Source organism: Chelonoidis abingdonii, chromosome 4 (genome assembly GCF_003597395.2).
Source record: "Chelonoidis abingdonii isolate Lonesome George chromosome 4, CheloAbing_2.0, whole genome shotgun sequence".
In the NCBI taxonomy this organism is placed as follows: Eukaryota; Metazoa; Chordata; order Testudines; family Testudinidae; genus Chelonoidis; species Chelonoidis abingdonii.
Window position 1 is genome coordinate 135,695,627 of NC_133772.1, and position 144,179 is coordinate 135,839,805.

The window sequence follows — 144,179 nt, forward strand, 5'->3', positions numbered from 1 at the left end:
CCCAGATTATTAGAGTCAGGGTTGGGAGTCACACCCAGGGTCACAGCTGGGGTCAGAGGTACAACCCATGCCAAGGGTCAAAATGGAGTAATAGTTAGAAGCCATGGCAAGGGTTAAGCCACAATCGGTGCCAGAAGTCATACCATGAATCAAAGCTGGAGTCAATAACTGGGGTCAGGATGAAGGAGTAGGAACAAGGTGAGGCAACAGGAACAAGGAGTGGTAAGGAGGCAGTAACTTGGTCTTAGGGGTGTAGTCAGCAGCACACCTAGCAACTAGCTGCTCACAGGAGGGTGTGGCAGGAACAAGAGGCTTTATGCTAGGAGATGACCAGTCAACAGTTGGCTGCTAGTCACCTGATTCTGCTGAGTCAGTGAGTGTAACCCCTGTTTGCAGGGTATCAGCTATCCTGGCCCCATAGTGTGGTGGTGCAAAGAGTAAGCCTCCTACTCGACAATCCCCCAGGCCTAGTCTTGAGACCTGTAGTGCCTGATGCTCATGTACCACCCCACCTTTCTACCAGATGGGCTCCAGATTGCTCTTTGAGAATTTTGTATTGGTGTAATTAACACAGCATGCAAAAGCATTTACTGGGAAGTTTGAAATAAAAGGCATGAAAATCAAACATAAATCAGGGACAGGTGCTTTCTTCGCATAGCCATTTTCATTTAGGCACGATTTATTTGTGTGTGGGTTTACAGACATACATATAGTGACAGCCACCATATTATATGTACAGTATCACTAGTCGCGTTGTGCTGATTGCCTGCTGTTTCATATTTATTAATTGAGAAAACTATGGGCTAATTGCCACCAGAGCTGCAACATACTGACAAAGTCAGCCGCTGCCACTGTACCAATGGCATGCAAAGAAACTGAAATATAGTTTACTTCTTGCCTGCCGAAGGTTGCATAAATGGTTTGTTTCCTAATTAAACTTCTAAACATTTGTTTACAGAGTAAAACAAAATGGAGGGATCTTTAGTTGCAGTTGCCCGATGTGCAATAAAAGGGTTGATGAGAGAATTCCTGGGTCACAGAGAAATTTTAAATGCCAAGCCCCCCAAACAGCCAATCACAACTCACATAAAGAATAAACAAAGTGAACATATCCTTAGCCTTGTCGTGTTTTTATGGATACAGAGGTCAAATGCAAAGCACCATATCAAACAAGCAATAAACTCAACTTCTATCTGAGCCTCTGGAAAGGACCATGACGTATCCATGAACATCAGCATGAGCCATCCTAGCACGAGCGCTGCGGGTGGCATCAGGCTATCTATGCCACAGGAAATTATGAAATGTCAGAAATTCCGAGCTTCGACTAGCTCTAATCCCGGAAGTTAGGAAAGAAAGGAATTCTGAACCTATGACTTTGGGAAATGAACGTTCCTATTGAAATAGTTACAATTTCTCTTTCAAAAGTGGACACAATAAATTCACCAACTAAAAAAAAAACAAAAACCACCCCTAACCTTTCACTATTTTGTTTGTTTGTAATTCTCCTATTCTTGTCTCTCCTCTCATTCCTTCTGGACTGTATCTCTCCCTGCTACACGCTCATGCAAACAGATTCAATGTCCCTCTAGTCCACTGTCATGTCTCTGACACTGGGCAGTACCAGATGCTTTAGAGAGAACTGTAAGAACACTGCAATAGGAGAGTCTGGAATAATTTTCCTCCACACTGTAGGTTGCATCCTGAGTAATAGTTCAAGATTGGTTAAAGCAAAAAGGACTATAGACACTATCCTTTCAAATTTGTCTCTTCCAAGCCCACATATATTTTGAACTTGAGGGTTCCCTGATAGAACTGGGTCCGAGGAATTATTTATATTACCAGCTTCTTGAAGCAGAGACTGTGTCTTCATTGGTATCTGTACAGGGCCAAGCCCATTGATAGATCCCAACAAATAATAGCATTGTACATTCCATCTGAACACTCCTTTTTCCTAACAGCACAGTAACATCACTGAACACCCTGATAATTCAGCACAGGATGGTGCTTCAGGCTATAGGGTTTTTTTAATATTATTTTAATTTAATATCTATTCATTCTTATGTCTATGGTGCTAGAGGGATGCGTGGGAGCTTTACAGGCACGTAAAAGACCGGACCTTTCCCCTACCATCAGAACATACAAGAGATCTAGTTCCTGAATATCTGATCCCTTTCAATGTTCATTCATAATAGAAATCGAGTCATTATCACCTCTATAAAAGGGGGAGGGGAAGAGAGAGAGAGAAAACTTGTGCCTGAAGAAAAAGGATTTGTGCTGATATAAAATAAGAAAAACAAGAAAAAACTATAAGCATTTTGGGCCAGAATCTCATCTCGTGTACCCTAGCATAAATCAGGAATAAGTCCAGTGCAGTTGATAGAATTACACCAGTGTGAGATCAGAATCAGATCCCTCACATATACATTTGAGTGCAGGACTAGAGTCATCAGTAGGTTCTAGCAGCTTTTATGCTGCATTGGTGCAACACAGCCATAGGCCCAGTGTAACTAGCTAGTGAAGCGGGCTTTACAGCTGCTTTGCACCAGTAAAGTTGAGTAAAGCATCTGGAACGTACTGGTGAATCCATAATGTGTCAAACAGAGGGCATGACTGTGTTCTCACTTCCACCAGTATAATTTGGGAGTCATACCTCTCAACAACCTGCAAAGGCCCTAATATGGCATTGTGTGACAAAGACTCAGAAAGGGGAGCACCAGAAAAATCATTCATACAGGAAAATTAAAATTCTGGGGAATCTGTTCCTTTTGTATATCTTTCTATAAGCTGTAGCCTGATTATATATTAATTATACTGATTACTGAAGAATACCCAGTTATCACTTTGAGGGTTGACAGCTTCTTGTCCCAAGATCAGGCCCAGTATTATTAAAATTACTATGTAGTTGGGAACCTCGATGTGCACGGTTGCAACACTCACACTAAAGGAGCTCTTCTATATTTACATACAGTTTATCAATACATTTAAGAAAATCACAAATACCCTAACTCAATAAGGTGAATAGAGAGACTACAGAATGTAAATCTGGACATCCCTTGCAGAACAACCTGAAAAGTTAGCCATTATCTTCCTCAGCGCCATCACTTTTCTCCTCATCACCAGTGGCCATCATTCTGGCACCTTCCAAGGGCTACATCTCTCTCTCCTACTGCCCACAGGCTGGGATGCAACTATTATAATCTGCTGATGCCACTATATCTAATGTGTATTTAGTAGGGGTTTTCCCCCTTTCCTTATTTGTATTTCCTCATCCTACCAAAGTTGAGGTGTCCTTCTTCTGTAGGTTAGTGTATTAATATGCACAACTACCATTTCAGCTCATTATCATACCCATCACCCCTTGCTTAAGTGGATCCATGGTTATTACTTCCATGTTCCTTACTGTAGCACATTCTAACTCCTACCATTGAACAAACTCTTCTTACTTCCCAAAATCTAAAGGTAGCCGTTAATCAGTGCCAAGGGGTATGGCCTACTTAATGGCAGTTATGCTAATTTGTGTTTCAGGTAATATCTTACAGAATAAAGGCCTGTTGGTTCCTTGTGTTATGGCTAAATATAATGAAAGCAGCTAAATAGCAAGCCAGTGAATATAATAGGCAAGCTTGCCCTATGGACGACAAAGGTCAACTTCATGCTTCTTGATTTCTGATGTTCATAATTTAAAAAAATCAGGCAGCACCAAATGTGTGTGGACCATCGGTAATTTGGGGATGAAAATGAATGCTGCCCCTCCAAAGTAGGGACATATAAGAGGTATGTTGGTATTAATTCCATTAAACACATTGCAGTTGCATTGGTATAAAACCAGCACTAGGTTTTAAAACAAGGCCTTTTCTCCAGTCTTGATGAATGCAATCTTGTCCCACTCATATCCATTCACAATGCTTCTCCAAAGACCATTTTCCTAGCCCGTCATTCTGACCATATCACTCCTCTCTTTGCATTCCTCCACTGGCTCCCCCTTCTCTATCATATCAAACATCAGATACTTATCTTCACTTTGAAGGCCCTTCATGACCTACTCCCCACCCTACCTATCATCTCTCATTCAGTATCAAAGAGGTCGGCTCCCATTTCTGAACAGCCAATGCTAGCTTCCATTGCCCAGTCATTGCATTTTCAAACAAGTACTTTCTCCCATGCTGCCCCTATGCTTGGTAGGAGCTCCCCATAACCTTCTTCAAAGATATCACATTGTCCCCCTTCAGATCTCTTCTTTGCTGTGAGACCTGCAAAAAATCTTGACAACTGTTAAGTTGCCACTGTGCTGAGACCACTGCCTACTATACTGACCAATATTGTTTCCTTGTACCCCCCATCAGTCTGTCTGACTCCATCTGTTGAACGGTCTTATATTTAGACTGCAAGCTCTTTGAGGCAGGGACTATCCCTTTGTTCTGTATTTGTACAGTACCCTGCACAATGGGGTCCTGGTCCATGACTGGAGCATCTAGGCATTATGATAACAATAACAGCAATAAATAACAATACCACACTGACATTACTGTAGGACAATCTTATCTTTTGTGTGCTTTTACCCTATACTATACAAATTTTATGGGGGAGTCCAGTGTTTCTCAAATTGGGGGTCCTGGTCTAAATTGCAGGGGGGTCGCCCTACTTCTGCACTGCCTTCAGACCTGGGCGACTGGAGAGTGGTGGCTGCTGGCTGGAACCCCAGCTCTGTAGGCCGGACTGCTGCCTGCAGAGCTAGACTCTCAGTCAGCAGTCACCACTCTCCGGCTGCTCAGCTCTGAAGGCAGCAACGCAGAAGTAAAGGTGGCACGATATAATATTGTCACCCATACTTCTGCGCTGCTACTGGTGGGGCACTGCCTTCAGAGCTGGGTGCCCAGCCCACAGCAGCCACGCTGTCATAAACAGATATCTAAGGGTTAATGTCTCTTTCACCTGTAAAGGGTTAACAAACAGTGACCTGCAACACCTGACCAGAGGACCAATCAGGAAACAAGATATTTTCAAATCTCGGTGGAGGGAAGCCTTTGTTTGTGGTTTTTGGCTTTTGCTTTGTTCTCTCTGAGTCCTGGAAGGGACTAGACGTGCAACCAGGTTTCTTGCCAATCTCCCTGCTACAGTCTCTTATATATTCAGAATAGTGAGTATTAAGTAGAAAGGCGGTTATAGTCTTTTAAAGTGTTTTTCTTTATTTGCAGATGTGTAGTTTGCTGGAAGTGTGTTAAATTGTATTTTGCTGGGGGGAGGCTTTTCTCTCTGGTGTCTATAAGCTGAAAGACCCTGTAATATTACATCTTGTATTTACAGAGATTTCTTATTTTTTCTTTCTTATTAAAACCTTCCTTTTAAAGACCTGTTTAATTTTTTCTCCAGTTGAGGCTCAAGGGAATTGAGTCTGTACTTACCAGGGAAGTGGTGGGAGACAGGGAGAAAGAAGGGAGGGGGAAGGGGGAATCCCTTTGTTTAGATTCACGGAGCTTGAATCTGTATTGCCTCTGGGTGAGGGGGAAAGCCTCTGTTTTAAGATTCAAGGAGTTGAATCCCAGTGATCTTCTAGGGTAACCCAGGGAGGGGAAGCCTAGGAGAGGCACTAGGGAGGGAAAGAGTTTACTTTCCTGGTATTAAGATCCAGGGGGTCTGGGTCTTGGGGGTCCCCAGGGAAGGTTTTGGGGAGACCAGAGTTTATCAGGCACTCAGAGTCCTGATTGGTGGCAGCGTATCAGATCTAAGCTGGTAATTAATCTTAGAGGAATTCATGCTAAGGTTCAGATTTGGGAAAGAATACTATGACACATGCACCAGCCGCCCAGCTCTGAAGGCAGTGCATAAGTAACCTGGCAACCCCCCTGCAACTCTCTTTTGGGTCAGGACCCTCAATTTGAGAAACACTGGTCTCCCCTATGAAATCTGTATCGTATAGGGTAAAAGCACACAAAAGACCAGATTTCACGGGGGGGGGGAGACCAGATTTCATGATCCCTGATGCATTTTTCATAGCTGTGAATTTGGTAGGGCCCTATTTATAGGGAATAAACATATTTTAATTCCAGACTCAGTGGTGAAAAGAATCAGCAATACACCACAACTGAAAACAAATGGGCAAAATAATTAAATAAATTACACTCGGTGCAATGTAGTGGGCAGTTGGACATTATTACATTATAATGTACCTGCCCCACTTGCGAGGTACATAAGATGAAGTGTAGACTGCATATTTTTTTCATGGGGATGGAAAACGCATTGATTAGAGGAAACCAGACACACCTGACGTTATCAAGTTTATTTAAATAATGAAACCCGATACAGTGAACGAGTTTCCCAGAGAGCAAGCTAAGCTCTATGGGTGGCTCAGTAATCCCAAAACCCTGGCTTGAGTTGATCGTGCTATTTGAGTGATGAGCCTCTGATGTTATAAATATAAGCAATAGTCTGTTATATTTTAAATTGCCATTCATTGCCAACCCATTGTTTTATTTTATTCCCACACCCAACAGACATATTTATTCACAAATTGCTGGCAGCTCTGTGGGAATCATTAAAGAGCATATTCTGTAGCCAGTTTATTGTGTATATGCTCTAGACAGCCAGCCTCAGTCAGAGATCTCAAGAGTGGGTCACTATTGATCTATAAATCTTGCACACGTTTTAGAAATCATTCTGAAATGTTGAATTCCATTTGGTCGTTGAACCCTACTATGAGCTGGAAGAGATCCTGGGTAACGTCCTTACGTTTTTCCCCTCATCTCCGGCCTGAGAGATCTTGGCTGTCTTGATCAGTATATCTGGATTAATCCAGATAATGCCTGATTAAAATGTGCATTGGTTAACATGCATTTGGGGATTGGATGTTGGTTGTCAGGCCAATATAATAGGAGCAAAATATGCACAACACAGAAGCAGTAATTAGGTACCAAGAAATGTCCTGAAGGGAAATATTCTAATCTACTGATTAAAGACATTTTTCTTCCCTATTCTCCTTCCACATTAACTCCCACTGACTTCATAAAATAATGAAACTGTCAACAAATGGACCATTAAAAACACAGGGCCAAATCCACAGTTCTATAAATTCACATAGCTCCACAGAAACCATAGAATCTGGCCCACAATCCAATTGCTCTGTATAACAGTGATGTGTAACTCTAGTGACATATTGTGGTTCTTTTGGGCACCACATTTGGCTCTGTAGGAGCTGATGGGTTTGGATGAAGCACAGATGACTCACCTGATTTCAGGAAGAAGGATAAGAGCACTAATCACAGAGGGACTCCTCATGTTTCATGGGACGTTTGAGAAGACAGTGTGGGTAACACTGAGCAAATGGACTGAGGACACCAACAAGATGCATCATGGCAGCCAGGAGGGGGAGGGAGGGAGATAGAGAGAATCCACCTCTCTATCCCATCATCCAGGAAAGGGTAGGGAGAAAAAGGAGAAAGGAGAAACACCCTTTTAGACTCCCTTGTGATGTCATAGGAGAGGGAATATATCTTGGAAAGTCACAAAATAGTCCTAAGAATGCTGTGACATTGCAAAGTTATGTTTATGTGTGACAATGTGTCACTAGAGGAAAATGCTTAGCTAAGATGACACAACATCAGCCAGTAACCACCATCACTAGTGTTGGCAGAACACCCTCCAATGAGATCTCCATGGGAATAGCTCATAGCCTGTTGCAGAATGGGGACCCCAGTTGACAAGCAGGGACAAAGATTTAACTCGAAATCTCTCTCTCCCTCTGCTGCATGCTGCTTTTGGTACATGAGCTGAAAGCATTTCAAGATGAAGACTTTAGCATTCAGGGAATTTCTTGAACTGAGTTATTACCTCAGGTGCCTGGAGCAAAAGCACCTCTTGGAATGTTTGACAGGACATAATAGCTGACTTGATGATGGAAACAAAAGAAGTCCTTTCCATGGCAGATTTAGTCTCTTGAATTTACCGACAATGCACTCTCCCCCCATAAATCAGAAACCTGCTTTACCCACTTGGCAACCTATTCTTAACCAGGGCTAAATACAAGCCACTGCTGGAAAATGTAAAAGCTTTGACACACAGAGAAGAAAACCTACAGTACATTTTGGTAAATGAAGAGAAAACCTGGAAAGGGGTGAAACAGATACTTTTATATTCCAAACAATCTCTTTGAGATAACAGCAAATAATATAAAGATTTGAGTCTATGTTCAACCCTGGAAGAGCCCGCTAAATTCACTTCGAAGTTAGTGAGGCTGGGTCTGATCTCATTTACACTGGTGTAAATCCAGAATAATTCCAGTGGCTTCAATGGATTTATGCAAATGCATATCAGAGTTCAGAATCTGGCATCATCACCTTCATTGTTGTCATCACTACTACTACATCAGGTGTCTCCATCAAGGATCATGACTGTATAGACAATGATGAGCACCTCTGCCCCAGAGAACTTCCCGTCTACAAAGGTGAGAGGAGTAGGTTAGGGGAACAAGTTCCAAAGAACACAGAATTGAGCAGCAAAATAGTATGCCAAGCTCTCTGCTTGCCTAACTATTGGGGATTTCCGTGCCTGTTTCACCAGCAATGAGTTTTACCCACAGATCCTTCCATCTTAACAGAGTACAATAAAATCACTCCTTTTGCAAGTACTTTTTTTAAAAATACTGTTCTACTTTTCCTCCTGGCCTCAAATGCTTTGACCGATCTGACATTTCTTGAAGAAATGATGACAAATCTAATCTTAAAACATTTCTGTGGAGTGAACTATATTATTGGTAGTAACAATCAGTCTCACACGGGACAGAATCGCTGCATATTTTACTTACTTTTATCAAGCTACTTTTTTATTCTTTTTAAGTTGTATTTTAGGTGTATTCGATTCAGTTAGCTGCGGATCCATTGCTAATCTGATTTTTGCCAATTAATGGAAATTAACATTATTTGATTTTCCAGCTTTCCAATTAGCTAATCCCTTTACAAAGAACAAAACCTGGCTTAAGCAACAGTTGGTAAAATCTGTTTGTTCAGCTGATTTTCTAACAAAGGTGGGGATCATTTCTTCCCTCTAGGCTTCAGTCTACTCTCTCCCACACCAGTGTAAAGCAAGAGTTGTGCCACTGAAGTCAAGGGTAGTTTTGGTTTTGTCCATACAAGAAATAAATGATGGATCTAGCAACAACAAAAATCCAAAACAAATAATATCTCATGAATATTTTGGTGAAAATCTTGTTTTGGTTTACATTTGTTGAAATTTCACAACTCAAAATTTGTCAGCCAGCTTTATGATATAACAGTTGAGCCAAGTTGTGTGTGAAATCAATGGTTTGGCCAAAACTGTGTGAAAAATGCTTTGGTGAAAGCTTGATGTTTGGGCTGAGATTTACTTTGTGGTTTAGACTAACAGAGGTTTTGGAGCGTGAGCTTTCGTGGGTGAATACCCACTTCGTCAGACGCAGGTAGTGGAAATTTCCAGGGGCAGGTATATATATGCTACTAGCAAGCAAGCTAGAGATAACGAGGTTAGTTCAATCAGGGAGGGATGAGGCCCTGTTCTAGCAAGTAGAGGTGTGAAAAACCAAGGGGGAGAAACTGGTTCTGTAATTGGCAAGCCATTCACAGTCTTTGTTTAGTCCAGAGTGATGGGTGTCAAATTTGCAAATGAACTGAAGCTCAGCAGTTTCTCTTTGCAGTCTGGTCCTGAAGTTTTTTTGCTGCAGATAGCCACCTTAAGGTCTGCTATAGTGTGGCCAGGGAGGTTGAGTGCTCTCTACAGGTTTTTTGTATATTGCCATTCCTGATATCTGATTTGTGTCCATTTATCCTTTTCCGTAGTGACTGTCAGTTTGGCCGATGTACATAGCAGAGGGGCATTGCTGGCATATGATGGCGTATATTACATTGGTGGACGTGCAGGTGAATGAACCAGTGATGGTGTGGCTGATCTGGTTAGGTCCTGTGATGGTGTCGCTGGTGTAGATATGTGGGCAGAGTTGGCATCGAGGTTTGTTGCATGGATTGGTTCCTGAGCTAGAGTTACTATGGTGCAGTGTGCAGTTGCTGGTGAGAATACGTTTCAGGTTGGCAGGTTGTCTGTGGGCAAGGACTGGCCTGCCACCCAAGACCTGTGAAAGTGTGGATCATTGTCCAGGATGGGTTGTAGATCCTGATGATGCGTTGGAGGGGTTTTAGCTGGGGGCTGTATGTGATGGCCAGTGGAGTCCTGTTGGTTTCTTTCTTGGGTTTGTCTTGCAGTAGGAGGCTTCTGGGTACACGTCTGGCTCTGTTGATCTGTTTCCTAATTTCCTCGTGCGGGTATTGTAGTTTTGAGAATGCTTGGTGGAGATTTTGTAGGTGTTGGTCTCTGTCTGAGGTTAGAGCAGATGCGGTTGTACCTCAGTGCTTGGCTGTAGACAATGGATCGTGTGATGTGCCCGGGATGGAAGCTGGAGGCATGAAGGTAGGCATAGCGGTCGGTAGGTTTTCGATATAGGGTGGTGTTAATGTGACCATCACTTATTTGCACCGTGGGTGTCTAGAAAGTGGACCTCCCGTGTAGATTGGTCCAGGCTGAGGTTGATGGTGGGGTGGAAGTTGTTGAAATCGTGTGTGGAATTTTCTAGAGTCTCCTTCCCATGGGTCCAGATGATGAAGATGTCATCAATGTAGCGTAGGTAGAGAAGGGGCGTGAGTGGACGAGAGCTGAGGAAGCGTTGTTCCAGGTCAGCCATAAAAATATTGCGTATTGTGGGCCATGCGGGTGCCCATAGCAGTGCCACTGATCTGGAGATATATATTGTCATCAAACTTTGAATAGTTGTGTGTGAGTATAAAGGCACAGAGCTCAGCAGCCAGTTGTGCTGTGGCATCATCAGGGATACTGTTCCTGACAGCTTGTATTCCATCTGTGTGTGGGATGTTTGTGTAGAGAGCCTCTACATCCATGGTGGCTAGGATGGTGTTTTCTGGGAGGTGACCAATGCATTGTAGTTTCCTCAGGAAATCAGTGGTGTCACGGAGATAGCTGGGAGTGCTGGTGGCATAGGGTCTGAGTAGAGAGTCCACATATCCAGACAGTCCTTCAGTGAGAGTGCCAATGCCCGAGATGATGGGGGCGTCCAGGATTTCCGGGTTTGTGGATCTTGGGTAGTAGATAGAAACCCTGGTCGGGCTCTAAGGGTATGCTTGATTTTTTCGGTGTTAGTGTAGGGAGTGTCCTGAGTAGATGGTCAGTTTCTTAGTGTATTCCTCAGTGGGATCTGAGGGAAGTGGCCTGTAGAATTTGGTATTGGAGAGTTGTCTGGCGGCCTCCTTTTGGTAGTCAGACCTGTTCATGATGACAACAGCACCTCCTTTATCAGCCTCTTTGATGATAATGTCAGGGGTGGTTTCTGAGGCTGTGGATGGCATTGCGTTCTGCACGACTTAGGTTATGAGGCAAGCGGTGTTGTTTTTCCACGATTTCTGCCTGTGCACGTCGGCGGAAGCATTCAATGTATAGGTCCAGACTGTCATTTCGACCTCAGGAGGAGTCCATGTGGAGTTCTTCTTCTTGTGCTGTTGGTGGGAGGGTACCTGTGTATCAGTGCACTGTTCAGTGTTGTCCTGGAAGTATTCTTTGAGTCGCAGACGGCGAAAGTAGGCTTCCAGATCGCCACAGAACTGTATCATGTTGGTGGGGGTGGCAGGGCAGAAAGAGAGTCCCGAGATAGGACAGACTTTTCTTCTGGCTGAGTGTGTAGTTGGAGAGATTGACAATATTGCTGGGTGGGTTAGGGTACCACGGTTGTGGCCCCATGTGTCAGGTAGGAGTTTAGACAGCTTACAGTCCTTTTTCCTTTGTAGAGAGGTGAAGTGAGTGCTGGTAGATCTCCTGTCTTATTTTAGTGAAGTCCGTTTTTATGGAAGTTTGGTTATTAATGAAGGTCTCCAGGTTGGAGAGCTCTTTTTTGATGTTTTCCTGTTTGCTGTATAGGATGCTGATCAGGTGGTTCCTCAGTTTCTTTGACAGTGTATGGCATAATCTCTCACTGTGGTCTGTGTAGTATGTAGATAACAGTGGATTTTTTACCTTTAGTCCATTTGGTATGATGTCCATCCGTTTGCATTTGGAAAGGATCCAGACTAACACGGCTACCCCTCTGATACTTTGTGGTTTAGGTTTCTCTAAATGAAACTCATGGAGTCCCATTCTCCAGTGCATTTGGAACAGCTTTGAATATTCCATCAGCTCAAAGTTGCCTAAAAACTAGTTTAGCCAGCCACTCCAGGAATCCTCCAGCATGTGGGAATCCTTGTCTGGTAGACTAGCACTGTAGCGGTTCTTACAGCTCTATGCTGCCAGCATAGAGTCTGGATCGGGGTGAAGAGCGTTGGGGACAATGGGATGTGACCAGGGCTTTCTTATGCCCAGTGATCCCTGGCTGCTGAAATGACCTCTTGGGTCCATAGACAATCAGAATAAATTAGAGCAACCCATCTAGCTGCTCTAATTGATGCTGGGGTCTCAACTCACCCCTGACAACCGAGCTGTTCCATAGTTCATGATCTGGCTAGAAATTCACCTTAATCAAAACTGAATAAAACATTGACACAAGAGACAAGTTTCACACATTCCTCTCCCCCCTTCCCCTCCCCTCTCGTGCACTATACAGTTCATATACTGCAGCTATTCTCTCAGTCTGGCATGGAACCAAACCAGGGCTGAGCCCTGCTAGTTCAAGGATGATGGAATGTCAGAATAAATGGAAGTGCTTTTTCCCCCTCCACCGCTTTGGCAGCTGAATTCGAACACTGCCGGCGCCATACAGAAGAAGGCAAGACGTGTGGTAACCAAAGGGGCTACAGAAGAGCGGTGTATACATCAGACACTAGCTATAGGGCAGGAGCGCACAGCCAGAATGCAAACTGTCAGCTTCAGTCTCTCCCCACTGCACAGTTGTTTTGTTTCTGTGAAGAGCTGGTGTGCATGACAGATTAGGAGAGTTGTGAAGCAGGCAGGTCAGTACTGCGGTGAGGGTCATTGCTATTTCTATTACTGCGAGAAGCTATAATTATAGCTTTGGAAATGTTGGATGCTGCCAAATTCATTTCAGGAATGAATAAATAAATCTTCCTGTAGCACAGGGGCTGTTGAACTAGAGAATGAAGATATTTTTATCAGTTGAAGACTGAACCCTGGGAGAAAGGAAAAAGCAACTTTAAGGTTTTAGTAGTCTGGCCATTTTGAATGTATATAATTAGACACCTGAAAAAGTCAAGAGAGCCCTGTGTTTATTGCATTGGCTCTGCCTTTTTAGTTTTCTGGCACTGCACTGATCTTCAGACAATTGACAGGACTGTTAAACATCCTTCACCAGTATAAACAGATGAGAAAGCGCTGCGGCTCATTTGCGTGCAGTGCCTCTGACGGGTGTTGCTGTGCAGGAGGGCTCAGGCAAGTACATGACTTTATATATGCTGAGATCCACCTCTCTGTTACCGCCTCTGTGCTTTGCTATCCCTGACCGCAAAGGTGTCCATGTGCCATCTCTGTGTGCTTGAGGATTTATGGCAACATGGACCTCAGTTTTAAGTTTAGATCAGGCATAATATTCTCTCCCCAGATATCATTGAGCTACACTGTATATAAAACTTTCATTTGCTTTGTGCTCACATGAGGAGTGGTAGATATAACCAATCCTCCGCAGCGAGTGCTGGGTGTATTTGTAAGAGGTGAGGACAAGTAGACAGGGGACGTGGGTTCCATTCCCTACTCAGCCACTGATTTGCTGTGTGGCCTTGGGGAGTCACTTAAACAGCCCAGTGCCTCTGCCTTTCTTCTGTAAAATGGAAGGAACGGCTTGTATCCAGCGTGGTAAAGCACAAGAGAGCTTTAGATGAAGGCGGCTAGATAAGTGGAAATTATTAATTGTTATTAATAATTCTTAATTGTTATTGTTAATGCTACTGGTAATCTTCTCATGAGTCATCCTCCGCGAGCATTCTTGTGCCTCCTGTTACCTCATAATACCTGCCAGCACCCACAGTCCCCTGGTCATTCTTCACTGGAATTTCTCTAATTGCTTCAGGCATTCCATAGCCACCCTGGGACACATGGCTCCACTTGCTTACCTGCCTTGGCCACCTCTCCTCCCACCTATTCTATTTAGAAGTTCATGTTGGATATTTTACGTAATCATTCCTTTTTTTTTTTACCAAGCCCTCTGCATCTCCCAATGTTTAAATACTTGCAGTTGTGTTATTCATAGGCAGGCTGCAGCACCACTGCCCAGTGTCCACAGGAGAAGCCTAGCGCCTTCAGAATCATTTCACTCAAAGTCATTACGGTGTAATCAGCATCTGTCCTTTTAGAATGTCCATATTCTGATGGACGGGGAGCTGTGTGGTTTGCCCTACCTAGCTGTAAACCCAGCTACACAAGACACAAGGCTGAAAGTTAGGGCATTATGTGGCAATGAAACTAGACAAGGATTTTGCCAGCTGTGCCTGTGCTGTACTTCATTTTTCTATCACGAACCAAGGATCCGAACCACGAATTAGGATGGTTTGGTTTTAAAATCCTACAGAACAGAAATAGATTGAAATCAAGCACTGCTGTATCTCCATTTATAACAATGGAATTGCAACAAGGACACATTTTGGCCCATTCACTGAACCATGGTTACTCAACTGAGATTCATCCCTGTCACAAAAACTCAGATACTTTGGGCACAATTGTCAGTTGACATAAAGTGGCACTGGTCCCTTTAATTTTATTCAAGAATGGCTTTATTCACACCAGATCACTTTCATCCCAGGTGTAACTCCTGACTCCTAGGAAGTCAATAAATATTACCCCAGGGAGGAATTTGGTCCATTTTCTCTTTCTTTATACCAAATGGTTTATTCAAACAGCAAAAGTGCTAGCACAGGCCTATACACCAATGTGGCACTAAAATCACACTTTCACTTCCCAGTGGCAAATAAGCAAATTATATTGCTTTATTTCCAATCTATTCTACAAATTATTAAACATATTGACTGCAGACGGAGAAGAAAAAAATCCGTTTTTATTACCTTATTACCCTTTTATTTAATCAAGTAATAGAACTACTCAACTGTATGGTGAAATCTAGATTACAATTTGCCTTTACTTCCTGAAATCACACAGATAAATGCTCCAGTAGTTAACTACGTTGGATTTGCAGTAAGTGTTTTGGTCTGCTATCAGATTCTGTTAGGTGGCACATACATTCCTGCCTTGCAGCTAGCATCATTTCAGCAGGTATTTTGAAAGATCTTCCAATTATGGCTTCGCTTTTCTCTCACAGCAATTGAAGTCCCTTCTGTTAATTTCAGTGGACACTAGTGTTTTAGACCTTGCCCATGCAGCTGAATGCTCGTCTCTGGATCTTATTTCCAGTCCTCATAAGGCCTGGGTTTGATGACCTAGTCTGATTACAGGATCTTTGACAGCTTTAAAGGAATTTGCACAAAGGAAGGAGACAGCTGCTGTTCTGATGAAGAAGGATTTTTCTGAGCAGGCCTCCCAAGCTAGACGTGCCCCTATGAGATGCTGCCTCCACTTTTCATCATGAGCAACAGGTATGTTTAAACAGATTTTGTGTTCTTGCCTGCATAGGTCATTGCAATGAACATCTTTCTCTTAAAGCTGCTTAACTTGGATCTGTAAAATGCTGTAGCTTCTTAGTTTATTATTCAGTATTATTCAGTCTTCTATTAACACCAAAGGCCACCTCCTCAGCTGGTGTCACTCAGCATAGCTCCTTTAGTTTATAGATTCTCCAGGGAGGGAACTGTCTTTCTGTGTTTGACTGAGATATCTGTGTTTATATGGCACCCAGTGCTGTAGGGTCTCATCTCTATCAGGTCTTATGGACACTAACATATTATTGTTTTCCTTGTAAAAAACTGTTTTGAGGGTTTATTAATCTGTCTGAAATAATGTGTAAAATCCAGCCTTTAAATTGCAGTTTGCAAAGTGTTGATGTTAGCAATAGGGTTAATAATATTTCAGATCCCCAGTGTCACACTTCGTACAGAAAAAAGAGTCTGACCAGTTTAGCAACGTGTGTTGTTGGAAAGTTGCCTGTCATGATCACGGTGCCATTTCCAGATACAGTAACTATGCTCCATTTGCCTGGAATCAGAGCGCCCCACCATCTAATTGCTATTCTTACTCAAATGCTAAGAGTTTGGAATAAAGAGGGTTTGTGAGGGCTCATAAACACAGGAATATTATTTTAAAATGCATCTCAGACAATTTACTTGGTATATTTTTGGCATAACTAAAGCAAAGATTTCAATAGTGGGGTGTTTGTTTACATGTGGGTTTTTCTCTAGTTTGTCTTCTAATGGATAGTTACTTATTACCAAAACACTCAGGCAGTAAGATATACTCCTAGGAACATAAGCTTAGCTACGGAGATCTTGTGCTGGGTGCAGCTGAGAGGTGGAAGGGAACTTGGTCTTCAGATACCTTTCCACTCCACTGATCTTGGGGCCACCAGAGATCAACACTAGTTCTTGTGTAACTAAGAGCAACCAAAGGGCTGCTTTATAGCATCCCAGTTGGACCAGTTCCTTTTGCTGGCTGAGGATAGAACAAAATGCCATGCACTCTGACTCCACCCCTTTCTGGTCTTGCCCTGCCCTCTCCTGCTCCTGCCACAATGCCTTTCTACCCCAACTCCTGGCAAACAGAAGCATGTGGAATAAAGCCAGATGTGCCCTTTATACTAGGAGAAGCCTCATCAGCCTTTTTTGGTCTTTTTTGGCACAAAGGAATGATATCAGAGCCAACGAGTTGGCCCCTAGTACTCTCTTGAGAGCATGGGCATGGCCAACAGGGTGTGGTTGTCTTTTTGAGGCTGTGCATATGAACCAGTCAGAAACAAGTGTCGGGAGGAATGAATGCTGCTCCTTTTTGATGCAACAGTAAGAAGCACTGGGGCCCCACAGTCCTTTCACTGTCCTGGCAATTGCTAAGTCTTCCATTCAACCATTGCGGCTGCCCCATCCTAGTCACTGCCTTCCCAGTGTCTGAAGAGCTGGTACAGTACTGGATCTGGGAGTCCTGTTCCTCCTACTCACTAGTTTCACTGCCCCACACACACACAGCCTGCTGAGAGCTCTTCCCTGACCCTAGCTAATAGAGACATCCAGCAGTCAAGGGAGGCTTGCTCACCTCAAGAACCAAAAGTGAGGTCATTCCCCAACTGACCACTTAGCCCACAGCCAGCGCAGACCTATACCCCGCATAACCCCACAGCCAGAGACAGCTGGACAACTTGCGTGCCCTTACCACTGCCAACAGAATCTGCAGACAGGTCACCTGCCACCACTACTGCTGCTGTGAGAAATGGCTGTCAAGTTAGAGAGTCACCTAGGAGAGCCTCAGAGATGCTGGGGAGGGGGGAATAGTATAAGTGAAGAGGTACTGGGCTTGAAGGAGGGGAGTACATGTCCATCTAGAGGGGTAGCTGGATTTTGGGGGGGAAGAGTATGGAATTCATAGATTTAAGGAGGAAAGAGGAGAGTGTGGAACTGATGGATATTTTGAGTGTTGAGGGGAAGGGGTATCTCATCCAGGGAATGTTACGTGTATTGCTGAGATAGAAAGCTTTTGAGATAGCCCATTCTTAAAATGCTGGCAGCTGATCAGTGGCAATAACCACGTGAGAGTTGAGGAGCAAGGACAACTACTTTTGGGAGGCTCCATAGTATAGCAAATGAAACAGAAGACACACCCTTTAGCCACTTGGCACAAGAGTGCACCATGAGCAGGGTTTCAGCTTTGCAGTCAGTCACTTTCCATCATATTGCAGAAGATTTTAAAGAAAATAAAATGAGGGATCGTGCACGTTGTCTGGAAAGTAACTTTCCACCTCACTTTTGGAATTGATGATATTTTGTCCATGAAAATATGTTGCATGAAACTTCAGGAGTTCACTTGAATGTAGAGAGCCAAATTCTGCTCTCACGCACTCACTAATTTCCACTGACTTCAGGAGAATTGCCTGGGTGTAACTAAGAACAGCATTTGGCCCAACCCATGTGTGCAAATCGGTTTATTGCCAAATTAAGCCGATCGAATCAGTTACATCGACTAACATAGCAGGGGCTCAATCCTGCCAGCGTTACACACACAACTCCCTGCCTGTGGAGCACTCACAGAATTGGACCCTCAGTTCATACCGTTAATTTGATCTCTTGAAAACATAGCCCAAAAGGGTTTCTTGATAGAAATTTATCTCAGTCAAACATAAGTTAACACTCCTGGAAATCAGTCACGCAGGATCCCACAGGAACAGCTCTTTGCTTTGGAACAGCAAGTGTCCGTCAGGAAAGCTAACATGACTTCTTATCACTGAAAAGCGATGTCTTATTTCCCAGCATTGACATTAGCCATATGGCAGATGATAAAGTAGCACAAGAAAAATACATGTTTTCAGTTTCCAATGCTAGTGACTGTCTAGGCAGGAACAGAACAACACAGATGTTAGAAAGGCCCAGATTCACAGTTCTGGTAAAGTTGTGCTTGGCACAGGAGCAGGGTTTGGTGGAAAAAGTGGTTTACTCCACCTCTACAGCTCCCTGATTCTGGGAGCTCTGTTGAGTTTCTTTGGCCCTTAGTGTAAGTTAGAGTGGCACAAACGGTACTCCAGTTTTTCCCTGGCTGCCCACTGCCGCAAGGGGCCATTCCAACAGCTGTGAGTAGGTGGAATACAGCAGTGCTCCAGCCTCACCTCATTTCTCTCAGAAATGCCCCTGCATGATGGGGTATAACTAGGGGGACCAGACAGCAAATATGAAAAATCAGGATGGGGGTTGGAGGTAATAAGAGCCTGTATAAGAAAAAGGCTCCAAAATTGGGACTGTCCTATAAAATCGGGACATCTGGTCACCCTAGGTGTAACTGAGGGTGATAGACTGCAACAACGCCACCTACAGATTTCCCCTGGCCAAGGAATTCCGAGGTAGCCAGAGGGCTGCCACGGGGTCAGAGAACATCTGAGATTCTGTCCAAAAAACCCCTCTAGCCATATTAGTTCATCCTCTCCATCACACACCCAACACAGTGCATTGCTGGTGTTTAGTCCAGTCTAGTTTTAAAGGGCATTAGCAGCGTAGCTTCCACCATTCCCTAGAGGAGACTGCTCGAGAGTCTTATACATCTCACCACCAGAAAAAGTGTTCCCTAATATGGCTCCTAAAATTTCCCTTTCTTAATTTATTCTCATTGGGTAAAATGAAAAGTGAATGGGACACATGCTCCTAAACCACATGGATGATTTTGAAAATGTTCCCCATTGCTCCTAGTTATTTCCCTCTGTGCCACTCTGGTCATCCCTCTCCATTGTGGGAGGTAAGATTCTGATCTCAGTTACCACAGTGTAAATGCAGAAAAACTCTTGACTTTAATGGAATCACAGGAGTGTAAATCGGCCGTGAGTGAGGGCAGAACTTGGCTTATGGTCTGTCCAGAGTTCAGATACGTGTAGATTGTTAACATACACCTCAGTCTTATGCATATTATATGTATTTCACTCATTCCACCTTTTCTCAGACATCAGTCCCTCTATTGCCCTCATCATTGTCTTACTCTTCTCCAACCTCTCTTCCACGAGATGCTCAAACCTGAATGCCACGTTTCAGCATCAGTGCCATATAGAGAGTTATAGCATCAACTCAGTCCATACTGTGATGTCTTTGACTATACAGCTGAAAATGTCATTGGCCTTTTTTATTTCTATATCACTTTGCAAATCTTATGTTCAATTGGTTGTCCTCTATCATTTGTAGAATCTGTTTGAGCACTAATGGTTTCCATGTTTCTCAAATCCATGTAGGGCCTGATCCAAGATCCTTGGAGGTCAGTCAGAGTCCTTTGATTTCCACAGGTTTTAGCTCAAGACCTTAATCCCTTTGTTTCAGATTATTTCCTGCAGCGATATTAATGTACATTTTAATTAAACTGAATTTCACGTGAGGAAATTAGTTTTATAAAACAAAGAATAAAAAGCAATTGCCACTCAACTTGAACTCCCTTAAAGTAATACACTCCATCCATTCTAGTGTGTATTTACAGGAGTGTCATATTTAAGGCACAGGAGGTCATTGTCCTGCTCTACTTGGTGCTGGGGAGACCTAAGCTGGGAGCGCTGTGTCCAGTTGCGGGTGCCACACTTTAAGAAAGACGTGGACAAATTGGCGAGAGTCCAGAGGAGAGCAACAAAACGTGACCCATGTGGAAAGATTAAAAAACTGGGCATGTTTAGGTCTTGAGAAAAGAAGACTAAGGGCAGGGACCTGTTAATAGTCTCCAAGTCTGGTAAGGGCTGTTTATAAAGAGAACCGTGTACAGTGAAGGTAGGGCAAGAAGTAATGGGCTTAATCGGCAGCAAGGGAGATTTTAGGTTAGATGTTAGGGAAAAAATAAGGGTAGTTAAACTCTGGACTAGGCTTCCAAGGTAGGTTGTGGAATCCCCATCATTGGAGGTTTTTAAGAACAGATTAAACAATTACCTGTCAGGGATGGTCTAGGTTTACTTGGTCCTGCCTTAGCACAGAGGGTTGGATTAGATGATCTCTCAAGTCCCTTTCAGCCCTACGTTTCTATGACAAGTATATTTGCAATTTCCAAGGTTTTTCTTTTCATGCTCTTTATCTCCTCTTATTTTATCTCAAGTCAGCGAGATCATTCTGTTTAGTACGATTGCTGCTAGTTCTACTGCAGTTACCAACAATCCAGGATTCTTTAAAGACAGATTGCTTTAGCACTAAAATAACCCCTAATGTACACCAGCTGAGAGATGAAAAGTCACTCTGAATGCCCTCTCCAGCCAGGTTTAAGCTCTGTTCAGCTGCAACATTCAGATCAGTATGACTGACTGATGGGGAAGCAATGAGCAGAGAGCAGATATTAGCATTTGGTTACTTGGTAACTCTTATTTAATCAACACATACTTTACATTTTAGATCCCAGTGGCAGGATAAACAGAATGGAGGGGAAAACATCAAGTGAAATAAATCTAATGGTTTATGGGACATTTTTATCTCAAAACGCACTGGAGGTCACAAATAAGAGCTTGCTTATGATTCCAAGAGTTTAATTATCAAATAGATGTGTCAAACACTTTGTGGCTAAGAAAGTTTGTTTCAGTGGCACAGATATTCTAATATATATGTACTATACATCATCCTGAATACACTGTTTTACTATCTACTCAGAAAGAAGCATGAGTGAGAAGGGGTAGTGGTAAGAAATGGAGTCAGATCAAACCCCTTTATATGTCAATTGAGTTACACCATGGATGAATTTGGCCCAGCCTCATCTAAAAGAGTAAAACTATTTTCTGCCAGATCCTAAAGGTGCATGTCAGGGCTTGACTGTGCTCCAGGCTGGCAATACCACCTAATGGTGGTAATCCAAGGTATGATGCCTAATAGCAAAAGTCCAAGGGTCAATTTCTCTGGCCATTACAGCTCAAGGTAGCACTGCCTATGGTGAGAATCCAGAGGCCACTCCACCTAACGGCTATGGTTCAGGTGCAGCATCATCTACTTGTGAGAGTAGGGGTGAGTGGGGGAACCTGAACCTACCCTACTCTACCAGGTTCCAACCCAGGACCCTTACAAACAGTAGCCATCATCTAGGACTCAGGGCCTCATACCCCAAAGCACTCTCTCTGCTTCACTTCCTACCCTTGCTCCAGTGCCTCTGGCATCATCATGGAACAGACATAGGATCCTTGTGTATTCCCTTCAGATCTGTCCCTGGCATCTCTCCCGCTGGCCCTGGTGAGTCTCAGAGTTGGCCAGCTCCCAGTGGCTTTGCTATGAGGTTCTGTCCTGGTGGCCTGGAGCCTTGGTGGCTTCTCAGCAGGAGGCTGCTGCACCCAACTGCTCTCCTCTGAGATCATCCCAGACTGATCTGAGTCACATGCAGAGGTGAGAGGTGTGTCCCCTTGGGCTCAGAACAGCTGTTTAAGCCTTGCCTCCCCCGTGTAGAGTTGGTAATACCCTGTTACAGGGCAAGTTCTCCATTCTAATCTGCAGTGTAGGCAGCCTACCCACAATGCATGAGCCTGCTGCATATTCTTCCCAGAATTTGCTCATAGGAGAGTTCCATTCAGAACGTGCAGTACATGATTATAAATTAGCACTGTGGAACAAGCAGGAGAATTTTGCTTTAGAATTGCCTGGTGTATACAGTGCCAGAGCCAGTGTTGTGTCTTCATCAAGCAACTTTTATTATATTGTATCAGATCTATAACTGTGTTTGATATTACAATGTTTATTCTAATATTTACAAACAGTAGTTGATATACGCCCTCAGCCCATAGGTGAATTGCTACTAACATTGAAGGGAGATGCAGATATGATCAAAGGACAGTGCATAGCTCCGTGTCATCAATGAAAACTTTCACAGCAGATTAGTAATATGGAGTGTGAAAAGTGCATGTCTCCCAGGCATGAGTATGAGTGACCCTCATGGATAGCAATAGAAATATTGTAGCATGTTTCTTTGCTTTGTATTTTCCTTTACTATGGACAATTGGCCTCATGATACAATTGGTTTGCAGGTATCAACAGAATTAAGAAATACATGCTCTGAAATAAATGAAAGCTGAGGTCTTTCTGTGACGTTGGCCTCACACTAACACAGTTTTAAATGCTATCAGACCATTGGTAATTGCATGGCTTCCATTACAATTTAAAAAAAAAAACAAAAAAAACACTCCATGAAAATGCCTGCACCCTGAAGCAACTGTCAAAAGTAACACTAATCTTCACCCTTCTTGTTAGAGGAGACACACAAAAATTCCCCTTGATTTTCACAAGAACATGATTTTTGCAGGACTTCCCTTTAGATAGATATTACAAGTAAGAACTAGGCTGTATTCCATTGTGTGGGTGTCCTGCTGTGCGGATGTCTTTCAGCAGTGAATTTGTTTCTCCAGAGGCAAAAAGGGGATAGTACACCTTTCAGGGTCAATTATGCACTCTGGGGCAATTAATATTTTTCTGATGTATTACGTGACGGTGGAAAATCACACTTGACCATCACGAAAACTCATCTTGCTGCCTACAGCTGCATGGCTAAATTATTAATGGCGTGTACACAGAACCACTAACAGTGGAATACTGAACGAAGGATCGGTTGACGCTCAGGAAGTTGGAGGGGATATGGAAGACTCCCTTCTAATTAATCATCTTTCTGTTTTGTTATACTGATCTGCAGCTTCCAGTTACAACTGCACCCCTTGCTGTATGCTATTACGTGATTTTGTTTTCAGATTGTTCAAGATAAAGTTACTTCATTATTAATATATATGCACTGTGCATGTACATAAATATTGTATATGTGCATGTGTATAAACCTATTGGAAGTGTTAATAGTTAAGATAAACTAAGTCCATTATCGCAATGTGTGACTATTTCTATGACCCTATTTGCAATAAAACCAGATTCAATGATATGAGAAAATTGCTAGGTTTCGAAATAATTGAACCAGGCCAGATGAATCCCCACAAAGGCATCATTTACAAAGTACTTTGCTTGTCTAAAATATTTATTCCTGCTGGAGGAAATGGAAAAAGAGTTCATACCGTTACACTGCTATCCTCTTAGCGTAAAATTGTTTTATCGTGTTATGTTTATTTCCTAGACATCTTCCATTGGGGTATTGCAGGAAAGTATTGTATGTGCAGTCAGTCCTTTTGTGTAGGCTGTTCATGTTTATTCACTGGGAAGTCGATCATGAGGGTTTGGGGTGGGTTGTTTTTTTTTCATTTTTTCTCCTGAGCAGACACCTAAAGTCCCTTTTCTTGTAAAGACACATATTTGCATACACAATGCAAGCCCTTAAAACCTGCATTTGCCAATACAGTGATCTCTCTGATGCCATAGTTTTCCCCTCTGTTTAAGATAGGAAATAGTCAGGGTAACTTGTGGAGGATGTGTTGGCTTTAATGATTACAACTTCACTATAGAAATTGGCCTAAGTCCTCAACCACTGTTTGGTTTTAAAAACATGGTTAGTTTTTGACTCTTGAATACTTGCAACAAATGGCTTGCAGCAATCTACAGACATAGAATTAGTCCCAGAAATTATCCACTGTTTACATGTGAATAATGAAATGTTTACAAAAATCACTATCTGTTCATAGACAATTAGCAAAGTGAAAAAAGGTGAAATTATCAGACAAATTATTCGTTAGTAATTATTTGTCCAGCTTTACTTCTGACATGTATTGAGTGAAATGAGATCACCGCTTTGATAGGAAATAACTTAAAATAGGATGATGAGGTTGGAGAAGACACTCCAGACCTTTACAGAGTAATCTATCTCAGTATGGTAACACCCACTTCTTCTCTTAGTATCACTTTAAGTGTTCACTGCAGTTATTTTCATGAAATCCTTCATATCATACATTAAACCCCGTTTGATTCTTAATGTATATGCAATTTTAGGTGACTAATCTGCAGTCAAAAACACTTAGTGGGACTGGATCAGTCGCTGTTATGAAGTTTGCGCTTATAGCATTTTTTCATGCTGTAATGTGAGGGCTGAGGTAAGCACTGCTTATTCAAACATTTACAACTATTGCTGTCCATGTTATAAGCATCTAAAGGTGAATAGTTAAAGTGGCAATTTTAAATGATCCTTTCTTAGAGTTGATTGGCAATTTTGCAACCACACTATTTTTTTTCATGGACAATGGCTTTTCAAGTAAATTGTTGCTTTATCGTTGCCAATAAAATTTCTTTTTGTTAAAACTGAAGGGGAAGGAGGGTCAAACTGGTTATTGCTTTTTCATTTTTTGAGAACATTAAAACCTTTTTCCCCCAACATAAAACTGTCAGTTTTCATTCACTGAAAACTAAAAAATGTTTTAGTTTTAAGTTTTTTGAAGACCCCTCCCCTAAAAAATCAAATTTTGTAAATAATGAAAAGAGTTTTGTTTTCACTGAATTTTTTTATGGGGAAAGAAATCATTGCCCACAGTTCTAATGTCTAGGGGCTAGATTGCAGCTTGACCTATGCATCTGTGCATGAGAATAAGCTGGAATAAAAGATATCCCACCCTTACACATCTACATGGGCTACATTAGTATAGGGGTATAGAGGTAAGAGAGGATATTCCCCTGCTTATTACCATCCTGGGGCAGGTGGGTGGGGAATGGGTGGATATTTAGCTCCACCTCTGTACTTGCTGACCAGAGTAGCTTAGTCAGCATATGGGTGCGGGTATAGACCAGCAGCAAATTATTATCCATTTGGGACAAGGAGGAACCAAGGAAGGAATTGTGACGTAGTACTTCTGGGACAATGCAGCGTATGCACCCTTCCTTGTTCAGGGCTGTGCCTCAAGTCAGACCCTAGCCATATGTCTTCATACTGATTTGGGCATCTGTTAAAATTTCATGTAAAAATCCTACAAACTAGATCCTCAGATGTGCTGAGGGCCTCCAGGGAGCTCCTGAGTAACTTCATCTCCCAAGAAAGTCCTTGGTAATTGAGGGCCCTTGAACCAGGAAGCCCTCAGCAACCTGCCTGCATAGGGTCTTATATGAACAGATATAAGAAAGAAATTTCCTCCCCTAAAGAATGTGTTGGACACAGAGCAATTGAGGACTTCCAGACACAGTGAAATCCTTGCAAGAGGCATCAGAGAGTGGATTGCCAGAGTTTTAGAAACCCGACAGCTGTTAGCCTGCTGCAGCATGAGGAAGAGTCTTCGGTCTCTCCAATGCACAGGAAAGAGAAGGTAAGGTGAATATCTGAGTTACTTCAAACTGCTCTATTTACATGCAGCTTTCAGTGGAGAATCTCAGTTTATCAAAAACTAGCTGCCGTCCTAATCTGAATGCTGCTTTCCTGTCTGCAAGTGAAAAGCAAAGTTCATTACACTGTCCTGCTTTTAACCCACAGTATATAGTTATATGAATGGTGCAGACATTTGGCAGGTCCTCAGCTGGTGCATGTCAACAGAGCTTTATCTTCAGTGAAAAATGTGAACAGCAGCCTTAGCCCCAGCACAGATTTCTTCCCCTGGTATGTCAGCTCATTCATGCTGGCCAGTGCATTGGATGGAGAGGGCCAAGACTCTGTCCATTTCCCACCCTTCCTGCTACAATGTGCAGGAAGGAGAGTAGCAGCTCCACAGAGGCTGCTCTTCTTCTCCCAGTTGATGAGGTGGGTAACAAGAGGACAACATATGCCCCATTCTCCCCTGCTGAGATTCATTATCAAAACAGTGTAACTGAGAGCAGAGCTAAGCCTACACATGCCACTCGGTAATAAATTTGCCCCAGGTCTAAGTAGCATCTGTGGGGATTTCACCAAGTCCTGTGGAAGAGCAGAAAAGCAGACTAGGTAGGCATGCCATCATGGATAAATAGCCCCAGGAAAACAAAACAATAAGCTTTGCTTATGCTATTCATGCAGTAAAACAATAAAATATCATATTTCAATGATCAGCACTGGGGTTTTTGATGGAAAAATGTATATTTAATTATGACTGGCCTTCACTGTTTGGCAAGGGTCTGTTAAAGCCCCTTTGAGAGTGAATCACATCTCTTCCCAACTAAAATTCTATCAATGATTTTATTATAATATCTGTAGAAAATTCTAATGTTAAAATCCCACTTTATTACTGTAATAATGGAACGTGTAAAGTGAGGCCATAACTGTATTGGAGAGAGAGATATGTGATCCCACTACAGCTATATCATTTCCTGATGACTTTCGCCCACATATTATCAACAGACGGAAGATTAAGAGCTGACGTATTTGCAGGAGTTTGAGATTGGGAATGGTTTCTAAAAAGAAAGCCCAAAATGATCATAGAAATGCAACAATCATTATGAAAACACAGCCTCATTTACATGCATGACTGTAGAGACATTTGTCTATGATCTAATCCATCTAACTCCTTTCACCTTAGCAGAAAAGCCTTGCTTTTCAGTTGCCTATCCAATAATATCACTAAAGTAGAATTGTTGGACATGTCCATACTTATCTTAAATTCACTTATTACCTACTCCAGCCACTTTTCCTGCATGTCTATTCACTTGCTGGTGGTTCTTTTGGAGAACATGCAATGAAGCAGAAGGGCAGTGAGTTTAAAACTGATAAAAGGAAATACTTTTTCATATTCATATCTACTCAGTGGAACTCATTGCTGTGATAGATCTCTGAGACCATTTGCTCAGCAAGATTCCAGAGGAAGGACTGGACATTTACATAGTCACCAAGAACATGCACAGTTATAATAGAAAAGATTGTGGGGGAAAAGCCTCAAGAATTCTGGAAAATACATATGAACCTTTATGCTTCAGGACTTAAATCAGTCTGACAAATGAAGGGTGGGAAGAAAACTATTGGAACAACTTACCTAGAGATGATGTGGAGTCTAGACCATCTGAAGTCTTTAAATCAAGTCTTCATAGTTTTCTGAAAGAGAGGCTGTAGCTCAGACAGAAGTTATGGGCTTTATGCAGGAATTGCTAGGCTTTATGGCCTGTGTTATGCAGGAAGCAGACCATTATGATCATCCATTCTGACTGCCTGCATATCAGGCTTGTTCCTTCTGGTTTTAACATTTATGAATCTGTGAGATTTTCCCCTATGTGAAGATTATTCCTACTGCTGGATTTCTTGCATCTTCCTCAGAAGCATCCGATAGTGGCCACTGTCACAGTCAGGCTATTGAACTAGATGGACGACTAGTCTGATCTGATATGGTGATTCCTATGAGCCTATGAGAAGGATCTTCTCTAGGTAACACTTCTACATTTTATCTTTAGCCCATTCAGATCATGATCCCTTATTTTATTATTCCCTCCCCATAATGTGAATAGGACTTTTCCCTAGATCCTGGTATGATGCAAGGGTAGATTCATATCCAGAATTATAAATGAGCACTCTGGTGTCCAATCCTGAGGTCCTATCATAGACCTTACTCAAGTATTAATTCTGCACAAGTCCTCCTGACATCACAGGGAATTAAATATGCACTTAAGTGCTTTGCTGAATCAAGACCTGAGTTAAGCCTGATTAAAGACTTGGTGGCAAGATTTGGTGGCAAGTTTATAGCCTTTTTTCCCCTCCTTTCTAACCCCAAAAAGAATCATTCCACATGAACATTGTTCCCCTGATTTGTGCAGTTTGGACAGGGATGCTGAACTCCACTCATGTATGTTCACACATGCAGAGTTTGTCTTTTTCCATTTGTTGATATGGGGTTTTGATTTAAGTGGAAGCCAGGGAAGCCTGGTGTGATACATGTCCTCTCTACTTTGGAAGACAGAGTTAGCTGGGAGGGCAGTTGGCACACCCCTGCACATGATGTAGTATGTCTTAATCCAGTGTCTGCAACCTGATATGTGTGTGCGCTTGGGTGGATGAGAGGTATTTGACCTGTGTGAATGAGCAGAAGGAACAGGCAGTGAGGGGTAGAAAGATTAAACTAGGGAAAGAAGAGGGCATAGAACAGAGTTGGTTGATGGGGATGAAAGGAACATAAGATGGAGGGGCCAAAGTGATGGAACAGGAAAGGGAGGCTACAACAGTGGAAACAGTGATGGAACAGGAAAGGGAGGCTACAACAGTGGAAACAGTATCAACCAATATAATTTTTATTAGTGTTACCATAGACCTTAAGAGCCCTATTCATAGACCAGGACCACATTGTGGTAGATGCTACCTTCACTGTGCCCAGCCGGTTGTCAAGGGAGGAAGGATGCACACCTGTGAGCAGATATATTTATCCTCATCACTGGATTTCGATCACAAAGTAATAACGTAGCGGGGAAAACTCCCATCACCACAGTTAGACCTTGTCAAAATATAGAATGATACGCCTGCTTTGCTCACGTTCGCTGGGTGCATGTGTGCAGTGCACAGTTCTTAATTCATCTGCCTGGGACTCGCTTATAGACTTTGACCACATCATGATAAAGTGCATTTTTAAGAGGAAACTGGGATTTTTAATTTTATTTTGTTTGTCATTTGCCTGCAGGATCCACAATAATCTGATTCTATGATCTAAGATTGAATGTTGTTTTCAAGCAAAAGTGAGAAAGACAATATAAGTATATCTACGTATTAAGAAGCATATGAGTTACCATAACATACACATCAGGATGATACACAGACATGAGACTAGTGTGTCATACCAGTCACTACAATGATATGTGCTCATCCATCATGGAACTGCTTAACTTGGAAGAATAGTTTGGAAGACACCCCTATAATAAGATGCATAGATTTGATATTGTGTTTGTGTTTTTCTATCCTATTAGGACTATGTTGCTTTTTTAAGTACTTTGTACTTTCAGATTAAGAAAAATCCCTTTTTGAATTAAATCAGTTTGTTCAAAAATAGCAATTCTTGCATTTATGTTTTAACCAAGTTCTGTTCTGTCATTCCTTCTGGTGATGACAAGTTCTAGTGAACTCTAGCTCTATGACTCTGAAAGGAAGCGCAGTGTTACTTCACTGTAAATACTGCAATGATTTGAGTGTCAACAAAGTCGCAACAAGCGTGTTTCAGATCATGTCTTTTGAAGGACACCATACAAATATTATATAGCCAAAGCAAGTTCAAAGCTTCATTTAAAAGGCATTACTCCAGTTTGAACAATGACATTTTGTGCTTTGATCAATTATCTAGACGAATTGTAGTAAATGTCCACCTTCGATACTGAGAAAAAGGCCACCCGTGAACCAAGCTGTGAGTGAAAAGCGAAAAGCAGAGAGAAGGGTTCGATTTTGTGAGCCAGAGATCACTGGATATGGTATGTTTAAGATATTTCAACTATTTATACTCTCCCAAGAGTGGCATTCTCTTTCCAGGGTTTCCACATCTTTTCAGATCCCCCTTCTCACGAATGTCTGTTACCACAATTCATTGTGTTATCTGTGTAAATTGGACCAGTTTCTTGGGGTACAGTCCTTCAGCTCAATCTTCAGCACAGGTGGCTGTAATCCACCTTTTTGCCTTCCCTAGTGGCAAAATAGGCCCTGGCACAAGTTAAAACAACCACACAGCTATTTTCACTGACCTCCTGGAACAGTCCCCTAAAGAAGCATTGTAACAGCTCATGATTGACAGAACAGTAGGTTCTGGTCATGTCCTCTTTACCCCATCTCATCCCATCCCAGAACACTCCCTCTATGGACCAGGGATGAAGGCGGTGGCCCTTTAGGACAGATTTATGTGCAGTTTATGTCACTCTGAAGCAAAAGGGATTTAGCCTGGGACTTCAATGGGCTTTGGCCAGGATCACATTATCTGTGGGCCTTTCTAGTCATTCAGAATTTGGCACATGAAAGGATCGAGTAAGTTGACCCTAAGTTCTGTGGATGTCCGCTTGCATGCTTACCACTACATGTCTGAGGAGAAATTATTCTTCCCCATCTCACTCCCAGCATTTATGTCCATATCAACAGTGACAAGTGCAATAATCTCTCTCTAATGCAATTTGGGAGGTGTGGAATGGAATTCTAAAGGATCTGATTTTCCTCTCATTTAGAACCATAGAACCACAGGGTTAGAAGGGACCAGAAAGGTCACCCAGTCTAACCCCCTGCCAAAATGCACAGTTCGTTGTGTCTAAAGACAGATGGCTCTCCAACCTCCTTTTGAAAACCTCCAGTGAAGGACCTTCCCCAACCTCCTTAGGCGGTCTGTTCCATTGTCTTACTGTTCTTACAGTTAGGAAGTTTTCCCTGAGATTTAATCTAAATCTGCTATGCTGTAGTTTGAGTCCATTGCCTCTTGTTCTGCCATCTGTGACAAGAGAAAACTATTCTCCATTTTTATGGCAGCATTTCAAGTATTTGAAGACCACTATCATGTTCCCCCTTAATCTCCTCTTTTCCAAAGTAAACATATCCAGTTCTTTCAGCCTTTGTTTGTATGGCTTGCATTCCATCCCTTTGATCATCTTTGTCACTCGCCTCTGGATCATTTCCAGTTTCTCTACATCCTTTCTAGACCTTTCTATTGGTGAGCAAAACTGAACACATTATTCCAGCTGAGGCCTAACCCATGCTGAGTAGAATGGTACTGTCACCTCCTGTGACTTGCATGCTATGCCTCAGTTAATACAACCTAAAATTGCATTTGCTTTTATTTGTGACGTTATCTCATTGCAGACTCATGTTGAAGTTGTAATCCACCACCAGTCCCAGATGTGCTGCTATTAAACAAGTTTCCCTCATTCTATATTTGTGCATTTGTTTTTTCTTCCCTAAGTGTAGCAGCTTACATTTGTCTTTGTTGAATTTCATTTTGTTGTCCATAGCCCAGTTCTCCAGTTTATCAAGATTCCTCTGAATTTTAGCTCTATCCTCTAAAGTGTTGGCAACCCCCCCAGCTTTGTGTCATGTGCAGATTTGATCAGTATGCTCTCTTTACCTATATTCAGGTCATTAATAATGATGTTAAACAACATTGGACTCAGAACAGATCCCTGTGGAGCCCCACTTGAGACCTCCCTCCAATCTGACATTATTCCATTAACAGTTACTCTTTGTTTGCAATTGCTTAACCAATTATGTGTCCACTTAATGGAAGTTCTGACAAACCGGCATTTCTCCATCTTACTTATCAGAATGTCATGTGGAACTGTGTCAAAAGTCTTCCTGAAGTCCAGGTATAATATGTCCACTGCTTCCCTCTGTCCACCAAACCAGTTGCCCTGCTCTGAGGCAGGATTAAGTATACCTAGCTCATCCTTGACAGGTGTTTGTTTATTCTGTTCTGTCAGGGATTCCACAACCTCCTAAGTAACTTGGTCCAGGCCTTAACTATCCCTGTTGTTGGAAGGTTTTCCCCGATATCTGACCTAAATCTCCTTTGCTGCAAACTAACCCATTGTATTACTCCTGACTCACAGTGAAGTGTAATTGAGAGGAGAATCAGCCCCAGGTTTTCTTAAGACATAAAAAATTCCCAGTCTTTCACTTCAAGAGCCATAACTAATTTTCTTTATTGCAAACAGCCTGTGATTAAGCCTCACTTGCTGTTTGTCCATACAGTGCTATTAATACAATTCAGTTAGAGGCTGGTAAGAGAGAGCTTGTTGGCGCCACTGACATTTTTCCATTCTCTGTATTTTCATGCTGGGTTGTACTCGAGCTGTCCTTGCCAAATAGGCACCATTCCGGGACATTGTTAGATGAGGAATCCATGTTACAATAGTGTTTGTTTTAAACTTAACTTCCTACCTCAGCCTGCTGGTCTGTCTCATTCTCATGCTGGAAATTATTCAGATGAGGTGTTCCTTCTTGGCAACAGCTATGAAACCTCTCATCCCAATCACAACAGCAACAGGCTCTGGATGTTACATTCCTGCTCCATCACTGTCTGCTTTCCCTTTCTTCCTGAAATGCTTTTACCTTTTCACACTTGCCATTTTTAGGTAGCAACTTTCACTTAGTGGGCCAGAGGGCCCAGATTCTCATCAGGCCTCTTAGCTCCTATTTCACTCTGCTACCCTGAGGCAGCCTTTGTTAGCATGTGAGAACATTTTCATTCTCTTTTCTAGACATTTCCTGCTGGGACTACAGAGTTGGTAAGTTGAAGTTTTACATTATAACTGTGGGCCATCCCTGGCACTAACCTGAGATTGCCTACCTGCTGCTGTGATTAATTGTGCAGCGATACTCCATGAATAGGAATTGTTTCATGCTGTCAGTGTTTTTGTGTGTGCATGAAGCACAATATGTGATCAGTTCTGCTCCAGTATTTTAAACCAACAGAAGGTAAGACAAATAGAGGAAACAAGAATTCAGTCCCTGGAGCCATGTTTAATTTAAAAATAATTAATACATTTTATGGCAATAAAATGGGTCCAGGTTTTTCACGGAGATAGGGAAGTGAAGCCCCTGTAAACTAAGCTGAAGTTCTCTTGGCTGACTTCTACCCATGGTGAATATGCAGTTTATTAACACAGTGGTGATGTGGAGGAAATAATTAAAATAATCTGTTTTCTCTTCTTGTGTGTGCAAGAATATTCAAGGCAAACAAAAGTTGCAGAAACACTCCAAGAAATCTGTGTGCAATAGTGTTATTGATTATATTACAGGACGGTCTGGAGGCCCTCCCAAAACCAAGACTGGGACTAGGGTTGCTAGGAGTCTGGTTTTCGATCAGAACGCCTGGTCAAAAAGGGACACTGGTGGCTTCTGTAAGCATTGCAGACCGGGCCATTAAAAGTCTTATTGGCGGGGCTGACAGATTCCCTACGCAGCTCCGTGTGGCTCCCCGGAAGCAGTGACATGTCCCTCGGCTCCAAGGTGGAGGGATGGCCTGGGGGGCTCCATGTGCTGCCCCTGTCCTGAGCACAAGCTCTGCAGCTCCCATTGGCCAGGAACCACAGCCAGTGGGAGCTGTGGGAGTTGCACCTGTGGGCAGAGACAGTGAGCACGCACCACACAGAGTCGCCTGGCTGTGCCTCCACCTAGGAGCCAGAGGGACATGTCACCGGTTCCAGGAAGCCCCCCAAGGTAAGCGCCGCCCACACCCCCTCCCAGACCCCAACTCCTCTGCCCCAGGCCTGACTCCCCTCGTGCACCCTAAATCCCTCATCCCTGGTCCCACTCCAGAGCCTACACCCCAGCTGGAGGCTGAACCCCCCCTCGCCATCCCAAGGTCCTGCCACAGCCCTGACCTCCCTCCCATACCCAAACTCCCTCTCAGAGACCACATCCACATCCCTTCATCCCTGGTCCCACCCCAGAGCCTGCACCCCCAGCCAGAACCTGCACCGCCTCACACATCCCACCCCCTTCCTCCAGGCCTGAGCCCCCTCCTGCACCCCAACCCCCTGTCTCAGCCCCTTCCCACACTCTGAACCCCTCATTTCTGGCCCTACCCTGGAGCCCACACTCCCTCCTGCAGCCCAAGCCCCTGTCCCAGTCTGGTGAAAATGAGGGAGGGAGGGAGGGAGAGAGCCAGCAACAGAAGAAGGAGGGATGGAGTGACTAGGGGCCTCAGAGAAGGGACAGGGCAGAGGGTTGGAACGGGGAAGAGGGCAGGGCAAGGATGTTCAGTTTTATGCAATTAGAAAGTTGGCAACCCTAACTGGGACCCATTGTGCCGGGTGCTGTACACATACCTAGTTAGAGATATTCCTGTTCTGAAGAGCCCATGGTCTAAATAGACAAGTTAGAAAAAAGGGAGAAGAAAGGAAGTATTATTATCCCCATTTTACAGATGAGGACCTGAGACTCATAGACATGCTGCATCAGATCCTCAGCTGGTCTAAATCAGCTGAGCTAGTTATGAGTGATTTGCCCCCAGTCATGCAGAACATCTGTATCAAAGCCAGGAATTGAATCCTGAGCTCTTGTGTGCATCCGAAGAAGTGAGCTGTAGCTCACAAAAGCTCATGCTGAAATAAACTTGTTAGTCTCTAAGGTGCCACAAGTACTCCTAGTCTTGTACCTCTATCACAGACCAGCTGCCTCTTTATTATTAAAGGCCCTCGAGCTAAGTATGCTATTTGTAACAAACAGTTCAGCTAATGGGGTTAATGGAGCTGTGTGGAGGATGGAAGTTCCATTACACAAAGGATTTTTTCAATTTTGAAATCTATCTTGGTTACAAATTGCAGTGAAAACTGAAAATTACATAATTCCCCATGATGGAAAATTCCAGAAAAAAAAATTCATTCTGAGTTGTTCAAAATGTTGTGTTTCAACAACTCAGAATGTCTAGTTGTCAAATTCCACTTTAAAATTCTTCTTCTGTTGTATTACACTAGATGATAATAATACAAAATAAAATGTTTTGAAATGATAATTTAATTTCAAAACAAAAAATTAAAACATTTCTTTCCAAAAAGAACTTTTTTTTTCATTTTTAACAACAAAATTCTGGGAAAATGCACCCATTTTCACCAAGCTTTTTGATTTAAACTGAACTACATATTTTGATGGAAAACAACTCCTTTGAAGTTTCACCAACCAGTTGAAGAATTTAGCCCTTTTTTCCGTTTCCAAATTAGACATGAGCAGACTGATTTTTTAAAAGAATTTATTTGCAATTGTACAACAAACGTAGTTAAGCCTGAAGGTTGTTTTCAATTATCAGAATTCACTTCCACTATACCTGTGCACTGTTCATTATTCATAAGAGCTGATTGTTGATCTCAGGCTGGTGGTGGTTATTCCCAGCTACAGAAGATGTACCAGTGCTAGCTCTAATCGAGCTAGCATGCTACAAATAGAGTGAACAGCAGGAAAGACTAGCTGACCTGAGTACATGCCTAGCATCTCGGACAGGGGCGTAGCCCTTCCCACTTCACATGTCCCTGTAGCAATGCTTTTATTTTTAGCACACTAGTTTAAGCACATGGGTATGCCTCCTTGAGCGGGGAATTACTCCCCCAGCTCAAAGTACAGATATATCCTCAATGGTAATTTTTTCTGTTCCCTCATTGAAACTTTATAAGCAGGGAGTGAGCATTTCCACCATGAACGGGGACTAACCAATATCTACATTTATATCTGAAGTGTGAATCCCTTGTAAATCATGCAGAGAGCAACATTTGTGTGGATTTATAAACCCTCTGCAAGAACGTCAGAGGAGAGGGAATTAAAAGGCCTGAATCAAAACGTGATTCTCAATTCACACAATCAGTTCCCAAATCATTTTCACTACTATAAGACTAACTGTGACCTTTTTACTGAAGTCTGACATCCAGTTAAGAATGAGAAACAGTATCAGGTGATTCGAGGGACAAATCACACATTGGAAATATCGAACAGCACATAGTTTCACTGGAAAGAGCTGGTGAGCAATCCACAGGCTAAATACGTTCGCATGAACCTTTTGTAGAATAATTCCAAATAACAGACAAATTAATAAAAATCAAAGCCTATTCACAGATAATCTGCAAGCAGAAAGAAGGGCTACATTCAAATGAAGAAATTATTTGCTGCAAATAATTCACCCAACTCTATTATAGAGCATCGATTTGGCTTCTGGTGAGCTTTCAAATGATTGCTATTAACATTCTACCTTCTCTCCACACACTTTTTGATAGATTATTATGTGCTTGTTGTTTGATTTTATGACTTTTACCTTCCTTTATGTACATCTGTATGGCAGCTTAATTGACTGCTATGTATTCCAGGGTTGGTAATAGAAGCTAATTTAAATACGCTACCGCTAATGTCAGTCTTTTACCCATAACAATACACACCACATTTTTATCTTCTTATTGATTATGTGCATATGCCAGGCAAATAGTTGCACACTCGCTTTTTATTCAGGCATGAATTTGGTTTTCGAGAGCACATTTAATACTCGGAGTGCTTTATAAAATAATATTGACTGTGCAATGACCATGCAGACCAACAGAACAGGCATTATGCTCTCAGAAATAGCTCACATATGCTGTTTAGGGGTAAAAGAAGGATGGTTTGTGGCTAAACGCAAGCCTGAGAATTAAGAGAGTGGAAATATATCACAGGTTTCCTGTGTGAGTAGATTGCTACTGCTCTTATTCGACTGGGCAAGGAAAGGAGAGGGAGTCTGGTGCAGCTGCTGTTGTGGTAGGATATGGGGTGCGGCTGCAGAGCCCGAAAGAGGTCACCTTTGATAGTGAAGGATGGGGCTCTGGGCTGCAGGGATACAACCAGGTGAGCGGCAGGCTGCAGTGGACACCAGGCCCTAATTTCTGTCATTAGAGTGCTGTAATCTTTAAATAAACCTAATTTAGTTGCTACATATAAGCTTTTCTAATTTCAGTGCAGAGAACAAGACAGGAATAACGTGCCCTCTGGCTTACTCCATTGCTCAGACTACAACTCCAGCTGCAATGAGGAGAACCCCGTACTCTCTGTCATTGGCAAATGATCAGGGCAGTCAGGGAAAGGGATGGGAAGTAGCAAGACAGCCCCTCCAACCTGCCATTCACAGTAGATGACCAGGCACACAGGGAGTAATGAACTGTTCCAGGAGAGGGTGTGAAGTAACTTACTCCTACCCCAGAGCAATGGGGAGGAGCCGGGAAGTACCCTACACGTTGCCCCTTACTCAAAGGAGACTCTATGGTTAGAGTCTAGCTCTAATCTTGGTGTGCCTGTTTCTTTGCCTGTATCATGAGGCTGACCCTCCTCTTATCCACTGGAGCATTGCAAGTCTCAGCTTGTCAGGCAGGCAGAGTTTACCCAGATGCCCACCACAGAAATGCCAACACGTAGAATAGTAACAATCCTTGCATTCAAGGTAGCTGCACCAAATTACACCAGCTGAGGATCTGGCACCTAACGTCAACACCTGTGATACCACCCAACAGAACTGGCCAGATCCCCCTCTTGTTCTGATCTACTTTAAATTACTGCCCGTGTCTGTGTTCCCAGCTTCCTTTTACTGCTGAGAACCTTCCCCCATACACAGCATAACCTGCATACACTGCACTGACCCTTACTGCAGCAGGGAGCAAGCACAATTCCTTCCCACTTTGTTGTGCTGCTCTTCAGAATCGTAGAACCATATGGTTAGAAAGGACTGCAAGGGTCGTAATGCCAAAATGCAGGATTCATTGTGTCTAAACCATCCCAGACAGATGGTTATCCAGCCTCCTTTTGAAAGCCTCCAGTGAAGGAGCTTCTTCTCTAGCTAGTTTGTTTCATTGTCCCACTCTTCTTATAGATGGGCAGTTTTTCCCTGAGATTTAACCTAAATCGGCTATGCTGTAGTTTGAACCCATTGCCTCTTGTCCTGCCCTCTGCGGCAAGAGAGAACAACTTTTCTCCATCCTTTTTATGGCAGCCTAGTCCTCCGGGTGGGATACAGCGCAGGAACACAGTGCAAACCTATTGCACAGGTGTCTTAAGCACCGAGAAGCACCTATCCTCAGAAGTCGGGGAACTCTAGACACTTGATGCCAGATCCTAGCCCTTAGACTAGTGGCACAAAGTTGCTGTAGTGCCAGCTTAACTGGCCAGTGTAGAATTCCTCCTATCTGGGTGTATCTTCCAGTGGGATAGGAATGCTGTAATGCCACCTCTCCCTTATTAGCCCCCAATTGGTTGAAAGGAAGGAGATTATGCCCAATGGCCCCCAACTGGTTGGATGGAAGGAGGTTATGTCCCCATTAGTCTCTGGGCTGTCATCATGGTAGTGATAGGACACACCATGGAAAAGTTTTGGGTGAGGTTAAACTTCATTGAAACTGGCGGGTGTCACTCAGGATAAGTATACAAAACAAATGAGCTCCTTTTTGGAACCAGAAAGTGGAAACAACAGAACCACCCAGAACACAGCCACATGGCAAGACTTGAGTAGAAGTTGAACTATGTGACCCCAAGGGGTTTGCCTGGGGACTGATATATCAAATGTAGGTGCTGGGGCAGTGATTGGTGGCTTGTGTGCCTGTGTAAGACAGAAACACCATATACCAGACATAGAGAAGGAGAAGAAACCCAAGGGGATAGCAGAACAAGCACTAGGGATGTGGCCCTGAGAAAGAGGCGAGAGAGCTTTTTGGGCAGAGAGCTGTAGAAAAGAGGCTTAGAACTAGGAGCAAAGAAATTATCTCCTGCTATGTTCAGGGAAACTGGACTTTGTATATTCTTAAATAAACAGGATTGCCCCAAAGAAATATCTGGTTCCATCATCAATTTCTCATCTTAGTGGAAACAACCGGCAGGACCCTAAAAACTGGCTAACTTCTCGCATCATGACAGGGTAACAGAAAGATTCACTAAAGATGCATTCTCATAGCTAAATATCTATTTGCCCCCGTTATTCCTGACCAGACCCTTTGAGAACGTTGCAATGGCATAACCCGGCTATAATAGACAGCAGAATGGCACCCAAGCTGTAAAATGTAGCCCAATGATTTCGTAGTATGCCTGACTCACAGTGATCTGAAATGCCTCAGATTATTTTTACAAGCAAAAAGAAATGTTTACAATACATTCCTTTTTACGATTAAGCACAGTGAACATTCCAGTGTGATTAGCAAGTTTAACGTTGAGAGACAGACTGGCCCTGTGAAAGCATTGTAAATGCGCTGCTAGTGGACTCATCTTCATTTCCTTCTTATTTTAATTAGCAAGACCTGTAACAAGTTCATGTTACAGGGAAAAGCCAAGTAATCTACTTCCTCTCTCTTTATGGAACATTTGTGAGCATTAAATAATTAGTCGTGGTTGCTTAATATTCTCTAGTATTTAACCTAGTGTTTTGCTTAAATATATAAAAAATAATTGCTGTGAGGAAATTTGAGAACATGCATTAACTATGGTAATCCTGTTCTTATTGTATATAATTAAACCCTTGTAATGCTCCATTAGATTACATCTTTTATATTCAGTAGCCTCTGTAGGGAGGTGTGACTCGCTGCCATTTAACTGATGTATATAGAAGCACTCACAACCAGAGCACTGCTTAACCTGCTGTTTCCAGAAAATCAGGACAAAAGCAGCAGTGGGGGTCAAATTTGGGAGCTGTTTCAGACAACACTAAAATAATGCTTCTTTCTTTTCTCTCCCCAACCTCTTCCAGCACATGATAGGCCATCAGCTGGATTGCCCTTGCTCCTGTGGATTTTGCTTTGTTTAGTGCTGATCCTGGCTGTGAGTCTGTACTACAGCAGCATGAAGCAGAATGTCAAAGTCGTGGAAGAATTTCAATCCCAGCTCGTTATCTTCTTTCTTCAGATAAGACGCGTTGCTTGGAAATGCTGGACTTGGTTTATGAGGCAATAACGGTGTCACATATGTGGAATTGTGCATGGCCCAAGACAAAGATCTTAGCAGATAACATCTAAATGTATATTGCAGCACGAGGCTCACAGCCCACTCAACCCAAACACCAGAGAATGCACCAGCCTTCCCTTTGAAGACTAATAGAGCTGACCCTGTTGTGTACTTACCTTTTCCTGTAGCCACGTCTTCTATTTCTTTTATTATTATTGTATGTATTACACTAACACCTAGAGGTTGCAACCAAAATCAGATCTCCATTGTCCTAGGCAATACATAAATATCTGGTAAGAGATAGTCCCTGCCTCAGAGAGTTTATAAACTGAAGAAACAAGAAAAAGCAAAGGAACAGAAACACAGATTAATTGATTCAATCAAGGTCACATAGGTAGATAATAACAGGAACTAAACTCAGGTCACTCAAGTCTCAGGTCACAAGACCATCATTCCGCTCTGGTTTTGCTACTGCAATGTGTGCAAGCATTATTTCTTGTGCTCGAAGGCTCTGCAATGCTGTATTTTACACCTATGTGAAATGATTGTGAGTAAAACCTTCGCAGATGATGTTCTCATTTCCCCTCAAGCTTTCTCCTATGTAGGCAAAAGATAGCTCTTGGAAATGTTTCACCAGGCTCCCAGGCATGGAAGAGAGCATGCAAACTCATTTAAACAGGCTATGGTTATTTGCTTAATATCACACATAACAGAATTGAATCCCAGGTTAATTATCAAGTTAGTAGTTTAATCCTATGAGTTTGATTCAGTCCGTAAAGCTCATGAGCCAAGTTTACATGGTTTGTGACATCAACAAACTTCTTCAATTTACTTATAGCTTGTATTCAGTCAGGGGGCCACGTATTCATTCCATGCATGCTCAACTATAGTTTAAGACTTTGCATAATGCTACAATTGCGTGTTTATGAAGGTGGCAAGGATAAAGCTCCATTGTTTTGGGAGGCCCCCCACTAATATCCTACAGTAAAGATATTTCTGAAGGGGATCATTTTAACAATGATAGTGCAATAAATGCTGAATGCCTCTTGTATGTGTCAAAGTGGACCCCATGTGTCTATTCAAGTGTGTCTCAGAGAGGGCCAACAAATTCATTTGGGCTTGTAAGCACTAGCTTCCTGGACTTCATTTTCTCCATAGGCATAAATAGCAACATCCTTTTTTGCCTGGCCTTCTTTTCATGTAAAATTAAAAGAAAATATTTTGACAAAGTGCCCTACTATATTCAGAAAGATAAAGATTACCTGAGAGTCTGCAACAGAAGATGAAAGACAATGCTTGCAAGATCCCAAAGTCTCCTGTCATGACAACCAACAAAACTTTGTGCATATTATTGTTGATTGATAAAGAATATTCCATATGGCATTGAGGGGCAACAGCACATCAGCTTGCAGGCAACTTAAAGTAGGCAAAGAATTAAATAGGAACTGAGAGAAGCAACCTTTTCTCCTAAGGAATGTACGCCTCATCTCAACTGAAAATGGATGAAACCAACTTCAGTATTGAGCCATAAAAGCAGAAAGAGGAGACTTCAGCAGCTAATGTGATGCTCGCCATAAGCTATCACAGGCCCACGGGCAATTGCATCAGACAAGCTGCCAGTTTGGGGGTCAAAGGATGCTCACATAGGTGTATTCATCCCTGTGACTTTTTACACAAACCGATTGTGTAGTTCAGTCTAATGGGGGTAAGCTGTACTATCGCCTTGCTCCCACGTTTCCTTTTTTTAAGTAAAAAGGTGAGAGATTTATAACTTTTATGAGAGTGACTCATTAAAACATTTCTTGAGAAAGATTAGGAAATGGTATATTAGTGAGATGAGCACTAACCTTCAACCCCATCCCTCTGTCTACACTGATGTGTCTGATCTCTGTTTTGCTCAACTTTTCTGGAACTGAATTGTAATTTCTGGAAGAGGCACATTGAAAACAGGGGGCTTGTTTTGAAAGGGCAGTTTGCTCAGCAAGAGCCATGGCGTGGTACTGCAGGTAATACATACAACAACTTCAATAGTCTAGGAGGGGATGTGCTAGCTTGTACCACTCTGATATGCTAATATAATGCTTTACACTTCTCAGAAAACAAATCAGAGAGTTAAGAAGATAAAATGGCAACTCCAGAATAAGGTTTGGAAAGGACAAGAAGCAGGGATGAAATCCACATCTAACAGCGTGCTATTTATTCACAAGAAGGTAACCGCCTTTAAAACTGGTCTAAAAATGTTTGAGGTCAGTTATACATAACAGATTATATCGGTCTCAGACAAATTGTATTCAGTATGTATTTTAGGCCTTTGAAATTATTTAAACCCTTCCTGTGAGGGAAGTGGTATTATCCTCCTTTTACAGCAGAAGTCTCAGATAAATCTAATGACCTGCCCAAGTCAAGACAAAAAGAAAAGGAGAACTTGTGGCACCTTAGAGACTAACAAATTTATTTGAGCATAAGCTTTCATGGGCTACAGCCCACTTCATTGGATGCATAGAATGGAGCATATAGTGAGGAGATATATATACATACAGAGAAAATGAAAAGATGGGAGTTCCCCTACCAACTCTAAGGGTATGTCTACACTACGGGATTATTCCGATTTTACATAAACCGGTTTTGTAAAACAGACTGTATAAAGTCGAGTGCACGCGGCCACACTAAGCACATTAATTCACCGGTGTGCGTTCATGGTCCGAGGCTAGTGTCGATTTCTGGAGTGTTGCATTGTGGGTAGCTATCCCATAGTTCCCACAGTCTCTCCCGCCCCTTGGAATTCTGGGTTGAGACCCCAATGCATGATGGTGCAAAAACAGTGTCACGGGTGATTCTGGGTAAATGTCGTCATTCCTTCCTTCCTCCGTGAAAACAATGACAGACAATCATTTCGCACCCTTTTTCCCTGGATTGCCCTGGCATACTCCATAGCACGGCAACCATGGAGCCCGTTCAGGTTTTTTTTTACTGTCACCGTATGTCTACTGGATGTTGCTAACAGAGGCGGTAATGCAGCGCTACAGAGCAGCATTCATTTGCCTTTGCAAGACAGCAGAGACAGTTATCAGTTGCTCTGTACTGTCTGCCATACCACTGTAAACTGGCGATGAGATGACGGTTATCAGTCGTTCTGTACCATCTGCTGCTATCATGGGTACCCCTGGCTGAGGTTAGCCGGGGGCGCAAAGACAAAAATGGGAATGACTCCCCGATCAAATCTCCTTTATGGGTATCTAAAAATAGAGTCATCCTGCCTAGAAATGGGGCAAGGTAACTAAGAACCAGTGTGTCAGAGAACCAGACCAGAGCAAGCCACTGCCGTTGTCAGATCCCGCAGAATGATGACTACATGCATCAGGTTGCCCCTGCAATCAACCCACCCAGCCTTCCGCTGCTCCCCAACCTTCCTGGCTAGCCGTTGCAGGTCCCCCAATTTGTGGATAAAGTAATAAAAAAGCAGGAATAAAAGATAACACTGACTAGGAGATAAAATGAGGGGAGCAGCTCCAGCTGCTATTGATAGTCAGCAGGGACATAAATGTTGTGGGGAGAGGAGCCAGCATCCTGCTGCTATCGATAGTCCAGGCATACAGAATCGTTTCCTTTAACAACAGAAAGGGAGGTGGGCTGAATGGAGCTCAGCCCCCAGTTGCTAATATGAAGAGTTACAGCCCATTCGTACCATCTACTGGAAATGACCCGAGTCCATCCTATTTTACCCAGGCGCCCCCGGCGACCTCACCTGAGGCCAGCCCAGGAGCTACTCACAGGCGATGGGGACGGATGGATAGCGTCATATTGGACCTTATCTGCCACCTGGGAAGAGAGAGAGAGATACGGCTGTTCACTGCTGCAGCATCGCGTCTACCAGCAGCATGCAGTAGACATAGGGAACATTGAAATAAGTTCAAGAAACGATTTTTGCCCTTTCTTCACGGGTCTAAGGGGGTAAATAATGAGTCTATCCTGAACCACCCCGACAATGTGTTGACCTACAGGCATTGGGACTCAGCCAAAGAATCAAATACTTTTCGGAGAACGCTGTGGACTGTGGGAATAGCGGAGTCCCCGCATACCCCACTCCTCCCTCCATAAGCGTCCATTTGATTCTTTGGTTTTCCGTACGCTGTCACATTCCAGCACTGTGCTGTGACTCTGTAAATAGCCTGAGATTTTTTTCAAATGCTTGCATTTTCGTCTCTGTAACAGAGCTGTGATAGAACAGATTTGTCTCCCCATACAGCGGTCCAGAATCCCAGTATCTCCTGTACGGTCCATGCTGAACTTCTTTTTGGATATGGGACGCAATTGCCACCATGCTGATTACAAGAAGCCCATCTGGGCAACAGGAAAATAAAAAATTCAAAAGTTTCGCGGGGACTTCCTGTCTACCTGGCCGACTGCATCTGAAAGTTCAGACGGCTGTCCAGAGCGGTCACAAGTGCACTGTGGATATCCGGCCGGAGCCAATACAGTCGTTTCGCCACACGAACCCGAATACCGAATTTTCAGCGCTACTCCTGCCGTCGGGAAGGATAGACAGAAACGGTTTAAAGGCCGTATATCGATATAAAGGGCCTCATTGTGTGGACGGGTGCAGCTTAAATGGTTAACGCTGCTAAAACCGATTAAACGCGTAAGTGGTAGACCAGGTCCTAAGAGGCTATAATTAAGAATGAGCTATGTTAGCAGAGAAAAAAAACCTTTGTAGGGATAGTCAAAGGCCAATGGTGGAGGACACTTAACATGGAAAAACAAGATTCAATGTGTGTAATGGCTCAGCCATTCCCATTCTCTATTTAAGCCTAAATGATAGTATCCTAGTTTGCATATTTAATCAAGTTCAACAGTTCTAGGTGAGTCTGTTTCTTGAAGCTTCTGTTGCAAAATGCAACCTTAAATCTGTTACTAGTGGCAAAGAGGTTGAAACGTTCTCCTACTGCGGTTTTGATGTTATGGTTCCTGAAGTAGATTTGTGTCCACTTATTCCTTTTTTTAGAGACTGTCCATCTGGCAATGTAACATGGAAGAGGATCATTGCTGGCACAGATGCCATAATATCAAACATTGTAAATAACTGGGAAGGCTGAGCCATTACACACATTTGCATCTATTCCCATGTTAGTACCTCACACCTTCTTGCAAACGCTTAAACGGGCCATCTTGATTATCACTACAAAAGTTTTTTTTTCTCCTGCTGACAATAGTTCATCTTAATTAATTAGCCTTTTAGAGTTGGTAGGGGAACTCCCACCTTTTCATGATCTCTGTATGTATATATATCTCCTCACTATGTGCTCCATTCTATGCATCCAGTGAAGTGGGCTGTAGCCCATGAAAGCTTATGCTCAAATAAATTTGTTAGTCTTTAAGGTGCCACAAGTTCTCTTGTTCTTTTTGCGGATACAAACTAAACACAGCTGCGACTTTGAAATAGGTTAAGACAGCAAGTCAGTAACAGAGCCAGGAACCTCTGATCCCACCACTTCTTGCTCCCAAATCTCCTGGAATATTTGAACCTCTGAAAGTTGGACAGGTCATTAACTTGGGCACCCAAATCTCTTGGTTAACCACTAGACCATACTTCCCCTCTGCTGTTATCTATTCTATTTTCTCCTCACACATAAGCTCATGCCCAATCCATCCAGACGTTTTCTCACACACACATTGTCTGACTCACTTGTTTATTCTCTTACTATTCTTTATTCATCACCAGATGTACTTGCACCATTGTTAACTGGATTGGAATCTTCATTGTTAATGTTAGATGGATTGGTGTCAAAAGGTGAAGAGTAATGCCTTGATAGGACATAAAATCAGAAAAGCTAAAAAGGTGCCAGGCAGTCACAGGACAAAGGTCATGATGGGTTGTATTCCTCTTGAGGATTGTAACAAAATACATGATTTATCAGAAATTGTCAAAACTTTTCATATTAATTTAATTCCTTGTGAGAACTTGCTGAGATTGGATGAAATCAGCAAAGTAACCAACAGACCCAATATGGCTCGTGAGATAAATCAGGGGTTCCCAATATTTTTCACAGTTAGGACCGACCACATGTTAGTAGACAGATTGGGTAGCAGGCTTTCTGTTTGCCATTTCATGAACTGTCTCATCTCCCCCTGATGAGTGCATATTCCCTGTGTCACAACTACAGCAGTTGCTTACCTGGAAACATAATACTAGGAGAACACCTACAGATTGTGACCTCAGGAGTATCTGAAGGAATGAGATGAGACCACATTGTCTAAAATTCCAACAAACTTTTGATGCATCACAAGCCGTAACACAGCAATGCCTGCCCCCTCTAGAGCTGGTAACAGGCAACCCACCCACCAAACAAATGTTTGGCTTTAATCTTATTCCTCAGCTTTCTCTTTCAAACCACACCCACTTGCAGCCCAGCTAATGGGGGATAGGCAGCCCATTACGGTCATTTTTGTTGTCATTTAATGCCATGTTAGCACTTGGAAAGAGATGCCAATACCATGCGAGAGGACAGCTCTCTCAGAAGAATTATCAAGTGTTCTGTGAATAACAGTTGAGGAACCTCTGAGGTAAATAATAATCACTCTTTAAATGGACTAGTTCCTTACTAATTCACTATCTCAGAATAGTCCTGGTTCTCAGCAATCATTGGACACACCATGCAGGGCAGCATACACATTTATTTACTTTATTTATGCCGCAAAGAGAAAATCAGCTTGTCATGGTTCAGATTCTGGGCCTGCCTCAAGCAGGAAGGTGATACCACTATGATACTTGGTAACTGGTTGGTCCTCCATGGTATACAGAAATCACAGCATCCTTTCCTCATCAGCTACATTTACAGGACACCCATGACTGGATTGGAACTGAAAGGACCCATGGTTGGTAGACTGAATCCTGGATGCTGCTGGTTTTTTAATGATAGCCTCCCCACCACCCCTTGGACGTGGATTTCTACCTCAGCTATATGACTGGGATGCATGTTTTTCTCAGCTGAAATGGGTCCCAGTGAAAGATCAGGTAATGAGTTTGCAAAGGCTTCCAACAGTTTGTGGGGGAATGAAAATACTCTCACAGGTCAGGAAGGCTAACAGGAGTCACCAGCATGTTCGTAATATTGAAGCTTCCCAATGAGGCTTTATGTGTGTGTGTGTATGTGTACACTAACAAACAGGGAGCCAGACAGTGGAAATGCCACATACAGAATGAGCACAATATTAGCAATAGGAATCTAAAACATGTACTGATAGCAAGGATCGTTTTGTTCTTATGAGACAGGCAGATTACACAGACAGGCTGCAAACACTGCAGGCCAGAATCTCAGCTACTATAAACTAGGATCTCTCTTTTGACTCTTGGAGCTCACTAGCTGATAATAAGGCCCTACATTAAAATTATCCCAGCAGAAGTTCAAAAGACAGGCATGAAAACACTGAATTTTCAAATAATTTATTTGTATATAGCACTAAATCATAAAAGCGCAATGCAGTGTCCAGCAAAAAGCATTCAATATAAAAACACATTCATTCAGTAACAATAATAGTAGGGCACATTAGTTACACTGACCCCAATCCTGCTCCCCTCAAAGCCAGTGCAAATTTTGCCAGTGGTTTCACTGGCAGAAAGATCAGGCTCATTATTTCCACTTTGCCAAATGTCTACAAAGTATTCTATTAAAATGCTAGTAACTGATTTTCCACAAGTAAACTGCATCCCTTTCACTACTGTATAAAAACAACAATAAACATTATTCAGACTCTGCGGTTCTGTGAAATTGCATGTAGTTTATCCCCCAAATCAGCAGTTAATCAACACAGCAATAGATAGCATAATGCATGAGTGCTAATATTTAAAATACATTGGGCCATACCCCCAGTCGGTGTAAACAGGCATAGCTTCAGTTATGTAAATAGATCTACGCCACATACCCCAGTTAAGGATCTGGCCCACTCTTGGTTTTAGAGATTAAAAGAACTATGAAAAAACTGTTAAAATTGTGTCCCAAAGAAGCTATTGCACAGACCTCTTTAGCAGGAAAAAATAATGTTCATCTAGGCTCTCATACAGCTTTTTCCAAGTGGATACAAGAAAAGAAGCGAGAGTAGTTCACAAATATGTAAATCACAGGACATCTATCTAGAAGAGGTTCAGATGCATTCAGGCTTTGCATTAAACAACCAGTAAAGCTACACTTTCAATTTCTGCAGGCAGTAACGTACTAAAGACACCCTTTAAATCTACAATGACCTTGTAAATGTTCTCCTTTTAATAATCGCAAATTTTAGAACACTCACTCTGTTTTACCTCACAAATCACAGGCTACACAGGGAAAAGGCCCAGTTGTACATTATTTCTTATACTTCGAAATGCCAAAATTAAAGGCACAGCTTTCAGAGTCAGAGATATTTCAGTTTGCTAACTCGGGAAAAAAATTAAGTGTTATATTGACCTAAGCACTTTTACACCAGTATAACTGTCTCTACAATAGGGGGTCATACTGATATAGTTAAAGCCCTACAAAAGCTGAGAGTAGATCAGCACATTTCTCAAAAAGACTTGTTTCACCTGCTGCATGTAAAGCTATCACCAACACTGACCACATGGGCAACGCTAAGACTAAAGTGACTGCTAGTTTTGGCTACTTAGGGACTGAAGAACTGGGACCTTCATGCTTTGAACATGAATGTTTAAATTCCTCATGTGAAATACATTAACAACTTTCTTTGCTATTCACTTGCATTCTGATTTATGTGGATGGTGCATTTTCCAGTTCCCATGAGCAGGTCCTGTCTCAAATAGACACAAAGGAATAAGGATTGAGTGGTTCTATAATGTTAGTACAACTCTGTATGATCTGTTGTGCACTCTAAAGTTCGCAGGGATATCTTGAGGATGAAATGAGACAGAGAGAATAGATGTCAGTGGTATTGTTTTCTTTCTTTTCTTTTCTTTTTTTTTATAAACCTGCAGAAACCTTTTAGCCCTGTGCTGTAGATCATACTATCGATTTCTAAATTGCACAGTTTCAAGTTGGGAAACAGAGTAAAAGTTTGGTTCACTGATTAGGGTAACATCAGTTAGATGGCAGTAGAGCCAAATCTTCTTTGTAGCCTAACACCCATGAGGTATCCTCAGGATCAACTGTCAAACCCTTTTTGTTTTTCTGCCCTATTTAAATGGGTTTCCTTTGCAATACCATCATTCTGCAATGGTTATGAGCTCCCCTGCAGTCTTTTCTCCCCATAGGGATGTTATTCAGCAGGGGCTGTTCAAAGTCATTTGCAAGAGGATTTTGATGACCACGGTATAACAAGAAAAGTATATTCAGCTCTGAGGGGCTTGATCATGCACCAGGGAAGTCAGTGTTTAATGGTGAGTGTTAAAACCATTGGAACACTTTACCAAGGGAACTGGCTAATTCATCATCAGTTGGAGTCTTTAAATCAAGTCCAGATATCTTCCGAAAAGATATGCTCTAGGTCGTGTACAAGTTATTGGACTTAATAGGGTTCATGTACATAGTAGGGAAGAATAATTGATTCCCCTGCAGGAATTACAGGGTGAAATTCTACAGACTTTGTGATGAAGGAGGTCATGCTCCATGAACCTTTCAGGCTAGGTTTACACTATAAGCTAGGGGTGTGGCTCCCCTGCTCATTGAGCTAGTGAGCGTATTAATAGCAGCGTAGCCATGGTAGTACAGGTAGCAGTAGTGGCAGCGCAGGCATAGCTTAGCCGTGCCGAGTACATACCCAGCTTCCGCTGTTGCTACCCATGCTACTGTAGCTACACTAAATACTCTTGCTAGCTCAATGAGGGCTAGTGTGAGTATGTGTACACAAGCAGAGGAACCAGACCCCTAACGCCTAATAAAAAGAATGGAGTACTTGTAGCACCTTAGAGACTAACAAACGTAGTTGAGCATAAGCTTCTGTGGGCTACAGCCCACTTTATTGTCTATGCATCTGATGAAGTGGGCTGTAGCCCATGAAAGCTAATGCTCAAATACATTTGTTAGTCTCTAAGGTGCCACAAGTACTCCTGTTCTTTTTACAGATACAGACTAACACGGCTGCTACTCTGAAACCTACCTCATAGTGTAGACATAGCCAAAACAGATGGGTCAACTATTCCACTACCCTAACTCCTTTGACTTCATTGGAGGTATGCCAGCAGAGAATTTGGCCCCGATGGATCTATGAATGTGTTTTTTACAATTAACTTCAATAGGTACAGCTTTGGGGCTTTCATGAAAGAACTGTAGAAATATTCAAAAGATCCTAAGTGAATTAGGAGCATAGGCCTCGTTTTCAAAAGTGACTTTGGCTTAAGAGCCAAAGTTTCACTGGATGTCAATGAAATTTAATTTCTAAGTGCTTAAGTCATCTTGGAAAATAGGACTTAGACAGATCTTTTTGAAAATTGGAACCATGATCTTGAAACAGTTGTAGTAGCTATTAGAGGTAGAAATATTTAATAGTTGGGGTATTTACATTCACACTAATGCAATATCACTCGAAACACAATCTTTTGTCCAGACATAAGATACTCAACAGCTTCATTTAACAGAATTCCACGAGAAAGCACTATTGTACAAATACTTCTCCCAATATTAGAATGAAGAGCAGCAGTGCAAGCAGGGTGGCCCGATCTGGTACGCTGTACTAGCAAGATATTTATAGCTGGTTCCGTGTACCGGACAGAGGAGGAGTAGAACGTGCAGTGGCCCCATGCCTGCAGCACCTCCGGTGCAGCTGTACTACCCCCAACCCTTCCACGCAGGGTCTCCTCCGTCCGTAGAGTGGCGCTGCAGGACGACAGGGCTGGGGGCAGTACAGCTGTGCCAGAGGAGCTGATGGTGTGGGGCTGCCTGGTGGCTCCACATTCTGCTCCTTCTTTCCCCTCTGCAATTCCCAGGAGACCCCTGCGGTTCAGGGCTCTCCCAGGAACCACAGCGGGGAAAGAAGCAAACCCCCCAACCCCCCGCACTTCCATGGAACTGCGTGTCCTCCAGCTCCCAGTAGCAGCCATGCTGGAGCACAAGGCTGTGGGGGGTGGGGGTTGGGGGCAATAGAGCCACCAGATGAGTTGCCATCATTCTGCTCCTTTCCCCACTGCAGTTCCTGGGAAAGCCCTGAATTGCCAGGCTCTCCTGGGAACCGCAGCGGGGAAAGGAGCAGAACGTGGGGCCACAGGGCAGCTCCACACCAGTATCTCCTCCAAAGCAGCTGCTGTACCCCAAGCCTGCCCACCCCAGTCCTGTCCTCCAGCGGGGCTGGCTGCTGTACAGATGGAGGAGATCCTGCATGGAAGGGCTGGGGCAGTACAGCCGCACCGGAGGAGCTGTGGGCATGGTGCCAATGGGCGGCTCCACCACCTGCTTCTCCTGCACAATGGGAGGAGGGCAAATGTCCCTCCTCCAGGTAAGGGGGGTGGATCATGGGGAGGAGATGGGGAGAGCATGGGGGCCCCAGACTGGGCCCAGGACAGGGAGGAGTCATGTGAGGAGGTCACGTGCCCTCCCCCATACCAGTAAGAAATGGATTCCACTTGCAACACTGATAAAGAGGCATTATCAATCAGCCAGCTTTATGACTACATTGCAATACATACATTGTGCAATAAATTAGGTGAATGCACATTGCAGTTTATGCATTTCAGACACCATGATTAGGGTTTTTGAATGACTGAAATGATTGCTTGATCCTTTTGTGCTTGGAATAAATCAGAAGATTGTCCTTCTCCATAAAGCGTTAAATTATTTTGATCCTATCAGGGTTTGGTCACTCTAAAAAAAAACCCACAAAAACAAAACAGTTTATGAGCTGTGTGTCTGTCTGTGAAGGCTGAAATGATGCAGAAGTTTACTCTTTCTAAAGGAGGAAAAGAATGGGAATGCAGTGCATTTTGGCCTTGAGGAAATCAGGGATAAAATAATTTTAAAACAAGATTTCCAACATTGTTAGGTACATGTGCCTTTTCTCATTGTGTGCAAAGTAGAAACTGAATGTGCATGCACTGGTATTCCTCTTAGGACAAACTTTAAAAAGGGCACTGCAGTCTCTAGGGTTTTTGCCTGCAGAACAAACAGCCTAATTAGACAAAATAGAACATTTCCATCAGCAAAGATTAGTGATTGGGCAGCCCTAGCTGAAGATTTCAGATCTTCATCCTAATATAAACTTTCCTCTGAGTTCAAGGGTGTTCATTCCCAGGGCTCTGATTTGGCAGTAGAGACAAAAGTTTAATCAAACCTCAAACTAAATCTTCATAAGAGAATGTAATTCTGACCCATTTGTATGATCAGTCAAATTGTCTCGTGTTATCCATAAAGGAGACCCCATTCAAGCAGCTGTGAGTGATTTACATAGAATGTTTGGGATGCAAACACTGGAAAAGAGGAATTATAAATAAGATGTTTGTATACAGCATAACACATATACACCAAAATGCACGTGCTTTGTATTAAATAGTCTGCAGATCATTCTGGTTTGGAGGTTTCTCATTTTAAACTGTACTTTACAAAACTGTTACGTGGATTGATGTGTTTAAAGACAATGCAGAAAATCAATATTTCACACAATCTCAGTCTGTCATTGATTTCTTGCATCTCAAAAATCAGTAGAGGCTAACTGCTAGCCACAGCACTGGGAAATTAGTATAGTAAATCTGTATAAAGAAGCAAGAAGTTCAGTGACTAGAAATTCAATAGAGGCTCAGTGTAAGTGAGAGTCCAATCCTGCCCTCCTTGTGCACTCAATTATCTTTCTGCTATCAATGAGAGTTTTGAGTGCACTGAGATTGTAGGATCAGGCTCTGATCGAAAGCCCAACAAAGGCAGTAGAAACACTCCAGTAGATTTCTGAGAGTTTTGGATCAGGCCCTAAATGAGTACTCTTGCTAAGAAAAACAAATACATTCAGAAAGGTCCTGATATCCCAGATACTATATAATTGGCCACCAGAGACTGACCAGCTTTGTCATCCATTCTAGTAACTTAGTACCAAAGCCCTTGTCAATTTAACCAGATATTTGCATCTATGGCTCTGAAGGGGGAAACAAGTGTTCAATTGCTTTTAAATATAAGTTGTCAGATTCTCAGCTGGTGTAAATCAACATAGCTCTTATTGACTTCAATGGAGCAACACCAATTTACACCAGCTGGGGGTCTGGCTTCTGATTCTCTCATCTAATTGAATAAAACCAATGGGTTTTAAAATGAATTTTCCCTTCTACAGTCCTACCAGTGTGTAACTGCAGTTTATATACATTTTTTCTTCCCTTCCTTACATTTACTTTTCTTCTCCAATCAGTAGATCATTGGGGTTTTTTTGTTTGTTTTTTTAAACATGCTAATTGCTTTGGGTCTTACATCATTTGCTAGGCTGTTGCAGAAGAAGAATCAGTTTTGACAACTGAAGGATTAAAGCTTTTAAGAAAATATACTTTAAGGTATTTGTCACCTATTTTGAATAAGCATTAATTACTATGTCCTAATTAATAGTAATACTTCCATCAAAGAGTTAATATGCATCAAAGAGTCAATGCACATTTGTTACGTTAGAAACTTTGTTAAAAGAGAATATTATCCTCCAGTCATTGAAATACATTGGAATCCTACATCTACAAACTGTAACACTTCTACCTTCATCTAACTATGCTGTCTTGTTGAAGATTATACAAAGTATAAACAGTAATCCCTAATACTCTGTGTAAGTGAGGATAAACCTTGAGGGATAGTGTCACTGATTACTACTTGCTAACAGTGAAATTGTTTGATAACACATACAGGTATCCATATCCTAAGTGGCATCATGCAGATAAGAAAGAAAGAGAAAAAATGCAGTGTAGAAATTTAAGCTATTCTGACATTCTCTGACTGTCTACAGGGGATTTTACATCAAAATCATGGTTTAATAAATATCCTAACAACCCCTTTAACATAGCATATGTGTGTGTACACACACACCCTGCCTCTCTAATACCAAACACCATCAACAAACCATGCTTATCTGGGTTTTCATTTGTTATAGTACATATTTCTCTCAGCAGCAGCAGCAGCATCAAGCACAATCTCCTAAATTTCCAAAGGAAAGCTGCAGAGTTTTTCCTATGTGATGCCTGTGGGAGATTTAGGGATCAAAGACTGTATGATGCTTTGAATATTTAAGGAACAGGACTTTACAAGCTTTTCTGCCATTTTAAAAACACTTGCTCCAAATTATTGTTTTACTTGAGTTCTCTTTAAAAAAAAAAGTTTTAGTTTTAAAACAAAACCAGATTTTTACAGTTTCTCAGCTGGATCAGGTTTTTCTAGCACTTCATCCTCTGTCAACAATGGCCATAACTCCTTAATCCAAGTGGTTTTGCTAACAGGAAAAGGGCATCTGAAATGTATCTCACATAGCAGGTTACTTGTGTGTCAATACCATGTTGGTGTTGTAGCAATTCAACAGAACAGCATCTATTTGTATTTGAATAAATAAGGCACCATGTAAACTCTACCTTTGTTACTATCAGCAATTTTATGTAGGCCAAAAAAAGTGGTCTTCTGAGTCTGATTTAAACATCAGTATGCCCATTAGCAAATTAAACACTTCCCCCTTACAATCCTAAAAAGAGCTGAGGATTTTTTACATTAAATGCACAACCTTGTTAAATTACTAGGGTCTCAGGCATGGTTTTGGAGGATGCAAATTAAAGAAGAGTTTGGAAGGTCACAGAATGGTGATGCATAAATAACTGCACCTAACTCAACAATCCCCTGGTTATTTACAGCTAGAAAGAAAGAGTCTAACTTGTATGTTGCAAAATATAAAAGAACAAGTTCACATTCTCATCCCTGGCCATATTTTCTGCTCTAACCCTCACTTCAGTACAAGTAGTTTGGCCTGGGTGTTTCAGCTTTAGAATATGAGCTGGCAGGGAGCTCTCTCACAGACTGAAAACTAGAGTAAAACTGGACTCAAACAAAAAGGCCCAGCTAGGTAAAAACTAAACTAACTTCTGACAATCTAGCACAGAAGTTTGCCTTCTCCTAAACTAGCTTCATAGCTACTATCTCTGTCCTCTTCCTTCTAATTACTAGGGAACTTTACTTGAAAAGGTCCTTGCTTTTAAGCCCCTAATGAAACATCCTAACTAGATACCTCAACTCATTCCACCTGGTCCAGTGTGGGAACCAGAGTACTTTACAAGTGAATTAACCCTTTGCCTGCTGGCTCCAGAGTAGTCTTCTGAATTTTTTCACATTAACAAGTTAGCTTAAAAGTTTAGGAGCCAAATTCTGTCTTTTATTGCACTCAATGAACTCTTGTCAACAGGCAACTGAGGGCAGAATAAGACTCTGGAGAAATTATGTACCAAAAACTAAGTTTTGAAGATAGGATGCTTCAGGTGAATAGAGTCCTCTGTTCATCAGAGGATGGAGATGGATGGCAGGAGAGAGATCACTTGATCATTGCCTGTTAGGTTCACTCCCTCTGGGGCACCTGGCATTGGCCACTGTGGGTAGACAGATACTGGGCTAGATGGACCTTTGGTCTGATCCCATACGGCCGCTCTTATGTTCTTATGAGACATTATCTCACCTGTTTGTATTATATTAATTTGGGCTGGGGTTTTCAAAGGAATTTAAGCGATTTAGGTGCCCAACTCCTATTGGGTTCCAGACTCCCTTAGTCTCTTTTTAAAATCCCAGATTTAGTCTATTGAGCTGAAGAACAGGATAGTGAAAGAGCTTTAATTCCTAGAATAAAAGTTATCTGCAAAACCAAACAGACTAGAAATTTTGGGCCAAATATTCCCTTCATTTTGTAGGGACAGTGGATTACAGCAAGACAGGCAGGAAGTGTGAAAGTGGAGGGAAGGAGAGCCTCATCTTCACAGCATCATACTCTTCTCCAGAACCAGTGGAAGCATTTCCAATAGGACAGTCTCTGTTGCCTAGGATGGGGAGTGATGGGCAGACATCCACTTTCGACAGCAAGTAGCAAATTACTTAAGTTAACTTTGAGCATGTGAATAGCACCATGGAAGTCAGTGATATTATCACATGCTGAAAATTAGGCATGTGCTTAAGTAACTTGCTGGATGGGGACCTTAATGCTGAATCTTAAACTGGCATTAACTAACTTGGTCTCCAGCTCCATCTTCTTAAATCCCTCTCCTGATGTGAATTCACAGCTGGAGAATGCCATGGCAGTATGGCTCTTGCATGAATTTTGCTCCGTTGTGGGTAGGAACCAGCGCATGTAAACAGGGCCTCTGTGTAGATGGACCTTGTTTCTAGAAACACTTTGCAGACAGATCTGGTCTCTGGAAATTGTCTGGAACTCTATGATGTGCAGGTTCCAAAAGCAAGCTCCCCTGATTGAACAATTCACAGAGTTTCACATCCCCTACCTATGTTTTTCCCACATATGGGAACAGTTTGGCCATTAGTCCATATATAAAACACAGCAAAATCTGTGCAACAGAACTATTGTAACGCTGGGTAATTTTTGTGCCTTCAAACTGATTCAGCAGTTTTCAGAAATCAGTGGGATTAGTCATATGCTTAAAATTAAGCATTTGCTTAAGCACTATGCTAAACTGGGGCCTCAGATTTCTATTGTATCTGATGACTACAGTCCTATATACTAGCAATTGTTATTTGCAGTGTTATTGTAGCTATGCTGGTCTCAGGATAATAGAGAGACAAGGTGGGTAAGAGAGAGACACAAGCTTTCAAGCTTACACAGAGCTCTTCTTCAGGCTTTTTCAGACCCGAAGAAGAGCTCTGTGTAAGCTCAAAAGCTTGTCTCTTCACCCACAGAAGCTGGTCCAATAAAAGATATTACGTCGTCCATCTTGTCTCTCTATATACTAACAAGGCATTCATTCTTAAGCATAATAATTCCACTGCCCTTTGAGTTATCTATGCTCCGAATTGTTTGAGATATTGTAGGGTTTTATAATCTCACCCATTTTCCTAGCGTCTGAGCACTTTCTGTATAGAATCAAGAGCAATAGCAAAGTCCCTAGTGGACTTCATAAAGTAAATGGCTCTTTTCCCTTTCCAGGGTAGCAATACTGAGTATTGGAGCAGCTATTAAAGGCCCCTGGCCAATGTGGGGGAAAATAGCCCAGTTCATAAAAGAACCAGCTATATGATTAATGAACAGTTTTTACAGTTTACTATACTGACAGAGACATTCATACATCTACCATGCAGCTATTTATAATAACGTAACATATCCTGTTTGAGATAAATAGCACAAGTAAACTCTAATACTTGAAGTTGAATAGTATATAGTATTAGGGATCAAATTACACATATGAATAAACAAGCATTAATATAATATATTAAGATTAATCTCTTATTATGCAAGCTGCAGTTACTGCCCACTAGACTACGTTTTACAAAGCAGTAATATATGCTTGTCATGCCAAAGTCTAAGATGAAACAAACATAAATAGGCTCTAGGATCCCTCCAAAAATATATAGTACATTTAAGATGCTGTAATAACCTGTCATTGTATGAATTTCACTCTATCTAACATTAAGTATATAGTCAGATACACAGCTCCATATGTTCTAAAGTGATCAAATCAAATGGGAGCAGGGATTATAAAATTGTTGTCAATATTTTGTATGTATACACCAAATTTTGGGGTAGCAAAGGCCCTGTCCATACGTAGGTCAGAACAGTGCTAGCTAAAACAATGTTAAAATCATGCTACAAACTACATTAAAAGGGCAATCTTTAGCGAGGTTTTGCTACCACAGTTCTCAGAAAACATCCTTCCCTCAATAATCAGGGAAAGCATGCTAGAACCCTGATAGCGACAGCCATCTTCACACACAGGCATAGTTAGTTCTGCTCAAAGTATGTACAGGAAAGTAAGTTTACTGTATCATACAGTTAATTGTTTATATCCTAACAGAAATATGGCTTCTGACAATTTCTCATTACAGGACTGTGTAATTCTAAATTAAATTTCAGTTCAGGAAAGCAATGATTTCACACACTCACCAATTCTCTTGATTTCAGCTTGTGATAATGAATTACAAAATGTACAACCTGCACTGTCGAGTGGCTTACACATTAGATCATGCCACTTTTCTCATCCTGCAAAAAGGTTCGTGAAGAGGATCGTCCTAGCAGCAGCTCCTTCTCATGGATCAGGCTGTCTAGCAGATCTTCCTGTCTGTAGTTGTGATAAACCTTCAGGAAGGCCAAAATGGTAATTCCCAGCCAAGTCAGCCAGGCAGCCCAGAGACCAAACTAGGCAGGAAAAGAGATGGCAGAGAGATTAATGTTGTGTTGTCAAGATAAAGCCAACCCTCATTTTAAGGCCAGATCCTCATCTGGATGCACTTCAATGGAGTTGTGCCAGTTTATACCAGCGGTGTATCTAGCCCATTGTTTCTCAGACTTTTCAGGCTGGTAACCCCCTTTACATTTACTATAAAAGTAAGAGTACAAAAAGTAACAACAACAATGATAAGCCTATATAATATGATTACTACTATATCTTGTGAAACACACACAACTCATTAAACCTTTAAGTATTTGTGCTGTATTTGGCTGCCATCAACCCTCTGTGTCTAGTAAAGTGTGTATGGAACCAGATAAGAGAAAGTCTGTAAGATCTACAGTGTTGGCCAATATCATATACAATATTACTATATATATATATATATATATATATCACAAATCTTTGTGTATAAATTGCATTTACGTTAAGCTCCTTTCAAAATGTTCTTTACTTATGTTAAGTCAAGGGAAGATGTGAAGTGTTCTAATTTCAGTGTTAGGTAGAGAGACATTCCAGAGAGACAGGGCAAGACAAACAATTTTCTTGATACTTAGCTAACATGCTCTCTGTACCAAGCTATAGCTGGTGCAGAATGTCTTTAAAGTCTTGCTGACTTTTGGAATGCTATGATCAAAACAAACTGAAGAAACTGTTGCAATGTCTGTCCTGTTTTTGTGGAGGGGCTGTGTAAAACCTGTCAGAATTTAAGATGTATTCTACATTAAAACTTACAAAATGTGTCCTATCTACCAGGTACAGTCAATTATTTGGATCTTGGTGTCTTCAAAAAACGTGTCAGAGAAGGCAAATAAGAAATGAGTGGTAGGTTAAAGTAATACGGAGAAAACTGTGAAGCTTCTCTGAGTCAGATATGAATACAAGCAGGTAAGCACAAAATCTTTGAGTCTCACCAGCTGCACTTCTGTCTTCTAGATTTATTGGCAGTGTATAAACCTTCCTTTCTGTATTATGCTGTATTAACCCCTAACTAATAATTAGACCCTTAACACACTTTTGAAAATCTCCCACGTTTTTGTCCTCATTTATATCTCAGTCCACCAATATAAAATGTCTTTAAAAATAGCAATGAAATAAGTTATATAAAAATATATGGAATGAGAAGGTGTTAAAATCTCACTCATTTGGGCTAATTTGTAATCTCTCATATCTGTTTTCATGTCATTAGTGCAACATCAAAATTGTAGCACTCTCTTAAATAGTCTCAACATAGACTTAAGTCTGCATTAAGTGGCTTTTGTATGCTTTTTGAGACTTACTCAGCACGAAAGACTCTAGAATATCCAGCATAATTTAGTTAATGAGTGAAGATCAAAGAAAAGTTCTGCAAAAGTTAGAACCAGCTGAATGGTGTTTAAATGCCAGTGATCCAACTTTGTCATCAAACTGGTTAGTTTCTCCTTGCAAAGTTTACCCAGTGACCACCTCTGTAATTTTTATTCAGGAAACATTCCCAATGAATTCCCTGAGAGTGGTGCTTGGGTATGGACAGCTGTATTAAGCCATCAGCGTGCTATACAAGGAGCTGTTTTCCTGGACTATTAAAGATGGCCATTCTTGCTCTACTTGCCTTGAAGAACCATTATCACTGTGGCCAAAGGAAAACCCACCAGCTAGTTCTGCTGAAGCCAGGGCTGGCTCCAGGCACCAGCTAAGGAAGCAGGTGTTTGGTGCAGCCAATACAAAGAGGCGGCACTCCGTCCGCTATTTGGGCAACACGTCCGGGTCTTCAGCGGGAATTCGGCAGCGGGTCCCTCAGTTCCTCTCTTCCTCTTTGAGCTGCCACTGAAGTGCCGCCAAAGAGGAAGTGAGGAAGTGAAGGAGGGGCGGCAGAAAAGCTGGGGCCAGCCCTGGCTGAAGCTCTGTTTAATGTACCTTATTATACTAACAGATAGCACTGCGGGATTTGTTCCCCACTGGGATCTTTTTTCACATGATCTACTTCAGGGTTTCCTTACACACTAGCAGGTCTGTGCCCTGAAATTGTTTTTTCTTTCGTCAGCATAAAAGAATCTGGCAGATGCACTTTCACTTCTCATTCATGTATGTGCAGTAGTTAAAGCAGCATAGGCTACCCCTGGTAAATCAGTAGTGGGAATTAGGAATAGATTGTTTGGGGCTAGTTCTCCTATGTACTACTACAAAGTAAACTTTCCTCCCACACGAGCTCTGTATATGTTGTCACACACTGTATGATGCAGAATTTTTTTTTTGCACTGTTCCCTATTATAGTCAAAAGAAGGTTTCCCCCTGCACATAATTTGTCCATAATGCCGCCGGTGTCAGCAGCTAGATATATAATTCCAGTTTACTCAGTCATATTCTACCATATACTTCTATACCACCCTTCCACAGTGGAAGGAACATCACACACACAATTATGGCTGGACATGACCCCTGGTGAAGACAATAATATATAGCAGGAGTAGACAACCTATGGCATGTGTACCAAAGGCGGCACGCAAGCTCATTTTCAGTGGCATTCACACTGCCCGGATCCTGGCCACTGGTCTGGGGGGCTCTGCATTTTAATTTTAAATGAGGCTTCTTAAACATTTTTAAAACCTTATTTACTTTACATACAACAATAGTTTAGTTATATATTATAGACTTATAGAAAGAGACCTTCTAAAAACATTAAAATGTATTACTGGCACGCGAAATCTTAAATTAGAGTGAATAAATGAAGACTCGGCACACCACTTCTGAAAGATTGCCAACCCCTGATATATAGCAAAGGAAACACAATGAAATTACACCTACGTAAGGAAAATGCTGATGAAGCAGAATTTGTATTTATAGGACCAGAATTTGAACTATATTAACATAGTAGCAGTTTGAGATGAATAAACCACCCAGATGATTTTTAATCTGACTGAAAAATGAATAACAAACACTGTCCCCAGTGACTTTCCTAAGACAGGATTTATGACATTTTGTCCGAGTGGCCAGTCATATACTATGACGATGAGCACAGAATAGATAAATAGATGTGACACAGTAGCAGCTAGTTTGCACTTGTTTTTCCTGCACTGGAACCAAGGCAAAACAACATAGTGGCCAAATAGGAATGATAAGGTTGGTAAGGGGAGAAAATATTTTACAAGCCTCTAAGAGGCTATTACAATGAGAAGAAAATTATAAAAATGTAAGGCCTGATTCACCATTGTATTATTCCTGTTTTAAGCCCATGTAACTCCATTGATTTCAACAGAGTTACACCACATTAAACTGGAAATGAGAATGGTCAAGTGAATGAAAAAATTCATTGAATGAGATTGAAAAGATTGTGATTCTTACCTCACAAAATAGCCAGACAGCGAGAATATGATAAATAATGAATAGTCTACAGAAGGTAGATCAAGAACTTCTGTTTCTTTGGCTCATGACACAATAACAAGGGAACAGTCAGTGAAATTAAAAGGTGGGAAATTCAAAACCAATAAAAGGAAATAATTTCCCACAGAACACATAATCTGAACAAACTGGAGAAATGGTCTGAAGTAAATAGGATGAAATTCAACAAGGGCAAATGCAAAGTACTCCATTTAGGAAGGAACAATCAGCTGAACACATACAAAATGGGAAATGACTGCCTAGGAAGGTGTACTGCAGAAAGGGATCTGGGGGTCATATTGGATCATAAGCTAAACATGAGTCCACAGTGTAACACTGTAGCAAAAAAAGCGAACGTCATTCTGCGATGTATTAGCAGGAGCGTTGTAAGAAAGACATGACAAGTAATTTTTCTGCTCTACTCCGCACTGATTAGATCTCAACTGGAGTACTGTGTTCAGTTCTGGGCATCACATTTCAGGAACGATTTGGACAAATTGGAAAAAGTCCAGACGAGCGCAACAAAACTGTTAAAGGTCTAGAAAACATGACCTATGAGGGAAGACTGGAAAAAAATGGATTTGTTTAGTCTGGGAAAGAGCTAGACTTGAGAGGGGACACGGTACAGTTTTCTAAAACTTTGCCTACAGAAGTGGAGAAAATTGTTTCCTTGAGGAAAGACAAGGAAGCAATGGGCTTTAAATTGCAGCAAGGGAGCTTTTAGATTGAAACATTAGGAAACTTCCTAACTATTCAGGTGGCTAAGCACTGGAACACATTGCCTAGGGAGGTTGTGGAATCTCCATCTGTCATAAACAGGATAGCTAAGGGTTAATTGTCTCTTCACCTGTAAAGGGTTAACAAACAGTGACCTGCAACATCTGACCAGAGACAATCAGTATAAACAAGTATACTTTTTCAAATCTCGGTGAGGACAGCCTTGTTTGTGGGTTTTGGCGGTCTTGCTTTGTTCTCTCTAGTCGTTGGAAGGGACTAGAGTCACCAGGTATTCTCTTACTCAAATGCTACCCTGTCTACGTGTCTTCTAAACAGTCCACTATAAGATAATCTCACAGAAGTCCGTGAAGTGATGGATTTGCAGTACTGTACAAGACGGATTCATATGTTCTTTGAGTATGTTTACATGCGCATCTTCCTCAGCAACTCTTGGGTGGCTTAGAGTTACAGATCTAGTCATCATTGAGCTGAAACGGATCAAGAGTTTATAGATGACTATAATTTATATTATATAACCTCGAGACCTGATTACATAGAGTAAGCATGTATTAAAGAGCTTCCGTATTATTATCTCATCCCCATTAGAGTAATGGCGATCGTAATTCTGTTCTCATGTCTATTGACAAACTAAAAAGTGCAGACGACACGTCGATTTAATTATCTCCCAATCTATAACTCACAGCGATACCATAGATATAGTCAATCGATAAAGAAAAAAAATTACAAGGCTGTAAAGGATGATTTTGTTCAACTTTTTATTATAAAGCTTCTGCTTTAGTGAAGCGAGTACCTACTGTTTGTTATATTTGTATCTTGTGTAAGCGCTACGAAAAGGAGACCTGAGTCTGTCATGTCATGAGTCAATGCAAGCGGTTAACCTCACTAGGCGAAAGGGTAGGTGCGGCTATGAATCATAACCGCGGTAGAAGGAGTGAGTGTAGTAGAGGCCAGCTCTACGCCCTTGCTTGTTAGCATTCATTGAAGTAGCTCTCTCGCATATATCTTGTACTATCCTCGCACAACTCTGGGTGAGGTGTGGAAGCCTCCTGTTTTTAAGATCCAAGGCGTTGTATATATCTCAGTGATCTTTCTAGGGTAACCCAGGGAGGAAAGCCCTAGGAAAGGCACTAGTCGAGGGAAAGAGTTTACCTTTCCTTTATTAAGATCCAGGGGGTCTGGATCTGGGGGGTCCCCAGGGAAGGTTTTGGGGAGACCAGAGTTTATCAGGCACTTAGAGTCCTGATTGGTGGCAGCGTATCAGATCTAAGCTGGTTATTAAGCTTAGAGGAATTCATGCTAGTACCTCATTTTTTGGACGCTAAGGTTCAGATTTGGGAAAGAATAGTATGACACCATCATTGGAGGTTTTTAAGAGCAAGTTAGACAAACACCTGTCAGGGATGCTCTAGATAATACATAATTCTGCCATGAGTGCAGGGGACTGGACTAGATGACCTCTCAATTCTATGATTAAACTGGAACCACTGTCACAGAAAGTTACTGAGGCAAAAACCTTGACAAGATTCAAAAGGGGAATGGCCATTTATATGGCGATAAAGAATATCCAGAGTTACCACAGTTAATGTTAATGGATATTTTGGAAGAAATACTAAACCTTGCACTTCAGGGCTTAAGTCAATCTCTATTAGAGACCAGGAGGAGATTTATGGGGGGTCAGTTTACCCCACAATGGTTACTGTAGCGTTTTTACATCTTCCTCTGAAGCATCTGGTATTGGACCCTGTCAGAGGCAGGATCCTGGGCAAGATGGATCTTGAGTTGGCTTCAGTCTGGCAATGCCTATATTGGAGTAATGCAATGGTGAATCAGGCCAATAGCTGGCAGAATGTCATTAAGGTTCCTTAACTACTTTTCCTAAATAGGTTATGGTCTCTGCCAAAGTCAGACCTGACAGCGGTAAGAGAGTGGTGGAAGGCAGGTATGTCAACCCTAAAATGGTGAAGGCCCCTTTCCCTATGAACTGAAAGGAGATTATTTCAGGTTAATGAGAGACATCTGAGTTTGCCGGTGACCTTTAAAACCTCCTCTTCTGGGGAGAGGCAGAAGGGATGAAAAACAAGCTGCAGCAGGGTTAAGGGCAGTATGGAGAAAAGGCTTCTCCTAGGTGGAAGGCTGTTCTCCTCCCTATATGAGAAACAACCAAGTTAGCTTCTGCTTGGGGAAGGGGTAGCAACTAGAAGTCTGCATAATAAGGCAAAACCCCATGGATGGGGCAAGTAAATGTATTTCTTTTGTGTTGTTTGTTTTTTGCTTAAGAGGCCTACCCTAATGCCCACCTTGTAAATACTGAAAAAATAAACCAAAGTGAAGAAATAATAATCTCCGGAGCAAGACTGACATACTCCAGGCCCCCATCACCAGAGGAAGAAACTCTGAGGCTGACAAGGCAAGGGAGGTGTCTTGCCACACATGGTGTCAGAAGTGGGATATGATGCAGTGGACTAACCCAAGAGTGAGACAGATAATTCCCAAGAACAGATGACATGATGAGAGTACTGGTGCAGGCCACTGTGGTAAAACCAATGGCTACCAGAGTCCAGATGGCCACTCAGCAGGAATCTGTATGAATACAACAAGAGAAAAATCAATTACTGATGCTCCAGGAGGCACAGGACCAAGCAACCCTACAAGAGGTATTAAGACAACTGAAAGCCCTGGCTACTCTGGGAGCTGGCCATGATGGAACATGATCCCTAAAAGCCAGCAGTTATCTACAAAAGATTATGACAAAGGATGACATCGAGGCATATCTCCTCATGTTTGAAAGAACAGCCCTAAGTGAGGCCTGGCCGCAAGACCAGTGAGCCAGTGTCCTCACTCCTTTCCTGTATGCAGAGGCCCAGAAGGCCCACTATGAAACTGCAGTAGAAACTGCTAAAGACTACTCCCAGTTGAAAACTAAAATACTTGCAAGATCCTGAGTGACTACAACTGTAAGAACCCAAAGATTCCATGAGTGGAGGTACTGGGAGAGCAAAGCATCAAGATCACATCTGTTCAACCTGATCACCTAATGCAGAAGTGGCTGTGTCACGAGACCCACAGTATAGAAAAGTACTCTTGATTTTGGACAGATTCATGAGACTACTACCACCAAAACCTAGGAAGGTGGGTTGGCCAAAATGATCCTTCCTCTTATGATGATTTGGTCACCCTCACAGCGAGGCATTCAATGGCCAGAGAGCTTTCTTGGACTATTGGATAAGATATGTGCTGGACCAAGAGGTCAATTCTAGTCCCGAAGGCCCAGACCTCTGGAAGTTCTAATATAATTATGTTGGGGAGGAGGGATGCCAAAGAGTGGCCTGAGGGTACAAAGGGACTTGGGGAACTGGCAAGAGAAGGCCACAGGATAAGACCTAATGGCCCAAAGAATAGGAGGATATTCCAGGCTGTGTATTGATGTTATGCTTGTGGGGAACTAGGGCATATAGCAGCTCAATGTCCTAAAATTAAGAGACCCATGCATTGTAGTCTGGGTGACAGTGAAAAGGAGTCACTATACACATATACACCATATACTATTTACGTGGCCAGTTGGAATGAATGGTACAGAGACCATTGCGTTAGTAGACTTAGGAAGTGCAGTTACACTTGTCTCTGGGAAACTTGTGAGGTGGAACCAGCTGTCTCCAGCCAAAGGCATGGGAATAACCTGCACACATCGGGCAGTTAATTACTACCCAGCCATTCCCATACAACTAGAGGTTCAGGGAAAAACAATAAAAGTGACAGCAGGAGTAATCCCTTATCTTCTATATACTGCACTCAGAGGACAAGACTTCCCAGACATCTACACCAATGGAAGGGTTGGAGGAAAGCAGTAATCGTGGAGCTGATATCATGGCCCCATAAAATAGCCCACCTCTCATTTTCTATTATTTAGCCCTTTAGGCCGGCACTTATTTTCAACAACTGGGAAATCCCAGATGATTAAACAGGAAAGGAGGGCAGACAAAAGAATGGGGACCAAAATCTTGGCCCAGAATCAAAAGGTGGTGTTCATGGGTAAGTGGTCTCATCCAGCAGGCAGGGAGGGAACTCAGATAGTTAATGAACTTGAGGCTGGGCCCAATTCAACTGAGACCAATTCTAGGGGTGAAACAGAAACCGCACTCCCTTTAGTTTGGACATATCGGTCCCTCATATAAGAATTTTGGACAGGACCAAGCCAATGATGCTCTGTATCACAGTATTAGAAAGGAAGTCATCAAAGCGAGTGGGGTCCCATTATAGGGGAAAGCCAAAGGCCCAGGGCCATGTTTTGTGATGAATAGGACTTACTATATAGAATAATCTGACTATAGGAGCAAGAACTGGAGCAGCTGCTAATACCTTGAGGATACCAAAGGGCAGTATTAGACTTATCCCACAATCATTTGTTTGGAGGACATTTAGGGGTGGATAAAACCATAGACAGAATCCTATGAAGGTTCTCTTGGTCAAGAGTCCACATGGAGGTCTGACGCTATTGCACCTCCGGCCCTGAATGCCAATTGCAAGGCCCACAACCTCAGTACCCCTACAGATTATTAAAGTCCCATGTGAGAGGACAGTGATGGACCTGATAGCCCACTGGAGAAGTTGGCCCAAGGATATCAATGCATGCTCATGATTCTAGACTACACTACCCATCACCAGAAGCCATACCCCCGAGAAACATGATGTCCAAGATGATAGCAAAGGAGTTCATCCAAATTTTCTCTCGAGTAGGAATACCCAAAGGACTCCCTTGAAATTAAGATGCAATGGGATCTTTCAATTACACTGTTTTAAAATTCAGTGTTGAAAAGCGAAAAGTAATGGATATTGGAAAACATAATCCCACCTATACATACAAAATTATGGGGTCCAAATTAGCTGTTACCATTCAAGAATAAAATCTTGAAGTCATCATGGATAGTTCCCTGAAAACATTCACCCTATGTGCAGTATCAAAAAAGCTAATGGATTGTCCACAACCATTAGGAAAAGGATAGATAAAAAGACAGAAAATATCATAATGTGACGGTATAAATCTATGGTAAGTCCACACCTTAAATACTGTGTGAGTTCTGGTCACCCCATCTCATAAAAGATATATTAGAATTGGAAAAAGTACAGAGAAGGGCAACAAAAATAATTAGGGGTATGGAACAAGTTTCATACAAAGATAAGTTAAAAAGACTGGGACTGCTAAACTTAGAAAAGAGATGACTAAGGGGGATTTGATATAAGTCTATAAAATCATGAATGGTGTGGAGAAAGTGAATAGGGAAGTATTATTTACCCCTTTACATAACACAACAACTGTGGTCACCTGATTAAATTAATAGGCAGCAGGTTTAAAACTAACAAAAAAAGTACTTCTTCACACAATGCACAGTCAACCTATGCCAGCTGTTGCCTATGAATGTTGTGAAAGCGAAAAGTATAACTAGGTTGAAAAAAGAATTAGATAACTTCACAGAGGATAGGTCAATCAGCAGTTATTAGTCAAGATGGTCAGGGATGCAATTTCATGCTCTGGGTGTCCCAGAAGCTGGGACTGGATGACAATGGGTGGATCACTTGAAATTGCCCAGTGCTGTTCATTCCCTCTGAAGCATCTGGCACCAGCCACTGTCAGAGACAGGACACTGGGCTAGATGGACCATTAGTGTGACACAATATGGCCATTTATATGCTTTTATCAAAAACTTATTGAGAGTTTGACTTTGCAAGGTGCTGAGTCCTCTGGTCCAATCCACCACAACACTTGAGCACATGCTTAACTTTAAGCACTAAGGAAGTCCCACTCAAGTCAATGGGACTGTTCATGTTCTTCAAATTAAGCACTGCTTCATGCTGATATATTTAAGGGAGGGGGGGAAGGGATAAAAGAGGTAAGCATTCAAATCCCAACACAAGTCTGTGGGAGTTAGGTACTTAATTCCCATAGGCTCCTTGGACAAATCCCAGGCTAAATATTTTGCTGGATAGGGGCCAAAGTGTTCAGCATTTTGCAGGATTGAGCCTTGCTGAGACAATTACATTTCAGTAATAAGCAGTAAAAGCATAGGTACAAGCCAACATCTGAAGCTATCTATTTTTAATTTTTACAAAAAAAAAAAACATGCCCATCACTATGGATCCAACCAGCACCTACTGAAGTCAATGGAAACACTTCCATTGATTTCAGAGGATGCTGACTCGGTACCAGTGGCATCAGGTCCATGTCCAAATGGCTAATGAACTGAAATATTCTTTTCAGAGTAGCAGCCATGTTAGTCTGTATCTGCAAAAAGAACAGGTGCCACAAGTACTCCTGTTCTTGAAACACTCTTGTTTCTTGTTCTGACCTACCTGTGCAATAGCAAACTGATCATAGAAGGCAGAGGTTTCTAAATTCAGTTCAAGATCTATATCCTGTAGCTCTTCACAGCTAGACGGCAGCGGCATTTAGGGGAGAAAAAAAGAAAATTATTTCAGAGATTCCAAATAAACAGACCAAGCATAAGATGAAGTAGCCACTGTACCCTTGCTAGAATGATTTTCTAAATAAAAACAAAATATCATAGCTATAAACAACATATGTATAACAATGTTGCCATCAGAAAAATTATTCTGCTCCCCTTGAAATAAGTATAAGCTTCTTTTGTTATATCCACTCCCAGAACAAACTATTCAATAGTCCTAATCAGTTTCCATTATCCTAAACAGTAATACCAGAATAAAGGCTTCAAAGAGTAAGTAGCTGAATGTTCTATCAAATAAGCTTTCAATTATTGCCATAATTGGGCTGCTTGCCAATTTCCTCTCACAGTAAGGTAAAAGAGAGATTTAAAAAATAATGAAATCTATATTTAATTATGTAAATGAACAACATTGATTTTCTGAAATGTATAACATAACCTTCATTATGCAAATAATATGCTTAAAACCCTCCTTTTCTACTGCCCACCCCAAGACCTCCTGCACAAGTACACACATTTGGATCACCCCAGATGTTTGTTTCACCCCTAAATGCAACAAAGTGTATGAGCCTCCATTACCTTTTGACATCATAACGGAAGGCTTCAGGAGAAGGGATTGTGTGGGTGTTTTTGTTTCAGAAGCATCAGCAATGAGAAGATATAGTGATGGTAAAAGAGAGGCTGCCTACCGATTTTACAAATAACTCGGACTGGTGTGAAAAAAATCCCAGGATTTTGAGGATGTCTTTCTATCTCTTGGTTGATTTCTGAAGGTTCTTCTCTGTCCTTTTCAGTGGTGTCAGCCATCTTGGATTCTTATCCGAATATTCGATTAGGCTTTTTTTTTTGGATAACTGAGATAGAATTTTTAACCGAATATTCGAATAATTCGATTAATCGTTGCAGCCCTAAACAGAACATTTACTATGGCATTTTGCAACATATGACAATGTGAAACATAAATATATGCTCTAGTAACAGTGTTACTCGATATCATATGACATAAAATGTCACTTTTTCCTATCTCTTAATGGATATTTATTTGATATGAAAAATTCATCTCAAGCTATTATCTACCTCCTACACTGATCCCAAATATTATTTTATTAACTATATATTCTATAACTCTTAAGATAATGTTGTTCATCAGTACCGTGCACTTATACAGCGCTTTTCATCTGAGACTCTTGGTGTAAACAACATCACTGTGAGGCCAACATTTTGTGTTGATTTTGTAGATGGTAGACTGAGGCACATAGAGGCTAAATAACTCACTTAGGTTCTTATAGTGAGTCAGTGTCCAAACTAGGATTTGGAACTCAGGAGCCCTGACTCCCAGTTTCCTGCTCTGATCTCCCCCCGTCACTAGAGAGTTATCACAACTAGGTTCTCTTTTCACAGTAGTCTATAAAGATTTTATGTTAATTTCTTTCTATCCTTCTTGTGCTTTTCCATGTAACTATGACTCTCTAATAAGCAATGAAACATCAATGAAATAACTATACAATGCTTTTGTTTCATGTGGACTAGGAGTCAAAGGTTTATTCATTGTTTTGATCCCAATCTAAAAATTGCATCTTTATAGAAAGACTTTCAGGTTTTAAATACCTTTCCTTGTCTTCTTTCCATGCATTTAATAACTATATTTGGTAATACCTCCATTTATTTGTGCATATGTGAAACCGGAAATTTTTCCTTCAATACTAACCTATTTGGCATGCTTCCTTTTTCGGTAACAGCATCACACCACATGTTAAATCCTACGCTCACTATAGTGCTAGCAATAAAGATGACAAAAACCACAAAGACGCTGATCAGCAGATTCAGGAAGGCATAAAAGAAAGAGCTGCAATAAAAAGGAAGAAAAATGTAACACATAAACAACTGAAACACAGCATCAGCAGTCTTGTAAGCAGCATGCACTGGGCACATATGAAAGATACCAGTCTCCATTTGAAACACATCTGCTTTAATTAAGAATGCCTAATACTATTGACAGACTAAGGATTATGATCTTGGTTCTTATTATGCCCATCACTTAAGCTCTTCCACGTTTTTCTTTTTTTAAATGTAGGAGGCCCACTCTGAATCATAATTAGTAAGTTGTGTGATTGCTCACACACAGAATGGCTTTCATTAGCTCTAATGATGAAAATCACCATTGTTAAAATAAATGTCATTAACTTAAATTATATAGTAACTGGAGCTAAAATTATTTCATGACTATAGTGATAATTGGGACAAAAATTGCCTACCAAAATAAAACTAAAAATAAAACAAAATACTGGTGATAACTATAATTATTTTAATCAGCTAAACTTACACTTCTAGCAGCATGGGACAGGACACAGTTCTGCATGTGTGTGCAGTGTGCATAGCAGGTCAGATCCTCATCTAGTGTAAATTAGCACAGCTCTGTTGACTTCAATGGACCTGTATCAATTTACACCAGTTGAGGATCTGGGCTTGCACTGCAACTTAGAATACGACCAGCTATGACATGCAGTTTAGAATCCACAGCCAGCTCAAGGCATATGCTCTGTATAGTATCCTACACTTTTGGGGATACCAGTACATCAACATTTCCTCCAAGTAAGCATCCAGGACCTTCCAAGCTGATGGGTGCTGGGACCTCCCCATCATTCTTAAAAATGAACCATGGGGAATCCTTTGAGCTGTTAATCCCTCCCTACTAGTTGATGGAATCTAGCTGATGAAAACCTTCTAATCCTCCCCTCACCCAGTAATAAAATCTACCCTCACCCCCAATCACTTGTGTCTCAACACCCTTAACATGTACAAATGTCAGTCTTTCCTACTCTCACGGCTTTACATATGTCTGCCTCAGGCCATACGTGTCTTATTTCCCACTGTGTTTGCAGAAACTAGGACTGTCCTTGCCAGAACCTATCCAGCCTGTTAGGATTTGATCACTGACTCAAAAAGCATTTCAGTGTTTAGTTTAATGGAACACTTGAGAAAAATGATGATGGATTCTTCATCCTTACGAGCTATTTGCTGCTGCTGTTACAGGAGATGAACCTTAACGATCAGTATGGGAAATTCTAGGCTCTTTATAATACCAGGGATAAAATCCTGCCCCCAATGACAATTTTCACCCAATGAGATCAAAAGCAATTCCTATTGCTTTTTGTGCAAGGTTCCATGAGGATCAAGGACAGTGTAGACCCAGCACATTTTCTAGCTGTTTTAGATCTTTCAGGAGGACTACAGTGTGGCAAGTCTTCCAGAAACACAAGATCTGTCGCTTGGAGCATTCACACTTATGGCCTGTTTCTATTCTTATTGAGGTTCCGGCTGTCACTGGACATGTAAATGTTAAATGCCTCAACTCATGATAATGAGAAAATGAAATATAAATGATTAATACTTAGCATTTAAAGGGCAAGTCAATTAATCCCCAGGACATTCCTGTTAAGCACATAAACAAATTTATTCCCATCTTACAGATAGGGAAACTGGGGGGAGGGAGAAGGAGCAGGATAAGGGAAAGAATTTAAGTGACTTGACCAAGCCACAAAAGGAGCCTATGACAAAGCTCGGTTTAGAAGTAAGGTGTCCCTGCTCTCTGGCCTGTGCTTAGATCACTAAATCATGCCCCTTACTAAAATTAAACATTACCAGTTCTTCTTACAGTGATATTGCATGGAGAGAGGAAATGGCAATATACAAATCTATTTGTCAGCTATAAAATTAAATGATTGACTTATCAAATATACACTGCACACTTCAGCTGAGGGCTGATCAAAGACCAATGAGAGTCTTTCCAGTCAATTCAGTGGACTCTGATTTAGATCAAGCCCCTACTGCAGAAAGCAGTGGCTTACCCACTTAGTGGAAACAGTTAGCATGAGCACGGAACAGCTGTACTGGGTGTTCAGCACTGACTTTCCATCTACTTTCTGGTGTAATTCAAGATGCTAATAGTCTTTAAATGTGCAATAGTGAGGTTAGGACTCAAGGTGTTCTCAGTGGAGTGGACCAACTCTAAAACTTGCTCCTTCCGGTAGGTCTACCAGAACTCAACTGTGTAAGCTTCACATCTTACAAACACGCCATCAAGTGCATCGTTTGCACTTGACAAATAAACAATGATAACAGTGTGATGCAAGGCAACCCTTTCATTAATCTACGTTGCTGTGCTGTTGTCTTTCTTCTTAATCTTCAGCTAGTTTTCTGTTTATAGTAATTTGTAGCTATATGCCATGCATCTGACTGACAATCAGAGGATGCTCTGTAAACGATTTAATAAGGTGAATACCTTCACATATTTTAATGAGGAGTTACTTCTTATTCATCATGGGCCCAATCATCCTTCAAGTGAAGTCAATGGCAATGCTCTCATCAACCTCTGTAAGTGCAAGGATATGCAGCAGCATTGCTGCACAACTTCCTCCTGAACAACCTCCAATCAGTATAGTAAAGATGTACATGGTTTAAGATGCCCAAAGAGCACAAATTCCTCTATCTCTCCAGAAATAAAGGGCCATTTTCAGGGTCAGTCGCTCATGCATGTTTGAAACATTAATGGACCTTTGCTCAGCGTTAACACAGCAAAACTCACTTAGGATGCTACATTTTCCTTGCAGATTTGCAATGACAAATCTGGGCATGGGGTGGAACTTCCCTTTCCCTGTGTTTTATTAGACAGGCTACATGTTGTCCTGTTTTAATCCATATTTTGACCTTATGTGGTACTAGACTTGCATATTTTATTATAACAATATGCCTAATCTTGGCTTTCAAACACCCAGCAGCCTTCCAAATCCTTTCTTACCCAGATCAGCATTTTGTTAACTATGAATAGTGTTACCCAAAGGATAATGTTCAGCTGAAATGGAAGAATTTCAAAAGCTACACATAAAGAACAAATCTCAACAAAAGAATTGCACAACAAAATAAAATAAATACCCAAAATTGGAAATAGATAAAAAATCATGAAAGTCTTGTCCAAAATACACCATTAAAAATCTTATTAGTTCTGTTTCTTCCAAATAAGCCGTTTTTAAACTGCAGGAAATAAAATGCATCTGGATTCAATCAAACATGTATAGCTAATTGAAGACTATGATATTTGTTTAAAAATACTTTTTTCAAAGAGTATTAAAAAGTCTCCTCTTACATTTAGATCTTTTAGGATAAGCTTCAATCCTGAGAAAGCTAGCTATTGTTTTATTATAAATCTGTTAGGGCATATTTTAATATTGGATAGTATAAGGGTGGTCACAGAATATCAGAGAATAATATCCAACCCTATTATTATTTGAGGTCTCAACCAAGATTCATAGATTCCAAGGCCAGAAAGGACCATTGCAACCATCCAATCTGACCCACCTGTATAACACAGGACATAGAACTCCTCCCAAATATTTCTTAGAGGAGATCTTTTAGAAGAATATCCAATTGTGATTTTAAATTGTCAGTGATGGAGAACCCACCATGCCCCTTGGTAAACTGTTCCGAGATTAGGGCCTCGTTGTGGTAGGCACTGAACAAATACATAGCAAGACAGTCCCTGCCCCAGAGAGTTTACAATCTTAACTAAAGACAAGACAAAGGGTGGAAGGGAAAATAGAAGCACAAAAAATGATTTATCCAAGGTCACACAACAGGTCACCAGCAAGCTGGGAACAGTACCCCACTTTCCTGACTCCCAATCCAGTGCCCTAGCCACTAGAACATACAGCCTCCCACTCACCCCATACATCTTAGTTTACTCCATAACTAAATATTGCTTCCAGTACCCTTTGGATACGTCCAGACTATCTGCCATATTGGCGGGTAGTGATCGATTTATCGGGGATCGATATATCGTGTCTTGTCTAGACACGATATATCAATCCCCGAATGCGCTCCCATCGACTCCGGAAGTCCACTAGAGCGAGCGACAGTAGCAGAGTTGACACGGGAGCCAAGGCCGTCGATCCCACACTGTGAGGATGGGAGGTAAGTCAAAATAAGATACATAGACTTCAACTACAGCATTCCCCTAGCTGAAGTTGCGTATCGTACATCGACCTTCCCCCCTCACCACCACTCAGTGTAGACCAGGCCTTTCTGTATTTCTTATTCCACATAAGCATTGATTATCATTCTTCCACCAAGTTTCTGATATGCCTATTTATCAATATCCTCTTTTAACACCAGGTATTCAAGTTTACCCATCTTAGTATGTAGACTTCTTGCATTTGTATACAAGACCTTATAAAAATTGTCAATATTTAGCTGTCTGCCTTCATGTGATGTAATTGAATGGGACTCTTTTTTGTTTGACTGTTTCTCTTCAGTTCCTACCTGTATTTTATCAACTTCTATCCTCTCCTCTTTACAGGGATATAGAGTATCCCTTTAATAGAGCCTCCCCTACAGGATGTGTCTACCCCAGCTGTTTACTTCTCTGCACCTGTCAGCTTTATCCCTGCCCTCAGTTTAAAAGGTCCTCTATGATCTTTTTAATTTTATATGCCACCAATCTGGTTACATTTCGGTTTAGGTGGAGCCAATCCTTTCTGTATAGGCTCCTCCTTTCCCAGAAGGTCCCCCAATTCCTAATAAACCTAAATCCTCCTTCCAAACGCCATTCTCTCATCCTCGTATTGAGACCCTGTTGTTCTGCCTGTCTAACTGGCCCTGCGCATGGAACTGGAAGCATTTCAGAGAATGCTGCCATGGCTGGACTTTAATCTCTTACCTTGCAGTCTAAATTAGGCCTCCAGTACCCCTCTTCTACCTTTCCCTATGTCACCGATACCTACATGTGTCATGATCACCGGCTCCTCCCCAGCACTGCACGAAAGTCTGTCTAGACGTCTCGAGAGGTCTGCAACCTTCACATCCGGCAGAAAATTCACCATGCAGTTCTCCCGGGCATCACAAACCCAACTATCTATATTTCTAATAATCAAATCCCACATTAATATTGTCTGTTCCTAATAATCGTGGTCCCCTCCCCTGGAAAGGTATCCTCAGGGTGAGAGGATACCATGACATCATCTGGAAGGAAGGTCCCAGCTCTGGGATCATTTCCCTCTGCTCCAGTTTGATGTTCTCCTTCCCCAAGATGTTCATCCTCCTCAGCAGCACAGAGCCTATCAAACTAGGGGTGGGATTGCTATGCTGTGTCCCTGGAAATCTTGTCTATGTACCTCTCTATCTCCCTTAGCTCCACTAGTTCAGTCACTCTGGTTTCAAGAGCCCATACTGGGTCTCTGAGGGCCATGAGCTCTTGGAGCCAAATGCACACACATATCACCTGCCCACAAGACAGGTAATCATTCATGTTGCACTCAGCACAATAAATTGAGTAGGCCCCACTCTGCTGCTGGACTTCTGCCTGCATTCTTTTTACTCTTGCAGGGTTTTGTTTGTTCTTGCAGCATTATTGGCCTAAATTTAGAGAATGTTTATCAGGTATATCTGGCTCTCACGGACCCTTCAAACTCCCCCACCAATTTCTGTTTGCTGCTCCTCTGGGGGCTTAGCTGGATTTTTAAACCCCTGTTCTCCCTGAATTAGTCCCACCCCCTTGCCAACCAACCCTAAAGGGGTCAAGGGTCAAAGGATGGCAGGCTAGAGCATCCCTAGGAAGCGCTCAGCCTTGCCTAGCAGCATCAAGTATAAAGCGAAACTTCCTGAAGGATTGACCCTGCTCCATTTAAGTTGTTGATGCCATAAATAAAGGCCTCCCTCCTTACACTCAAAGTCATGCCCTTAATGGGAAGGCAAAGGTCCAGATGGAAGTCTCCAAGGGGAAGTATCAGATCCCAGCTAACACCTTGTTTCCTGGTGCCCCCTGTTCACCACCACCCCTTGCAGGACAATGTAGGTGTGTGAGGGGTACTGCTGGGCACTGGCTGTCCCTGCACTGAGGCAGAGCGTAGTCCAGCTCTCCCTATGCCCCCTTCCCTGTCTTGGCCCTGCAGCGGAAGGGCTGCCTCAGCCGGCTGGGGATGGGTGCTGGCAGATGGGGGGGCCGGCTCAGGCATGGGGGGCAGGTTTGGGGGGGACAAGTTGTGGGGCAGGTCCAGGGGGCCAAAGGTTCTGGCAGGGGGCAGGTTTGTGGGCTCGTTCTGAGAGCACAGGTTGGGGGATGCAGGTTCTGGCAGGGGTAGGTTCTGGGGGGCTGGTTCAGAGGAGCACAAGTTCTGGCAGGAGGGCAGTTTTGGGAGGCTCAGGTCCTGGCATGTGGGGGTAGGTCCTGGTGGGCTGATTCTGAGGGGACAAGTTGGGGGGCACAGGGTCTGGCAGGCGGCAGCTTTGGGGGTTGGTTCTGAGGGGGCTAGTTGGGAGGCAGGTTTGGGGGGGCTCAGGTTCTGGCAGGGGGGACAGTTGGGGGGGCTCAGGTCCTCTGGGTAGGGGCAGGTCCTGATGGGTGGGAGCAGGTCCTGGAGGACTGGTTCTGATGGGGCACGTTGGGAGACAGGTTCGGGGGGCTCAGGGTCTGGCGGGGGGGCAATTTGGGGGGGCTCAGGTCCTGCCGGGTAGGGGCAGGTCCTGGTGGGTGGGGGTAGATCTTGACAGGCAGGTTCTGACAGGGCAAGTTGGGGAGCAGATTCGGGGGGCTCAGGTTCTGGCGGGGGGCAGGCTCGGGGAGGTCCCCCAACCCACCCCGTTACTTACTCCTCGTGGCCCTTGCAGAGGAAGAAGAGCGTCCGCCAGGCCTGCGCGGCGGCCAGCAGCAGGGAGAGCAGCCCGGCGAAGACGCTGAAGCGGCAGGCGGCCGGGGGCCCCCACTCCTGCACGGTGAAGCGCTGCCCCTCCGCCGTCAGGTTGGCGCTGAGCCACATGCCCTCGGTGAAGAGCAGGCAGCGGCCGTGGCAGTCGTTGCTGTTCTCGGACAGCGGCACCACCACCACGAAGCTGCAGAGGAAGGCCAGGAAGTAGCCGACGCACTGGGCGAAGAGCAGGTTGCTCAGCGCCATGGCGGGAGCCTGCCGCAGCCGGCCTGGGGGGCGGGGAGCAGGGGGAGGATGCGCGCTGGGGACCCCTCCTCCGGGCTGAGCGCAGGAGGCCGGGAGCCGCGGCACACCCAGCTGCAGAGCGAGCCCAGCCTCTCCCCCTAGACCCCGCGGCTCCGGCGCAGCCGCCCCTCCGGCCCGTGTCCGCTCCCCACCCCCGAGACTCCAGGCCTGCAGAGCAGCTGTAGCCGCGCCGCCGGCAGCCGGAGCCGGCCTCCGCCCTGTACAACGGGACTGCAACCCCCGGGGCTGCACCCAGCCAGCGTGGGGCGCTGAGCCCCGCAGATCCCTCTGGCCGAAAGGAGCCGGTGTCTAGACCCAGCCTTGTGCGCCTCCAACACCCGGCCCAGCTGAGCCACCTACACCCAGCAGCTGCCGCTTACCAAAGGTTGGCCCTGACCGCGGCCCCGACCCACCCAAATCCTGCACGTGGAGAACAGGGCTAGCCGCTCCTTGCGGGCCTGCCCCCCGGCTCGAAGACTTGGGTCCCAGGAGCTGACCTGCTCTATTTTCAATCCCTAACCCAAGGGTCTGGCCATTAAATAGAGGGAAATTACATCTGCTGCACTTCCACAGCAAAAATCCAGCTCCCTGTTCAGTAACAGTCCGGAGCGCATGTTCAGCACCTACCGCCTGCTGGGGGTTACCAGGTTCAGGCCTTTAGTAACCAGACCGTATCACCCAAACAGGCAACACCTGTTGCCATTTGTCCTGCATGAGAAACAATCCGGACTCCAACACATCCCACTGCAAGAGCAACAGCAATGCAAATACCTCGAGCTGACACCTGAGCCATGATATTTTGGCCATAAGCCACTACACTTTACTGCATAAATACACACTCCTAGTCCACTATAAAACCCAGTCCCTGATACATCCTGGCACATAAGCACTTGAAAACTCCAACAAAATCCAATCCACTTTTGTTGTTTTATAAGGGGACGTGCAATAGGGAGCAGCTGCCTCTTTTCTCTATTTAGCTGGTAGAATTTGGGTGTGTGTGCTAGAAAAACGTACTGGACCAAGGAGGAGGCAGGTACCACACTGAACAGTAGTATCACCAGGATGCACCAGGGTCCAGACATTTTTAGCCCAGAGGAAGCAGCTACACTTTTTTTCTGGATAGACAGTGGAATTGAGGGAGATTGGGACCAAAAATTGGCAGGATCCATCCAGCTGCTGGACCCAGCCGTTCTGCCAGGAAGGGCTGGGGTTTGAAGTGTTTTGTCGCTGGAGGAGCTTCCCTAGGGGAATAAGATAAAAACTGCATCGACTATAGGGCAAGCTCACATCAGCACCAGGGACAGCTCTGCTGCTCCGCGTACAAGCCACTGCAGAACAGCATCCAGCCCTGGGCCTCACCTACAGACAAGAGCCAGCTTCGTGCCTGGATAAACCCCCAAAGAGCCCCTCACAGGGAGATATTAAAAAGGAGGCCGCAGACCTGTATCACAGACCTGATTCTGCAATCCCTTATACTGGGTGTGGCAGCTCGAAATCACTTTGGGGGAGTTACTGCTGAATGACACTATAAGAAGGGTACAGGATCTGGCCCTGTGGGGATGAAGCTGGTCTCATGACATCCATTCTGCACTGGCCTAGCTTGATCAATGCCAGTGGAGTTTTGCCAGATCAACACTGGTGTGAGAGAGAACAGGAGCTAGCTCTGTGCATTTCAACTGCACTTCCACTATATTATGTTCATTATTACTTACTGATTTCGAAATAAATCTCTGTTGCATTGAAGGTGCTGTACCAGGGCTTGAGTACATGCTGCTCATCACCTACCACAGATTAATTAAGATTAGAGGAAAGTGTCTTCAGTCTGACCTTAAGCATCTGAAGGGGCTCACATGGAGCTGGATTGTAACCTGGCAATGCTGTCTGAGGAGGATCCATGCATAGCCCCAGTGTAGAGCTGTGCTGCCTCAGGAGCAGGGCTGGACTCTGACTGTCCTTGTTTCCCTCTTGCTATCTGCATGAGCCCTTTTCCTCACACAGCATACTGCCCCCCATGGGACAGCTCAGCTGTACTGGGTGAAACATAAGCTCCACTGACCCTCCACTCCCCCAGTCACCAGCACAGGAGGAGAGTAGTAACCTAGCAGCAGCTGCTCTCCCTCCTTCTCCTAGTCTCCTATGCAGACTATGGCAATGTAGTAAATCACATGCAGGAGGAAGGGGCTCCCTTATACCTCCTTATGCCTTTGTGTGGGCATGCAACCATTGATCACAAGTGAGCCCATAGGGATCATCCAAAACCCATTTGGAAGGATTCTCATTGACTTCAGTGAACATCAGATGAGAACCTGATCTGCACAAGTCTGTGCCAGCATAAGGGGGAGGGTAAGGGTAGTGTACAGTACAGCTGGCTGCAAGGAGACACCACAGGAGCAAGATTTCATTCATCTTCTTCAGCAAATTGCTGTCCTGTGCACACATGCTACTCCCCTTCTCACACCAACTCATCCCCCGTCTGAGCTCACTTCCTACTTCCCAGAACACAGATCACTCCAATCCCCACTCATCCTAAATCACGTCTCACCTAATCCCAACTCATTCCCCATTTCAACTCACCTCCTAATCTCCACTCATCCCCACAACATAGATCACCCCAATCCCAGTTTATCCCTACAAGACACGTCATTTCTAATCCCTTCCCATCTCATCCCAAATATCAACACCGATCATGCATCATGTCACTTGTGTTTGGTGGAGGAAGAGACTGAGAGTGGGGCTCCTTATACTAGATGAAGTATCTGGGACCTCAAATTTAAGGTCAGCAGCCATTTTGCTAAAATACAGCTATTTATCTACTCTAATGTGAGCAGCTGTCGATAGATACCTGAAGCAGCAATTTGTTAGCAAATATAGCTGCTACTTACTCAAGTGTGTATGACCGTATTGTCTTGAGGTAGAGGTACATGCTGATTGGGTTTCCATTGAATAAATGAATTCATTCATATTGTAAATCGTATCCAAGCAGTATTACCTTAAAGGCTTTCTCTGCACTAGTAGGAAAAGAAATATTTCTTGTAGAGGCCCCTGTGATAAATGAAGTGGGTGTGGGGGTAGCTCCCTTTTATGGACACCCAACCAGCCAATTAGCTATAAAATTCCTCTTAGTAGCTGTTCTCTACTTGCTTTACCTGTAAAGGAATAACAAGCCCACAGGTAAAAGGAAAGGAGTGGGCACCTGACCAAAAGAACCAATAGGAAGGGTAGAACTTTTTAAAATTGGGAAAAAAACTTTCCCTTTGTGTCCGACGAAGTGGATATTCACCCACGTAAGCTCATGCTCCAAAACGTCTGTTAGTCTATAAGGTGCCATAGGATTCTTTGCTGCTTTTACAGATCCAGACTAACACGGCTACCCCTCTGATGCGTTGTGTCTGTTGTTGTTTTCTGGAGAGCAGAGATACAGAGCAGCAATGCTGTAAGTAGCTTTAAAACCAGATATGAAAAAGCATCAATTCATACCTCAAACCTACTGATCTGAAACCCCAGATGTGTAAGTAGATGAGGAATGTCTAGAAAGATACAATTAGGTTTATTTCTTTTATTTTGTAAGGCTTGTGGGATTCTCTGTGCTAACCCCAAATGCTTTTGTTTTGCTGTAGTAGCCATGGGATTCAGCACTCCAGCCCTGAGCTCAGAGACTTTTCTACACAACAGTTGGTTACACATACACGTGGTAGCTCAGCTCAAGTTAGCACCTGAAAATAGTGGTGTGGCCATCATAGCATGGGCAGTGGCTCGGGCTAGCTGCCCAAGGACATAGCCAGGGAGTTGGACAGGACTGTATTCAGGTGGCTAGCCCAAACCACCACCCATGCTACCACAGCCACAGTGCTATTTTTGCGCACTAGCTTAAGAAGAGCTAGAATGCGTACATGCACCCATACTGGGAATTACACCTCCCAGCTGCTGTGTAGCCAAACCCAGAGAGAAGCTGGCCCTTGCCAGCTCCTCTGAAGAAAGAATACTTCGGCTTTAGGTAGCTAAAGTGAATTTTGTCTGTAGAAGGGAATAAACTCCAGAGGGACTTAAGTTGGGGAATGGAGAGGGTGTGTTCAGCATTATGCAGAAGTCAGTCCAAAGCTTGTAAATTCCCTTTTATTTACCCTAAAGAAAATTCACATAAACAAAAGATTCTGTGAGCTGACTTGCTGCTGCAGCCTTTTTGATAAGCAGAGGACAACCAGGATAAATCAAGATCAGATATGCCAAATCTGAATGTATTCCCCTTTCCCCCATATCTCTCCTGTCTAAATCCCTAGGGGGCAAGTAACTGAGCATGAACCGGATTAACAGTGTGAGTGATGGGTGAGTGCATTTTTGACTGTGCACCTCCATGCTCCCTCTAAAGTCATCAATTATTCTATCTGACATAAGCAGTGCTCTCAAGTTGGTATTTGTAAGATAAGTGATTAATTTCCTCTCCTCCAGATAGCTCATTAAGACATGTTTTATTACAGTAAAAGTTGCTGATGAATTAATTAATCAGGTAAAAACATTTTTGTGAGCATTTTTTTATCTTCCATACATGGTTGCTGTTGTCCAAAACACACTAATTACTGTACATTTAAAAGATGAGCACCACCTCAGTGTCAGAAATGTTTTGTTTATATCTTGAATCAGACACAGAGACACATCTGGAAAGGGTCTGCCATGGGATCAACATTGCCACATTCCAGACAAAGAGAAAAAGTTAGAATTGCTGCTGTCACAACAGCGCATAACATCTGCAGCCACAAGGGCTACAGATTTCACAAGCATACTTCACAAATGCTCAATCTTCCCATTAGATGCTACAAACCAGATAAATATTCTATTCTGGTTTTATATTATATTATTAAATTATTAATAAAATGATAAAGTATTAATAAAATAATATTAATAATAATAATTTGACAAGCATTGCCCCAGAAAGGCTGTCCTCTGATAACTATGGCAAGTGTCCCAGCATCAAGCATTCAGTACTGACACTGGCATAATTACCATAAGTACCACATTTTGGAAAAGGGTTCTTACGATAATCACTATATTTAAGACGGTGACAGGCACTAGTTCAGAGGGTCTATAGACAAAATACCCTAACTGTCAGCAGTCTGTCAGATATGCCTTTCTTTGCAACTACCTGCAGGAAGATGAATCTCTCAGCACATCTCATCTAGGAGTATCTTGACATTTTGCACTTTTTGTGAGGAAAAAAAAACATTGTGAGGAAAAAAAAACATTCCATTCTGGAACCAAATCTGTCCTGTCTTCCAGGAGATTACAGCCTGAGAAGGTGCAGTAGTGATTGACATTAATGGAGCAGTTATCACAAGACAACTGAATATCATTAACATGTCCAAACGCATTGACCATTATGTTTTGATATCCCAAGAAAACAAACATTTTCTATTCCGCTCACAGCTGAATTGAAGTCAAGACTCAGCTGAGAGAAAACGCCTTTTTAAAAAATGCTGTCATTTCTTTTGCTTTTCAGAAACAGCACAAACAGAAGCTATGAGTGACTGACAGACTTCAAACATCACAGACTAGGCTTAGGATGAAACTGAAGCTTCTGGTTGCAACAAAGGAAAACAAAAAATAATGGGAGAGAATGATGGTGAACCTATGACATGCATGGCCAAAATGGCATATGTTGATGCTGCTGTAATGTGGCCTAGAGGGAGACTGGGCCAGTGGAAAGGATTGTCAATATGCTTTTGAGTATCCAATGCCAAATCCTTCCAATGGTTGTGTGGACAGAACTAAAACCCAAGCACTGTGCTTGAGGCACCCCAGTTGTTGTCCTGGCATCAGGCAAGATGATAGGCCAGCATCACAGAGTTGAATCTGAAAGTAATGTGGAAGACTGGGATAACATAAAGGAGAAGAGAATTGAAGAGAGAGCAGTAGAATGGGAAATCGTTGAGTACGACTGAGCAAAACTGGAGCTAGAGCGAAGTCATAATTCTGAATCTCTTTTGATTAAAGAAGACATTGTGGACGGAAACTGAACATTATCCAACCATTATCTTGCCCCTGGAGCTTAACTTATTGCTGCTCAAACTAAAGCATCATGCCACATGATAGGCTGAGGTCATGCAGCAAATGAAATCTCATTCAGTTCCATAAACAATGCAACACTAGATCTGGTCACTACTTGTGTGGGAGATAGACAAGGCAAACACAGATGCTGCAAAAAATAGTGATATTTCCTAGGTTTTGTTCTGACTGTGAACTAATCAGGGCTCCAACCAGGGCTGGCTCCAGGCACCAGCTCAGCAAGCAGGTGCTTGGGGCGCCAAGGGGAATGGGCGGCACGTTGGGCTCTTCGGCGACAATTCGGTGCCAGGTCCCTCGGTCCCTCTCAGAGGGAAGGACCTGCCACCAAATAGATGCCAAAGAAGAAAGTGGTGCAGGCACCAATCATGACTTCTTTTTTTTTCCCGCTTGGGGCGGCAAAAACCCTGGATTCGGCCCTGACTCCAACACTTCTGTAAAGGCTACTATGCAGCTGAAGGTGCTGTCAGATGAGACTTAGATGCAAGGTCTTAGCTCCTTATGATCATTAAACATCTAATGGCCCTTTGCATAAGTGTCAGCCTTCCAGTCATATTCCAAGTCTTCGGAAAGTGATTATTTTCTGGCTACTTAAATTTCCCCTGCACTTTCACTTAGATAAACTATTTGCCATGTCTCTTTTGAAAACAACTTGCATTATTATACTCCTGAGGGATTTCTGCTGCAAAAAATTAAAAATTCTGTGCACATTTTAAAATTCTGCAAAATTCTGCGTATTTTATTTGTCAATAAATATATGTGGAGGCTCCAGCACAGCAGTGGGGAATGCAGTCTGCCAACTGCATGGAGGTGGGAGATCACCCTGCAGCCCACCCCACCCCCCACCCAGACATGGACTCAGCGGTGAGCCTGTACCCAACCCTGACATGACTCATATAACACAAGGGCTGGGCCTGCTCCAGAAACACCCCCAGTCCCTGCCCCTCTGCACCAGGCATATCAAGCAAGAGGGAGAGTTTTGCACACACACCCAGCCCTGGCACCCAACCCAGTTGTGGGGGAGGCAGGCTCACCCCAGAAGGATCCAAGTGTGGAGGGGTTTAGTGTGTGGGTATCCAAGTATGGGATGAGAGGGTTCTGTGTGGGCAATCTGGGTGTGACTGTCTCTTGGGGGGCTCTAAGTGAAGGGAATCTGGATGCACAGGGGTCCTTGAGGGGTTCCCAGTGCAGGTGGTGGGACTTGGAGGGGGGTATGGATTCAGGGGATAAGGCTTATCAGTGGGGTTTGGGTGCAGGGGGCTCTGGATACAGGGGGGTGAGGATCAGCAGAGTGGGGGTTCTGGGTGCAGGGGTCTCAGTGGGGGTGGTTCTGAGTGCAGGGTGGTGAGGCTTGGCAGGGGAGTCTGGGTATGGAGGGAGATTAGATGCACAGGAATTGGGCAGATGAGGGAGCAGCTACCCATACAGTGACCCCTGGGGGCAGGAAGCAAAGTGGGGTGGAGCTTCCTGCAGCTGGGGGACTGTAACTGGGTTGGCACCCACCTCTCACAAGTGCCCCCTTCTGGTAGGCATGTTTACACTCTTTAGTTCTGGTGATCCCTTTCGGTGTTTCTCAGGTGGGTTTGTCAGTGACACAGTGCTCTGGCCAAGTCACCCTGTCTGCCTGTTAACCAGCACAAACCCCTTCTGGGATATACCCCGCTGGTGGTGTCTCTTTCTAGTCCTCCCTGAGCACTGGTCTTTAAGTAGCCCAGCCCTGGTACGGGGCTGTATCCCCAGGGCTTCCTCCCTGTAGACACTATCTTTCTGAAGCTCTTCCCAGGCCCAGTCCCTACTCAGTCCCAGCAACCAGTCAGGAGCTCTCTCAATACTCCCTGGTCCCTGCTAGCAAACCGTCCGTGGCCCTGCTGCTCTTCCAGGAAGCCAGGCCTACCAACCTTTCTTTTCCTGCTCCAAGCAGCAACTGACTAGTAGCTTGCTCTGCAGCTCCTTTTATATGGCCCTCCTGGGCTATGACTGGCTGCTTCCCCAGCAGGCTCTTTAGCCTGCTTGGAGGACCCCTCCACTGCTCCTTCCTTGGGATGGGTGGGGCAAAATCCTGGGACCTCCAGCAGGGGGCCTTTGGGCCTAGTCCACCCCATCACAGGGAGATTTCGGGGTACGGAGGTCTGACCTGGCCCCAGCCCCGGCCGCTCTGTGCAGGGGAAGAGGAATTCCCATGTTCGTCCACCTCCAGCCCAGTTGAGACTAGCAGCTGAGTCTGGTGCAGGGTAGGAGCAACTGGCCAGTAGTCCCTAGCCCCGTCTCCCACCCCCATGGTGATTTACCTCTCTGCCAGCTGCCCCAGGCACCTGAAATGACACACCCATGCTGCTGGGGAGGGGCACATGACCATTCTTGTGGCTTCCCTTTGCTTCCCCATCAGAAACTATTTTTCTGCAGGGAGGCAAAAGAAATTGGGAGGGGGAGGACAGGAATTGTGCACATGTGCAGTGGCGCAGCATTCCCACAAAAATAAAGTTACAGTAGTAGTATCTAGAGACAATGTAGCATAGTGTTGTTATGTCTCAATAAATACTGTGGTTGAAATTCTGACTCTATTCAGGTCAATGGCAAACCTTGCAGGTAGCTTCATTTCTGTGGTGGATGTTGCCTGTGACACACAAGTGTTATCAAGCATTTTTGGATGGAAGCTTTTCTATAGCTACAAGATGTTTTCACCATATGGAAGAATAATCCAAAAAGAGCCAGTTTTGCAATTTACCCTTGGTAAAAATACTGCACTTTCAACATGTTGAAATATGTTAATTGTAGGCATATGGGACCAGCATCACAGCTGGTGTAAAATTTGCATAATTCCATTGACTTAAATGGAGTGATTTACAGCAGCTGAGAATCTGGCCCACAGGCCTGATTTTCAGAGGTGTTGAGCAATCACAACACTCATTGGCTGACTTGAACAATCAGGCCAGTGTTTTTCAGAAGATTAGTAAGCTGCTTTCTAGTCCTCATATGACTTTGAAAAATAATTTTAGCCTTTACTACTTTTGGCTTTCTCCTTTAATCCACTTCATGCAGAACCACTGACTAATCTGTATCTTAAAGTCAAATCATTTCCCCAGGAGGTTCTCAAGGTCAGTAATCAAAGGCCCATCACCAAGTGAGCTGAAAAACAGCAAAGACAATCTCTCTTAAGTAAACTCTGTAATATTTTCAAATGAGTGCTGAAATATTTATCATCACTATTAAATACGTTTGAGACTGCAAGGGGGGTGGAAGGGAAATATCAAAAGATGCCTGCTCTGTTCATTATAATTATATGGCGCCTGAATGATATTTTAAACACATTTGCATCAAAATCCTGGGCCAGATCCTCTGCTGGTGTAAGTCAGCATATTTCCATGTACTTCAATGCAGCTTTGCTCATTTACACCACCTGGGAATCTGACCTGCCTGTCTTTACTAGTTTCTGTTCCACTTATAGAGGCACATTCACTAACAGTAGCTAAAGGATAGTGTGCCAATTACTGTGCCATGTACTTGCTCTATACGTGACATATTGTACCATGCATTGATTTTTAATCTGCTCAAAATAGCATTTGTCATGAAGGGTGAAAGTCTGATGTGAGAAATAGCCTCTTCATTTTCCCTGACAATTATTAACACTGAGCTAGTCTTCATTGCTCATACCGTAGGCGACATTTCCTGCCAAAAATAAAGGCAAAGAACAAGAAGAGAGCTCGTTTGCAAAATTAAACTCTGACTTAAAAGTGCATAAATCAGGATGTGGGAGAGGATCCTCAGCTCCTGTAGAGTGGAGTCGCTTCATTATGCTGATTTACCCCGGCTGAGGATCTGGCCTATGGAGTGAATGTAGGCAAGAAGGAACCCGTAACAGCAACACCGGATCCAGCTCAGTCTTTTCCTGTGTATGGGGGTAGGTTGCAGCTACCATAGGAAGGGGAAGAGGATTTTGCCCTTAATGTGGAGAGTGAGAAAAGAGTGAGGGGGGGCGCACATAAGAGCTGTGAGAAATTCTGGTACTAGCCCAGAAGGGGTTAAAAAACACATCTAGAGCCTTGTTTGGATCAATATTACTGATGCAGCCTCCTGCACTGACATCTTCTGATTTCACAGAGAGAGCCCATGAGATGGGCTTTACTGGGACCGTCCATCAACAGCCCACAGTGGAGGATTTTAGAGATGAATGACCCCCGTGGAAGCTTCCATTGGATCTGAAGCAAACAGGATGTCTCTGGGACCTATTGTGGAAGATACAGCAGAAGCAACCCTGGATACAACCTATAACAGGGTGCAGGGTGCACTTCCCCCTTTGAGGGCCCAGCTCAGCTGGCCAGGGCACCATGTGAACAGGCCACAGCACCATCCCACTTGACTCTCATGGCCTTGCACTCAAGGAGCGCAAGGGTTAGGACTGACAGGCTCGTGTGCGGGGCTCAACAGAGATAAAACTTCTGTGTCCTCCCCTATTCCTTCCACACCCATTCAGGGCTATGCCACAATCTACCCCTAAATGTTCAGCATCCCATTTCCCATCACAAGGCTTCCAACATGCCTTGCTGGCTGATCAGTCACACTGCTGTATGCAAGCTGCAAAACAATACAGAAGATGCAGCCAAATCCTCCGCTGAAGTCAATGGAGCTAAGCTGATTTAAATCAGCTGAGGACCTGGCCTGATATATCATCTCTATAGGGCATTATAAAAGGGAAAAAAGAACCCTAATTATAGTTTACTGACCATCCTTTGAAATGTGGCCGATACAATTTTCATCCTAATGGCAAAGACCAGGAAATTATAAAGCCATCTGTATTACAAAGCCTGATTTCTGCATCCATTGCTAAATACCTACCAGTATTCTCTGGTGAGTCTGATAGCTGACACATGTTGGCTGGCCCCAAATTATCCAGTAGCTCATCAGCTATGGGCATTGGATATTCATCAGCCACTGTCACTGAATTCAGTTATTGGTAATCAACAGAAAATTGCCTAGACCTATTTGGCTTTGAAATCAATAAGCCCATGGGCTTTCTGAAGGTCATATAACTCCCAAATGTCTCATGTCATTATTGTTTTCTTATCATTAGCCTCGCTTGCAGTGTTGCGGGGTGTTTGCAAAATGCTATCTCATTGCATTTCTGAAAAAGAGGTGTTTCACAATGTATTCCCCGTCTTGTCTGAGAATTATTAATTTGCAATGTAGGGAAGGTCAATTAATACATTATATTAAGGATGATATATTTAAAGCTCTGTACAATGTAAGGTAACATACATAGGTAAGGTAAAACTGATTATTGCTATAATGCAAGTAGAAGACCAGCAGGCCAAAGGCCTGTGAAGTAATAGCTTAGCATGACTAATCAAGTCCTAGGTTGGAGGCTGACATAGGCAAATGACAAACAAGTGGGTCTTATGTCACAAGATGAAGTACAGTGATCAACAAATGCAGTAAGTCAGTTGACTGGTATGAAGTAAGAAACTGCTAATTATTGATATTTTAGGGTATTTTAAGGAACACCAAAGCTCACAAATATTGACTGCAACAATGCTGTAGCAATAATTGATGTAACTGCTAATGTGTATGAAGTAAATGGATAATTAACCTATAAGAAGTGGGGACCCTAAAAGAAGTGAAGTGTGGAAGTGCAGACGAGGAAAAGCGGGTTGAAACCATTATGATTATACATAAGATAAGGTGGGTGTCACCGTAACACATTATAAAAGATGTTACCTGACATAAGTGCGGAGGGACACACCAGGAAGACAACCAGGTACCTACACTCAGATATCCCCACAGAGGGTGAGTGTGAGTAATGCAAATTCTGGATGTTCTGTATTACTTCTCTCTCCTTTGCAAGGCTGGAGTTTGTGTATTTTTTAGGTCTGTCAAGAGATTAAAAAATGAATCACATGATTAAAAGATTAATTGCAATTAATCGTGCTATTAATCGCACAGTTAAACAATAATAGAATACCATTTATTTAAATATTTTGAATGTTTTCTACATTTTCAAATATATTTATTTCAATTACAACTCAGAATACAAAGTGTACCGTGCTCACTTCATATTTATTTTTGATTTACAAGTATTTGCACTTTAAAAAAAAACAAAAGAAATTGCATTTTTCAATTCACCTAATATAAGCACTGTAGTTCAATCTCTTTATCATTAAAGCTGAACTTACAAATGTAGAATTATGTACAAAAAAGGCATTAAAAATAAAACAATGTAAAATTTTCGAGCCTGCAAGTCCACTCAGTCCTACTTCTTGTTCAGCCAATCACTCAGACAAACAAATCTGGTTACAATTTGCAGGGCATAATGCTACCTGCTTCTTATTTAAAATGTCACCTGAAAGTGAGAACAGGCATTCTCACGGCACTGTTGTAGCCAGTGTGGCAAGACATTTATGTGCCAGATGCGCTAAAGAGTCATATGTTTCTATGTGCTTCAACCACCATTCCAGAGGACATGCATCCATGCTGATGATGGGTTCTGCTCGATAACAATCCAAAGCAGAGCAGACCAACCCATGTTCATTTTCATCATCTGAGTCAGATGCCACCAGCAGAAGGCTGATTTTCTTTTTTGGTCGTTTGGGTTCTGTAGTTTCCGCATCGGAGTGTTGCTCTTTTAAGATTTCTGAAAGCATGCTTCACACCTCGTCCTTCTCAGATTTTGGACGACACTTCAGATTCATAAACCTTGGGTTGAGTGCTGTAGCTATTTTTAGAAATCTCACATTGGTACCTTCTTTGTGTTTGGTAGTGAAAGTGTTCTTAAAACTTAAAACTTTGACTGACACCCTCTTTACTGCAGCTGCTCTGGGGGCTGAACTCTGACAGGCCCTGCATGCTAAAATATATTTAACCTTGGGAGACCAAATGGACACAATACCAGTTACAGATTAGGCTACATGCATAACCTAATTAGGTAAACCTGGTACTCAAGTACTGTAAGAGACTGTTGTTATTGTCAGTCTAACTAGTGTCAGGAGGCTTAGAAGTTTTGTGGGGACTTTTTAAAAAAATGTTGCATATGATGAATAAAATAATAATAACAGTACACCAGCAAATCAGTCATTCATACCTGAGCTTAAAATTAACTAGTGTGTGTGTTCCCATATGGTGGTTTGCCTTATGACAAGGGCACATCCATTTGCACTGATCAGAGCAAAAACTTTGACGTTATTTGGCTTCGAGATGAGTTCTAGATCTTTGGTCTGCAAAGTAAAGTGCCAACAACAATCACAATAATGAGACAGAATGGATTTGAATGTCACAGACTGTACAGTACTGAGCACCACAATGCAGATGTCATCTTGTGACAGGGGCAAAGATTTAAAAAAACAACAACAGCCAGAGCTCATTCTGTGGACGATTATTTTAACAAGCACGTGAAAAGGGAGACAAGGTCAGTGAGGTAATACCTTTTCTTGGACTAACTTCTGTTGGTGAGAGAGACAAGCTTTAGATCTTGCCCAGAGACAAGCTTTGCTCTTAAACAGAGCTCTTCTTCTGATCACTAATGACTATTGATTATGGGTACCTCGTTTTTTCAGTGCTCAACTGGAGACACTGAGCACCTGCCCTTGGCAAAGGGGACTCCTTGAAGGAGTCTCAAGCAAGGCCCCCAAAATAACTTGGTCATGCCATGTTTTTTTATTATTTGTCCTGATAGATTAACAACGGCGAGGGATGGGGGGGAGGGGACGCGAACAGCACAAATTATGGGGAAGACAAAAAATGCCTTTGTACATGCTTGTATGCGATGTTGTTGTAACTGTGTTGATCCCAGGATATGAGAGAGACAAGGGGGACAAGACAATATCTTTAATTGGAACAGTTTCTGTTGGTGAAAGAGAGAGACGCTTTCAACTCCACAGAGTTGTGCTCCAGTCTGGGAAAGATAATTAGAGCATCACAGTTAAATACAAGGTGGAACAGCTTAAACAGAAGGAGTTAACACATGTTGCAAGAAACCATTTAGAATGAAGTGGGCAATTAATACAAGAGCAAGTTACTGGGTCACAAAAACAACAAGGAGTCCAGTGGCACCTTAAAAACTGACAGATTTATTTTGGCATAAGCTTTCATAAGTAAAAACCCCACTTTTTCAGATGCATGGAGTGAAAATTACAGATGCAGGCATTATTATACTCACACATGAAGAGAAGGGAGTTACCTCACAAGTGGAGAACCAGTGTTGACAGGGCCAGTACAATCAGGGTGGATGTAGTGGGCTACAGATTGTTGTAATGAGAGAGAAAACCAATATTTCTATGGCATCCATGATTTTTAGTGTCAAACAGAGTTATTGGTTTAAACTCCCAGGCTCGTCTTTTCAAGGTGTTGAGGACAAGGACTGAGAAGTCAGATATGGAGTGATCATTTGGTGAAAGTGTTTGCCACAGGAGATAAGGTGCTTTTGTCTTTTGTCATTTTTCTCTCCAAGTGCATTCAAGAGCATTGTGATTGTCTCATTTCATGACATGCATCTGACAAAGTGGGTATTCACCCACGAAAGCTTATGCCCCAATATGTCTGTTAGTCTGTAAGGTGCCACAGGTCTCTTTGTCTCATTTCATAGTTTCATTTGTGTTTCCTAACCATGACCTTCATATTGTGTCACTGTTCTCTGACTCTGGGTTATGTTCTGAAGAAAACTTTCAACATATAAAACCTTGGAGCCTGCAGAGCTCAGGGGAATTGGTAATGGGAGACAAAGGCTTTGCTCCCCAAATAACTGCATCATGTCTAACTCTACATTTGATGTCTTACTTTCATCACTGAGGGTGAAACAGCAACAGATATTTCTCTAAAATGTCCATGAGTAGGAAAGAATGCAGAAGGAGACACATGGAAACTACCTTGAAATCCATTTATTTTTAAACTTGTATAGTTTTCAATAGGTGTGGTTCAATGAGCGAAATCCTGGGCCCTCTGATTTCAGTGGCAAAAATCATATTGGCTTTCATGAGGTCAGGATTTCCCAGTTTGTCTATCTTCATTCTCTGAGTTATCTCAAGTGGATGCAGTATGTTTCCTGTGTTCCATTCTTGGGCACTGATTAAAATGTTCGTGTTCCATTCCAGAGTAGCTGCATGTAGGTGATGGATTAAGTGCTTCCTTTATATGCAGGACAATTTTTTTCCATTCAAAGGTTTATGTAGGGCTCCTATTGATTTCCGTAAGAACTCTGAATCCACCCAGTAACATAGAATTTGGCTTTCCGAAAGCTTTCTGGACAAAAAAGGTGCTACATAAATGAAAGCTATTATTTTTATTAACCTTTTACTGTGAATTTAGTGCCAGATTAAAACCAAAAAAGGAACTATTTATGTTTACACTGCCATGTCCAGATATACTTATTTTTACTGAAGATCAGAAGACTGGATTTATTAATGCTATTTAGTAATGCTGATTATATTTATCTGATTTAAAAATGCCCATTAAAACACCACTTTAAGAGCATGCAAACAGCACACATCTGAAATGAATTCTGGTGTTTAAAAAAAAAAACCAAGGGAGTTTCAAAAATTCAAATCCATAGTTTTTTGTTTTTACAAATAGCACACCAAAATCAATATTTCAGCACACTGTGATATAAACTAAAAACATTGGTCTATTAACATCTTTTTATTAGCGTGTCAATTGCAATGCACCAAATTTACACATATGGGCAGCGAAATTGTTTCCTGAGAATGTGCAAATTGCTACTTCACCGCATGTAAATGAAGTGCTAATTGCTCTTTGCAAACAATATTTATGCAAATTATCCCCCTACTATTTGCATAGCTGTGTGGATTATGCATTTACATTTGTCACACCTTTTTTCTTCAAACAATCAGAGAATGCCTGGACATCAGGGCCTGGGCTATTCCTCATTTTCTCTTCAAAACATTTTGTGTAGACAATGAATGGGTGAAGAATGGAAAGGCATCTGAAGCTAGTAATATTTCTTGACCCAGAAGAGCAGAAGAATTTAGCCAGCTCTGTTATTCTGGTTTATTATTCACGGAGCAAGATATTTGCAACGGACAATTTATTTGTCAACCTTTGCCTTTTTTTTTTTTTTTTTTTTTTTTTTTTGCTGTTTGTCCACAAATATGTCATGACATTCTCCAGTGTAGCCATTGCTTGAAATTCTTTTCAAATTTTTCCACAAATAACCTGTGAGTCTGCAGATTTTTCCACAGTATGTAGGGAATTTCCAGTTTGTGCAGTGTTGGTTAGTTATTCCTACGGTATGCTTTCTATTCCCTGATTGGATGGCTTCATGCAACTAACCAACACAGTGAATATTATACATTGTGACTTTTCACAGACAGATAAGCTATTTGAAATTCACTTTGGACAAGCATTCAAGTGTGCGGACAAAAGTCATTTTGCATTCTATTTTGAATAAATATTTGCAGATTTTTTTTCTACAATTCATTGAATTTTAAAATTTTGTCCTGCTCTTTTCTCCAGTCAAAAGATTTAGTCTAGCATTACACTGCCATAAGTGACAGCAGAATTTGATCAGTTAAGTTACATCTCTTTTGCTACATTCATGAACATTGACTGGAAATTTACAAGCCTCCATCCTTGTAAATCCCTCATCTATGCCTAGCCATTATACTTCCCAAATCTAAAGATGAAATCATGGCTTATTGAAGTCGATGGCAGCTTTGCCATCGACTTCAATGGAGTCAGCATTACACTCTAGCAGTCTAAAAGCTTTACACTTCTACTCTGATGTAGTATGCTATTTGTTTTGCAAAAATGGTTTTTTTCCATTGCCTGTGGGAGCTTCAAGATCTCTACCAGTAGACCCTGTTAAGCTTATGTTCAAAGGGCTGATGTTAATCTATAGGACTGTAAATCTTGTAGGCTGGGATTTTCAACAAGGCTTTCGTAATTAGCCATCCAGCTCCCAATAAAAGTCAAAGCAAGTCAGGCACCTAATGCTATTAGACTCTTTTAAAATCCTAGCCACTGTAAATATATACAGGAGAAGCTGCACAGAAATCAGTGACATTAGACCCGTGTCAAACCAATGTTAGGGAGAGGCAACTCTGTCCTATATCGATAGATAACTATAGATATATAAAATCAGAAAAAAAGGTTTCGTTGTTATTTTTTCTGCTCTTTCTGCACTTTCATAATTATGTTAACACATGGGATGATAATTTGGCTGAGGTTTCCTCAGCTATGGAGCATATGTCATAAAGATATATATACACATGCATGCAACTTCTTAAATGGAGAGCTGACAACATCATGAAAATGCTTCCGTATCTGTAGCCAAACTTCTCAAAATACAGTCATTTTTCATTGTTTTCTAAGGGGCCTGATCCAGCAAACACTTACATGCCCACTTTGACATATAGGAGTGGCCCCATTCAAATTATAGGGACCACTCGCCTGAGTAAAGTTAAGCACATTGTAAGTGTTTGAAGATGTAGACCCCTTAGAAAAATACTTTTACCAGGCTATGGAAAGTAAAAGGGATTCTTCAAGTGGACTTCAATGGCAACTAGTTGTCTCTCTAGTTGAAAAAGGAAGGTAATTCTTTCATTTCTTGGAGGTGTTGCTTGGTTCTCTTTTTATATTATTTAAAACAGTAAGATGCCTCTATCTAGTGCTCAATAGGCAAGGACAATACAAGTGTAAAATACACACTGGGGGTGTTTGGGCCACATGTCCAGCAAAGAACTCAGATTTGTTTATTATGCTTTCTAGAGGCAGACAGGCTGAGTACTGTTGGCACTGCCATATGTCCTATATTATCCTTTCGAGTTTCATGTCTGTTTTTGGCAGATAGTGGGTGTTCTGACTATGCCCATAGGATAAAAATGTCAAATCCTTCCTCCTTTAGTGCTATTGATAGCTCTGCTCTCTCCTACAGCTCTACAATTCATCCACAGCCTGGTCAGAAGTCAAGGGCTCCTTCTTTAAGTTGGCTGAATTGTGCTTTCAGTGAGACAACTTGTTGCCAAGCATTGCATTTCTGTGTTATTGCCAGGGTATAAAACTGATACCTCATGAGACACCTGCACTGTAGCATGCGTTGAAAAAAGAAAATGAACAATATTAAAACTACTTTTACGGTATCTCTCTGCAGCATATGCTTTGTGAGACAGGATGCATTCAAGTGTAAATAATTTTTGCTGAGCTAGCAGGCTGCCTCCTGGATAGAAGTACACACCAGCTGCAATACCGCTCATTACATACTAGCAGGATCGTTGCGCATGTCAGCGGTCTACTAACTCTAGTGAAGTGTTCTGCTAGGACTGGTAGGAAAATTTCCTGTTGAAACATTTTTTTCCAGTGAAAAGTTGGATTTTTGACTAAATGGAAGATTTTGTGGAAAGTGTAGGCTTTCCTCAAAAAAAAAAAATCTTCCTTGGAAAATTGAAACACAAACATTTTTGGCAGAAAATTGAAAAATGTCGGGGGGCTGGTCAAACAATTTTCAGTTTTTGGCAGTTGCCGGATGTTAAATGTTTTGGGTTTTGGTTGCTGAAAACTGAAAAGTTATAGAGGGTTTTTTTGTTTTGTTTTACAGGGAAGTGCGGGGACAACAGGTTTTCAACAAAAAGTCAACATTTTCCATAGAAACTTTTTGACCAACACAAAAATGTTTTCATTTTTGTCAAAACTTTCCATGGAGAAAAAACAAAACACGTTCTGATCAGCTCTAACACAAAAAAAACACAATGGCAAACCTGACACACACACAGACATGGGTCATTTCTTCACAGCTTTCACTTTAACCAAGTTTTTGTTACATGGGATCTGAACATAGAGCTGAGATAAATATAAAATCAGATATTAAAAAGAAGAGAAAAATCACTCTAGTAGCCTATACTAGTTCACTGAAGAAAGAGGATGGGCCTGAGCTGTGAAGACTGGAGCTTATGATTGAAATGGTGCTTTGTTTTTTTTGTTTCTTTCTGCTTCTCAGTCCAAATTCCCCTTGTTCTACACAGAGTTTAAAAAATAATTCTCTTATTATGGTCCCCACCAGGAAAAAAGGGAAGCTTTCAAAAACATGATACAAACATTAAGCAAGTTATAAAATAATATTAATATGGACTTGAAAAAAAAATTACTCAACAATTAAGTTATATTCACATATGTATGTCTATATCCAGGGCTGGATTTAGGGGCAGGTGATCCAGGCAAGAAGAAGCCAGCCCTGCAGCACCGACTGAAGAGGTGTATTCAAGGGTGATAATGTCTAACTGCAACATAAACTGTGTTTATCATCACATCTTTAATTAATCCAGAGAATATATGTTAATGTTAAGTCATCTGCAGATCTAGGAGTGTTGTGAAAGTCTAGAGCCATATGGCTGTCATGAAAGAACCTGCTAGAAATAAAAAGGCACATTGATTCATTCAGCCCCCTCCCACCAAGGTTAGGTGCACATCACAAAGTTCTACACAATCCTAGAGCTACCAGGGTAAAATTCAGCTCTGTGCTAAGGGCCATCAAAAGCCCAACACACCACTTAAATACCACCTCAGCTCTTGGGTAAGAGTCCATGTGGCACATCTAAGAAACCTTACAGGCCTAGGGGAACTGGAGTATGGTGGCTTTGTCCCTTCCCAATCCTGGGCTGCTCTGCAATGCTTGGAATAATACAGATAGCCACGTCTAAGTTACAGCAGCCTGCCCCAGCTGTCCATAGGCCGCAGCGCTGCTCAGAACCTCCAAAGGGCTGTGTGCTGTGGGCCCACCTCCTAAGCCAGGGCTTGAGAGGACATCTTTAGAAGGCAGCCTTATGGCTGTCATCACCAGTGTCTGCACCAGCTCAAGCCTCTCCTGGCTGGACTCGGAGCTTGTAGAGACCTTTTGCACCACATTGAGCCTTTTACCCCATATAAAGGGGCTGGGGCAGAGTTGAGGATCTCACCCCTTCTGTTTTAGATAGCAGACAAGGACCTATACTTTATCCCTATTGCTTTCTACTATAACAGTCCCCACACTGTAGCACTTGATTTATCACACTCTTGTTCATAATAAGATCACTTCCACATTTTCAATATACTAAGATAAATAAATGTTACAGTTATCACAGAAACACACTGAGAATTGACCGGAACCTGGAATACAGTGATATTGTGCTGGTACAGGTGGCGTGGCAGGGGCAGGCAGGGAGCAGGGAGTGGTCATGACGGAGCTCCTCTCCACGATACCTGTGGTAGGTCCAATGTCAGTGGCTCAAATCAAAGCTTCCTGGCAGCAGCTCTAGCTGTTATAGGGCCAAGGCTGACCCTGACACATTCTTCCCCTCTCATGCACCAAGTGGAGCTCAGGCTCAGGAGACAATCAAGCCCGTAAAGATTAGTTTTAACCATAAAGAGAAACCAGCATGATGACAGAGGTACTCAATATGCAGACTATGGCCCAAATATGGACTGTAAGAGGCTTTTGAACAGACCCTGAAATCTTTTTATTTACTTATTGTTATCAATATTGTTGTTATTTTCTTTGGATTCTGGACCTTGGCCAAGAAATTTGGACCTTGACAAAAAATAATTGACTATCCCTAGTGTAAGATAACCTCCCCTTCCACCCTGCTCTCCCTCCTATTCTACCCATCACCTGGTAAATTACACCTATTTACGCCCACTCACCAATGTGCAATTTAGACTGCCATTTCGGGTATCAGTGAGGGCCAGAGTCTGCCATGTTTACATTGAGAAGCATACTGTGAGGGTCCTATTGAGATCAATGGGACTGGGACCCAATCTTGGGGTGCAGGAGGGGTGCACAGTGTGGCAGAGGGCTCAGGGTCGTGGGTTGGGGTGCAGGAGGGGTGCAAGGTGCAGGCAGGGGGCTTAGGGCAGGGAGTTGGGGGTGGAGTGAAGGAGGGGTTCAGTCTCCGTCCAGGCGCTGCTAACCTAAAGTGGCTCTGGGGCGGCAGCAGCATGCACTGGGGCCAGGACAGGCTCCCTGCATGCCTGCCCTGTCCCCGGCCCTGCACCACTCCAGGAAGCGGCAGAAACCATGTCCCTGCGTGGCTCCTCAGGGAGGAGGGACACAGGGCTTCACGTACTGCCCTTGCCACATCTCCAGGTACCTCCCCCAAAGCTGCCATTGGCCATGGTTCCCCATTCCTGGCCAATGGGAATTGTCGGGGGCGGTGCCTGGAGGTGAGGAAAGCACAGGGAGCCCTCTTCCCCCCCCCCCGCCCGGGGGCCACAGGGACATGGTGCCAGCTGCTTCTGAGAGCGGCGCTGGGCCCATGGCACCATGAGGGGCAATTCCGTGGACTGAATCCAAAGCGCTGAGGGGCTGGATCTGGCCCGTGGGCTGTAGCTTGCTCACTCTTGCTGTAGAGGTGTCACCAAGGGCTTCAGACTCATTACTAGTGATAATATGAGAGAAGACAAGGACGCAGGTCACTTTCACATCTGGCATTGAGCTTCTAAGGCTGGCAGTCAGAAAAAAAAAATCTTATCCTTATAAAGTGGGAGTATGTGATACAGCAGTCGCTGGAACACAATGGCGCACAGCTATTTTTAGAGACACGTTTCAGAGGAGAACTGCACTTTAAAAATATATTTATAAATATCTATTCCCCTGAGCTTGCTAATGCCAGGCTCCTCCTAAGCCAACAGCCTCTGGCTGTAAGGGGTCAGATTCCCCACTATTATTTACACATAAGAACATAAGAATGGCCATACTGAGTCAGACCAAAGGTCCATCTAACCCAGTATTCTGTTTTACTACAGTTGCCAATGCCAGGTGCCCCAGAGGGAATGAACAGAAAAGGGAATCATCAAAGGATCCATCCCCTGTCACCCATTCCCAGCTTCTGGCAAACAGAGGCTAGAGACACCATCCCTGTCCATCCTGGCTAATAGCCATTGATAGACCTATCCTTCATGAATGTATCTAGTTTTTTTTTAACCCTGTTATAGTCTTGGCCTTCACAACATCCTCTGGCAAGGAGTTCCCCAGGTTGACCATGCATCGTGTGAAAAAATACTTTCCTTTGTATGTTTTAAACCTACTGCCTATTAATTTCATTTGATGACCCCTAGTTCTTGTGTTATCCGAAGGAGTAAATAACACTTCCTTATTTACTTTCTCCACACCAGTCATGATTTTATAGACCTCTATTATACCCCCCCCTTAGTCGTCTCTTTTCCAAGCTGAAAAGTCCCAGTCTTTTTACTCTCTCCTCATACAGCACCTGTTCCATACCCTCAATCATTTTTGTTGCCCTTTTCTGAACCTTTTCCAAGTCCAATATCTCTTTTTTGAGATGAGGTGACCACATCTGCACACAGTATTCAAGATCTGGGCATACCATGGATTTATATAAAGACAATATGATATTTTCTGTCTTATTATCTATTCCTTTTTTGATGATTCCCAACATTCTGTTTGCTTTTTTGACTGTCACTGCACATTGAGTGGATGTTTTCAGAGAACTATCCACAATGATTCCAAGTTCTCTTTCTTGAGTGGTAATAGCTAATTTAGACCCCACAATTTTATATTTATAGTTGAGATTATGTTTTCCAGTGTGCATTCATTTGCATTTATCAACACTGAATTTCATCTGCCATTTTGTTGCCCAGTCACCCTGTTTTGAGAGATCCTTTTGTAGCTCTTCACAGTCTGCCTGGGACTTAATTATCTTGAGTAGTTTTGTATCATCTGCAAATTTTGACACCTACTGTTTACCCCGTTTTCCAGATCATTTATGTAAATCTGGCCATTCCATTGATGTTCATGGAGTGACGCAGAATCTATGCTGCCTTAACTGAGCGCACAGCCTGACCCTAGGTAAGTGAGTAGGGAAATACACATTTCTAAAACACATCAATATTTTATCCTCACACAGCAGCGCCCAGGCTCTCCTCACCCAGGTGCAGAGAACGCAGCTGCCGGCTCTGCTTTCCAGAGCCAGCTGTCAGTCTCACAGCATAGGCCAGAGCCCAGTGAGAGAATATAAACAGTTGTTCTAAACCTTAGGCATTGTTTTGGAACAGAAGAGGTCTCTGAGGCAGGGGAAGCTTGAAATTCACCTCCCAGGGGATATTTCATTGTGTTTTACGCTTAAGAATGCCAGGGTCTGTTCTTCCTTCCCTTTCTTTTTGAAGGCAAACTGGAGAGAAGTTCATTTCATCTTCCATCAATTGTCATCTCCTCCCTCCACTCCCTCACCCCCTTTTTACTTCCGCTGTCTACAAGGAAAGCAAATGTTGACTTAAAGCCCTCCTGGCCAGATTCTGATCTTCGTTACATCAGTGTCACTCCATTGATCTCAAGGGAGTTAAGCCAAGGGTAAAAAAATGTGGAGTGTCTTAAGAGCCTATGTCCTATTTTCAGAAGTGACTTGGGCACTGAGGCCCAGATTCACAAAGGTCCCTAGGTGTTGCTCTGCTCAGCGTAGCAATGCCTCACACCTAGGCACCCTGCCATCCAGTGGCTTTTTCAGCCCTGAGAGACACGAGGTGCCGAGGCAATTGAGCCTCCGAAGGCAGCAAGCTGAAGGGGGAGCCATCTCCAGTAACCAAGAGTGAAATGCAGAGAGGAGTGGGCAGAGAAGAGGCATTAGGCATCTAAGTGACTGACCTGGTGCACCTGGCTGATGGGCCAGAGATAGGCACCTCCCTCCACGGGGGATACTCAGCCATAAGCCCTTTCTGGCAGTTAGGTGCCTATGCCAGGTCAGTCACTTAGGTAGCCCAGCCCCTAGCAGCTGAAATCATCTTTATCTCTCACCTGCTCAAGTGTCATACCTCTCTCATGCTCCCCTGTGTTCCCTCAGCTGTCTTTCCTGTCCCCCATCTTTCAGTGACCTGCATCTGACAGTCCTGCTGTACAGGCTGACAGGTAGCAGGCATTAGTGGGGCTCAGAGCACACCTACATGAGCAGGCTTTACTGGTGAGACAGGTATTCCCCCACCCCATTTAAAAATCTCGGTTCAGGGCCTCTGGGCATTGTCTTGAGCTAGGCCTATGGGCACCTTGGTAACTGTGAGCAGCAGCTCTGAGGCTGCTTTGAAAATGCCGATTGGTGGAAATGTAGGTGCCTATAGGACTTAGGCACCTGTAGGGTTAGATGGAAGCTAAGCAACAGCTTTCAAAAGCAGTGGTGCTTAAATAGTAGAGTTAGGCACCTAAAGCAGCAGCTAAGCATCTAAATACCTTTGAAGGTCTAGCCTTTAGGAGCATACGTCTCTTTTGAAAATGGGTCTTAGGTACTTTTGAAACTTTTACCCCAGCACAAATGAGATTAGAATTTGCCCCTCTTCCTCTCCTAGTCTTCCATTCCTCCTTTGGAAGAAGAGTTAGTGAGGAAGGAATTCTAACCCTCTCGAATGACACCCGTTTCTCTCAGTCATGAACTAGGTTGGGTTGGAGGAAATGATCTCCAAATAAAATGGAGAATATTGTAAACAGCCTAAATCCTTCTAGTAAGAGCGGTTAGCAGTGTTACAAACCCCAAGCATTCCAAAATCATGAATTAGACCTCCTCATCAAAATCATAAGATTGGCTTACAAATCCTGAGATTTTAAAAAATAATAATTTGAGGGTCTTTTTATTTGCTTGCTGGTTTTTGGAGCCTTCAGGGGGTCAAGCTTTCAAACTTTTCCCTGCGTCCCTGAGGGCTAAAAACTTATCATATTGTGAACTGTAAGTCTCAGAGGCAGAAGACTTACAGGGTAAAAGGGGTCCTGTGAAAAAATAGCATGCAACCATGTAACTAAAGACTGTTTCATAATGCACACGCACAATAGGGCCAAATTTCAGAGGCAAAAGTTAGGAAATGTCAAACTGAAATTAAGTGCTTTGCAGCCTTAATAGTGTTCTTTAAATGTAGTTTTGTGTGTGCAAGTTCCGAAAAAAAAACCAAATTCATCTTATCATAGAATCATAGAATCAAAAGGTTGGAAGGGACCTCATGAGGTCATCTAGTCCAACTCCCTGCTAAAGGTAGGACCATTTTCCCTAAATAATCCCAGCCAGGGTGCGGTCTAGCCGGACTTTAAATAGCTCTAAAGATGGAGATTCTACCACCTCCCTAGGTAACCCATTCCAATACTTCACCACTCTCCTAGTCAGAAAGTTTTTTCTAATATCCAGCCTCGACTTCCGCAACTGCAACTTCAAACCATCTTGCTGACACCCACAGGGGTCAACAATAGGGTTAGCTCCATTGCACAGACCTCTGCCTCCTGCGGTAAGGATGAGACACATACTTTGACAATGAGTGTCACAGCTGTTTGCTGACAGAAAAGGAATGAGGTGAGACTCAGGAATCAGGGTTACCATTCCAAGTTCTGGAGGTTAGTGTGCTTTACTGGTCATGGACCCTTCTGCCTGTCTGTCCTCAGGCTTGACCCCCTTAGCTGACAGACAGTAGGCACTGATCCGGTATTTTCCTTCAAGTGTGATCCTACTCCTATTAAAGTCAAAGCTAATATCATCTACCCTCCAAGATCCACAATATAAACACAGCTATTTACGTCTAGAACACGCTCACGAGTGACTCATTTTTAAAGGGAAATGCTACCTTTAATTATCCTCACATTCTGATGCTTCATGTTATGTTCTTCCAAAAGTTGCTGCCTCTCTTCTACCCCTGTAATTTTAGTTTCCAGCCCATCAAACACAGGTTAAATGGATTCTTTAGGTTCCTTACCTCTGGCTTTTTTCTAATGTATTCTTCTGAAGCATGGATAGTTTGCAATATTCTTCCCTCACATGGCAGTTCTTTTCTTTTCTCCTAAGCTCATCTGAGAGAGGTTAGCCATAGAGGGCCGATGCCAGGTACCTCTATACTGGATCTCTTCCCTGACTGCTTGATTGCCCGTCAAATCAACTCCATTATTGGATTGCCCTCTAAAGTCCCAGGTAGTCTCATCTGAATCCATTTTCTTTTAGCTTTTTAGAGGCCATTATTATTTTTTAAGAGAAGAAGAAAATGGAAGGAGAGCACAAAAGCAAATCCCTTTACTTACAAATGCATGTCTCAAGCAACACGCTGGCTGATGACCAACTTGCAGAGATGTACATAGGATAATCTGCCAGGAAGATCACTCTGACCTCTCTAAAACACTTTGTTTTTCTCTTTTGTTGTTCTTTGCATTCTGACAAGCCTTCCTGCGCTGCTTCTTGTGCTTTTTCCCATTGAATGTCTCTGTTCCTTACTTCCATCCTGCAGCTGGAAAGGATTAATCATTCACTTCCAGTTCTCAAAAGTCACATTTGGAACAACTTCAGTGTCCATTTCTCTCAACTGAGCTTTGATTTCTTTAATATCCCTACCCAAGCACTCCTGAAAGAGACTGCTCTTTTCTGACCCACTGTTCATTAGATCAAAGCAATCTATTCAATTCAGAAATCAAAACTCTCCAGCTTTCTAGGCTGGGCTACTCTTCAGTTATGTGCAGCCAAATATTGCCATTGACTGTAAGAGCAGGCATGATGGTACCTACCTGATCCTGCAACTGTGTGTGCATGGAACACATTGCACATGCATGGAATCCCACTGAAGTTAATAAGATTCCTAGAGTCTAAGGACTTGTTTCTCCTCTCACACTGGTGCACATCAGGAGTAACTCCACTGAAGTCAGTTACGTTATACTAATTAAAATGGGTGTAGGTGAGGGGAGACGCAAACCCTGTTCTCTGACAGTTTTACTGCAGCTTAACCCTCACCCAGAAACCAATCTGACTCACTCTTTAATATAAAAACTGGGTCTCAGTGTGATGGCTGCAGCTATGACACAGTGATACTGTTGTTAGCTAGGTACTGTCCCTCTCCATTTCTTACAGACTCTTCCTGTATCCAGCAGCAATTTTATTCTCAGAGTGCCTGCTGCTTGTTGCACAGGAGAAATACACCCCTCCCTCATGGAGAGTTTAATTTTGTTCATGTTGTGGTGCTCATATCTTCATTTCAAATATGAGTAATTCAAGGCTGAAAACATACACCCACTCTCTGTGTCTAGAAAACATCCCCACTGGGGTCAGTCTGCGTAGTATGCACACTTGCAAATAACTGAACCACAGCACTGACTGATGTGCCTCCGTTCATCAGCATAGTAGCAGAAACTGTCTTGTTGCCAGTTGAATGTGAACCTCTGAAAGGCAAGTAAATGTGAAGTGGATACAAAAAGGAATCTTATTCCATTCCATCTGATGCATCAGGGTCGTTTTTCAAATAAATAAAGCAAGTGCTGCTAAATAGATTCCCCTCTTCCCTGATAATAAAGTTGCCACAGACTGGATTTCACTGTTTTTCATTGTATAAAAAGTGAATAGGTCACAGGGTGAAGGGCACATGCAAGTTGTTCTTTCAGTGTAATAGCACAAACATAATTCTGTTACACAGAGTAAATTAACATACCCTTCAGCCTCCCCTGAATGCAAACCACATTGGCAAGGCTTGAGAGAAGGCAGGGGAATTCTCAAGCATTGTTTTCTCACTCACTTTGCTTATTTTCATGAGACTGAAGAGGTACTGAAGGAAAAGGACATTTTATAATGCAGCACACTGGATGATCCCCAGCATTGACACAACACTTAGAAAACCAATAGGAGCCAAATTCTCCTCTGTTACATTGGGGCAACTCCACCAGTTTCAATGGACTTTTACTGGTATAGCTGAGAACCGAAAAAGTCAGTGTTCTGGGCTTGGTCAATCTGCGTTACTATGGTGTGTAGAGATATTTTGATCTGTAGAAGAATTTTGCTTTTTGCAGCTGAGAGGTTGCACCTATCAGACTAACAGTTTCTGAGCTTGGTCAAAATTACAAACAGTGGGCCAGACAATCCCAGGGAAACAGCCCCACACAGAAGAGGAAAATTTCCCCCGTTTCTAACAGATTGTTCCAACATTGCAGCGGGAATGGTCGGGCAGGGGGTTACTCCTCCCTAGTCTGTGCTGTAGATCCTCACATGGATGATTTCCTCTGCAGCCACATATGGATAGGACAATATGACCTCATGAAAAATATTTTCTGTTTTGTTCTGGAAGGTTTCTATGGAATTTGTCTGTGAGCTTGTCACCAAGTCTTCATTTAGCAGCTCCCACTGTCCTCCCTTTTGTTCAGATCTCCCAGGGCAGGATGTAGTTGTATCTCCTGATGAAGGAGGAAAGCTAGGATGGTACAGTGGTTAGCGCACTGGCCTGGGACTTGGAAAACCTGCATGCAGGTCCTGGCTCTGCCAGACTTTATGTGCAATGTTAGGCAAGTTGGTTTGTTTCTGTGCCTTGGTTCCCCCTGTCTGTCAAATGGGGATAATACAAAGCCTGGGTGGAGAATCTGGTTTGTGAAAAATCTTTGTGGTATCAAAATTTGTTTTCATTCCTATGTGGAACAAAAATAAGACCTTCTGAACATTTTTGAGAGTAAGCAACCCATGCTGGAATAGCCAATAGCCTCGTGGTTAGGGCGCTCAGCTGGGATGGGAGAGATCCAGGTCCAAGTCCTTGCTCTGCCTGACTTAGAGCAGGGACTTGAATCTGGGCTTCCCACATCCTGGGTGAGTGCCCCTAGCCACCTGGCTATTCTGGACTCTCTCTCCTTCCCCGCAGGCTGGAGAAACCTCCCTGACAAACATTGAAGCTGATACATTTCTGCCTAACGCTGCAGTCAACAGAGGCACTCCAGCTGAATCCCTGTCATTATGAGAGAGACCATGACTGGCAGGGTGCTCTCTGTGAGGCCTCCAGAAAGCTGTAGTTTCTATGTTCCCTGGGCCTAAGCTATGTGAGGGCTCACTTTGCCACTGCTCCCAAGCTGGTTTGCAGGGGCAGGTCGAGAGAGCAGCAGAAGTGGGGCTAGCGGATCTGCTATTTGTTGAAACCATTAGACTTTCACTCTGCAGAGCAAGCCACAGAGGCTACTGCAGCCCAGAAGGAAGAATTCTGCTCCTGATGCCTGGGCTGTGCACTGGGCTAAGGAATTTACCATCAATTAATTACAGAAGAGTCAAATCAAGCATGACTATTAAAGTTATGGATAAGAGTGAAATGGGGAAAGGCAGAATCATCTGAGGTCAGAGATGTGCAATGAGCAATTCCATAATGATTTTTTTTTGAAGAGCATTCCTCAGCTGTGCCAAAAAAACAATTATGTGATACACTCGCACATCTAATATTTTAAGTTTGCATTAATAGTCCCTTACATCATAATGATCAGTGCTGTGCGTGCATAAATACCTCCATCTCCTCAACATTTTCTTCTTGACAGGTTAGTTTTCAAGCAACACAGATATTGATGAGATCCTTTTGTGCTCCAGTTATGTGCATTTTTCTGCATTTTCAAATAGGAACCACCATTATCTTTTTGCAAGCTGAATTTTTTTTATACATCATTTACTGGTGACTAATATGTGCTTCAACCCACGGACTCCAAGGACCATCATTTATCTTCCATAATGATCACGTGTTCTTAAACAAGCAGCAACATCCCAGCTGCAAAAGATGATCACAGATGACTTAGTTACAAAGACCAGAAATATTGTGAAATGTATATTGAAACTTTTCCTGTTGGAAATATACAAAACTCCATTCTCTAATGAAACACAATATGAAGTAAAACAAAGTTTTAAATCATCATTAAAATATACTGATTTATTTATGTTTATGGAGCCAGATCCTCAGCTGGAATAAATCAGCGTAGCTCCATTGAAGTCAATGGAACTACAACAATTTACACTAGCTCCAGATCTGGCCCATAATTTTTTTTTCTGGTGACAGAGACAGAAAGAGACTATCTAAGGACAGGAAGATGTGTTACAATCAGGTCCAGACACCCCCGGGGGCAGAACAAGGGAACTGAACCCCAAAGAATAAGCAATTGAATCAACTGATTTATAGATGCAGACATTAAGGACAGAAGGCATCATTATGATCATCTATTCTGACCTCCTGCACATTGCAGGCCACAGAACCTCAACCATCCACTGCTGTAATGACCCCTAACCTCAGATGAGTTACTGAAGTCCTCAAATCATGCTTTAAAGACTTCAGGTTACAGATAATCTACAATTTACACTGGTTTAAATCTGCAAGTGACCTGAGCCCCATGCTGCAGAGGAAGGCAAACCCCCCACAGGGTCTCTGCCAATCTGACCCAAGTGAAAATTCCTTCCTGATCCCATTCCTCTGATCATCCTAGCAGCCATTCTCTGCCCCTGTTCCACTTTGAATTCATTTTTCTTAAACATAGGAGACCAGAGTTGCACACAGTATACAATATTACTGTACTATAAAAGTATTGAATAAGGTCTTTTATGAAACCCTGTCTTTTACAAAAGCCAGTGACACACTCACGATTAATCTCATGTGAAATGTATTTATTAACACTATGAGGAATTATGGATATTCGTTAATATTATGCTTTAAAGCCTGTGACCAAACACAAGGAGAAACAGGTTTTCTCCCAGACGGGAGGGAAGGCAGATTTCTCTCTTATATAAATTAAGAATTATAGAATCAAAACAATGGAAGCTCCATTTACATATGGATCAACAGATGGGTGAGAAATCCACAGGAAGGGTAGATCAGCAAAAGGTCATTCTGACTCTGGGGTCAAAACAATGAGTTTTGGGAAATATAAGCAGAAGCAAAAAGTCATTGTGGCATCCATCACATAGGGAACAAAGGGAACAGTACTCTAATTCTATGACCACTGGATCCCCTAGTCTGGAACAGTGGTTCTCAAACTAGGACCGCTGCTAGTTCAGGGAAAGCCTGTGGTGGGCCGGGCCAGTTTGTTTACTTGCCGCGTCCACAGGTTCAGCTGATTGCGGCAGCCAGTACATCCCTTGGCCCACATCGCTTCCTGCAGCTCCCATTGGCCTGGAGTGGCGAACTGTGGCCACTGGGAGCTGCGATCGGCCGAATGTGCGAACACGGTAGATAAACAAACTGGCCTGGCCCGCCAGGGGCTTTCCCTGAACAAGCAGCAGCCCTAGTTTGAGAACCACTGGTCTAGAAGACTAGGGATGCTAGTAAGTTGATGTAAGTGTAAGCAGAGTCAGGATGAGCTGACATCCCTGACATCTGGTGGTGAATTGTAGAGAGTGTGGAAAGAATTTTAAGAATGCATTGGCATCCACTCCCCCACTTAGCATAACCCCACAGCAGCTTGGGATGGTGATTTTAACAGCTCTGGAATCCCCAATTTCTTTGTTATTGGGGCAGGAGGAAAGAAAAAAAGATTTCTGTCATCTGCTTGTGTGAATGGGGAGTGTGGGACTTGCTTTGTGCAACAGAATGACTCAACTCGTTCGATGAGTGGTACTTTGCTACACATGGACGATGGGTTCCGAAAACCCTATGAATTGAGAGGGTTGGGCACTGGTGTGTCGTACTGATGCTATGAGCCCCTTTTGAGACCGTGGCACTACCAACTTGCACATCCTACCTTCTCTCCTCTTGTTAAGAGTTAGACGGCTAATTTGTTGTATCATAGAATATATCTTAGGAGACCTGTGCAGGGAATTCGATGTCTCCAATGGTGAGCAGCAACCCAGAGCTCCGGCCTACTAAGAGCTGAAAGAGTCGGAACTGAGCATCAGCTGAGTGCTGCTGTTAGAGGGCTAGTTGAGGGAAGGCGAAGAGCTAGGTTTACGCGGACTGCCAGAGTGAGCAGTTGCAGCATGTTGGAGCAGCCCATGGAACAGTGAGCAGAGTAAGTGGGGTTGCAGGGGCGGCTGCTAGGAAGCAGCGCGGCTGGGGGAGCAGCCAAGCTGGTCGCTGGGGTGGAGACTGGTCGTGGTGAAGGCTGCAACAGAACTTCATGGAGAGCGGAGCAGTTGCCGTTGGCCCCGTAAGGTGCCCCCTTTACCCTGTGTGGACTATCCCCCCCATTTCCACCCAGGCCCTGGGAGCAGGGGGTAAAACTCTACAGATAAACTCTGAATTCTGGGGTGGCACTGACCAGAGACTTTTGGTTTTGCGCTTATGGGTGTATTGGATCTTAAGACCACGTTAAGGGGCGAAAGACATTGCCAAATGTACTTGGAGGCTGGGTTTTTGTTCATGGTTTGTGTCATACCCTGTTTGTGGTGGTCTGTCCAATGGAGGACGGCATTGATTCCTTTCTTTATTAAAAAGATTTTGTTACACTCAGAACATGCTTGCGAGAGGGGAAGTATTGCCTCCTAGAGGCGCCCAGGGGGGTGTGATATGTAAGTGTCCCAGGTAACTGGGTGGGGGCTCGAGCCGGTTATGCATTGTGTTGCTGAAACGGAACCCCTGGATACTGAACCCGGCCCTTGTTGCTGCCAACTCAGAGGGGCAGAAGGGTTACATAAGAAAGAAAACGGCTTAGGTAAAGGTTGTAAGTTGCTGTAATTAAGTTTTAATCAGTAGAAAGCGTGTTTTGTTTTACTTATAATGAGACTGGTCTCTTCTATTCTTACTTGTTATCATTTAAATATCTGCTGTTTGTTAATCAACTCATCCTTGCTTTATTACAAAGCCATCTTGGTGCTGTGTATCAAACTGAAGGGGTCAAATCCTCAGCCACACTAACAGGTTGGTGTTCTGTCTTTTTAGAGGCAGTGACCTTGACGACTTCTGGGAGAATCCAGTGGGAGGGACTGGACACTGCAGGGGAAATGATTTTGGGAAGACTTGGGACTGGAGGGCTGTTGGTGTCACCCTGCAAGGAGTAACCAGGAGTAACCAGGGTGTAACTATTGCACTGTGAGCAGGCTGCAGGTGTCAGGGCTCTGAGACAAACCTACACAGCACAGAAGAACCTAGGGTAACAAGGCAAGTGGTTACATGACCCCTTACTGGTCTGGGTAAACCCGCAACGGGACACAAAGTGCAGTTATAGCACAAGCACGTGAAGAAAATCAATTTAAGCCAATACATCTAACTAAAAGCAAATTTGACGCAAGTTGCCATGGACATGCCAGAAGATGCATCATTTTAAGGAAAGGGGTGAAATTAGCACTTATATATTACAGCCACAGCTAAATATTAAGGACTCAATTCACGAAAGCCTTCCTGTTCAGGAAAGCACTTAAGCCCTTGCCTAACTTTGGAACACAATGAGACTTAAGCACATACTTCAAGTTACGTATAGTATGTATGTGCTGTCCTGAGCTGAGGCCTCAGCAAAGTACTGAAGTGCATACCTAATTCTGAGGTCAGTGGGCTACATATATGCTTAAACAGGTGCAGAAGTGTTTGTAGGATCACAGCCGATAATATTAACAGCTGTGACTCTCAACTAATGCCATGCAACTGGAATTTATGTCACTCTAAGTGCACTGTGTTATGCTTAAGGACAGCCTTCTATACTGACTGCTCATCCCCACTTCCCTGACTTGGTTATGTGAGGCCAGAGGGTCTTCATAAAGATAGCCATCACTTTGTATTCCCCCCCTTTACTTGATCCACCCCAAAACAAGAGAGGCCAAGATTTTCAGAAATGACTAGTGGTTTTGGGTACCCAACCTGGGACCCCTTGAAGGGGCCTGATTTTTTTTTTTATGGGGCAGGTGCTCATAACTTAAACTCAGGCCTTTTTAAATGTGTCTCATGTTGGGCACCCAAAACAGATATTTGAAAAAAAACATAAACAGAAAATTTTTAATCCATTTTTTTCTGCTTTACATGGACATTTTTCTTTCCAAAAAAAAAACAACCCACAGTGCCTCATGGGAGTTGTAGTTCAGTTTTCTCATGTCCCTATTCTCCTCTATGGGCTGGACTCCTCAGCTAGACTGCACCATATTCAGAGACTCCCATGATGCAACCACATTTCTGTACCAAGAGGGGGACACCGTGGTGCATCATGAAAGATATAGTCCACCAAGGGAGCACAGGCTGTAGAGGAAAATGAGAGCTTGAGACAACCAAACTTCAGTTCCCATGAGGCACTGTGGCAGTATTTCTGAATCAAACTACTTCTGATTTTAGCTGAAATATTTGGGATTGGTTTGTTTATACTGAAAAGTCAAACTTTACATTGACAATCTCAATGAAAATTGCATTTTTAATTTTTGTAATTGTTTACCACAGAAAAAAAATCTATTTTCTGACCCTCTCAGCCAAAATAACTACTCACTTTTGAAAAATTTAACCAGAGAGTGTTCAATTCTTTGCTCCTTCACAGCATTAGCAACAAAAATCAACTTTCCTCATAAGTCCAATCGGCAACAGGAAATGGCTTAAATAGAGATAATTTGTTTTGGGGCGGGGAGCTTGGTTTCTTTTTGTAAGTATTTCCTCTACACCAGAAAATACTTGCTGAATTGCCAACAAAAATGTAATTCCCCCAATGCCAAATTAGATCCAGCTATCCAACAATTCCCCAACATTTTTCAGATGCTATAAAATTGTTTATCTCCATTCAGTGTGTGCGCATGTGTGGGGGACAGAGACTACTTTCATTTATCCCATTAATAAAAAAAAGGGATGGACTGATAAAAGCATGGCCAGTGTGTATTGTACACTACACACATTCTTATATGCACTAATATGTCAAGGCCAACATTTTCTATAGCAAATAGTAATTTTGGGTGCTTTTCTTTTGGGTGACCAACCTGAAACTTCTTAAAAACCATCTGCTTTTCACAGAATGAGTGATTAGAAAAGCCATAACAGCAGTGGGTCTATTTGCCCAGCATTCAAAATATGCAGGTATTTTTTCCTCTGGGTACAAATAGTCATTGATATAGATGGATGGGATTTGACAAAGAACATTGGTCATTTTCGGGAATCTGCAGCCATGTGCTGCATCAGTTTTGCATGAGCCCGACTAATGCTGAGGTTGGAGAAAAATATCCTTGTCTGCAAGTATGTTTTGTAGCATCAGTAATAGGTACCTAGGGAGCATTCAATCTACAGTATCAACAGTATTTATGGTGTCTGGAGTTTTACATGGTCACAGTAATTACTTTGATAAATGCCAGCAATATTTTAAAATTAACATTGAAGTTTACTTTGGTTCAGAAGCAGAAGACACTTAATAGGCAAAAATGGGATTGCAGTAAATTCCTTCACTAGCTGGGGCCTGATCGTGCAACGGGCTCTGCACAGACAAAACCCTATTCTACTGTGGAGCCCCACTGAAATCAGCTGGGCTCCACGTGAGCAACAGAACCTGCATGGAGCTCATTGCAGGATCAGGGCCTTTCCCTATAAGGTAGGGGTTTATTAATGATACTTGGACCAGTTCTGAAGTTGGTCGAAAAATGTTGCCAAAGATACTGTTCATACATAAGTTTTTCTTTCCAGGTTTGACCAGCTGTAGACTCTGCTTTGGACTATACCAACGCTACGCAATACTGCAGTTGTTCCACATGCAAATACCCTATTGTACTCTGTAAAATGAGGATAATGATTGCCCTTTGTAAAGTGTTTTGAGATCTACTGACAAAGGCACCAGATAAGAGCTAGGTGTTATTATTATTTTGCCTGAGAAAGAACTGCAGAATCAAGGTGGAACTTGTGTAAGTCACTCTACTTGATGGTAATACTTAGCCTAACCAGTGAGCATTTTTGGGTCAAATTCTGCTCTCTGAAGTTGATGGGATTGCACAGGTTTAACTGAGAGCAAAAGTGATTTGAAAAATAACACTTCCTGCTACGAGCTGTGGATAAGTATCAGATAGTGCAGGAAAAACTGTAAGTTGGGGAACTGGATGCCTCAGAAGTTTGTTGAACAGATGTCAAGTCTGTCACATCTCTCTCACCACTTGAAATCCTCTCCAGGACCACAATGATTTAAAGTCCTTAACATCTAATGGCCCACATGAAAAGAAGTGATCTTCTCAGTCAAGATCCTACTGAATGATGCCCATCACATTGGTGATAATATTGCGATCACAGAGTGTCCATGCACTTCAATGGACACTGTTAAAGTTTAATATCTGCACTGATGCCCATGTGCTAGGCATGATACTACATTATCTCCTCAGATTAGTGGAAGTTATTCCAGAAATATTGAATTATACAGTAAGACAGCAGGTGCAAACTTGCATTGAAGTTGCCATGCTGTACCGGCTCTGCAGAAGGTGATGAATTAACCACTGCATTCACCTAAGAGATGGCAAAACACAACACTGATTTATTTCTTTACAGGACACCAAATTTTGCTTGCTGTCCTGCAGCCCCATAATGTTCTTCACCAACACAGTTTGAAGCCTATGACTGTCCTTCGGATCAAGGGGTCATCATAAACATGTAAGCCTCATGTTAAACTAAATTCTAAATGATGTACAGGGCGGATTGCCCCTTCCTGCTCTTTACTGCCAAGTAGAATAAGCCGCCATCTTTATAGCCACATCCAAGGGCTATATTTCAAGCCTATCAGAAAAACCCCAGGGCAGCTTTTATAGCCATTTCACCAATAGATTTCACTATACAAATCAAATAAAGTGCCCTGATGTAACACTTCATAATAACATAGCTCAATATTTTACGTAAAGGACAGTGCTTGGATGGTTCTAATGGGTTGTTCAGATCACACAGAACCAGATTATGCCTTTGAGATCTACATGGGGGTTGTCTGAGTCCCATAAGGAAGTTGTATTTTCCCCCCAGATGTAGGGGAGAAGGTGGGCTTCAGGGAGGAAGGAGTGGACCAGACTATCACCTTTTTCCACCTCTCCTAGCTGGTATGAAGCTTTAGGGGCAATGCAGTGAGGATCAGACTGGGGACAAGCCCCCACCTGGGACGGTTCTTCCTTGGTAGAGTTGTGCCAATGGGCCCATGCTGCCACAGAGCAGGAGGGGAAGGCTGTTGGAGCCCAGTGCCTACTTGAAGGCATAAGGCCTGGCACGAGATATCTCTGCCTTCCCACAGATACTCCAGAATCCCCTCAGGTTTGGTGATGGGTCCTATGGACTTTTCTGCAGGAGGACCCCAGCTCCACAGTCTGTAAGCGAGAGTCACTATGGCAGTGAGAGTGAGGGGGGAAGTGTTAGAGATGTTGCCATATGGAAATCCTCCCTAAGATTTCCTCCCCCGGATCCCTCCATGGGCTTTACTATAGGAGGGGGTGAGCTGGGCCAGTGGAATTGGCAAATTCCTGCTGTTAAACATAGTTTAGCCCAGATTTTTAGACTGTAAGCTGTTTGAAGCAGGGACTGTGCCTTCCACTATGTTTGTGCAACATGCCTCGCGCATGGTGGACAATGTGGAACACTAGCCATAGAGAATTATTAATAAGTAATGGGCTGTGTGATTTTACATACAATACAAGTTTCACATGGAGCCAAGCCAGCCAGTGTCATGCTATAATCACACATTCAGCTACAAGATTTTCATTTAAATAGCAGGGCCTTTCCCTTTCCAACACAGGAATTATCACTGTTTTTCATTCTGGAACATTTGTTGCCCTTGTGAATATTAATTAAAAGTTGTAATTAAGATATCAATTAATTCCTTCATTTTATTCTTCAGGGTAATCTTGTATTCTCTGCCAGAGGGGGCAGCAAGTAATCTAACCAGAGTGAAATAAAACAAACCCTGTTTAAGTACTACACGTGTGGATTCTGAGAGAACTAACTCTGGGGCTAGTGTTCCACCTGGGAGGGGTGCACAAAGCAAGCATGTCAATCCACAGTGCTACAAAAACTAACTGTGACACCAGTTTCTCTAGTATACAAATTCTTTTGGAAAGAGAGAAAAGCCTAGCGATTAGTGGACGTCTCCGTTATCTAAGGACCTCTGTAATGTAGTCTTTATTATACTGATGAAATTTATCATGCTAAGAACCAGGTGGTCCATTTAAGAAGCTTGTTAAACCTGATAATATGCCCACAAAATGGTTTACATGCATGCTGAATACTATTTAAATGAGACTTGCTTTCAGTACAGCTAAATACTGGCTTAGTCTGAATCATTTTGGCCTGCACAGGTGTTAGTTCCAGTGTAGATAATACTAGAACAGTTCACACTAAAAAGGCTCACAGTCCTCCCACATCTGTTCCATAGTGTATCAGTGACCTTTCTAAATCTCCCAGAATTCACTGCTTGGAGGAACAGTGCCAGAAACTATAAAATAGGTAGCCAGAGGGCATTACAGTTCAAAGGGTTTAGACGAACGCTAGCGACAATATGTGGTAAAATAGCAGTGATTTAGAACAGAAGTCAGCACTGCTGGCATGGATGTACTCAGTCATTTGTTCTTAAAGCCATTCACTTAGGAATGGGAATTGCTCGGTTCCCTAGTAGAGACACATCCTAAAAAATAACTAAAAAATGCCAGGATTTATCTTTGTGTGGAAACCAAACGGATAGAAATTTCTATCTCAAAAGTTACCTCTCTTTGGGAGTTATTTTTTAATGGTGGTATTCACGTGCATTCCTTCCACAGATATTGCAGCTAAACTCTGTTTTGTTCTGGAAGCAGCACACTTCACTGCAGAGTTAGCAACAAGCGTCTAATACATTAAGGATGAAAATTCCCATAAACACCAAGTTAGCATTATTTACCTGCAATTGTTCGTCTTCTAAACTGTTATTGTTTCATTTCCTTTCAAAGTTCCTCAGAAACCATGGTTATTGTGCCTTGCTTCCTCTTTTTCCTCTCCAGGAGTTGTTCTTTCCAGATCTAGGCTCTCCCAAGCAAACAGTGAAGCATACAGCTTCCTTTCCAAATATTATGAAACATAGCTCTGCCAAGACTTTTCCTCTAAGTTTATACAGCTGAGCCTAATGAAAGACTTATGATGCTTTTTAAAATCCGAATTATCGTCTCATAATAACAACTCTTCCAAACCAAAATGTCTTGCACCATTTTCATTCTTTTGCTGTGTACTTAATATCAGCTTAGATTTTTTTTACAATGAATTTTAAATCCATTAACTTGTCACATTTCTCTCTACCTGGCCTATAAAAATCCTGCAACTTTTTTAAAGTTAGTTTCACTTTCCAGACCTTCCTGCTACCTTGTTTGGGTTTCACATACTGCAGTAAAATGTTTATTTGATTAAAAGGAAGCATCTTCAGTGGATTTGGTTTTTTTAATTGTGGAAACATTTCTATTGGTCTTATATTTTATAAAAGTTTGGTTTTACAAAACATGTATTTGGGGATATAGACATTGAGAATGTCCAATTACATGAATCCATAGAATACTTGGGGATTAGGGCGGTCAGACAGGAGGTGTGAAAAATCAGGACAGGAGATGCAGGGTAATAGATGCCTATATAAGAAAAAGGCCCAAATATTGGGCCTGTCTCTATAAAATCGGTACATCTGGTCACCCTACTGGGGATAGTGACTTTTGGACTGGTAACTGAGTATTCACATCAGAGTTACACTCATCCAGTCGGGAAAGAAATAGCCCAGGTGACCTGTGCACCTGGGACTGACCATAATGGGCATGGTCATTCTTTACTCTGTTCTATGGGAAAGTTTTTCTTGGTGAGACTGGCTTCTCTCTTCTAGCTGGCAGCTTGCCCCCTCCCAGAACATAAACAGGGAAGAGCCTTTTCACGGTAGGGACTGTCTCTTACTCTATGGCTGAGGGTCTGATCTAAACCTCCTGGAAGGGCAACACAAAAAGCACAGGCCAGCAGCCAAAGGAGTCAGGCAGCTTTAAGAAGCCTTTAGGGCATCCCAATTCTGGGCTGCTGTGGAGACTGCTGTGATCCTGAGGCTGCTTTAGTTTACAACAGCTTTCTCAGGGCTACCTATGGCTTCTGGTCCAGGCCAGAATGGCTATAGCCAGATGTATTATGACCCTACCCCCGTCTTGCCTTATATACATGCTGTGACAGAATACACCCCTGTATTCACATCATATACACTATAGTAATAATCTTTGTACAAAGTATGCCTTATAAGGTATCATTTGAAATCTCATAATTTGCTGGTCAGTATTGTCCTGATAAAAGGCATTTGACAACACTGTAATGTGAATGTATAAGATATCCCTATACAGTGTTATCAATATATGTTCCAAACCCCACCGCCCTGCGTGAACAGAAGCTGGCAAACAGGTCTGTCTTAAACAAAGGAATGTATGCTCTGCTTAATTTGCGTGTAAACAGTAAACAGTCTCGTGAAGCAGGAGAGGAAGACAAAGGAACTTTAAACAATTGGAAAAAACAGCTGGGAACATCCTTCCACATAGACTCTTTGTCTCCTAGTGCCAGCTGGAAATGTTTTTCAAGAGAGGGACTAAAACTATAAAAAGGAGACATATACTGCATGGCACCCCTCTCTCTCTGCCCATTGCATTCACTGCACTGGAAGAAAAAAAGGAAACAATAATTGGACTTTGGAGGAGAGGTCCTGACCTACAGAGGTTTGGTCAGTAAGACTGCTGAAAGCATGTGGTGAGAAACTTTGCTTGAATCTGATATTGTTTGTTAAATTAGGCATTAATAAGTGTTTTACCTTTATTTTTCTTTTATCCACGTCTGACTTTTATGCCTCATTACTTGTACTCACTTAAAATCTTTGTACAATAAACTTGTTTCACTGTTTTATCTAACCCAGTGTGTTTAAATTTAAATGTCTGAATAACAATTTCAGATAATAAACTGGCATATTATTCCCTTTACAGAATAACAGACTTAAAATCTTGTGTACTGTCCAGGCGAGTCCTGGGCAGTTCAGGGCATACAATTTTGGGGAGGAAATCTAGGCCTGGGGTGTGTGTTGGGGTCATCCTGCAGTAGTACCAAGACTGGTGAGATCCAGAGTGTAATCCACACTGGCAGGCTACAGTTATACACAGATGCTCAGGGTGTGGCATGCATGCAGGAAAGCTGTCTGTGAGAGGCCAAGGTGGGAGGTACTTCAGCAAAGGCATTGTAAGGCAGAGGTAACAGCTCTGGATTGTACCCTGATAGTATGTCTCACATACACCCTGCCCTAAGGCAACATAATGCTTGCACTGGGGGAATTCCTCCTTGAATCCGTATGGACTTTTTCTGGCCTCTCTTTATTGCCAGAGAAGAATACATGAGCTGCAGCAGGGCACAGAATCCCACACCATGTACAGCACCTGGCACATTGGGGATGGGCTTCTAGCCACTACTGCAATACAAATACAGTAACTCCTCACTTAACATTGTAGTTATGTTCCTGGAAATGCGACTTTAAGTGAAACAATGTTAAGCAAATCCAATTTCCCCATAAGAATTAATGTAAGAGGTGGGGGGTAGGTTCTAGGGCAATTTTTTTTTGCCAGACGAAAGGCATGATATACATTTTAAACAAGCAATTTAATACAGGTATAAGTTTTAAACAATTTTAAAGAAACAATTTAATACTACAATCATCACTGCTGAGCATGAAGCTTGGTTAAGGCGGTGGAGTCAGAGAGTGGAAGAGGATGGATTTTCCGGCTGCTCCTCTTGCTGTTCTTGCAGGCACAGGCACTGACTTTGCCAGAGACAGGGGGCTCACCCATCCACTCCACCCCTCCCCTCAAGCCACCACCCTTGACCCGCCTCTTCTTCCCCCCACTTCCTCCCCCTTTACTTCGCACACTGCATTCTCAGTCCTCCTCCCTCCCTTCTGAACACTGCAAGCCAGCTGATTGCTGTGGCAGGAGGCAGGGGAGGGAGGGAGGAGGCACGCCGAGTCCTTGTTCCTCCCCCCTCCCTCCTGCCTGGAGCAATCAGCTGGCTTGCGGTGTTGAGGAGGCAGGATGGAGTGGGGAGGAGTGAGGACTTGACATGCTGGCTTCGCCTCCCTCTTCCCCCCACCTCCTGCCTGGGGTAATCAGCTGGCTTGCACTGTTCAGGAGGCAGGGGAGGGAGGGAGGAGGCACGCCGAGTCCTTGTTCCTCCCCCCTCCCTCCTGCCTGGAGCAATCAGCTGGCTTGCGGTGTTGAGGAGGCAGGATGGAGTGGGGAGGAGTGAGGACTTGACATGCTGGCTTCGCCTCCCTCTTCCCCCCACCTCCTGCCTGGGGTAATCAGCTGGCTTGCACTGTTCAGGAGGCAGGGGAGGGAGGGGGAGCCTGCATGCCGAGTCCTCGTTCCTCCCCTCTCCCTCCTGCCTCCTAAACACCATAAGCCAGCTGATTGCCACCGGCAGGAGCCGGGGGAAGGAGGGGAAAGATGCTGATCCGTGGGGTCTGCTGGCGGGCGGAAGACGCTGTGGGGATGGGGTTGGGGGGTGTAGAGAGGCTGCCAGCTCCAGAGAAAGCAAGCAGCCAAACAACATAAGAGTGGAGCATTGCACAACTTTAAAAGAGCATGTTCCCTAATTGATCAGCAACATACCAACAAAACAACGTTAACCAGGATGACTAAGTGAGGAGTTACTGTAGTATTAGAGGGAAAACTCTGAATCCTGACATATTACAGATGCTCCCCGAGTTATGTAAACCCGACATACACAAATCCAAGCTTACAGAAAGAGTTCCTTATGCTAGAAATAGGAGGGGCTTTTTTGTTTTTGTTTTGTTTTTTTGGCTTAATGGTCTGGTATATGTTTCCAACTTATGCAAAATTCGAGTTATGTAAGGTGTTCCGGAACAGATGATTGCTTTTTTATGGAATGTTTTCAATATTCACTGTTGTGAATTTCAACTATTAAAGCAACCCGTCTTAATGCTCACTGATTTCCACACTAGGGAAGATGTTCCTGGAAACAGAGTGAGGTAAACGAAAAACTGAATAGAAGAGATATGAGGAATAAAATGGAGAAGGACAGAGCCAAACAGAGAACCAGAGCTGGTCCCTGTAGCAGTCTGATGAGTTGATTTTATTGGCCCACACAATCAATTCATGCTGCTAGGAAATCTTCCAAACCACAAAGATTAGCCTGGACCGTGCAAGGGTTCAAAATCCAAACATGGATCTCACTTTATTTTGCAAACATCCCTTGTCTTTATAATGGGCCCTAACAAAGTTATGTCTACCCAGGCTGGAAATTATGCCTCCAGTTCTAGTATAAACATTGACTTCATGGCTTGGATCATCTCTAGAAAGTACTGCTTCCAAAGCCGCAAGCTAAATAACCCTGGATATTAAACAACATCATAAAAACCAGATGTAGCTTCCACTTGGGGCTAGTCCTGTGCATTTGTTGACTTATCCTGTCTCATATTCAGGGGCTGCGTCTAGCTGTATCTCTCACACAGAGAAGCTGATATTTACAAGTTACGTTGTAACTTACACCTATTTGCCTGAGAGCTGGATCGAGCCCTTTGAATAGCAATAGAAATGATCCTAACACAACCTCGGATGGGCTGTTCTTTGCTTTTTCATCCTAGGAATACGTAAACCCTTCAGATTTTTATCCTGCTGTTTTCAGACAATCCCATGATGCACAATAGCAGCAGGGGGGAAAAGCCAAGCAAGAAATTATTGTCTCGACAGAGCTCTTTAAATAAGGTCAGTTGACTGGAAAAGTGGGCAGCCTGCCTAGGGCTCCTTAGTCCGGAATGACCCAGAGTCGTTTACTGCACATTGTTCTGAGAATATTTGTCCGAGCTTCACCCTGAGAAAAATGTCTAATTGTGCAGGGCAGAGCTAGAGATTAGTGCACAGAACACTGAACATCCCATTCCCAACATCTGTTGTCACATATTTACTGACAGCTGTTTCCGCGGAGTAGGTTGACACCCTGGTAATCCTGAACATGAAATGTCTTGTTGTCTGTGCAGAGGCAAATATAAGCCTCTAACATGACCTTTAAGGATGAGCTGAAGCTTTAATGTTGCAGCAACGCCTGGGCACGTCCTTCAGTAGCGTCTGTGAGCACGCTCAGCTAAAGCGCTGCTACCTTTATGTAGGGTGACCAGCTGTTCCAATTTTATAGGGACAGTCCTAATAGTCAGGGCTTTGTCTTATATAGGTGCTTATTACCCTCACACACACCTCCATCCCAATTTTTCACACTTGCTATCTGGTCACCCTACTTGTGGGCTGCCTTCCACATGTGATCTGACTTGAGGAGATGTGGCTCCACGGAAGCCAGAGAGTGTTCCCAAAGCTCAGAATGTGCTCTGCATCGCTCACAGCTTCTGGAGGGACTGAATGAGACTGGACTGCAGGAGACAAGCCGGGGCAGATTTGTGAATGAAGCTGGGACTGAATGGCTCACGAGATAGACTGTAGAGTAATAAATACAGCAGCTTTTATGTCTGTATTATCGGTCTAAGACACCACTCAATAGTGACGAAAAGTCATTACACTCTAATGGCCTATGTGAAATGAGTTGTTGGTGTCAGACCAGTTCCTAAGTGAAAGTGTCCACACCATAAATATCACCATCACAAATGACACTAGATCTAAGATGAGACAAGAGGCACTGAGACATGATGACAAACTCTCTACTATTTTGAGGAGAAGGTCACATTTTATGGGCCTGATGGAAGGAGTGGAGTACGTGCTTGGAGGCTGACCACTTGGAGGGTACAATGACCTACATCAAAGAGAATAGAATAGAAGGGATTGAGAAAGGATAGAGAGGCGGAGTAACCAAGTCTGCAATGCAGCTGCCCATGCTCTAGCTTTAGTGTGGGTAAATAGAGGATTTACCAGTGCTGTCAGGCACAGATCAGCCAGAAAACCAGTGGAACTTACCCCCTCAGGATTACCTAGGCATGGATTGCATCCCTAGGTGGCACTGGTCTGCTGTAGTAGCACAATGGGGGAATTCACAGGTTAAAAAGAGAGTAGCCAGGGAGCTCCTGTGCTCCAGTAATCCTCAACTGCAAGATCATCCGTTAGGGATTGTGGGGAATGGGCACAGGCAAGAGCAGCCTGAAGGCTCATCTGACTTATACCAGGGCCTGGAAAGACCTAGCTGAGCCCAGGGCCAGGGGAATACCAGGAATGTGTACTTATACTTTTGATACTCCCCTTCCTCACAGACACTCTCTCACTCTTTCTTTCTAAGTCCTGTTGTAAACACAGTTTGGCCAGACCTGACATGGACCAGTTATATACACAGAGAGAGAGAGAGAGAGAGAGAGAGAGAGAGAGATCAAAATTTGCCAGCTTGAGAATTTCTGATGATTCGAGGCCTAGGCTGAGACTACTGAACAACACTCAGTAACTGTAATTTATTTTAATGTAAACGTTAAAGAATGAGAGGAGACCAAAAATGGGAAGTTGTTCCCTTAATTACATTTTAAAGCAGCTCTCGTAAATGGCACACAACCACCAATAATAGTGGTAGTCAATCCTAATAACAATTGTGCATTTTTGTAAATTGCAGTTATCTGCATGGCAGCCCACAATGAGCAGTAATGCCAGAAATGGGTGAAACTCAGAGTACATGCATTACTTAAGAGGCCCATTAAGCACAATTCTCATTCTTGGTTTCACAGGTTAGTGAGTAGCTGCTATGCCTAAATGATATTTCATGGCCAAAGAACACTGAGAACAAAGCAGAAGTTCTTTCTCTGATTTGTGAGCTGGGCCTTGTCTGACTATCAGGAGGATTTTTAACCCCTTCTTGTCAAGCATTTTTATTTTTAGGAACACAGACCCACGTCATCCTCTCTCTACGTCACAAAATGGTTTTTAAGCTTCTAAAACTATGGAAAGTGGCATTAATAAAACCACTAAAGACAAATAGCGTTAAACCACATTTATAAAGTGGTTAGAGCTGACCTGGCAGATAAAGCATATAAAGCACGCCCAGTTCTGAGACTCTTAACTGCTCTGGGACCTTTTGATTTTAACTTGTGACCCCAATAACTTTCTTAAAACAACTCTGAGGTTTCAATCTTATTTTTCTTAAATCAGTTTTAGACATCATTTTTAAGACGCTGCAGGATCTCCCCATCTGCCTACTCTTAGCACTGCAGCCTCCTCCCGAGCTTGTCAATGTCATCCATGATGCACCTGAGTGTAATGGGCAGCACTCCTCCTTTCCTGCTGGCAACACATGTTTCTGCACAGCTCCTGCCTCCTAATGCCAAGGAAAGTTTGACTGAAACTCAGATTCCCCCCTGGCTAGACTACCAAGAGTCTTTCATTCCCAACAGCATCTTGGACACTCAAAACCTTAGCCAATCAAATTTGGATCTTAATTTAGGCAAGTGATGTTCCTTGTTTACATCAAGGTTTCCATGCACAAGTATGGTGACGTTAACATGCCCATGCACGGCATTGTAAGCCAACTCTACATGCTCTGCCCTTTTCCCCTTCCCTCCCCAACCAAACAGCTGCAGCTCTGCTTGGCTCAGTTTTGCTCTCACTGTCCCAGGAATCAGTCTTCTCCTGATCTCCTAGAACATTGCCTCTGGCCCAGAATTAAAGTTAGTAGGCTGAGTTTTCAAACTTGGGCAAAGCAGCATTCAGTTGCCCAAATGCCCATTTTAGATGCCTAAATGCTGATTTGAGGAGACGGTAGTGATCATCTTTGATGCTCAAGTTTCATTGCTGGAAAGCCCAGGTGAATTTTAATCTTGACTTCACCAAACCCCAATTTCAGCAGATGGCCGGGAATCAATGTTCTCCATGTAAACATATGGGAGCATTCCACGCAGGCAGGGGACTCGCATCCATGTCCTGCAAGATCACCGATGTTCAGGGAAACGTACAAACCAGCACATTTAAGAAGGGCCACTCAAAAGGAAAGAACTTAAAAAACAAACCACTGCAGCACTATCCACCCAGATGAATGATCACTATAATATATACACACTCACTCACATTAATGCCCCATTCCTGTTAGTATTGTTTGCATTACAGTGGTGTATAAACATGTTATGTGACACTTTAATGTGTTTATTATGGTACTGTAATAAACACCACCATAATAAACACATTAAAGTGTCTAGAGGTCCCAGTCACAATTAGGGTCCCACTGTGCTAGGCACTATCCAGACGTAGTAAAAAAAGGAAGGGGTTGCCTCATCTCCAGACCCACTGGAGATGAGGCAACGCTGAAACAAGCAAGTTTTGCGCATTCTGTCACTTTCCTACCCCTATTGCAAACTAGGCAAATATCTCTCCATGATGTTGAACCTACAAATATCATTATGTTGCACGTCAGTTTTCACGGTGGGGAAATAAATCAAATTAATTTAAAGGGAATGTACGTATAGGACAGAAGTATCCTTACAGCCAAATTCTACCCCTGGAATCTGTGAGGTTTCCATGGCTGTCAATTGTGTATGTATGAACCTGAAAGCAAAATTAGTCCCCAAATGTCTCATGAATACACAGGTTAATCTTTGGGCCTTTCAGCCTGGACAGTGATGTTTTAATTTCAGGGATACATATTTTATTTTGCTAGTTTATTACAGTCATTATTTTTGTTATTTTCATGTTTTAGTGCTTTGTAATTAAGCAAGAAGCTATGACCGGGTGTGAATTATGACATAGCGAGTCACACCTCGTGTGTTGTTAAGCACTACGCTGAAGGCCGAGTGCCACTGGATGCACTAGGTATGGATTTACTGTGCCATAAATGAAACCCTTGTGTGCCTTATTGGAAAATAAACCAGCTCACAAAAGCAGAGAATTTCAGAGCTCGGGACAAAAATCTATCTAGTGCTGATCCTGCAACCTGAACTTACACTGTTAAAGGACTGGAGGATGCTTCAAGTAATGGGAGAGACCTTTCAAACCATGTGTGATGCTATTTAGAAGCAGTTGTTACACTCAGGTAAAATGTCACCATAATCTTCTGCTTTCACCTTAACTTTATGACTAAATACATGGGCCAGGTCCTCAGATGGTATAAACTGATGTAGCTTCCAGGGTCCACCTGCCGGCTTCAGTGGAGCTCCCCTAATTTTGTGAAGTGGAGTGCGATCCTCCATTTGTGGACTTCAGTCTGATTCACTGAGCCCAACCCTGCAGTTTCCAGGCAGGCCAAAGACAACATTTTCAGATGTATCTAAGGCTCCTAAATTGCTATGTCATTTTCAAAAATGACTAAGGCCAGCTCTTCAAAGGGAGTTAGGTGCCTAAATACATTTAAGGTCTTGAGCCTACGGCTCAGACTTTGGCTCCTAACTGCTTAAACCACTTCTGAAAATGGGGCAGAAGCTCCTCAGTCACCTAGGCGCTTTTTGGAAAAAATTACCCCAATATTAGTCCAGTAAATACTGTTTTCTAGTAGCGGTGCTACTTCAAAGCATGGTCAATCATTGTGCTTGAAGGTACTAGTAGGCAATAGCTGGATACAAGAGATGTGGAGGGTCAGATAGACACCAAGGAGCACAGAAGCTTATCCAAACCACTCTCATCTATAGAGTTGTCAGCCACCAAACACAAATAACCCTTCTGACAGTAGAGTGGGGGCATGGTTGCTTGTGGTCTCACAAATAATGAAACAATGGTAAAAAGTTGTTTCCATCCTTAAATAAAGGCAGGCTTAGTTTTGGGTGTTCTTGCATTTTCTGAACCAGTTCACTGGTTTCTCTGCTACTCTCACATGTCAGTGCCTCAGACCCTGCTCTCTTTATGTTCATTAACTACTCCATTTATTAAAATGAGTCTTGTTTGCAGTTTCACACATTTGCAGCTATTCTGTTCAATACTGGCCACTAAACCTGGAGAGTTGAGATACATAGATATATGCCTTATTATGATTATTATAGTGCTAATATGGCCTCTAATTTTGCACTCCCAAGAGTGCTATTTGCACACACAGAGGCTGAGCAGTTAGACACACATTTACCTGATTTGAGCATACAGACTTACAGGTGGAGCAAAAGCCAGCTTAAAATTGTTGGCCCTTAGCACTATTATATTTATACTGTAGTAATGCCAGAGGTCCCAACCAGATCGGAGTCCAATTCTGCTGGGTGCCGTACAAGCATATAATAAGAGACCACCTTAAAAGTTTACAGTCCAAGGGCTAGACCAGGGGTTGGCAACCTTTCAGAAGTGGTGTGCCGAGTCTTCATTTACTCACTCTAATTTAAGGTTTCGTGTGCCAGTGATACATTTTAACCTTTTTAGAAGGGCTCTTTCTACAACTCTATAATATATAACTAAACTATTGTTGTATGTAAAGTAAAAAGGGTTTTAAAATGTTTAAGAAGCTTCATTTAAAATTAAATTAAAATGCAGAGCCCCCCGGACCGGTGGCCAGGACCTGGGCAGTCTGAGTGCCACTGAAAATCAGCTCGCGTGCCACCTTCAGCATACGTGCCATAGGTTGTCTACTCCTGTGCTAGACTGTGACTTTAGGCATACCTCTTAGCAAGAGGAGGGCATATAAACTGCACCATTGCACAAGGAACCCCCAGAGTCACTGACTCAGACACACCTCTGAGTCACAATTCCTCCCCGCTTCCTCCTTGCTCCAAGGGGACAGTAATTTGGTCCTGGCCTGTACCCACAGTGCATTGCTACTGCCACCCTGCTCTGGCTCAGCTATTCTGCTCAGGCAGTGGGTTGGAATGAAGGCCCTGCCCATTTCCTGCCCACCTACTCCAGGGTAAAATAGGCAGTGTAGGCAGCTCGCTCAATCCTACACACTGGACCCAAGGGCTGAGCAGCTGGTGTTGAAGTGTTTTTAATCCTTCTTCATCCCTTGTGCAAATGCATCAATCAAGTCATAATTCAGCCCTAAGTACAAATCAGGTTACATCCTTCTGTATCGTATTTTAGCAAAAAGTAAAACACCAATTTGCTTTCACGCAATGGGGAAAATATTCCTCTCTTTCTCATGTCATTCAAAATAAAAAGAGACTTACCAACTAATAGGCATCTTCTGTATAATTTGGGAATTCTGGCCACCTCTATAAATACAAAGACTAATTTCATAGCTATGGAACAATCCGTTAATTATGCCACAAAGTACGCTGAGAGAACAGTGTCAGCATTTCTACCAAAGCCAGTCAGGCAGTGAAGGGAATATCAGGATCTTATCCAAACAACTCATCATCCTTGTGTGCACAGCTCCGGAGTTACTGGGATTCCTCTCCTTGTCTCTGGGTCATTTGGGTTTGCCTCGGTGTCTCAGAAAAAAAACCCTGTGTCCTGGTCCTCTCTCTGATGTGCTCACTCTAGTCCTGTCAACACCCCTCTTTAACACAGAGCTCTCTTTGTGGTTCTGGGAAACAACCACATCATTTATTTTGTTAGGAAGAATTCCTGTTTTATATATGATGTATTCAGTCCAATCAATCTTGTATCTCGGTGGCCCATTTAGAGACTGAGAGAGCTGGCACTGATTAAATGTCTATAATAGAGGACATTAATTTACCCGTCAATAGAAAAATCACCACTGTAAATTGTCCCAGTCAGCGTGTATACCACTGAATGATGTGCTGCACACACTGGAGGTAGGTACTAAACCACACACACAAAGAACATTCAATTAACCATACAAATCTCACTTCAACTGGCTACAGTAAAGAGCTTCTGATTTCAGCCTGTCACTCTATCTAGAGTTCATCCCTTTGGCCTTTTGGCATACGAGAGAATGGAGTGAGAGATTGCTCATTGTTTAGAAAACAATATGCTGTACCTAAAGGCATAACACAGACAGTTTTTGGATGGGGTTCCAGCCTTAAATTGGCATTTTCCTTCCATTTGCTGATCAATCTAAGACTCTTTATGTGTGTTTTCAAACAGATTTCTGAGTTAACTACTTTTTGTCCATAAAGAAAAAAATAATAAATGTGCCATAAAAGTATATAAGGTACCCTGCTCTGCTACATATAAGGAAGGTTGTAGCCCCAGTAGAAGGGCAGGAAATACCACATGCCATACAATGCATTCCTTAAAATACAGGAAAGAGGCAGGAAGAGACAGCAGTGGAACACATGAGCAGCCTGTATTGGAAAGAATGAAATTCTCAAAGAATGGATCCAGCCAGATTCTTCACTTTCGTGCACTGGCTTTACAGTGTAATGCATGGACTTCACGAGAGTTCAGATTTGCATCAATGTAAGCAAGAGCAGAATCAGGCCCCAAGTAAGGATCTTGGGAAGAAGTGGGAAGCTGTTTACTGGGAACATGGCAGGAAGGAGGATAGAGTTGATGGGGGTGCTAGGGTGACCAGACAGCAAATGTGAAAAATCAGGACAGATGGTGAGGGGTAATAGGAGCCCATATAAGAAAAAGACCCAAAAATTGGGACTGTCCCTATAAAATTGGGACATCTAGTCACCCTATGGGAAGGCATCAAGAATAATTGTCTTTTGAAAAAGGGAAGGGAGGGTGAAGGGACACACATATATATATGGAAGGAAAATGCACCTGGATATGGAAAGTGGGTCAGGCTATATGTCACTTGAGGAAAGTGATAACTCATGAGTACGCAATGGCCAGTGGGAAGGACAGCAAGGTGAATGAAAGAAGGTTGACACAATATTAAGGAGTCGAAGGATGGAAAAAAGAAAAGTTCAGACAAGTTTGTATATAGCTCTACCCCGGGGGATTGTCCTGACCTTTCAAATGCTGCGGTAGCCCTGCTAGGATCACTGTTCAGGGTATTATTCTCTAACTCGCCTTTTTCTCAGGTAGGGAACTCTAGACCAGCAGCAGCTCTAAGGTAGTCAATCAGATTCATCTCCAGCTTTGGAGACAGAGGTTCTGATCCAGAGCTCACTGAAAGCAATGAGAGTCTCGCTATTCACTTCAGTAGCCTTTGGTTCAGGTTCTGACTATTAAAAATATAAAATAAAAAAAAACTTCAGTCACTGCATTGCATGGACTCACACTTGAGATTCACACCTGAAAGTGCATTGACATATGGTATCATGCATGGTGATGGGTCCTGACAAAAGACCAGAAGGAATCTCACACTTATGTTAATCTTTAAGAAATTGGTAGACTAACAATCTGCCAAGTTACAGGTCAGATCCTGCTTGCCTTTCTTATGTAAGGAATCTCACTGAAGTCAAAGATATTCTTCATACATATAAAGTGGGCTGGATCTGGCTTTGCATTTCTTTTAGAAGAGAAATTCCTGTCCTTCAAAGCCATCACTATTTCTTTGATCATCTTGAGAGTGGAGTTTTGTTTATACTAATGTCATGCCATTCTGAATGTTCCTCAACTCAAGGTGCACTAGATATGGGAACAAAAGACCTGATCAGCTCTTAAACCACTTTACAAAGCAGGTCACTACTGTTATCCCCATCTTACCAAGGGGGAAAAACAGAAGAAGAGGGAGTTGATGTGATTTTGTATAAAGTTGCCCAGCAGCCCAGTGGCACAGCTGGGACTAGGACCCACGTCTCCTGTTTCCCAATCCTGCGTTCAAACCATTGGATCACACTGCAGGCCCCCAAAGCATTGGTGCATCATCAAGGTGCCATTACAGCACTGCCCATCAAAGAATTGTCACATCAAAACTGCCCAGTGAGCAAGTCAAGAGACGATCTTTCCTATCATCAGTGCTGCATACTTAACCAAGGGCATGAAAAATCCATCTGCCATTTATCACCAGTAATGAAGATCCTGCAGTCAGAACGTAGCTGACAATTATGTTGCTGATGCATGAGGCAGGATGAAATCTAGTTCCTTCTTCCATAGCAGTGCTGCCTCTGCCATGCAACAGTAGTAAAATCTAGTATTTGTCAGAAAATTAAGCAGGTCTGATTTGCAGTTATTCAAGGAGCAGATATGTCCCAGATATACTTATCTTGTAAGGATCAAAGCCAAGATTTTGAAAAGTGACAAGAGATTTTGGATACCTCTGTTTCTGGGTGCCCAGTTTAAGAACCTTAAAGACTCTGAGCTTTCATAGGGTGTTCTCAGTACTTTCTGAAAAACAGGTCCTTCTAAGAGATCTCAAGCTAAGCACCCAAAATTGAAGCATGAAAAATCACTAGTCTCTTTTGAAAAATTGGCTCAAATTTTCAGACTGGTAGCCCAAAATTCTGTGTCCACCAAGCTCTCCCACAATGCTCTGTGCAGATGAGTAATTCATTGTATAAGGGTTATTCAGTATGCAAATACCATCACAGTACACTGTGCAAATGCAAGTTCATATCCCTTGTTGTTGGTTTGTTTGTTTGTTTGTTTGTTTTTGGCAAGTGCAAATTACTTGCCAAGTTTTGAAAATCTGAAAGGTACACTATCAAAGTTAATAGATCAAGGATATACCCTGCTGTGCCTTAAAGTTACAGTAATCTGTTGATAATATCCTGCTGATCACTTCAGGGTCAGATCCTCAGTTGGAGTCAAATGGAGTAGCTCCATTGAAGCCAATAGAACTATGTTGATTTACCCCAGCTGAGAATAATAGGGCCCTCAGAGCTTATCAGTTTTTTACTGCTGCATCTATTTATTTTGTTAAGAAAAATGCTTGTTTACTTACAGATACTACAATTCCAAGCCAACGTCGAGATTTGTTTCTGCGCTTCCAGGTGCAAGGATGAATATGATGCAACAGCCGATTTGGATGTAAGAGTTTTCCCTGCTGTGCCTGCCTGTTCTGTTCTTGTATAAAAGGAGTGAAATGAAGTTTTACCACACACTAGGAGTCTTGTACATTTCACATTGCTGCCTGAATGAAGGAATGGAGAAGATAGTCACAGCGGGGGGGGAAAGGGTTAGGTGCATTTGCATGACTGTGTCATGTTTGCACCTATGATCAACAGCCCAGGAGTTGTCCAGCCTTACATTCTAATGACACTAACATGTGAAGGATTTAAATTCAGTTGCTGGGTCGATAGGTGAGATTATAGCTGCAGAAACTGCATTCTTAGCCCCCTGGGAAGAGCTTGAATTGTTCTATGACCTCTTTTGGTCAAGACTGTTTCTTCAACCAAGAAGTCCCTGAACCACAAAGGGTATGTCTACACTGCAATTAAAAACCTTCAGCTGGCCCATGCCAGCTGACTTAGGCTCATAGGGCTCATGCGAAAGGGCTGCTTAATTGTAGTGTAGACGGTCGGGCTCAGGCTGCAGGTAGGAAGGTCACAGAGATCAGGCTGCAGCCCAAGTCTGAATGTCTACACTGCAGTTAAACAGGTCCTTAGCTTGTGCCCCACAAACCCGAGTCAGCTGGCACAGGCCAGCCGCAGATTCTTAATTGAAACGTAGACATACCCAAAGAGACTATTAGCTGGGCTTGTTGAAAGAAATTTGAATAGGGAAAAGAGAAAATTGGAGGCTTTACTCTCAAAGAAAAAGACAAACAAGACAGCTGGGAATAACTATATTATCCCCTCTCCTTAGCTGTGTGACGTTCTGACCAGACCAGACTTAAACTGATGGAAGCAAGAAGCAGTACAAAATAGCACCGATATATCTAAGTGGGTTGTGAAACAAGAGAAAAACAAACCGTTCTATAATAGACCCACAGATATTCTATTTTCTGAATTCTCCTAGAGCAGAATGGCACATTTCTGATCTCACTTGTTCATGCCGATCTCTGCCCAGGAGCAGGGTGCATGCTCTCAAATCTGATGTGCTGTTGCTTTTCTCTCCATGTCAGGAGCAGGAAGCAGCTATGTAACTCTGCTTGAAAATCATTTCAATCACCAGTCCAAAATAGTAATAAAACTAGCCCGTAATGCCACCTTCTGGCTATATTTGAGGGTACAATAAAAATGTTGGCAGAAAAGATACTGTTCTGTCCCTACAGTGAACTGGAGCAAATATATATCACTCATTTGTGGAAGTCAAATTTCTTTTGCTGACTTAATCCCAGAGCCAAAATTAATCAGACATCCTAGCTAACAGGATCAGGAAAAGCCATCAATTATTCTGCCTCCAACCTAAAAGCAACATTAACAGCACAAAGAAGGTGGAGCTTTTTTTGATTAATCACTGTTTGAGTTGCCTAAAGGACCTATGAAACCTCCTGCCGACTGACACAATGAACATTTAATATTAAGCAATATGAGGAAATGTCTTTAAAAGTGATGGATTATGCATATTTGAGATGGAAAGTGTGTGATGTGGTTACCTAACATCTGCAAGCTGCTACGTATATAACCCCCCCCCACTCCCACACCATAGGGGTTCCCATGCCCCCAAACTCTATCTAAACTATCCAAGACTGGATGTTATGGTCCCCATCACAGGATCTGAACACCATTCAGAGAGGGCCACAGAGCAACAGAGCTGGCAAAATTACACAGACAAAAACCTTTAACCTGTGCAATTGTCACTTCTTTGCACAAACTGACACGCCTCCTTATTCCACATGGGCAGAGCATTGCATCAACATTGGGTCCAACTGGCTATTGGAAACATCTTACAGCCAAGTTCTTCCCAAACCCACACTGAAAATTCATCACCCCCTTGCTAAGCATCAGGTGGGCACTACTGTACTCGCGGCACGTACCACTGTGAAGAATGGAAAGTGGCAGAGCATCACAGGATTGCATTTGAATTAGCACCGATCAACAGTATTTGGCACTGTCATTTCAATCCAGAGATATAGATCTGCTTTTTTTGCTGTCAGATTACTAGCCTACATCTCAACAGCCCATCATTTTGTGAGGCACCTGAATAAAGCAACAGCACTGGTCAGAGTGGCTGCCCCTTCCCATATTAAAATAGGGAAAGCTGCAGTCCCCTGGACATATTTTTTGTCACCCAGTCTGAAGAGAGAGAGATACAGGTCTCCATCCCAAGAAAGGGGACAGCTGAGAAACCTAAAACCTTAAGTGGATGCCCTCGAGGAAGACCAGGAAGGGTGTCAAAGATGCAGTTAACCCTGAAACTGTGACAGTTCCCATTTTCTCTGCCTACATGCCCACCCTCAGACTGTGAGCCTCTTGGCGTATGGAAAGCACCTGGCACATAGTGGATGCTACTGAGAGTAAATAAATAATATGGTCCTAATGACAGTCACATAGAATGGACAGCTAAGGAGTTCACCTGTCTCTCCTCAGGCATATTTTAACTTTCCCTCTCTATGTGTTGATTACTAATGTTGGAAATAGAGAAAAAAAATCACTTTGGGGATGGAAGAAAAAATTGGCAATTATCTGCATGTATTTACCAGTTTCAGTTGAGTCTTGCCAGGATCCTTGTTGCCAGAAATGTTCCCTAACATTATCTTTTTATTATATGGAGATAGACCTATCTCAGAGAGCTGGAAAGGACCTTGAAAGGTCACTGAGTCCAGTCCCCTGCCTTCACAGCAGGACCAAGTACTGTCCCTGACAGATTTTTGGCCCACTCAAGGATTGAATCATAATCCTGGGTTTAGCAGGCCAATACTCAAACAACTGAGCAATCCCTCCCCCGCAGTCTTGTGGTGAAGGACAGCACGTGGCTGTACTCACACCAGTGGCTTGGCAGGTGGCAAGCAGGGCCAGCTCCAGGCACCAGCGCAGCAAGCAGGTGCTTGGGGCAGCCAATGGAAAGGGGCAGCATGTCCAAGTCTTCGGTGGCAATTCGGGGGAGGGTCCCTCGGTCCCTCTCAAAGGGAAGGACCGGCCGCTGAATTGCTGCCGAAGTGCAAACAATCATGGGTTGTTTTTTTTTCTCCCCGCTGCTTGGGGAGGCAAAACCGCTGGTGGCACGTATGCTTTGAATGGCACCAACCCTTCTCTGTGGAAGCCAGAAATCCATGAGCTACCCCACTCCCTTTAAGTTTCCTGCTTTGGCCTCCCTGGCCCCAGGGGGAAGACTCTAGGGTGGATGTGTTGGATGCCCTCTTCACTAGCTCTGCCAATTACGCTGGACGGACCAGTGCTTTTGCTTTACTAATTGACCCGGCAAGTCTGTAATTAAACGAAGCTCCCTACTGCTTTGCAATCTTGCCTAGCAGTTTGGCCAGGTGGGACCCTATAACCCCCTACTCTCGTCCTATGATCTCACTTTTATACCTCCAATTCACCCAATGTCCCCTTTCCCCAGTATTCAGGACAATCACTGGTCTCTACTGCTCCACATATTGAAAATTAAAAGGTCAGACTCATCCTCCGCAAAATTTTCCAGGTTCATCTGATTCAGCAGCTAGATCCCTAGTTGTTGCTGCCTGCCCTGACCTACTTCCCGTCTCTCGTCATCTGTCGGATGAATCTCAGGGACTTCTGCCTTATCAGGACAGTAGGACTGGTTTTCCTGTCCACACACACTCCTCCTCCTTAATCTCTTCTTTTCTGGGAGCTGGGGCAGCCAGCACTGCATCAACAGATAACAGGAGGTTCTCCCTTACAAAAAGCTTGTGGTTTATGCTAGAATCGCTAGAGCGGTGCACCTATACCAATGTAGCTGCACCACTGTAGCGCTGCTAATGCAGACGCTTTATGCCAATGGGAGGGAGCTCTCCTGTCAGCGTACTCACTCCACCTGCCTGAGTGGCCATAGCTATGTTAGTGAGAGAGTAAGGATTGCAGACGTCAATTCACTCCTTGGTCACCTCCAGCTGAGGCATGTATAGAAAGCAGCAGCCCGCCTCTACAGAGAAATGGCTTGGTTATCATGAACACATTGCATCCATGCTCCATTCCCAACTGCTTCCAGGGGCTATTCAAGATGCTTCACTAATCCTTATAAGATTCAGGAGCTGGCTACAAAAGAGAACCCCTCTGTCTGCATGAGCCGGTGCAACAGTTGAGATCAGCTAAGCTTCTCCTAAGGCTAATCGCTAGAACAATGAAAGCAGCACATCCGTAGGCCAATGGTCCCAAGCCATGGAGTTCAGTCCATTGTGGAATGCCCAAGCTGCTTGGCTTTCACAGCACAATCTTTTTAGCCAGCCTTTCATTTGACCACATCAGAATCACTGAAGTACTTTTTGTTTCGGTTTTGCTGGAGAGCGCGTGGTTAAAATGGTGTTTGTCAGCCTGGGTTCGTCTTTTCACACACTGAGAACAAAAATAAATGATCAGATAACTAACATGTATTTCTAGATAGTCTGGGGACTTTTGCCTTTGCCAGTTGTATAACTGGGCTGCTATTGTCTACCTTCTTCAGGTCCCAATGGAGTCAGCCCCTAGCACAGAAGCCATCAGCCACCAAAAGCCTGATCACATTTTCTCAGCCACAGCTCAGATTTTTTTTTTATTTTCATTTTGAAAAGGGAAATAAAGAAAATGACAAAAGTGGGAATTTTAAAAAAAACAAAATCTGTTTTTTGTCAAAAAGTCTAGACTTCTATGGGAAAAAAAAATCCAGCCAGCCTGAGCATTGGGTTGAATTGCTCAGACAAACGAAAGGTGTCATGATAGTAGTAATCTGATACTTCCACCCTTTCTACGTACAGCTTCATTTTTAGGCTAAAGAAGCCAAGCTCATGCCCTCATTTCATTATCCCTGGTTTGATTCAATTTATGCTTATTATTGACTCCATCAGAAGAGCTGAGCAAACGATCATTCAGCATATTAGCTCTTTTTTCTGATTGAAAATTTATCCATGAAAAGACTTAGATTTCCATTATACGGATTCCCAAACTTCAGCCTAAAGAGTATTCCCTAACTAGTCACTGCTTTGAGCCAAATCCCTAAGGCTATGCTGGGGCCGTTCTGCCTTCCTGGAGCTCCTAGCATCAGTAAAGCCCAATCTATTGTTTAATATCATCTGTTGAGCAGAATGCTCCAGTCTGTTCAGCTCCTTTTAGCTGCAAACTTGTACTCCTGTGATACTTCAGACTAACCCTAGAGCAATGGGTCCCAAACTTTAACAACCTGTGAACTCCTTTCATTAAAATATCAAGTCTTGCGAACCTCCTCCTAAAAATAAATATTTCCAGAGATTTTCTCCTTTACCTGAGTATAAATGATAAATGCGGTGACCACAGAAATATAAAAAAAAATTATGACATGCTTATTATACACTATTTATTATTTATAATTACAGTATTTTTATTAAATTATGAAAATGGCAACACTCTTCCCAAATCTCACTTTCGTAGCTGGTATCAAGGCACCTATGTTTCATCAAGGACTATCAGATGTGAAACAGTATGAAGGTATTTAAGAAGCCAACTCAAAGAATTCCTCCTACACAAGCATTCAGGTCTTAAGTAGTCCAGGCAAACAATGCACAACGCATGTTACAACAAAGCTTAAACTTGTTCTTCATAATAATTTCATAACCAATACTAGCTGCCTATTTAATTTTAAAAACAGCAAAAAATATCCACCTCCCCTTCCATTTCTTATAAGGAGTCTTGAAGCTTAAATCTCCTCACTGTGATAGATATGCTTGCTTTGATCTGCTTAGCTCTTGGAAGGGGCCCCAAGCTGCCCAGGGTCCCTAAGGACAGCTCTGGCCACCATTAGGGAATTTTTTCCCCCCAAGAACCTCCTATAACATTTCGCAGACCCCAGTTTGGGAACCACTGACCTAGAGGCTGGTGCCTAATGTCTGCCACACACCCACAAGGGTGGAGTGGCCTAGATCCTCAAAGGTATTTAGACTTCTAACTTCCATTGAAATCAATGGGCTCTGGGCCCTTGACAATGGTGAAATACCATTCAGATATCAGCAAGGCTGGAGTGACTTTAAAATTAAAATCTTCAAGGTCTAGGGAATGAATCTTCCCCCTTCAGAAGTTTCACCACATGGAAGCCCCAGCAAAAGTACAAATTGGCTGTCAGAAGTCCTGGAGAACTCCTCCTGGCAATTCTTCCCAAGACTAAAGAGGACAAAAGGTAAAAGCAAACTGTATTTGCATGAAAGTGCAAATCAGCCTTCACAGCCATCAAAGTTGTCAGGGTTTAAAAAAGAGCAGAATTTGGACAAGGAAACTTAACTTTGACTTCTGGAATGTAGTTTTCTATGTTGAAAGTGAAGGAACCCTCTGGATACAGAGGGTTCTGTTGCTTTCAGTGCAGCCTCAAGAAGCAGTTGACTTGTAAATTCATCCTCCTGCTCCAAATCCATAATTTGCAGTCATTGAATGGAAAGTAGCCCATAATACACTGCATAAGGATCCCATGGATATCACTTTTGTGAGGGCACCTTGAAGGACTCTACTGACGCACATTAGAGCATGGATAACCCCTAAAGGTCATTGTGATGTTTGAATATACCCACTACTGAATGCAGTGACAGAGTTAATAACCGGCAAGCTGTTGCTACCGGGTTATTGCCACAGCTGTGTGTTAACTGCGGATCTGGCATACAAGATCTTTGCTAAGTCTCCTGAGCTCACCAGGTGCTTTTAAAGAGCCTCAGCTGGTGATAGGAAGTGGCTGAGAAGGTAATAATTAAAGGCTGTCCTCAGTCCATACCAGATGGTTATTTTAAAAGCAGCATCCAAGACACTAAAGAGCTAGAGAAGTAATAGTTGCTACATCTCATACACCATAAACAGGCATACTGTTCTATACATGCATTGCTCTATATAAGCACTGACCTAGTCATGTATATTTTGCCCAGTCTACGCACAGGATGTATTGCTGTGGAGAGAGCGGCGTAAGAGCCTGCTGCACCATCCTCTTCCCCTCACCCCACTCCACGGACTCCCCCATGCCATGACTGTTACCAGCAGCAGATTGAGGGCCAGATTCTGTGCCCTTTGCATCATTAAGGGATGGACCAGGCCAGAAAAACTAATCCGTTGCATTGATCCAAATGTTCTCAGCCAGGCAGGTTGACTGAATATGGTCTCAATGTCTGTGGGATGGGGAGTGTTTGCAATGCCCAGCTGTCCATCTAGAGACATCTTGTAAAAAGCAATTGTATGCTCACAATCTTACCACAAGGGTACAGCTCCATGGAAAGTATACTAAGGGCTAATAATGCTGATTAATTATTATTTATGAACTTGCCAGAGTGGTGGCTGGAAGGCTTGCTTCAAGCTTTGCAGGGAGGCTATGGGGGAATATTTTACACAGCTGACTAGCTTCAAAGCGAGGCACATTTGCTGTTGGTTAGTGTTCAGTGCAGTGTTCATGAATGGGCATGACAACCAAACACATCTTTTCACTTTCTAAGGCAGTGAACTTGATCGGGGAAAAAAAGAAGCTTCCCCGCAACGCTAGCTAGTTCAAATGTAAACAGAGAGCATATGAAGCCCCTTTAAAAGCCTGTATATTTTATAAATCCTCATTTCATTAATACATTTTTAAAGAGGAAATTAAAAAAATCAGAGGCACAATCAGACCTTGAGACAGAGATGCAGGGCTGCAGGTGAAAAAGCTAAACTTATATAGGTATTTTAAAAGGCAAATGTTTTCATCTTGTCACAAGTGTTTTGTTTGCATCTTACCCAGAACTGCAAGGAACCATAACCACAAATACTTCACATGGTACTTTCAATTTAATAGCTCCCATGGTCTGTCTGAATTACTGCCTTTTATTTTATGACTAAATTAATATTATATACACAAGAGCACATTTAAAACACCCAATAGGGTAAAAGAAATGATTGCGGTGTTGAAAAATAAATTTTTATGCACAAGAGTTATTAGTAAAGCCACATTCTCTAGTCCGTTTATGTGCATTCATTTACATTCTCCTTTTTTTTGTTTCCTTTTGACCTTTATTTTCAGACGCTCTGGCATGTTATCTTAAAGCTTTAATAAAACAGTAATTCACTCATACGTCTTATGCCCTACTAATTTGTCTGTCTTCCCATATACTGGGTTTCATAACTTTTATATGCAAATCAATACAAAAACCCTTTGCTATCTCATTTAGATTATTGAATAATTAAGTAGTCCCAAACCCCAACTCTGCGAAAATGTGGAAGCAGAAGTTCACCTCTCACCCAAATTAAACTAAAAACGATAAAGAAGCCAAATGCACCTTCCAAAGAAAATAAGACTCAAAGAAATCCACTTTCTTTAAAAGAAGCTAGTTAGGAAAATCATGCCAACAAGAAGGAGAAAATCTTGGGCTTGAAAAAAGGAATTCTGGAATTCATATGCAGCAATTCTAAAAGACAGGAGGAAAAATTATTTGAAGCCTATGTGAATGTGACACTAATTTTCTAATAAAAGGAAGGAAATTCAAGTTAAATCTCTTAGCTCCATCCTGAACTCAATCTACAATGTTTGGGTCTTGCAAGGAGCGCAGAGAATGACTAGAGAATACAGCAGTGAGCAGCATAATATTACGTCCACGATTAGCTCTCTGACATCTTGTGACAGGCTTCGTTATCCGTCATAAACAAAGCCATGAGATTTGCAACACAATTCACCCCTTCATGCATTACTGTACTTCAAGCTCTCCTTCTCTTTCTCTTTTTAATTATGTCTCTAGCCCCTGGGATTGTGAAGGTAACCTTGATAACATGAGCCAACTTTAACCAGTGCAGTGATGTCTGAGTCTGCAGACAGCCTGAAACAATAGGTTTGGAGGATGAAAACTGCTCTATTCCTCTTGCCAGGACTGTCTGGGAATCTCTCTCAGTCAATTCCCTCCCATTTCAGGGGTCTTGGAGACTGATGTACCTTGGTCCCTCTTATTCGCTGTCTATGATACATCACAGTCTAGTCTCCTGTGGGTTGTAATATTTGGATCTAATTTTGGCTATGGGGTTTAGTAGTGTGTGGATGTGCATGGTGCTGGTGATCTGTGATACCCAGGGGAGGTCAGACTAAATGATCTAGTGGCCTTAAATTCTTTGACTCTATCTGCTGGTAGCACACTACAGAGTGAAGCAGTCTGTCACAGTGAAGTCTGAACTTCTCCTGTGGTAGCTGAAGAGCCACCACTATTGCTGCAAGCTCTGAAACACGGCAGCACACAGTGTTGCCAATACTTGAAATGTTTTGTGTTTTTTTTTAAAACCCCAGCTCCTGGAGTCATGTGATTGGGTGATCATCTTGATTCTCTCTTTTTTTTTTTTAATAGTTCCTTTTTGCCTTTATGGTTGTAAATAAAGATTTGAAAATGTAACTCGAGTGCACTCTGAAGGCCCAAAAAACAGAAGTCAAATAAAAAGATCCAAAATGTATATTTAAAAAAAGAAAGAAAAAAATCAAAGCTCATGATTTTTAAGCCAAATCTCACTATTTTGGAGGGAGCAAGTTGTGATTTTTGGCATTTGATTCTAGGCCATTCAAAAATGTGTTATTGTCTCTTACCACACACATCCACCCTAGCCCCTCTTTTAGAGGGAATAAGGTCATTTCTCTACTTGTTTGTTTGTTTGTTTGTTTGTTTGTTTGTTTGTTTGTTTGTTTGAAAAATACTCTGTGTGTGTATATATATGTAATATTTTAATACTTTCAGAAGAATAAGGCCAACAAAAATTAAATGAGGAGAAAGGAACTATAATTTAGTGACTATGCATCATCACTACACCTTCCCTTTTTCACCTTCTGCTCTGCTGTGAGGCTTCATAAGGTTTCTAGGAGCACAGAACCTTTGAATGCTTTGATACAACTTAAGGTGTCTTTGAAACACCATAGATGGACTGAAATCCTGTGATAATATACGGCACTTACGTACTTATATGATGCCTCATTATGTCAGTCCACAGTACGCAGACCTTAATAAGTTGGTCTTTGAAATATTCATTGGGCTAATCTAAAAATCAGTAAATGGAGAGGACCGGATAAATTCATGAAGGTTAAGCCCATTTATGGTTATTAGCCAGGATGGGTAAGGAATGGTGTCCGTAGCCTCTGTTTGTCAGAGGGTGGAGATGGATGGCAGGAGAGAGATCACTTGATCATTTCCTGTTAGGTTCACTCCCTCTGGGGCACCTGGCATTGGCCACTGTCAGTAGACAGGATACTAGGCTAAATGGATCTTTGGTCTGACCCAGTACGGCCGTTCTTATGTTCTTGGATCCTTGATGCCATGTATGATTACACTGTGAGCTTGTACGAACAGCATGATTAGCAAGTGTGCTCTGCAGGTACTGGACAGGATTAGGTATGTAAGAAAGCCATATTCTAAAGAAAGAAGGAGAACATCAAAGGACCAGAAGGAAGTAGGGCGATATTGTCCCCTTCACTAGCCAGACTTCAAACGCCACATTATAAGAGGAATCTCAGATGGCACAGAGCTATCATAGCAACTCAGATGCCAGCCTTTTCCCCAGCAGCTGATGCCGTGGCCATGGAAGAGGGGGCTTGGCTGACAATTAGCTGTGTGTAGAGCAGCCTCAGTCTGGTGGGAGCACAAAAGTCTGAAAGATCTAGGGCCTGAATCTGCAGACACTCTTGCACATGCTTAAATTTTACTCCTGGGAGAACTGTGCGTCATTACACTTGGGCAGAATTTACGTCTCCTGCAGATTTATTTGTTTCCCCACAGAAAAATGTCTTCTGAAGGGGAAGAAAAGGGAAGCCTCAGGAGTGGTCACACGCCCTTCCCCAGCAGAGCAGGGAGGTCAGTTTGGGCTCCTGGAGAAGCTAGTAGAGATGTAAATCACTTGCAGGGGGCAGGGGAGGGCTGGGCAGTGTTGTGTGTGAGAGAGAAAGACCCTCTGTCCCTCTCACATGCTATTGTGGCACACTCGGCATGGAGGAGCAGGGATTTGGGTTGTTTCATAGGAGGTAGGCATGTGGCAGGCTCTGTCCCCTCAGGCAGAGCAGAATGTGGCAGCCTGCCTGCTTAGTGAATTGTTCCCATTGTCTTTGTGAATCCCCCAGGAGTATAAAACAGGTATAAAAGTTTTAAGGCTCCTTTCCATTGCCAGAGTGATGTAAAGGAGTCTTATTTTAAAGGACAGTATGGCTTATAAATGCTTATGGTGCTTTAGTGATTAGAACTGGTCTAAATTTTTGGACTGAAAACATTTCCTATCAAAATATGCTTCATGAACTGTTTGCTGCTGACCTTTCTGGAGACGGTCAGTAGCCAATATAAATTGTAAGTTTAATTCCCCAGCCCTCATTTGCTCTTCAGTTACCTGTGATGTAACACTGAGCATATGGCTGCATATATTTGTTGACTAATAACTAGAAATAGAAGGTCAAACCTAGCTACATTACTATTAGATAAAGGAGGTTTGGGGATTTCTTCCAATGCTTCTCACTCCCATTCTCTATCCACTGTATTGTAGTTTAAATAAATTACCACAACAATTGAACACAGGATGATTATATTGTGTTATTTTGACAAATAATATATGCAGAATTTTACAGAGTTTTAAAATATTGTGTGCAGAATTTTTAATTTTTTGGAGAGAAATTCCCCCAGAAGTAAGTAACTTTACACCCTATGTGCAGTCACTGAGTCCCACTGACATGGAAATGAAAGGAATTTCATAGAATAGAATAAGTTAGCATTACAAAGACAAGGTGGATGAGGTAATATCTTTTATTGGACCAACTTCTGTTGGTGAGAGAGACAAGCTTATACAGACCTGAAGAAGAACTCTGTGTGAGCTCAAACGCTTGTCTCTTACCAAGATAAGTTGGCCTGACAAAAGCTATTACCTCACCTATGTTGTCTTCCTAGAATCCTGGGATCTACATGGTTACATCACTGCATTCACATTACTGCACATTTTAGGGTTTCAAGTTCTTGCCATTTAATCTAGTGCCATTGTGTTCCAGGTTACACAGGGACTATATTATGTGAATTTGTAGTGCACTAACTAGTTATGCCCTAGGTATCAGAATACAATTTTAAATCAGTAAGTTATCATCGAGTATACTGAGACCTTCAAAATTCTCTACATTTTGAGCCCAATTCTCTGTTATCTAACTGTTCTATCTACAGAGTGAAGGAATAATTGACAGAAAAATATATGCAGAAAATAGCAAAGGTTGTTTAAATTATTCAAGACCTGCAACACTACATTAAATTGTCAGCTTCTCATATGTTGAAACAATTGTTTGGCGCACTGGACTAAGAATTATAATACTAAAGAGTTTTCTGTATATTTATGCTAGTTTAACCAAATGACAGAAACAACCATAAGCTAAAAGATGAGTTGCAGATTGCACACGAGAGCTTTATCATTGATTTCAATGGGAGTAAAGTTAGACCAACAATGGGTGAAAATCTCACCCAGGGAATATTATCTATAGTTTCACCCAACTGTGAATTACAAAATCAGATAGCAACTTTAAGGGCCTGATCCAATTCCCACTGAAGTCAAAAGGAGTCTTTCTACTGATATTGATGGACTTTTATTCAGACCTTAAATCATTAAGCATACATGCCTGAGGTTGAGAGTGTGTTAGGGTGTCTACCTGCATATTCATGTGTGTGTAAGAAGTGAGATTGTCTGTGTTTATCATTACATGGTGAAAGGATTTTGAATAGCTGACATTTATGCCATTCAAATGAGCATTTCTAACTATTTTGCAGTTCTAACTTCTAAACTAATGTTGCTTAAACTGTCACATAACCATTTAACTAGGCTCTGTATTGAAAGAGCCATAATTTCAATACTAATTTTCTTTTTTAAAAAAATCTTCATTGCATTCAATTAGTTAAGACTGCCACTTTGATTTTGATTACTTTATAATAGATTCTTTAGGCTTTATTATTCCTGATGAATTCTCATAATTTCATATTAAATTCATACATTTAACTTTATTGTGCTCAGAACCATCTTAATTTATTTTCTGCATCTATTTATTTATTCTTTATTTTAGTTAAAACATAAATTGAAAGGCAGTCTGCTGTCTGACCAAAGTAATACCTTCAGTCTATTGGGTTTGGGAACTGTGTTATATAGATGATCTGGGGAAAGCTTGTTAAGGTTAATTTTAATTAACTGTTGTGTTTCTACACCCTATCATTCTCAAAACAGGTAAGAATTTTTTGTGTTTAAGATATGGTTTTTAATCTGGCGGTGTCCCTTTAATTAGACACAGGTTCAAGTGAGAATATTAGTCACAGCAGTGTATCAGCTTTTGTCAGTTCCCAGGCACTTTGAAGTCCTGATCCTTCAAACATTTATACACGATTCACTATAAGCACAGTAACTAGTCTCCA

The 144,179-nt window shown here is 42.7% G+C and overlaps 2 protein-coding genes across 5 annotated transcripts; one reads left to right on the top strand and one right to left on the bottom strand.

Moving 5' to 3' along the window:
- The first annotated feature begins 12,883 nt into the window (after positions 1–12,883).
- LOC116819683 (nutritionally-regulated adipose and cardiac enriched protein homolog) lies at positions 12,884–40,753 on the top strand. Of its 4 annotated transcripts, none has more exons than XM_075064617.1 (6): positions 12,888–13,404; positions 15,414–15,554; positions 24,450–24,550; positions 25,587–25,747; positions 29,657–29,780; positions 39,515–40,753. In XM_075064617.1, exons 4-6 carry the CDS (start codon positions 25,730–25,732, stop codon positions 39,715–39,717), a joined length of 345 nt encoding a protein of 114 aa, XP_074920718.1. In that variant the 5' UTR covers positions 12,888–13,404; positions 15,414–15,554; positions 24,450–24,550; positions 25,587–25,729; the 3' UTR covers positions 39,718–40,753. The 4 variants fall into 4 exon arrangements, 3 of the variants coding, with proteins under 3 accessions (XP_074920718.1, XP_074920719.1, XP_074920720.1); XM_075064618.1 differs by having other exon boundaries at positions 15,426–15,554; XM_075064619.1 differs by having other exon boundaries at positions 15,494–15,554.
- A 12,592-nt stretch (positions 40,754–53,345) lies between these two features.
- On the bottom strand, positions 53,346–77,521 carry TMEM179 (transmembrane protein 179). The gene is made up of 4 exons (XM_032771621.2): positions 77,191–77,521; positions 70,259–70,396; positions 68,441–68,519; positions 53,346–57,969 (listed from the first exon to the last, which is right to left on the bottom strand). Exons 1-4 carry the CDS (start codon positions 77,490–77,492, stop codon positions 57,790–57,792), a joined length of 699 nt encoding a protein of 232 aa, XP_032627512.1. The 5' UTR covers positions 77,493–77,521; the 3' UTR covers positions 53,346–57,789.
- Positions 77,522–144,179: the final 66,658 nt, after the last annotated feature.

Bases quoted from the DNA above. Each gene is read 5' to 3' on its own strand.
- TMEM179 (XM_032771621.2), bottom strand. From the start codon at position 77,492: ATGGCGCTGAGCAACCTGCTCTTCGCCCAGTGCGTCGGCTACTTCCTG. The intron at 70,397-77,190 runs GTAAGTAACGGG...TTTTTATTGCAG, and splicing joins CTCTGCAAGGGCCACGAGGA to CTCTTTCTTTTATGCCTTCC. The intron at 68,520-70,258 runs GTTAGTATTGAA...GCTGCCGTCTAG, and splicing joins AAAGGAAGCATGCCAAATAG to CTGTGAAGAGCTACAGGATA.
- LOC116819683 (XM_075064617.1), top strand. The intron at 29,781-39,514 runs GTATGTTTAAGA...AACCTCTTCCAG, and splicing joins GCCAGAGATCACTGGATATG to CACATGATAGGCCATCAGCT.